This window comes from Adiantum capillus-veneris, chromosome 5 (genome assembly GCF_014529385.1).
Source record: "Adiantum capillus-veneris isolate H3 chromosome 5, ASM1452938v2, whole genome shotgun sequence".
Taxonomy (NCBI): domain Eukaryota; kingdom Viridiplantae; phylum Streptophyta; class Polypodiopsida; order Polypodiales; family Pteridaceae; genus Adiantum; species Adiantum capillus-veneris.
Window position 1 is genome coordinate 24,726,653 of NC_140935.1, and position 144,179 is coordinate 24,870,831.

Genomic DNA, 144,179 nt, shown 5'->3' on the forward strand with positions numbered 1-144,179 from the left:
GTCCAAGGATCGCAAAGTGGATTATGGAATTGCAAGAATTCCAATACTCTTTCAAGGTAGAAGATAGTGTACGTGCACAGTTGGCAGGGATTATCACCTATAGAGTGCACGAAAGGGATATTAAGGTGCCTAAAGTGAAAATCCTACGCTTTCCAGCACCTAAAAGCATACATAATTCATTCACCTTGTTCTTTGATGGAGCATTCAGGAAGGCCACAAGAAAAGCAGGGGGAGGGCTTGTGCTGGTTGATCAAAATGGTGTGGCTTTTGTGAAAGAAAATGTGAGTTTTCCCGACTCCAACAGCAATAATGAAGCAGAGTACGATATACTACTCCATGGCTTGCAGATGTGTGTTTCTCAGAGGATATGATTGTTTGGTGGATACACAGATCTGGCACATAACAGGCGGATCTACACCAAACCCTGTAATACTTGCTCATTTTTTAGAACGAAGCTATGTAATTCAGCTAATGAAGATTTGTAATTGTAATATATTTCAGCATACCCTCTCAGCCTCTCTGAGTCTACACCCTTGTAAGTGGCCGAATAGGCATGGAAAAGTTCCCTTAGCCTTTAAGTCAAAACCCTTAGTTTTAGACTAAAGGATAGCATTAGCTAAGGAGAGTTTTGAATGTGCACTGTGAGAAGCTTCTTGCTGCTACAAGTTCTAATCCACTTTTCTCCTGGACTGGTAATCAGAATTCATTTTCGAATAGCACATTGTGCTCCTTGAGTCTCTTGCTTTATAATTTAAGTATAACCATTCTCAATTCTGTTGTGGTTTGCGACACATTGCTTGTGAGATAAATGCATTGATTTAAAGGTTAAAATGGTTTTTTTTTATGTTTTGATCATGGATAAGTGTTTCTATGCTTAAGGGGGACCTTTTCGTATAGTTCTGTTTTAGTTTTCTGCACATTTTTTGTGATGGATCGTGATTTATGTACCTTCCCAGATGGTTGCAAAACTTGGTAGGATTATGCCCCTAGGTGTTGTAATACTTCTCCTTAAGTTTCATTGCATTCCGAATTTGTTTGGATGCCAAAAAGGCACAATGACCTAAAGCGATGAGATTGGACGCATTCTGATTCTCTGACTAGGAAGTGGTTGATTTGCTTTTGTCCTAGTATGAGTATCTCTTTGAGTTCACTTTGGTGAGATTGAAACTCTCATTAAGTCTCCGTGCCCCATCTCGAGTCGCTTCGTTACATATTGACATTATGTTAGTACAAAAAAGCTATCCTGCAGACGTCCGTCGCGGCGACCCCCTGACATTGGCGTCGCTACCAGGGAAATTGATCCTTAGGTGGGTAATGAGTGACTCAGTGTACGAAAAAATCCCTTCCAAAGCTTTTGACACCCATTTCGCTTACACATAGACAGTAAAGCAGCTAGACATAGGATTAGTGCTTAGTAGAGACTGGAGTCCGAGACTAACATGTGCTACTCCTTATGAGCAAAGAAAAATATGATTGAAGTACAAGAGAGTATTTCGTTCTTTGATTTTCCCATGCTTGAAAAGGACTGTTCCACCACACACTTCGTTGTCGTTTTTGTACTGTGAAATTCATTTATGTTTGTGGATGTATTTCAGTTTAAAGGAGTAGGTTAGGTAACAATTTACATCATCATTCGGGGGCCAAAAGGATCGAGGAAAAAACTATCAAAAACCTTATTTTGGTGTTGAAGACCATAACTCTAAAAAGTTGAGATATTGATGGTAAGAGCTTCAAAACTGAAACAAACCCAGAAAAACCTTCAGAAAGGGGATAGACATACTTACTAAAAACAGACTGTGCAAAAAATTTCCAATTTCCCTGTCCAACATGGATCGTGATCCATGAACCTTTCTAGTAAAATGGTCTAAAACTATTTCCCTTGCTTAGAATAGGCTCTCAAGCACCAAAACCTTGAGTTTGGTCAAGAATAGAGTGCTAAAAGATCATTTAAATCAAGAAATTGGTTTGAACAGAGCAAAACCTTGGAAATTAAGGAAAACAAGGAAAAACTGAACTTTTACTTGTCCAAATTCAAAAAGGGAAGAGAATTGGGATCAACTAGAAGCCGGGAACCAACAGAACCAGAAAACATGACCAGATGCTTCCCAGCATGGATCGCAATCCATGTACCAGATAGACATCTCACAATGAAATTTCACCAGTGCACTCCTAATTACTAAGGGAACAACTTTTCCCAAAGGAGCGACAGACAAAAAGTGAAAAAAACTGATCAAAATACCAAAAAAGAAGTTGTTTGCAAAAAACCGCAAAACAGACACAAAATCTTGCTTTTGATTTGGAAAAAGTTGATCAAATCCAAAAAGATTTGGAGAATATCATCACTAGACCTTTTATCATAAACTCACAAAGTATCAGTCCAAAATCTTGCCAAACATGGATCGCGACCCATGTACCTTTTTGGAATTTTGAACTGATATTAGGCAAGTAGAAAAGTGATAACATTTGAAGTACTTTCTCCCAAAGGATCCTTATCAGAAAAGTTCAAAAAGAGGGCAAAAGGGGCAAAAATTAGAAATGGGAGAAACCACTGGAATAGACCCTAAAACTGACTTTTGGTTGACCTAAAAGACTCCAAAACATTCAAAAACCATATAGCCAGCACCAGTAGGCCAAGGACTAGCTGTGGGTCAAGTTTCAATACATTCTAACACTAAGGTTTGCGATCCATGTTCCTATGAGTCAGAACAAAACTAGAATTTCACCACACAAAGAGCTAGACCACAAGACCCTGGTGGCTCTTTCAAAATTGAAATTGAACCTAAATCGTTGATGTTGTGGGAGGATTTGTGCGCTATTGAAAAACCTAGCTAAATCTTGTCGATTAAAATCTAGAACTAACAAGAACAGCTGTAAGCTCACAGCTATCAAGCATTTTTTATAGATTGCAGGTACTAGAGGATACTACCTAGCAAGTAAGATCAACCATGGAATTCAACTAGCTAATGAGGTAGCTTGGTTTGGATATTGCAATACCAATTCTTCATGAATTTTTGATCAAGAAGATTGTACCATAATAGGAATCCCAGCATCTTGGACCAAGGGAGAAATGACTCAAATGACGGAAGTGTGAATCAAAAACCACCGTAGTCCTTAGAACCCATTTTAGAGGAGAGCTTCTCTAACACTTTGTCAAAAAGATCATACAGCCTCATGACTAAAGATTCTAACAAGTTGAACCCTATGGGAACAGCTTCAATGGGGGCAAGTCCTTCTCAACCTGCATCTGATGTAACACTTTTGTATTTGAAGTTTCAATTTGAAAATGTGCTTAAGGACAAAATCTATAAGGATGGAATGGAGCTCTACTGTGTTAAGTTGGAAAATAAGCCAAGTGAGTTTAGAGACCTTGTAGATGTTGATTATGACGGGGATAGATATTTCGATAGAGAGGGAATGATGTACCTGTGGTTCATAACCCCTTTATTGTGGATAAATGGGGGATGACTGGCACCAAGGACAAGGTACCGACAGATAAGCCACCCAAGATGGATAAGCAAAACGCAGTGCTCAGATGCACCAATGAGACAAAGCGTCTTAATACAGACAACATGTATGTGGGGCTCTATAAGTTTAATAATGGAGAACAAACACTCTATTATAGATGTGACGAACCCCGCATCAAGGAATTGATTGACCGTAAAAAACTATATGTTTTTATGTACGTGAAAGGGAGAAGTATTCAGGTGGTCATAATTGACAAGTATGGCCGAAAGTACTCTTCTATGGATCGTAAGGAGTTAGATAGATATACATATTTTGGGGGACCACTCCACCAATACTATGTAAATTTGGAAGAGGTGAAAAACCATGACTCACATGAGACCGGACACTGCACATGTGAGTTCAGTGAGAATCAAGGTGGAAGATTCTTTTGGATATGAATGAGTCCCAAACACAGGGCCTTTAGGATCAACAGGGTCTAGGGCCTCCATGAACACACATAGGGGCAGTACTGCTCGTGACGTGACTTACACCACTAGAATCCCTCCGACTATTACACGATATCGACTTGACGAACGTATAGCAGATAGGATACCATTGGTAGTACCAAGAGGAGATTATGAACCTAGAGAAACCACACCAAGAGGACCATGTGTTGTAAGAATGGTTGCAAAGTCCAGACGTATACAACCATCTCAAGTGGAAAAATGCATACCCAAAAAGTATAGTGGATCAAGAGATCCGTATGCCCATGTTTTGATCTTCAAACAAGTGTTGAGAACGAAATAGGTAACTGATTTCCATACTCAATATGAAGGATTTGGGTTGACGTTAGAAGGGACTACTTTGACCAGGTTCGAACCATCAAACAGCTTGGAATTCCCAAGTATTGAGCAACTTCTCTGAGAGTTTGATGAGGAGTTATCAAAGAGAGGAATCAAGCATAGCATTGTCTCCCAAATCTATGCATTTACACAAAAGGAGAAAGAAAAGGTGAAGGAAGCATCGCTTTGTTTCAAGCAATACATGGAAATATGCCCTGCTTGAGAGCTACCTCAGGATGAAAGACTATCAATCCTTTTCATAGAAGGATTGCAAAATGACACGCTCAAAAAGGACTTGCACTTAAAGGCATGTGTAACTTTTGAGCAAGTCATGAAAGAGGCATTGTATTTGGTAGATAATTGCAAGGCATATGGAGAGGTGACTGAAGACACAGATTAGGGAATGAGTAGTACCTCTTCTACCACTAGTGAGTCCACAATGAAATTGGGCGAGCAAAACCCAATTGTGTTGGACGTTGATCAAATGATCGAAGAAGTGATTAGAAGGATAAACTAAGAAAACAAGACGAACCCTAACACACGACAACCGTCCACCCAAAAATGTGACCCTTGTGGAGAAGATCATCCAACCCAATTGTGCAACATTCAACAAAGCCAGGAGTAAAGATACATCGATTACTCAAGTGGTGTGCTACCGAACAAAAATGGACAAACCATGAGACCCACGTGTTTCTATAATCGGAACTATATTAGAGAGAGACAATACGTATTACATGGAGGGCAACAATTCCCCCCCCCCCCCCCCCTCCCCCCCCCAAAGATACCAAGTAGGGCCAAATAACACAATCCAAGGGAACGAAAAACCTCAACCTGTGTTGGGGCATCAACCTCCTTTACCCTAGGAAAATAGGGCCTTGGTAAGGATTTCTCAACCCATAGAAACACCTTTTGATTAGAGTATGGTCTAGGTAGTTTCATATTAAGAGGATTTAGACAATACCTACGAGAGGGGGTTTGACAGGAATGCATATGCTTTGGAGAGACAAATTCCATGGATGATTCCTAAAGAGATGTCCGAGCTAGCATACATAGCACAACCAACAAAAAACCATTACTTGGTCGATGAAAATATGCTTATGTTCATGGCAAACCAGAACTACAAACCTAGGGGGTATCCTCCTAAAGCAAGACAACTAATGAGGGCTCCACAAGCTTCTCCACCAATTGTAGGACCATGCTATGAATGTGGTGGTGATCATTGGGTAAGGATTTGTCCAAACAAAGGAGAGCGGGCAAACTTTTTGGGTTCTGTGAAGGATGTACAACTGACCATCTCATTCCACTCTATCTAAAAAAACCCTGACAACAAAGGGAAAGCAATCATGAACAAGATTGGGATTGTGCCAAGATCAAGTGGATCAGATACAAAACCAACCATTCTAATAAACGCGATAACTAGAGCCCAAGCACATGAGGCTGCAAAGAATAGCCCAGCTAGTCAAACAGATAGAAAATTTGTCTGACCGAACCCCTAGGAAATCGTGGAAGGCAAAACGAGACAAGATAAACGCCAAAAGAGAGAAAGAAAAAATGGCTTTGGAAACCAAATTACTGCAAGCAGAGGAACAATTGAGAAGGGAAAGAGACCTTAAGGAAAAGAATGAGGTAGAAAAACCATCAGCTATACCATCGGGAGAATTTGTCTTGGTGGACAAGGTTTTCGAACCCTTGGACGTGATTTTAAAAGCTTATGATGTGAGGCTAAATCCTAACCAAACTCAAGAGGATAGGTGGCTAACATACCCTCATCCGAGCTATGAAAAAGAGAGGTTAAAGATGTGCAAAGAGCTAATCCAAGCCGCTCAAAAACTGACGTAGTAATCCATGAAAAAATTCAAGAGTTAAAGGAGCGGGGAATTGGAAAGGAAGACCAACATGATTCTATACACGAAACACCATTGGATACGAGGGTGGCAGCCAATACAACAGATGGAATGTATTTGCAAGCACCACTGCCAATTCTGGAAGTGGAAGAACAATGGCCTCTAGAGCTATGGGATCAGATCAGGAATAGAAAAGACGGAAGTGCTACACTTCTGTGAGCCCCTATCACAGAGATCCACCTAGAACATGAGCTCTACCCAAATGATATTCGATCACTATATGGTGATGCAGGTATGGCGATATCAGAAGACAGCAAACCGCAGTCATTGAAGACTTTCCCTTCATTTATTGGTAACCATGAAACCCGATCAAAAGTGAAGAAAGTACCATCTCAGTGGAAGGCCAATCCTAAGATGATGGATATCCAAACTCTTCATGAGCTGATGTCATCCCCTATTTGTTGTACACTAACTCTGTCAGAGTCACTGCAGATAAGACTGCATCTTTGGGAGGAGGTTGAGAAAATTTTGGAAAAAATAGGGCTGGTGATTCCACCACCCAATGCTTCTCCAAAAACACTGAAGACACAACCCTTGAAACAAGATAATATGAGCCAGTACCAGTGAACAAGGTAGGAGATTATTATGAAGGTGAAGAAGGAAATACCACCCTGCCGGTGGAGTACAAAGAGGTTAAGTCGATAGCAATATTGGATAGTGGGGCCGGAATAGCCATAGCCACCAAAGCAATGTGGGAAAAATGGGGGAAACCAGCTCTCCGAAAGACTAGAATGAAACTTCAATTAGCATATGGGTATCTGGAGAGACCAATTGGCATCCTGGAGCAGATTGTGGTAACCTCTTGCGGAATTGCATATGAACACACGTTCCCAATTATGAATTTCGATGAGAGCAACAATTTTGATATCATATTGGGCAGACCATTCATGCGTCAGCTCAAAATGGTACAAGATTGGGGATACGACTATATCTATCTAAGAAACAAGGATGTCACTATGAAAATTAGAGTCACAGATTATAGTTATAGAGATGTAGAATGAACCCCAGGAGAAGAATTAAACTCCACAACTGACCAAGAAGGGGGAATACCGGCTTGGCTGCAGAACAAAGCTCACCATTGGACAAGAGAAGCTTCCGAAGGTGGTAGTTTAAAAAAGGCAAATTGTATTCTTGATAGGACTACACAAGACGAGGTATATGTACCAGAGCCTTTTTCAGAGGAGATATTTGAACCTTTTGGATGGCAATAGATACTAGCCACTCTTGATGTTTGTATAAACGAGGTGACCCTTACCCAATTCTGTGATGAGGAAGGATATAATATCATTCCATTCCAGATGTTGGGTGTTAGCCTAGATTCAAAATTAGAATTGGAAGTCCCTGACGAGGAGGGGGCTACCGATTGCCGAGCATAGTGGATGAAATCTCAGTAAGAGACCTTGACCAAACGGATGAAGAAGCTTTCCAGGACTCAATGGATAATCTATTAGAGGACAACACAAACGACGAGCTTTCTAGTAGCTCAAGTTAGAATATCAAACGAAAGGATCGATGGGTGATCTACTATGATATTTCAAACCAAAATCCTCAAAGATAGTGTAGATATCGTGATAAATGCATAAACAAACGAAACAAGACAAAAGAAAACTCAATACCTCTATTAATGGACAAAACGTGGTACTTAAGGTTAGTAGAAGCTATTGATTTCCTCAAAGATGGGATATCAAAGAGGTACATGAAACCTGACTCAACCAAAACAAAAATGAAAAAGAACACACAAAAACCAAAAAAGGAGAGCAATTCTGAGAGATCGACAAATTTATCCAAAATGGAGCGCAAAAACAAATACAATAAACTAAAACGAGCTTTGAAGGAAGTTTGGACAACAGAAATGGAAACTAACGAGGAATCAAACGATGATAAATTCAATGCACCTTCCCACTATAAGGAGTATACTCTTCAAGATAGAAAAATCGTGATGTAGAAACCCAAACAAGATCCCAAAGAACCAGGAACTTCATATGATGGGCTTGAAAAAGCCAAATGCATTAACTTAGCAGAACCAGGCAAGGAGCCTACACTGGCATACATCACCATGGACCTCATTGATGAAGAAGAGCGACTTCTAGTCGATACGCTCAGACAACACAAAGATGTTTTTGCATGGTCATACAAAGATCCAAAAGGGATAGATCTTGAGATCTATCAGCACACGATACCCGTTAAAAGTGATGCCAGACCACGCAAACAACGTCCTTACACATACAATGAGACTTTTTCCAAGAAAATTAAGGAAGAGATAGACGAACTGAAAGATGTAGATTTTATCTACGAGATTGAACATACCGATTGGGTGTCCCCTATTGTGGTAGTACTCAAAAAGAATGGCAAACTGCGTGTCTGTGTAAACCTCAAACAAGTAAATGCTGCCACCACTAGAGACAACTATCCACTACCAATAACGGATCATGTTATTGAGAGGGTAGCAGGGAAAGAGGCCTATAGTTTTTTGGATGGGTTCTCAGGCTACAAATAGCTGACAATTAAAGCAGAAGATTAGCATGAGACAGCTTTTGCAACAGAGTGGGGCATATTTGCATACAGGGTAATGCCTTTCGGCCTGACCAATGAGTCATGCCTAATGAGTCATGCATTCAAAGAATATCTCAGACAATTTCTAGAGATATACATGGATGATCTTTGTCTTCATTCTCATCAGAGAAGTGACCACATAACGCATCTAGGAAAAGTCTTTGAAAAGTACAGAACATATCTTATTTGCTTAATCCCTGAAAATTGTGTCTTCATGGTAAGAAAAGGTAAAATTTTGGGCCACCTTGTGTCCAACAAAGGAATTTCCATTGATCAAGAAAAGGTACAAATAATTGCAACACTACTGAGACCAACAAAAATGAAGGAAGTGCATGCATTTATGGGGCATTGTGGGTACTACAGGCATTTCATATATATGTATGTTGTAATAGCTAAGCCGTTGTACACCCTCATTGCTAAGTTTGAATGGACAGGAGAATGCGAGCAGGCTTTCCATAAGTTGAAGTAGAAATTAATTTATCCTCCAATTTTTCAAGCTCGTGACTGGAGCAAAATCTTTCATGCTCATGTTGATGCATCAGCCTATGCCATAGGATGCATACTAGCCCAGCCAGGAGAGAAGAAAATGGATTTTCCCATTTTCTACTCTAGCCGACAGCTAAACAACGCAGAGAAAAATTATACCACTACGAAAAGAGAAGGTCTGGGAATGATATATACTATCAAAAAATTAAGACACTACCTTCTTGCAAACAAGTTTGTTTTCTTCATGGATCACCAAGCACTACTATATCTAGTAAAAAAACCTTGCAACACTGAAAGAATTGTTCGCTGGTTTATACTATTGCTTGAGTTTGACTTCAGGGTAGTCGTAAAAAAGGGGACTACACACACACGAGCAGATCATCTTTCACGATTGTTCCATGGGGAAGCACCTGAGGGTATCAATGATGATCTTCTTGATTTGTATCTGTTTAACATTGAAATGGTTCCGAGGTGGAGCGAAGAGGTCATTCCTCTACTCACAATTGAGTCATTTACAAGTAGAAAGACAATTATCAATTATACATCGAACACGAAATCTCCAGCTTTTAGCAGGATGATTGTACAAGCATGGTAAGGATGGGATTTTGAGACTATGTGTACAACCCGAAGAATCCGACTACTACCTCAAAAAGGCTCATATACAAAATACGGGGTTTCAAATGGAGAAACCCAAACATGCCAATGGCTAAAGAGACTGGGAGTGTACTGGCAAAACATGGAACACAGCATCCATACATATGTAAAATCATGTGATATTTGTACAAAACAACCTCCCGTGGAACATGCCACCCTGTTTCGAGTAGTACAAGCACCCAAATGGAGTACTCACATAACTGAGTACTTAAAAAACAAGACCTTCCTTGAGGGATGGGACAAGGCAAGAATGAAAAATATAGAAGAAGAGGCCAAACACTATCTGCTCATTGCCAACCAACTATATAGGCAGGGAAAAGACGAACAACTACAATTGTGTGCTACTAAAAGAAAATATTACGTTATCCTAGAACAAGCACATTCATAATAGCCAGGGGGACATTTCTCTGTTGATAAAACGGCAAAGCTCGTGCTACACTCAGGCATATGGTGGCCAACCCTGTTTATGGATGCATAAACCTATGTCAAATGATGTGATGAATGTCAACGCACAAAACCAACCCTACAAAGAGATGAAATGTCATTAAGGCCAATGATGGGGGTACGTGCTTTTGCCAAATGGGGCATTGACTTTATTGGTCCCATCATTGTTAAGTATGGAGCCTGATTTACCCTTGTAATTTTCTATGGTAAAAGCACACATTTGTAAGGCCCCCATTATGAGGAGAAGCCATATTGCGTGAAGGAAAATCACTCGCAGGAAACCAAAATTTTCATGACCAAAAATCAGGGGCAACTTTAGGGGCCTCGGGGGCGAAAGCCCCCGAGACTTTTTTTTTTCCTCGCCGGAATATTATGGCCGGGTCGGAAAGTGATCAGAAAACAACCGTCGATTGGCCGGTGGCCGGTGGTCGGAAGTCAATGGCCGGTGGCCGAATTCAAAAGCGGACTTGTCTTCTCAAGGGCGGCCACACATGGGCGGATTGGAGGGTCCGATTTGGACTTATCTACACAAGGGCGACTACACATGGCTGCCTCTCATGAGAGAGGGCAGCCCTTTTGGCCTATAAAAGGAGGCCATTTCTACACACATTATATAGTGTGTGAAGTTGATGCAACAAAGTGAGTGTGAGGTGGTGAGAGTGAAGCAAGGCGGGAGCTCCATTAAGGGTATAATCCCTTTGTAAACTACTTCTTGTTTTGAAGTACTAAAGCCATTGAGTGGCTGCTTTCCCGTGGACGTAGCCCACATTGGGTGAACCACGTATATCGTGTGTACTCTCTCTCTCTCTCTCTCTCTCTCTCTCTCTCTCTCTCTCTCTCTCTCTCTCTCTCTCTCTCTCTCTACTCTATAATCTCGTGTATGTAAATCTGTCTCTCTCCATTAAGTAATCTACTCAATTATCTATTTAGCTACGTCTTATTTTTTAACAATCATACCTTCGGAATACAGGTCGCACTCACAATAAATCATAGCAGCAAACAGACTACAAGACAAAATGGGCAAAAGCAAAGGCAACCCAAAAAAATGATGCACGAACTACAGCTCAATTCCTTTTCGAACACATCTTTATAAGATATGGTCTACCCATAGAAATAGTGAGCGATAGGAGAACACACTTTCTAAAAAACGTAATTGAAAGCCTCCTTGATGAATTCATGGTGGTCCATCCCAAATCATCACCCTATCACTCGCAAGCTAACGGGAAAGGAAAGAGTACCAATAAAATCTTATGCACTGTACTCACCAAAATAGTCAGTGACTCAAGAAATGATTGGGATCAAAAGCTACACACAGCATTATGGGCTTACAAAGTACCTTTTTAAACTTCCATTGGAACGACTCCCTTTAACCTGGTGTTTAGGATTAATGTGATTCTACCCATGGAATTTTTAATCAAAACCCTACGAGTGGAAACATAATTAGGATGGACGGTCCACGAGCTATCGAAAAGACTAGACACTCTGGAACAATTAGATGAAACCAGAATTAGAGCGATAGTTGGGATATATGCTTAGAAAAAACAAATGAAGGCTTTCCATTATCAACATGTGATTAGCAAGGAGTTCCAAAAAGGGGATTACGTTTTAATGTATACCCTCAAACAACACTCCAAAAAGCTCAAAAAGTAAGGGATGGGGCCTTTTGTAATACATGATATATCATAAGCTTGCAACATTAGCAGGTGAGGAGATGGCTATTAGATGAGTGGCTGCAGATTAAAGAAATATCTTCTTCCGCTAACACCGAAGAACTCGAAACAATACATACAACAGATCAACGCAAAAGTCAAGCACATGACATTCGGAAACAGACACAGCAGGAAGCCAAAATCATAAAATTAAAGCGCGAGGAACAAGCGAAGTTTTAGAGAAAAGCACAATAGAACGATTGTCTCGATACTATTCCTATAGCATCCCTACAAATGGTGGCTACATGGTTAGGTGGAATGGATCTATGCATTAATTTATAGCTTGTTGATAGTACAACCGAGCGAGCATTAGTGGACACTAGGCCAAGAGCTAATGTTCTTAACTACTCCACTTTCAAAAAACTCGCAAGGGAACCTCTAATACCAAACATGATGGGGTTCAAAGTGGAAAACAAAGGCACAATGGACAGTCTAGGACACATAAATTTACCAATCACTATTGATGGAATAGTTTATCCGCATCAATTTCATGTGGTCAAGGATCAAGATCTTAACAAAGCAATTATTCTGGGAGTACCATGGATGCGCACTTATCAGGCCACGCCAAACTGGTAGGACAATATCTTCCAGCTTAGACAAGAGGACCAATCTTTCGTCACACCCTTTGTACCAACATACCATGTATGGGAACCTCTACAAACACCACTTGCTCCAATTCAGCGATATTCTCCAACCGTGGTAAGGAAAGTATGGATTGAAAAATCCATCATGCAAACCAATCCAAAGAAATTGTGGATACCCAAATGACAAAGCAATACAAGTCAGTCTACATTGCCTCAACAGAAACCCGACCTCGCCAAACCGCCCACGGCTTTTGTCGGACAACCTAGGCCAATCCAACATCAACCTCGACAAACAATAGACGTCAAGAGGGTATGGAAACCAAAACAAACTTGTTCACAAGATGCCTCTTCAAGGGAATCCACACCCAAGCAATTTCAATGGCGACCAAAACAAAGCCCTCAATCACAACAACAAGCAGCATCACAACTTCTACAAGTCACCATCAATCACAAGGCACGTCTTCTACAATTACTAATGTTTGGACCATGCAGCTTCAATATGACCCCGCCACCAGCAGCCATTGAACATATTGTTCAGCACCCCTTTTTTGCGCAGCATTTTGTTCCACCATGCATATCCTCCATTCGCAACATAGGGCCACACTATACGGCTATGCATAGACACCTTCTTTGTTCTCATGCACTCTAACACATGTTCGTCTAGGATGACTCACTCTAGTAAGGAGGGAAAATGCAGCACGATTATCATTTTGTATACATTATTATCATATTATTTCTTTTCTTTTCTTTTTCTTTAAAACAAGCTTTTCAGAGCCTTATAAACTCGTAGCCGACATAATCATGAGCCATACCGATACCATCTAATAGCGAGTTAAGGATATGTATATATGAGAGGTTACACTAATTTTGGCTAATTTTTGGCCAACTAATAATAATTGTAAATAATTTTCTTTTACTAAAAAGCAAAAAACGATAGATAATCAACAAAAATTGATAAGTCGAGCCAAGAAAGTCCGAATTGACTTTTGAAAGCAAACGCCAAAACTTCAAAGCAAGAACTTCGAACATGGAAAATATGAAAAGATTCGGCACACGATGGATTTTGAGCCAACTTCTAAAGGATCAAAATTTCATATCGAACGTCATTTGTCGGCCTAATATCAGAATGAAGAACGGTTTGAACTACAGGTGATATGAACAACAAAATATGATCAGTGGTAGCAAGTATGAATGGGGCATTCCGTGTAGACTAGGAACATATAGTCATATGGGGCAACATAAGCTCATTTGCATTCAGAGAGAGAGAGAGAGAGAGAGAGAGAGAGAGAGAGAGAGAGAGATCCACAGAAGCATAGGGTTTTCGGCTTTGTTTCTCTCCTCTGCGATTACCTCGGTAGCTTTTACTACACCGGATTTGACAGGTATAATCATTAACCATACAAGAACATGTATGTATGTCCCATACTGCATGAACATTGCCAAAACAACAGATCAGAGCAGTACAAAGTCATAAAATTTGCAAACTGACAGGGCCAATGGGGGACTTCAAAACTCATCAAAAACCAAAAACCTTTCATCCGTAGACCCCAAGTAGCTGGTAGAATCAGGTAGGACAAAAACATATGCAAAAGGTGGTGGGACATGGATCGCGATTCATGTTCCTCAAACCCTAAAACCAAAAAAATGTACAAAAGCATCCACAGGTGACCAGGAATTGCAAAATGCTTCCCAACATGGATCGCGATCCATGTACCTTTTTGCCAAAATCAGGGCAGGATTGGCTCACTAGTTGGGGAATGCAACAAAAATAATCACAAAAATTGCTCTTAAACTCATCAAACCCTCTTGGCTTGCTACCTTCAGTCTACAAATGGTCTTTTGGCCATTTTCATAGAAAAAATGGTACGAGTCCAGTAAAAACTCTGGGAAAGGACAAATGGTAGGATGCCAGCAAAACTCATGGAGTAGGGCTAAAAGCAGAGTTCTTGAGGAGTTTTCAATTGTTTCTTAAGCCAGTTGGGAAGCTTCACACTCTCCTCAAAGCCTATCAACAAGGAAATGTAACTTAAGGATGTTTGTAGGATCAAAATCAAGCAAAAGATTATCTACAAAGTGGTGAAATTTTCCGGGATCAATTTGTCTCCTCAAATAAATTCAGATTCTGGTGAAATTTGACAGGGAGCTAGGCAAAGCTATGAATTACATGGTGAAATTTTTTCATATTTGGACATGTTTTTTCTTAGTTTGCCCCATTTTCTAGTTTATGGCCATGTTTTTTCCGTCTTGACCATATCTGTTTCTTGGAACCACTTTTGGGCAATGCTTTGCCTGATATATGTTATTTCCTCGATTCCCAATGATTTGTGCTAGTGTACTACGAAGACCTATGGGAACATATGTGCAAAGAAACTGTATCAAAATTCCTCTAAACATGAATCACGATCCATGTACCTTTTTGCCCAATCAAAGAAAAGCCCATGCCATCTGACCCAGTATGTTCAAAAAAGCCAAGCCATGAAGTTTCAAGCCATTTGAATTCCAAAATCCACTTCAAAATGCCAAAATTCTCTAAGTCGGCAAAAGATTTTCAAAAATTAGCCTAAGTGTCAAACCAATGATCCAAATCCAAAAATTCTTGGACCAAGGCACCATCTAGATGAACCCTACCAGATGGTATCATCATAATTTCAAAATGTTGTCCAACATGGATCGCGATCCATGTACCTCAAACCCTAAATCCAGAGAAATTTGCACAGAAGCATCTCCATATGCCCAGGAACAACCTCCCCTAGTTGGATTTTCAAAATTCCTCCCAACATGGATCACAATCCATGTACCTTTTTACCAAAATTCATCTATAACATTATTCCCTTGTGCCTATAGTAATCCTAGATGCACTTGTGAAATTTGGTCAAATTTGGGGTAGTTTTGATAAAGTTATGCTCATTTTTCATTTTATGGTCAAAGTTTGCGACTTTTCGACAGTTCTGATCAATTGCTAAACCCCTATTTTCAATGCTAAAGTTGACCACAGGATGCCTCAAAGGAAAGCACAATGGGAGTGGGAAGCTGCACCTTATGAGATAAAAGATATCTCCTCAAATGAGAAGGCTCATATCACCAAACAGGTACTCAAAGCAATACCGGCTAACATATTCATCAAAAGATTTCAAGCCACAAACAAAGAAATAGTGAAGACCGCTATCTTCCCAAGGGAAATGTGGACACTACACCAAAAGCCAGAAGTCCAAGCAGGGGGTAAATGCCTACAATTGGACAACTTCCTACGATTACCGCCTTGGGGAACATATTTCAGACGAGCTCATGAACTCATAAGCGATTCAGTACAATGGAGAAGCCACCCTGACTGACAAAGATGGGGCAATAGTTAAGGTTAAGATCATAGCAAAGATAATCAATGAAGCTCTCCATCTGCAGCAAGGGATGCACAATCTATTGCAAAAGACAAAATCAATAGACAACAACAAAGCTTTCCTGAAGCAAAGAGGCCACAAGTTGACATATCAAGATTTGATCTGCTCAGAAACTGAATTGATGTTGCGCCTCATATCGCAACACTTCAAAGTGCAGAAGTCACCAAGATATACACAAACCGTTGTTGCACATGGCAGTAGTAATGGCAATGGGCTTGGCAGAGAGAAGAGTGGTCAGCTGCGACTTTGGAAATTATCTCCTCGACAACATCATCGAAGCAAATCTAAAGGGGAGCCAAAAAAGCAAGGCCTACATGAACGCGGGACCAATGCTGACACGAATTGCCTATCAAGCATTAGGGGTGATTGATGATCTACCACCCGTAGAAGCACAAATAGATCTAATTCACAAATCTAAAAGAGCAGTAAGACATGTGGCTGGACCATCCACAAGTCCGAAACCAAAAGCTAAACAAACAAGGTAAAGGGCAACCATAAAGGACTCTGACAGCAAAAAGACAGAGTGGAATGCTTGGAGGAAGCTGGGTCCCAACAAAGAGATACCCCTTCGGAGTACCAGTCTTCAGAAAGGAGCATAATAGCCAGTTCTCCCTGGGATACACAAGATTGAGAAAGAAAACTGCCCCGCGTGGCAAAACCATCCCAATAACTCAAGCCAGGAGAACAATGGAAGAAGCGTAGGTGTTGAGTGAAAGGATCCGTCAACAGCAGCATGAAGAAAGAAGAAGCCAAGGAACAGAAGCTGATGATGAGAAAGAAGAAGAAGAAGAAGAAAACATTCCTTTGCTACACAGGTAGACAACAGCTCTGGAACAAATCAAGCAGCAAAAAAGACAAGAAGCCGAAGGAATCGAGAGATTGCTAGCACCATGCAGCAACGAATCCAAAACGAGTTCAAACAAAAGATGGAGCAAAGAGAGAAAGAAGAGGCAAAGAGACCACGCACTGATGATCTCAAATCATGTGACGAATCCACTCAAACCAAAAACGAGGAAGAGAACTCACAAGGGAAGGAAGAGCAAGACACGCTTGACCAACAGAGTCAAGAATTTGATTCTCCCAAGGACACTGAGGTACCTGCAGAGAGAGCAACAAAAGAGAAAGAAAAAGTTGTAGACCTCCCAGAGCAAGGAGCGGAGAAGATACAGTCAAAACAAAACACAGATTAGGAATGGAGTCAACACAACCAAAGCCTACCACAATTTCAGCAGTTATAGAAGAGTTGAAACTGAAGGAAAAAACGACTGATGAGGCTGGGACATCAGATCAAGGTCAAAAAATCCATCAGAAACCAAGATCGCAAGCTGTAATAGAGGAGGGAGCAAAAATGATCAATTCATTCGACATTGATACTCATTTAGAGCAGATCATGCTTCAGTTTCAATGCCAAAGGGCTCTTGAACACTTGCGCGAGGCTAGAATTGGAAGATACTAAAAGAGATGCATCTAAGGCAGCTGAAAATACCTTGCAGCTAAAACAAAGAATAGAGGAATTGGAGAAAGCAAAGCTACAAGTCCAATCCAACTTGCAAAGAGAACGGGAAAATTCAACCTACTATTACAAGGAGGTGCAACAGTTTAATGAGGCAACTCTTCACTGCAAGTCGAGTAGCAACGCCTCGAGGAGGAACTAACCAAAGCAAGGGATTAGAACGAAAAGCTACAAGAGTCATACATGGTGTTCAAGAGAACCCTGACCCAGCTTTTAGCCATACAAGAGACTCCCACCTCCTCAACCATGACTGCTAGATCAACCTCCCTGAACCAGGAGGTAAAAGATATAAAAGAGGCCCTTGCTTAGGAAAAGTATGACAGACAAATCATGACAGTAGGACATAGGGCCCTGCAAAAAGCCAAAAACAATAAAATCAAAGAATTGAGGAAGCAGTTGGCAGAGGCATGGGGGGACTTGGAGACTCTGAGGGCAAATCAAGCAAAGCCTCACCAAACAACCCCAATAGACTTTGAGCAAGAAGGAGGGTTTGAGCACTCCACATTCGACCAAACAGACGTGCCAACTACAAGCACTGGAAAAGCAACACAGGAATCTGTAGATCCAGCCACAACATCCATTTTGGATTCGAATTCAGCACTGGATCTCAGAAGTCAAAGACCCCTTGCACAAATCATATGTGCAGTATGAATTGTGAGTGTTGGAATCGGCTGCCCTCCTTATAATCACTCCAGATGAGGTGGTAAAAAACCTCAGACATGAGATGATCGCCCTGCCACTAATGCGGCAGGAGGCTAGATTATAGCAGCAAAGAATGCTACCTAACCTTGAACCAAACAGCCGAGGGGATTGTCGGGATGTTCCTCTCACTGCAATTCAGATTCAGACCATCATTGACAATCAACCCCTCTAGTGAAAGAAGTGTTTTGAGCAAAGACCAACAGGCAAAACCTACTACTATAGGAACGCTCCAGAGCACCTTAGGATCGACCCAACTTACTGTCCCATCAACAGACGACGATCTTGGGAAAGCTTTTACTCTTGGCAAAGCAAAAGGCTGGCGGTGTTGAACTACCCAATTATAACAAAGCCAATCAATAACAACCCACCGTCAAAGAAGTATATGGTTCAGATACTCAAAGGGGTCATTAACATGATAAAGGAAATCCTAGATCTCGCATGCCAGATGCTCATGAAAATTGCCAAGGTGCTAATCATTTGCATAACGGCTTTCAATGATATAGAGGCCGCAGAGCATCCCTGGCAGATTTTTGTGGAAGGCACAAGAGGGATTTGCTGGAATATGGAGACAGAAATCCCAAGCAAGAACGTCACCATGGGATTGTATGCAAGAGTCATGTTCCTGCCCTCCCACTATATGAAGACTTTCGAGGAGGCTTTCATGACCAGATTCTTCGCGTTGGACTCCTCCATATTCAATCCCATGACAAAAGATCTACCAGCACGCCGTATAGAATATCAAAGTACTCTCAGCAATAACCCTTTCAGAGAGCTAGCAACAAAAGTGGAGTTCGAGGCAAGAGCGCAGAAATTCAGGCACATCACTGCAACACTAGAGAAAAGACAGTAGATTACACTCAGAGACAGATTGCACGAGGACGTGCAATGAATAGGAAGGGGGGAATGTTTGGTGGATACAGCAATCTGACACATAACACGCAAATGTACACTAAACCTTGTAATACTCGCTCATTTTTTAGAACCAAGTTGTGTAATTCAGCTAATGAAGATTTGTAATTGTAATATACTTTGGCATACCCTCTCAGCCTCTTTGAGTCTACACCCTTGTAAGTGGCCGAATGGCCATGGGAAAGTTCACTTAGCTTTTAAGTCAAAACCCTTAGTTTTAGACTGAAGGATATCATTAGCTAAAGAGAGTTTTGAACGTGCACTCTGAGAAGCTTCTTGCTGCTACATGTTGTAATCTACTTTTCTCCTGGACTGGTAATCAAAATTCAATTTCGAGCACATTGAGTTCCTTGTCTCTTGCTCTACAATTTAAGTATAACCATTCTCAATTCTGATGTGGTTCACAACACATTGCTTGTGAGCTAAATGCATTGATTTGAAGGTTAAAATGGTTGTTTTTTATGTTTTGATCATGGATAAGTGTTTCTATGCATAAGGGGGACATTTTCGTATAGTTCTGTTTCAGTTTTTTGAACATTTTTTGTGATGGATTGTAATCTATGTACCTTCCTAGATGGTTTTAGAACTTGGTAGGATTGTGCCCCTAGGTGTTGTAATACTTCTTCTTAAGTTTTGTTGCATTCCGATTGGACGCATTCTGATTCTCTGACTAGGAAGTGGTTGATTTTCTTTTTTCGTAGTATGAGTAGCTCTCTGAGTTCACTTTGGTGAGATTGACACTGTCATTAAGTCTTTGTGCCCCATCCCGAGTCGCTTCCTTGCATATTGACATTATGTTAGGAAAAAGAAGCTATGTTGCAAACGTCCACCTCCCGGCGACCCGCTAGCAATGACGTCTCATGGTAAAAGGGGATGCACTTCTCATTATAAAGCAAATCTTAGGCATTTGGGTATTTAAAAATGAAAGATTAAAGCAAAAGGTTCATTCATTCATTCAATCCGCAAACTATTCAATCAGTTTAAAGAAGTGCAGTTGTATCATATTCCTAGGAAACAAAATGAAGATGTTGATTTTCTTGCACAGAAAGCAGTTGCATGTGTTGACATAGAAGTGCATGTCATCATGGCGGCAGCAGTGGTAAAGCAACCAAGGTACCAAGAGATGGAGTCCTTGGCTCCCATTGTGAGCTACATTTTGGAAGGTGAGTTTCCACTAGGCTTTACAAAGGCTCAGAAGAGGAGGCTCATAAAGAAGTCAAGAGAGTTCTATCTCTTCCTAGAAGGCTCCTTCTATCAATGAGTAAAGGATCAGGTGTGTAGAAGAGTACCAACAATTGAGAAAATTCTCGACATTCTAAAAGTTTTTCATGAGGAAGCATGTGGTGGTCGTTTTGCCCAAGAGTTAACTATGAAAAAGATTTTTCTTGCAAGGTATGTTTGGCCAAGCCCTGCATGTGGATGTTCAACATTGGTGCAGAAGCTGTCACAATTGTCAGGTTACTATGAAAACAAATTGGCATGGTCCAAGGCAAGTTGTACTTGCAAATGGACCCTTTGAAAAGTGGGGCATTGATGCTATGGTCCTCTGCCTAGAACAAAAAATAGTAAACTCTACATTCTAGTGGTTGTAGATTACATGACTAGGTGGGTAGGGGCTCAAAGTGTGGCAAGGGTAAATGGAAATACAGTGAGCACGTTTGTCTACACTAATAATTGTTGCAAATTTTGCACACCTTTAGAGATTGTTTCTGATAATGGTCCAGGATACGGGAAAAGTTTACTCACGGAAGTTTGTGAAGAGCTTCACATTTGACATCGTCATAGCACACCCTACTACTCACAGTCAAATGGTTGGGTGTGAGAGAAGCTTTGATGCTACACATTGCAAAGTGAGAGAGTGTGAGTGCCCTATCTCAAACCACTATTGTACATTCTCTTCCACTATCAACAATTGAGGTTTTGGTGCTTCAAAGGCGTGCTTGGCTTCAAAATCTTTGTCCTTCCACTTGTGTAAAGTTCTTTGGAAAATGCGAGGTGACTTGTATCTTTTAAGTTCTCTCATTTGAGCTTGTTTGAGAAAGTGATTAGTGTGTTTTCGTTACCAAGTTCTTTCTCATTTTAAGAGGTTATGGTGGTGAGAGATTTCCCACAACCCTAAGATGGTGTTGTGTGTGTGTGTGTGTGTGTGTGTGTGTGTGTGTGTGTGTGTGTGTGTGTGTGTGTGTGTGCGCGCGAGTGCACGCGTATGTGTGTGTGATGGCGATGTTTTAGCATTCACTAAGCATTGGGTTAGTTTTGTACAAGCTCTACGATAGCATCATAACGAACCATCTCTATTTGCAAGTCACAAACAAGGTATTATGCAAGTTCTATTCCTCTCTCTCTTCCCTTTTCTCTAGCTCTCTATGCTCCATTTTGGTGTGTGTCTCGGTGTGAGATTGTTTGTGTGTGTGTTTTTGTGCATCTTCTTGGTTGTGACAAACTCTCTCTCTTGCGTCTTAGTTCACATACCATCCCTAGGTGGTGCCCCTTAACTTGTTTGGTTGTGGATTGGTTGTTTTTTCTTGCTTGTGGTTGCCGTAGCCTCAATTGAGCAGCACGGGAGCCTTGAGGGGTGTTTAGAGGTCGCCTCTCTTGTTGCTCGCCCCGGACGGCCTAGCCGCTTTTTGGCTATCTAGAATTTCCACATTGAGCTACCTCACCCTATCAAAATCACTGAAACACTGTGGCTATCCTCATACTTTCATTGTACATAGGCGTGCGTGAGTTAGGGGACTTTCCCAATATCTCCTTAAAACCCTTAGCTAGTAGCTAGTCATTGGGCTAGTTGAACCAAAAATAAAAATAAAAACATATTATGGCCCATATGTGTGCAAATATTTCATTGTGTATAGGGCCTAAATATAGGAAGTTTTACTATAATTACTTTAGTATTTATTTAAATATTTCTACTTAGGTGTGCATTTTTTGCTTAAGTATGCTATATACATTGACTCATCATTACCGCAATTTTTCTTACCATTTTGCATACTCTTTATTATATAAATAAATATTTTCATGTAAGCCTCTGTAAATCTTGGTGTGAATCACTTTGGGAAAAAATCACAAAAATACATTTCACCTAGTCATTCTCTTTTACTAAATTATCATTTTTCTACATGCATTCTTCCTTATTTCTTGTAAATAGTTCAAAATCAATAAAAACAAATGAGGGACCCCTCATTTGATTCCATATATTTTCAGATATATTTTTTTTCATTTTATATTTATATACATCTGACTCTATTCCAGATTCCATGGATTGTTTATATACTGACCTATTTTTTTCCATCATATCCATATATCATATTTGTGAATAATCATAATCCATGCATATTTTCAAACCCTTAAGAATCTATTAGGTCATGCTCTCATGCAAGGAGAGGCTCACTCTCGAAGGATTATGCAAATTCAACAAAAGAGGGGCCACTTAAGACTTTTGTAGAAGGAAAAACATAAATTTTGGTAGGATTTTTCAATGAGCAGTACAGGAGCCTTGAGGGGTGTTTAGAGGTCGCCTCTCTTGTTGCTTGCCCCGGACCGCCTCAACATGTCAAAGCAACCAGGCCAATTTGATTCCAAAAAAGCATGTTAATTTGGCGCCTATGATCTCTTCTTGGGATAAAACATCCCAAGGTGTAAAGTTCCAATCAAGTAGCAAAAGATCCGCTTGACAGCCTACCAATGCTTAGAACCTGGGCTATGCATAAATCTACTGACCTGTGAAAATTGAATATCTGGCCTTGTGTTGCATACATAAGGCATCCAGCAACATTTTTGGTAAAGAGTGACATCAGTAGGATCACCAACATCATGAAGACTCAATTTCAAACATGTTTCCATGGGAGTGGCAATAGTTTGCAATCCTCAAGTCCAAACTTACATAGAAATGTCTCTATGTAACTTGTCTGACACAAGGCAATACCACCATCACACTACTTAATTTGTATGCCCAAGTAGTGATGCAAAGCCCCAAATCTTTCTCTTGAAAGTAGCATTCAAATCAGCCTTAAATTCAGCAACATGTATCTCATTCAGACCAGTGATCAACAAATCAACCACATATAGAACAACAATGAGAAGTACATTACCTTCACGCTTTACATACAAAGTGCTTTCTGTTGGACTATTAGAAAAGTCTCGTTTGACCAAATGAGTATCATCTTTCTCATACCAAGTACGAGGAGATTGCTAAGATTTCTCACATTTGCACACTTTATCATCTTGTCTTTTCTTGACAAAATCACGAGGCTGTGTTACATAAACTTCCTCAACTATGTCACCATTCAAGAAAGCAGTAACAATGTCTGATTGATGTACATCCCAACCAAAATGAGTTGCCAATGCACATAGAAAATGCACAGTAGTCATACAACAAGTGGGAGCAAAAGTCTCTTCATAATCTATGTCTTTCTATTGTGCATAGCCTTTTGCAACAAGTCAAGCCTTATAAAGATCAATCTCACCATCCAGCTTGCATTTCAACTTGTAAACCCACTTCGTACCAATGGCCTTTTTGCCAAGGGGAAATCGCATAAAATTCCATGTGTCGTTTTCTATAAGTGCATCATATTCTAATTGCATGGCACCCATCCAATTTTCTGAATTTTGTGCTTCATCAAAAGAGAGAGGTTCCTCAACATCACATAAACTGGAAAAGCATAGGAATATAATCCATAAGATGCATGGCAAGAACTTGAATGAGTACGACAAGAAAAAGGTGTCCAATTTACTGTCACACAAAGTATGCACCAACCATTTTTGGCATACCTCTAGCCTGCTCATTCTCAGCCCTTCCTCATCAAGTACATCATGTACATCTGCATCAAAAATTGGCTGATTTACAGCATTTTCAAAAAACCCCATTGGCTATACATTTACCTCATTGGAATTTAATTTCGAGGCAATAAATTTTCATAAATGTCATGTGAGCTTACATTACTATCTCTAGTACATGACAACTAGGGCTGAACAGAATCTTCCACAAACACATCCCGTGAAACCAAGATGCATAGACTACAAATATTTTGTAGGACACCTGTTGAGTATATTAGTGGCACACATGATGGCCTCAAGCCAAAATGACTGTGGCAAAGCTTGACTTTTGACCACATTAGGAAAATTTTGAACTCATTTTTGGGCCTTTTAAGAGTGCCACATCATCAAAGTTGTACAAAAGAAAGTAGCCCGGTAGACCCCTCTAAATATTGCTTAGAACCCCATGATATGACCTATCATTGGAAAGTTCTTGAAAAATGGATTCTAAAGAGCCAAGGTCCGAAAAGTTTGGATGACTTCTATGAAAGTTATGCCTTTTTTTTTCAATCAGCCAGGTTTTGTTACCGTTACGGTAATCTAAAATCACTTTTTTCTAAATCTACATGAAGGCAATGTTCGATACATGCATGCTATATATCAATAGATAGCATTTGAAGAGTAGATTCTAAATATCCAACCTCCGACAAGTTTGGATCTTATTTGCAAAAAAAATACCGATCCCCACTTTTTGAAAGCTATGCCACATCAACAATTCTTACAAGGCCCATTTTTGAGTCCAAACTTTTCCTAATGTACATCTTGCCATCTCTATAAGAGACATGTTCATCCTTTTAGCAACACCATTTTGATGAGGCGTATACGGTGTCGGGTTCAAAAAGTTTGAAAGGCAAGCCAGGTCAATGGGCTGCTAGCTGTGGGAAAATAGAGAAAGAGAAGATGCACCACACCGCACAATTGTCAAGTAACCTCTTCAAAACGGGAACAAAATGCCAAATTAATTGAACTTTATGATGCCGAAAAAATCCGACGCACAATAGCCAAGGTGGTGATGTTAATAGCACCGTTAACTTAATTAATTGAAAATTAAGGAGTTTAAGCTCCTTTTATAATTCTGGGGCCAAATTAATTTAGCCTGTATTTATTAATCTGAGTATTCGTTGATGGTCGGCATTGATGAATGTCAATTTGTGTATGCTTATCAAGATGAAGAAAGCAACAACAGTGAAGTTTCCCCTATGCTTATCAAAACCCTTGGTTGGCCCTCTTGATCTCCTCGATTATGTCGTAGTTTCTTTGTTGCTTCAAGGGAGCTTCGAGTCCCGAACTTGATTGAGAGAGAGATCGATAGCCTAAATTTTCCCTCCTTTGGCGTTAAAGCCTCCGTCGAGAGAGAAATCGAGATCAATAGACCCCGCTTCTCACTTTCAAGACCAAGGCGTACCGAATCAAAATCCTTGAGCAATCAAGGCTCCTCAAGGACACTAATATCTGGTTTGCAGAAGACCTCACACCCACCCAACTCAAACACAAGAAGGTAGAACTACAAAAGGTACGAGAAGCACCCGTAGCAGGAAAATGGGCAGTCTATCGAGGAGGTAAAGCCATTATCCAAGAGTTTCGAACTCCCAAAATGGCTTCCCCCTCTCTCTCTCCCCCTTAGGGTTTTTGATTCTGTTTATCCTATCTTCTCCTTTTGTTCACCTCTCGTTGGACCCTCAGTCCTTAACTGAGATGTAACGTTTTGCTTTTCGGTCCCATAGGTCATATTTGACCTCCGTGGACGATAATTCTATCTATCTATCTTCAAGTTCTCTTCTTGTTTGCTCGTGACTCCTCTCTAGAAGAGAGAGAGAGAGAGAGAGAGAGAGAGAGAGAGAGAGAGAGAGAGAGAGACAGAGAGAGAGAGAGAGAGCGTCGTGCCTTGTCGAGGAAGTGAGAGAGCCCCTAGAGAGAGCTCGATCTTGTTCTTATTCTCTCCTTTGTTCTCATGACACACACAAAAATCCTCTTCCCCTTTCATTCCTGCTCTCTTCACACAATAAAACACTTCCCTCCTCTCTTGCCCTTGTTTATTCTCAAAAAAAACTTCCGCTATTTTTAGACTCTATCCCGCTTTGGTTGTCACACCACCGTGACAAGGCGCGTGTAACCTCGTGATGATGTGGCAAGCCACGGGGTTGAAGTGCACCAAATTCCCTGCAAATAGCACCGAAAGGTTCACCCCAGCCTGCTGATGAGATTGCGTTTCATAACGGCCAGCCTCTGAGCGACGTAGCGGCTAGCGCAAGACCCGTTCCTCCTCTCTACGCCTTGCTTGCCACCTACCTCCTTCTTTTTTCTTCCCTTTTACACACTTTGTGTGTATTCTCTTTCCAATGGACGACCAAATTGGTTTTGGGTGGCCTTTAGGTCTTTGTAGTGGGCGGTTGACACCTTTGATTTCTTAAAGGCACCACATTTGGCATGTATATTGGCTAAGGCATTGCCTACTGCAATGAAAATCAGATCATTGCCAAGCACGAAATCTTCCTTCAACAGTCCTGGACTAACAATATCTTCGTGAATATTGTTCCAATTTCAGTGTCGTGGATATTGCCACAACCTTCAAGATGCTAGTATAGGTGATTGGAATTGGTAGAAGGTCTTCCAATTGCATTCGGTTAAAACTTTCTTGAGATCCTTGCCACAACCATATCAACATCTCTTGCTATCATTATTTTCTAAATTGCACACTAATCGAGGACTAGACTGGTACGGAACCGAATCTTTAAAAGCCAATATCTTGGCAACTAGAGCTTCGATTGACAATCTGAAAAGACCGACGTGCTCCACAAAGTAAGCACTTTGGGCCCATGTATTCATTTCTTCCCTGATCCCACATCTGCAATCGCCCAATCCGGTACAAATCTGCAATCAACCCCAACTTCAAACTAGCATAACTTTTTCATCGTAGCTCCAATTGACGATCCGTAAAGACAGGCTAGTAGAGCACTTCAAGCATTGTAGTTCTATATCATAATCTCCCATCTGTGATCACCTCAAGCATACTCTTTTTTAGCATCATCAAGGCATCTGTTGGTCCTTTAAAGCCGCATCTGGCATACATTAATCATAAAACTAGCTTGTTAGCAAGCCCTAAACATTGATCATTAATTAGGTAAGCTTCAATTAAGCTCGATGTGCATCTTCCTAGTATCTTTCTTAGCATGGGAGCGAAGCTGCACAACATTCACCCCCTCTAAACCTGCACAGCCTTCGGTCTGTGCCAACCGGGTTTCACTTAATCAGCATTATTAAAATCATCATCAGACACATCTTCCGATGCATACATATCATTTGCTTCTAGAGGTTGATCTGAACTAAGATCTTCAAGAGCAATCTCACCTTCTCGCTTCTTGAACAACTTAACCCTTTTTCCTGCAAAATAGGCACCTCAGTGCCATCAAGCTCACATAACTTATATGTCGCATTATCATAAGCATGAAGCACCACATATGGTCCAAACCATCGTTTAACCATTTTTCACATAGCAGTATATTGATTCTCTAGGCTACTGTCATGAACAATTACCCAGTCGCCATCTTTGATAGCATGATGTCATAGTCTATGCTTTCCATCAAATGTTGCTTTATTCTTCAACCTTGCCTCCTTAAGCTTCACTTTAGCCTGCTCAATATCTTCTTGATGCCTCTCAAGTTGGCGAATACGCAAAGCAATCAAGTCTTATGTAGTCATACCTTCTTCCCATGGCAGTATAGTCCAAGATATAACTTCTTCCTCTGTAGGAATAATGGGTTTTTGCCCATGCATCAACTCGAATGGCATAAAACCTGTAACAGAACTGTGTGTAGTACGATCAGCCCATAAAGCAAATGGTAAGAGTTTAGGCCAATCACCAATATGTCCCTGGCATGCCTTTTCTAAAGCTTTAACAATAGGAGGATGCCCTATTTCACTTTTTCCATTCCCTTCTAGATTGTATGTTGTAGTGAGAGCTAGTTTAATACCCAACCCAGCAAAGAAATCATGAGCTTCATCTGCATCTAGCTCCCCTCTGTCAGCAATAATTTTACCAACACATTCATACTTGGAAATCACATCTTCAAGCAAGAACTTTCATACTGAACTGGTAGCTTTGATACGCAAAGCTCTGCCTTCAACCTGGTTAGTAAAATCTTCTCTAGAAAGAACAATACACCTCATTTTCCACACTCCTACTGGCATTGTAATAAGGTCCACCACCCACTTGTAGTGCATAGCCAGTGGATAGGTGGGATGCAGTCCATCTCAATGTCGCACATTAGAATATTGTTGGCATACTAAGCATGTCTCCACAAATTGAGCCACATCTTTATACATACCTTTCCACCAGTATCGATCCTTAATCTTGACAAAAGTTGCCCAAACTCCTCCATGTCTGTGTGAGGTCCCTGCCCCTAGTCGAGAGGAGCGGAGTACCTTTGATAGGTCTCCAATCCTGAGAAGGAAAAACCAACGGACATTGCCTTAGCTACTACGTAGCCACGGGCATGAACCGTTAGTGAAGGATTGGTCCTATCTCGCTATGGCGGAGCGTGACCACCATAACCCTATCTAAAAACTATCTATAATCAATTATACCTAAAAGTATAAATCTTAGAGTGACCAACCTGTGCGCTTTTTTCCCCATGTTTCAGAAGCACAGCCGCCAAGGTTTGTCTCTTTTAAGATTTATGACTAAAAAAAAATTCTAGCGTTGGAAAGTTACCCGACTCATCGGGTCCACCCGTCCATAGAATGATACCGTCGGGGTATCATTCTCCCACTTTCCACACCACACTCACCCTTCTTTTTTTATCTAATTACTACCACACTGTTTAAACATACATGTTCCTTTACTTTATTTATGATACTGATTCGTTAAAACAGCCCTTCAAACAGTATTACAAACAATTGTCAAACAAGAAGTCGTCCAATTTTAAACCAACAACCCTTGGATTAGGTTCACTCAAGAATCTCTACTGGCGCTATTATGTCCGATCGGTGTATACATTATTCATAAAAACCCTTGTCCTCATGAGCGTCCCATACCTCTCGACAAGTACTCGTTGTGCTAATCTGGACGTACTCCCGTCACAGCAACAACGGTGCCAATCTGGGCGTCATCCTCACGCCACGGCAAAACAAAACCGCAGTGTCCCGCTGGGCTAATCTGGGTGTACTCCCACCACAGCATCAGCGGTGCCATCCTGGGCGTCATCTCACGCCTCAGCAACTGCCACATAATACCAGCGCTAATAAGTAGAGATACTTGAGAAAAACCATACCGAAGGTTTTGGACAAACATTCTTTCCTATAGCAACCAGTTTAACCAGACAATCTTTCCTACTTGTCAAACATATGACGCGTTTCTTGGGGTTAAGCCCCGTGGTTTCGGTCCGTGTTTTCTTTTCATAGGGTAAATAATATATTCCTATGGTCTCGCATATGCAATGATGCATAACTTGAAACTGCAATACTAACCTGTACCATAGCTCCGATTGGTCCGATTGGTGGAGACATAGCATTTTCCGCAGGGATTCCACCGTTACTTGTACCAGCTTCATGATCATTAGTACCTTGTGTTCGAGCACGCTTTGGAGCCATTTTTTTGTACTACACTTGTGCTATACACTTAGAACTTTAAATTGGTCAATTTTCCTAGTAATCTCCTTGTTTTCAAAGAGAGTCTGTAATTTGAACCCTCGCCAACTCGGATTCACACTTAGTGTTGTTGTTCTACATCTAATTTCTATACACCAAATATTTGCTAATCTTAATTAATAAATTAAGTGTGTAAATTATGAGTGAAAGTTTAGGAATGCATTACTTTTATGCTTGACATTTCTAATCCAATTCTAACTTCAATTCTATACTTCAACTAAATCAATTTTTAGTTATTATTCAAAATTCTATTTAACCTAATTGACAATAACACTGGTGAATGAGAATTTCATCATGTATGATAAGAATACGATGAGTTCTCTTATGTATTAACTTTCAATTAACAATATATAAGTTAATAGTGAAGATGTACTAACTAGAGAGAATAGGTATACTTAGAGAGATTAGAGTAAGAGAAAACATACACACACATCTTTTCTAAAGTTAATTGAATATCCCCAATCTATTAGAGAGATTAGAGTAAAAGATAACACACACACACACACACATATCCTTCTTAAACTAATTGAATCTTACTAATCTATTAGAAGATTAGAGTAATAATAGATAGCACACACACACACATAACTAATTGAATCTTACTAATCTATTAGAGAGATTAGAGTAAGAGATGGCACATACACACACACATAACTAATTGAATCTTACTAATCTATTAGAGATTAGAGTAAGAGATAGCACACATACACATAACTAATTGAATTTTACTAATCTATTAGAGATTAGAGTAAGAGATAGCACACATACACACATATCCTTCTTAGAACTAATTGAATGCTCAATTAATACATACCTTATTAGTCCACTAGAGTTTTTGCTCTCTTAGTGGTTTGTGGACGTCTTCTCTCTAAGAGAAGTGGCAGCACTTCGTGAGCGCTATAGAGGCAATCTCTATCTCCAAAGTGTGAGCATGGATGCTCTATTTATAGCAGAAAGAAAAACGTCCAACTTTTTTTTTCAAAAAAAAATACTTTTTAAATTTTTTTAAAAAAATTTAAAAAAATATTATTTTTTTTTCAAAAATCATATCCGCATTTTTGGTACCCTTGTGGTACCCATAAGTTTGACCACTTTGTCATTATCATCAAAAGATAAGGCCACTCCTTTCCATGTGATAGTGTGTTTCACTTTGTCCCCTCTTATGTGATCCATGTGCCTTCATTTGTCATCCCCATGTATTATTTTATTTATTTCCTTGATGATAATTTACTTTACATTTTTAAGTTAAACTTTACAGTTTTATATTAACTTTACAGTAGTAAAAGAAAATTCTACAATCAGTAAATAAGTCTTGCAATAAGTTAGTTAGTGATTCATATAGCTAAACATGTCAGAATTTTGTAGCGTAAATTTTAAATTCTAGGTTTTCTCAACCTACGATTCATAATTTGAACTTGAATATCTTAAATAATGAGTGATGGTTTAAAAAAATTCAATTGCGTAATAGAACTTGTGTGAAATTTGAAAGTAGAGACCTTACAGTCTAGCCCATAAACTTTCATGAAATTCTTTGATAACCTACTGTTGAGTTGCTTTATCATCACAAACAACCCGTTGTGGTACCCCTCCTGGGTGCTTTGGTTGGTGCTTCCATAAATGTCCATCATTCAAAAAATAGCCATAAGCCTTCTTTCTGATCCTTTTTGTACGAACCCAGGAGCTGCATACTAAGATTCACCGCCCAACCCCCCATTATATAGCCCTTGGCCGCTATGAATAGAATCTCCATGTTCGCATTTAGCAGTCGGCCATTGGCCCGAGTTCTACTCGAGTGTAAGAACCCAAGAGCTGCATACTGAGATTCTCCGCCCATACTCTTGATCCATCCACCCTCATGCTTAGTAAGAGTGCCAAGGTAGCGACCAATCAAAATCCATTATCCATCATAGAACTCCTCAAAAAAATACCTCAAAAATATGAGCAATATTATCGCAATTTGCATGTAGATAAGAAGATGTATAGAACTTCAAGCCAACATTATCACTTGTGGTAAGCATCTCTTCTTCATCTTCAAATCTAGTCCTTGATAACATATCTGCAACAGGATATCTCTACCTGCAATATGACAAAATTCAAGGTTAAGAGACTTAATATAAGCTATCCATTGTAGCATGGCAATGTCCAATGTAGAGCAGTTGGCAATCATCCCTATCAATGGCAAGCAATCTGTTTCTACCACAACTGAAGCTCCAATAAAATATTCTTTATCAGACCTTAGAGCAGTAGCAACGGCCCAAAGTTCTCTCTTAACGTGTGGGTAACCTCGTTGAGAAGCATTGAGCACCTTTGCTCCAAATTGAACTGCATGCCTATGTCCTTCATCATCATCTTGACCTATAGCCCACCCAATACCGGTCGGGCTAGTGTTGACTGTTAAGATAATTGGCCTTTCACGTTTGTAATCAACCTTCCTCAAGGTAGGAGCCTCGAGAAGCATTTGCTTTAGCTTCCTGATAGCCTTCGTGTGTACTTCTTCCCAAACAAACCTCTTTCCTTTCCTTAGCAATTCATAAATCACTTCTGCAACATGAGCAAAATGTGGCAACCAAATAAGGTAGAATAGACATGTACCCAGAAAATCGACAAACTTCAGTAATTGAAGAGCATGTTTCCTTTATCTTTTGGATAGCTTCAACTTTAGTTGGACTCGGCCTTCTACCTTTTGGACTGCACATATGCCCCACAATTAAAACCTCTTTAGCACCATAAGTTGATTTTTGCCCTAAAAGTGTTAAGTTAACTTCCTCAAGCCTGGATAAAATAGCATCACAGTCAGTAATATGTTGAGCAACAAACTATCAGCACCCCCTTTGATCTTTTACCTCGTATTTGGATCCTTCTTAACATCCTTTAATTGGTAGATCATCAATGAAAAGCATACTAACATGAGGGATAAAGTCCCTTAATACCTTATTCATATTGTTCATCATATGAGCTATAGAATTAATAGCACCATGTTTGCAGAGTGCACATCCTTACCAACTCGAGAGGTATACGCATTGTAGTAAGATCCCTACTCTCCAAAGCTAACTGAAATTGATCATATCCAGAGTAAAGATCACCCATAGAGTAAATTGATCTACCTGCAAATCTTCAACAAACTCATCCACAATTGGGCCAGTACCCATATTGCGGATTGTTACCTTGTTAACCGGCTGCATGTCCTGTATGAACGTTAAAGTACCATTTTTCTTTAGAACAATGAACCATCAATTGGAGTATGGCGCACACAATGGCTCCAAAATTCCCATTTGTATCTTCTCATTAAGCAAATCAATAAGCTTTGGCAAGTGAGCATTAGGAATTGGAATGGGATGTAAGCTCCATGACATGTGAGGAACATTGAATATAACCATAGGTGAAACAACACTTGGATCCACACACCCAATCTTACTTGGCTCAAAAGCAAAAGCAGTACCATGTTTTCAGAGCATACCTTGAAAACACTTGATTTCCTCTTCGTTGAGAAAACCATCTTCTCCAACCTTCAGTTGTTGCAATGTCTCCTTAGTGAATTTATGCCCAATGTTCATTGGATCCTTGAGTATAGGCTATCAAGAAGCTTCTTTGATCACCCCATCACTTCCTTCTAGTAGAGGTGTAGCCCCACTGATCTCACTTTCTTTGGAATTGTCTTGTACTTTGTCTCTACTTGTTCTTCAACTGCTTTAGCCAAGTCATCTTCAATATGCATAAGTACCTCATATATGTCGAGCTTTTCATACATGTCCATTGAGTGCACTTTATCAACTTCAGTTCCACTTTGTAACATGTATTGCATGTATCCTCAAGTTCTGACATAGTGTCAACATAAGAAATCTCTTCAAAGATTCTTGAATTTGTATCATCTGGTTCAAGCACATCACATCCCTCCAATTCACTTTGAATACCTGAAACATATTGTTTCTCTTACTTAGGTAAATCATTGAATTTTTTATAAGATACTGAACCCTCAGATGGCAATCCCAAAAATCTTGAAGAGAAGGTTTCATTTTGCGAGAACTTCTCCTCACTTGTGCTACCATAGTCCCGCTTTATAGTGGCACCCCAAGACAATCCTGAGCAAATATATGTTCTTTGAACTTTTCCATATCTTTGGCATTGGACGATCACGTAAACTGTCTTTTGTCCTGGCACATGGTCAGCACATACAATCAAAAATTGAATCGCTTTCTTACAATCTCACCTCGAACTATGGCATAGGCCGAGCCATCATCTAGCACCTTGGTTTCCAATCGCACAACCATAATGTAGGGTTGTCCCAAAATCGGTGGGTAGGAGGAATGCTCCTATATAAAGAAGTTTTTCTCATCACAGACATCCCCAATAGTTACCTTGACGTTTGCACATGCACCATAAAGATCACCTGGAAGCATGTTGGCAGCTCATGTCTGCCAACCATGGTCCACATCAATAGGCTACTTCCCCTTTTGGTGCAAACTCTTTGCCATAAGATTGATTTCTAAACCATCGTCTATAAGGGCTAAGACAGGCTCCTCAATGTTGCCCAGCTTTACCACAGTTTCAGTCGTCGCTCTTGCCCAATGAGTCCTTGAAAAATGACTCTTGGGTATAGTTTCATCGTCTTTCCCGTCATTAAAATGCACGTTTCTTACCTTGAGTACAATCGGGTTTGAAACCACCACAGATCTCAATTCTTCTACTTCAAGACCTGCGAAATATTCTTCATAATCATCCAGAATTTCTTCAATGTGTCAAACCACCTGGCCCTTAACTGATTATGGCTCTTGCTCACTCGGTATCTGTCACTTCCTTTTAATAATATCGATGATCTCCTCATGGACTCACTCTTGGAAATTCCCAAAATATCACCCAATGTGAGCTCCACTTTACTATTCATGATACGCTCTTCAAAAACCATCTTCAAATATGTAGCCAATTCAATGTTAGATTTAGGCTTATATGAGGGTCCCTTGGGCTTACCTTGCTTTTTGTCCTTTGGTGCCTCCTCCATAACCACTTTCAGAGCGGGCCCTTCCTTTTTCTTGCTGCTGGATCTCATTGCACTTTTTGATGTCCCAGCAACATTTTCATCCCTTTTTTGCTACTCTTCCACCATAGCCTCATTCGCTTGGGACTTAGCAATAAATGCATAACTGAGAGAGAATCCACTAGATCTATCCACCCTGTGGTTTCTCGAATAGCATTTACTACTTCTCATAGTTTCCCATAAGTTACCTTACCTATCTCTGTTGTCTTCAAAGCATAAGGCCATAATTGACCCTTTGCACCTACACCTTCATCATCTCCCTTCCCGTAGACCTGCAGTCCATACGTAGCAGCTTCCACAAGAGCAACATTATGTTGCATCTCTTCCACTAACTTTTTCATACCGCCCCTGCCAAAGTTTAGGCGGAGCATCTCACTCGTTGCCTTAAGATGAATCTTCTTGTCTTTCCAGAAAACCACATTTCTCTTGTAAGCTTCATCAAATTCATCACACTCCTTCACATACCTATGGTCTTCACTATCGCACCACATGCATCGATTATCCCAACCTTTGCGTGGTGGTGGTTGTTTAGGCTTTGAAGTAGACCCCTTTGCAACTAATCCTTCCAATTTAACAACCTTTAAATTCAAATTTAGCTCTTGTATACCTTCACCAGTTTGTCGAGGACTGGCTCCTCCACCTTGGATATTGCAGAGGATGGCTTCTCCTTAGTTTCTTCTTCCACAACATCCATGACGTCGGCCACAATCAGCTTATCAACTCTCTTTTTCCGTTTGAGTATCATGTTTACCGCTTCAGTGACTATCTTTCAATCAGCTTATCAACTCTCTTTTTCCGTTTGAGTATCATGTTTACCGCTTCAGTGACTATCTTTCAATCAGACGTTAATCCCAGTTCACCTGTCGGATCCTCCAGAAATTGTACCAAACCCTTCTGAGGCCGTTGATCAGCAGCTTGAATAAACAATTACACCTTTTGGTACTTCATCGAACGCTGCTCCGCTGTAGATAGCTGGTCAAATTTCTTTTCAAATTCTCGTAACAGCTCTCGTGCAAACAAGTCCTTAATCTTTTTTTGCACCCACTTCACGAAGATTTGTCTGGTCACCCTCTGAGAATCTTCAAGAAAATACTCCTCCTGCAACGCCTTCTTGAACTCCTGCCAATCCGGCGTGTGAGCCGTCTGAAGGTCTTTAATCATGGCCGTCATTTTAGGTACCACTATCAAATGAAACCCATCTACTGCATCTTGGTTATCAATTTCGTTATCTTCCATAGATTGCTCGTAGAGGTTAAAGAATTTTAAATATCTCGACCTTCAAACCACTGCAATTTATCTGCTGTAACCGCCTGTCGAGCTTTACAAATCCGCTCTTGCAAATTATATTGTTGTTGGGCAGCATGTTGTTGTTGCATGTACGCTACAAATTGTTGTATCATCTGTTGCATGGCTGCCTCCTGCGATGTAGACATATCTGTCAGTTTAAATCTCCCACCCCGGCTCGGTTTCGCGTCGGGTTCACCAAGTTATCGGGTTTAAATGGGTTCGAAAGGCAAGCCAGGTTAACATCGGGCTGCTAGCTATGGGAGAAGAGAGAAAGAAAAGATGCACAATTGTCAAGTAACCTCTTCGAAATGGGAACAAAGTGCCAAAATAATTGAATTTTATGATGCCGACCAAATCCAACGCACAATAGCCAAGGCGGTGATGTTAACATCACCGTTAACTTAATTAATTGAAAATTAAGGAGTTTAAGCTCCTTTTACAAAAGCTGGGGCCAAATTAATTTAGCCTGTATTGATTTCGAGTATCCGTTGATGGTCAGCGTTGATGAATGTCAATTTGTGTATGGTTACCAAGAAGAAGAAATTAACAACATTGAAGTTTCCCGTATGCTTATCAAAACCCTTGGTTGGCCCTCCTGATCTCCTCAATTATGTCGCAGTTCCTTTGTTGCTTCAAGGGAGCTTCGAGTCTCGAACTTGATAGAGAGAGAGAGAGAGAGAGAGAGAGAGAGAGAGAGAGAGAGAGAGCCTAAATTTTCCCTCCTTTGGTGTTAAAGCCTCCATCGAGAGAGAAATCGAGATCAATAGACCGCGCTTCTCCCCTCCTCCTCTGCTTTAAGTTCTCTTCTTGTTTGCTTGTGCCTTCTCTCTAGAAGAGAGAGAGAGAGAGAGAGAGAGAGAGAGAGAGCGTCGTGCCTTGGTCGAGGAAGTGGGAGAGCCCCTAGAGAGAGCTCGGTCTTGTTCTTCTTCTCTCCTTCGTTCTCATGCCACAAAAATTCTGCACAAAATGACGAAATTGCCTACGCGGCACTGTTTGTAGTGGAAACGGAGGCCGACATGAGCCTGAATAAAAAATTTGAGCAGACTAATCTCTACAAACTCCCAAAGTATTTATTGACCTGCTGACGCTCACCATAGCTCACAAAAATTAAAGAAAGTGCGTTGGTGTGTGCTGGAGCTGCTGTCGACTAAGCCCGGGAGGACGCGACGTGCTCTGATACCAATTGTTTGAAATAGGGTTGGAGGGAAACATACACAAGTTGGAGAAGACAAAGGAAGCTATAGGCACACAACAGAGAGTGTATTACTTAGTGTGCAATGAAAAGATAAAATAGCCCTAGAGTGATGGATGTATATACAATGCACGAGGGAAAAAACCTCCTAGTGAGGTAAAAAATGTTTCGGCGGTCCTAAGTGTGTTTAGACTTAGGAACTCCTAGTGTGTTCACACGAGGGGAAAAACCTCCTAGTGAGGTAAAAAATGTTTCGGCGGTCCTAAGTGTCTTCACACATATCACTATTGCATGTATATGGTAACAAACGATTGAAGAACTTTTGTAATGTTGAAGGGACGCATGGAGCATGCAACACGGCATGGCAATTCATGCACCACTGATGAGCTAATATAGCGAAACGCGTTTGGTGTATACATATGAGATATTTCCTCTCTTCACCCCCCCACCGCCCCCCCCTTCCCAAATTTTCCCTTGGCTCCTATCTACCTTTACTTGTCTCACTTGTCTTAAGCAAGTTTCGCTCGCCATGAATTTATTTTATAAGAATAATTTATTTTTATAATAAAAGAGTCCCTCCAACACTAGGGTAAAAGCATAAGTCCCACAACAACAATGGAGGGGATAAAAGTGGCAAGGGAAAGGCACATTCCCTATGATATTATTGTAAATATGGAGAGTGGTGCCAATTCCAAACCATACATACCAACATACGTAGGCCTATGGTTTTTTCTTTTTTTCATTGGCACAAGCATCCCAATGCAAGAAATACATCTTCAAAAAATCTTCAAAATTTATAATGTGCAAATTTTATCCTCCATACATCCATTAATGCCAAATTTCATTCGTGTAGCGAGGTCGTAGAGTTTTTGGCAAAAGCTTCGAGGAGATGCTTAAACCATGAAGCAAAAGTCACGTTAGTACCGCTTTTTGTATTCTTACCATGTGGAGAGTATAAAGGCAAACTAATTTTCTCTCAAACTATTATTTAGATTTGGATGTCCTTAACTTGGGCCTTTTATCCTAGAATTTCAGAAACTTAGAGTTGAGTCGCACCTCGTGTAAGCGTGGGGAGTGGAGTGAAAGGGTTCATCGTCTTTAGAGAATCCTCCTAGCAGCACTACAAGATCCTAGTGCACTTCCAATAGCACGACGAAAAGCATAGCTATTTTTCTTTCTCGAGAAGTCACCTCATTTGGCCAATGAGAACCTAAATCACTAGCTGCAACCCTCAGCATTAAGTAACACCTATATTGAAGAGGGGGAGGCAATGGGATAAAACGCGGAGAAGTTCACGCGCGAAGGCCAAGAAGATCGTAGTCATAAATATCAAATCAAAAAATAAACTTGGGCATGCACTAAACCTGGACAGCCTGGGCAATGTATGTTAACTTACAATATAATGTTGTGAAAATGGTTGTGGATACACAATGCATTTGTGGGTGAGGTGGTTAGCATACGTGATCCTAAACTTGGACTCTGAGATCACGTGCTCAAATCTCCTCGTGATGCCTTGTTTTTCACACTGGCCAAATTTAATACACCTCGCCTTTTTGGCAACGTACCTCGTTTTTTTCGATGGCTAGGTTTAGTGCATCTCGAGATCCCACCCCCCAGCCCCGACCATCGATCCCATTGCCCCTCCCCGCATTAAATATAGGTGTCACTTAGTGTCAAGGAGGTGCAACCTCATTCCCCCCAAACTCCCCCCGCTCGGCGACTCAGCCCTTAGTGTTGCGTTATAAAAATTGTGGACCGGCTCTATCTAGCCCTAGGTTGCCGCAGTGCCTTATAAACTCCCCCCCCCCCCCCCCCCCCCCTCTCTCTCTCTCTCTCTCTCTCTCTCTCTTTTTCTGCTTGTCTCTGCGTGCCCACTATTCTCCCGAGCTTGACGAGGAATTAAGAAGCTGGGGAGCCCCCATTGGGCAAACATGAATGTTTGTTTCATCATGCAGCTTTTTCAGATCGCTTCTCCTTGATGAAGAATCGATCAATCCAGAGCTGCCACATATTTTCTCTCTTTCCCTCAATGCACGAAAAGCTTTGTCTGCATCGTTGGGGTTTTACTTTCTCTCCGCTGATGTGAGCGACCAGAGTGTTGTGTTATATAGACTGAAGGTCCAATTGTTATGTAGATCCAAAGCTAGATCTCTTAACAAACAGATCTCTCTTTATTGTAAGTTTGATGCACACCATCTTCACAGCTTGAGTTGGGGCTAAATTACTGGAATTCGGCTTGTTAACATAGGCCTTGTGGCTAACTTTGTTCTTTAATTCGTTAATTAGGTTGCTTGTTGATTAGTCTGTGACGTCAAGCAGCACTTCTATCCTTAATCAAACGTTTTTGACTCTCAATGCCTAGGCTTTTAAGGGTTATGAGGAAGTACAATCTACAGACTACCATCACTCTTTGCCCATCAAAGAGTAACTAAAACTTTATACTTCTTGACTTTAAACTACCAAGCATAAGACATCTCAAAAACTTAATTCTAAAAACGAGACTCCACACGACTTCGAAGGAAGAAGAGGGTGAAAAAAATAGTCAAAGTACAAGTATCCAACAGAATTGCATTTGTTGTTCGCATCCCAAGATTAACCAACACGGGTTTAAATCCTTCAATTGTACCATCTTATTTCTCCACTCATTGAGAGAATACTCATTTAAAAGAATCATGAGAAACTTTTGTCCATTTATGCATCGTAGTAAGTTTTGTTTCAATGTTTCTTCCTTTGGAATGTTCAAGATAATAAATAGTAAAATCGATAAAAGTGGAGTTTAAAAGTCCACTTATTGTTTGACTTAAAACACTGTTTTGATAGAGGTTTATAATGCTTCTAATATTTAGGGATGGCATAGCTACCATCCAAGCTTTTTCTTTTTTGTTGGACAAGTAATGAATTTGAGGTTACATATTGCAAGAGCACTACAGATGTTCAACAATGGTTGAAAGTTACAAAGTAAATATCAGTTGTAGCAATGTTGCACAAGAAAAAGCAACTGGTGTTCGTTGATTTTAAGAAAGAAAAGTATATAAATCGAATAAGTACGAATAAGTACAACCAAGGCCAGTTCAAGCTTCATCATGAACCAGATTCTTACAAGAATACTACAAATGGTGTGACTCCACGTCGGTTGCTTTGACCATTAAACCCCTTTACCCTACTAGAACAAAGACGAGAAAATATAAATAGTTGAAAGCAAATGACACCATATTTAGCACACAGATGATATGAGACACACATATGATATTTAGATTGCCATATTTCAGTTCAAGGCATTTATCATAGATATCTACTTCCAATCCCAAGGGAGTTTGGAATCTTAAGATCTAAAAAAGCGCAACGATCACTATAAGTTCACAAAACTCCTTAGGATAGATTCCTCCACCTACAAAACTTAAATTCAAGTACATAAAATCTTGAAAAGGAGCATCAAAAACAAAAAGATCATCTACAAGTGTTTTACATTGCATAACTTGTGCAAAAAAACTAGGCAAATGTTAGCAAGGAGAAGACATTCCATAAAATCAAAAACGTTAGTAAAAAGATAGAAATTAGCAAGAAGAAGAACACAATTGGTTGCTTGAAAAGAGTCATCGACAATTATATATAAAATATCCAAAAGAAATTCTAGCCAAGATATTGTGTCGATGTCATCTACAATCCTTTGTCTATGTTTACATTCTTACTTTTTGACCATAAGTAGTCAAAGTTCAAACTTCTCTACTAGTAATGCCTTATACCGATCCTTCTCAAACATGTATGTGAAAATACATTCAAACACCAGCCACCTTCAACCTCAACAAAGACAGCTAATTGTTCCATCTCAACACCTTCAGAGTCTTTTACCTTCAAAAAAAAAAATCTAAGTGCATTCATACTGGATTATGAAGCCACAACACAAAATGCAAATAAAAACATCCAACATTTTGAGAAATCGATCCAGGTAATTATCCTACAGAGAAGTTAAATACTATGCTCCCTACCACGGCCAGTAACATAGCAATTACCACATCGCAATGCATGGCCAATGATACCATCACCACATACTTTCACTACAGATTATCATGCACTCGACAAGCTGTACATAATTTTCAACTCTTACACCGATCCCAAGTATCTTGTATAACAAAATCTTTTGATACAATATGGAGAGACCTTCATGCTTCTGGCTCCTCTCAAGCTTTTTACAATCAGGTGATTGGAAAACACTTTTATGGTTCCAAATGGAGTTAAAGAATTATCGCTTGTAAATGACCAAAAGTAAACAACTTTTATCATCACAGTTCTGCAAAGCTCTCTGAGATCTCTTCTCCAAAATTTGAGTCTCTTCAAGCTTAAACCAAATTGCAACAAGGAAACCTTAGACAACACTGAATGCTGATTGAATAGTGGACGCAACATGTGAAGCAACTGCTTGAGAGGCGTAGGCTTGAATTTGCTTCTTAGCATCTGAAAAATAAGACAAAGATGCATTATTCAAAACCAAACTGATGCAATAAAATCTTAACCAATATATATATATATATATATATATATATATATATATATATATATATATATATATACAAAAACACAAATTTTGGTTGAAAGGCAGATATAAGAAATTAATCCAATGAGAAATAAAGCCTTTTCAGCAATTGCTATGTTTCTTGAAGACAAATTCCATACATATGGAACACTAAGCTTGGAAGAAGAAGGGGGGGGGGGGGGGGGGGGGGGGGGGGGGGGGGGGGGGGGGGGGGGACAGCCACTCATTTGGAGCAAATAATTGTGAGCTGCAAAATCAAACAGCTAAGTGCACACATTGATCGGGCTTGCTAGTGTCACAAATTGATGACATCAGCAGGCTGTACAGACGATGCTGCCGAAGGCCACAGAGAAAGGTGACATGGCAGCATGGACGGCATGCTGACGATGTGGTTGTAAGGATGCAGATACTGTTTTGCATCAAGCGAAGCTTTTGAGCTTTGTGGTTTACTTGCTTTAGAAAATCGTTGCTTTCAGCAACTCTTATCGTAATTAAATACAGCCATGATGCCAATTGAAAGTTGTAACTCAGATCAGTCGTGCAAATTTCTAAGATGTCACAAGTTTGTGACGTAGCAATGCCCAATTTAAAGAAAATGGCTGAGAGGACCAGAGAAGATGTGACCGAGGGCCTATGGGGTAAGAGTTTAAAAACTCTAACCCAACCAACTTATCGAGCACTGACCAAGGGGCCTGAAACCCTAAAAAGATAGAGTGCAAGGGCTGAAGCAGATTTCCATGATTTGCGCTGACATGTTGACGTGGCACAGCTGTCCGATTTTCAAAACTACGCTAGCTGATTTTGGCCGTTTTGCGCAGGCTTTTGGGGTCGGATGTGTCATGTGCACACTGCAATTGCGCCACTTCGACAAGCTTTTGCTACAGTCTAACGTCAATCGTAGTTTAGCTTAGGACCTAGCATGGCACCCTTGTGAGCCTCTAGAAGGACCTGCATGATCAGGCAGGTCATAGTTGCATACCCTGTCACAAACTGGTGACGTGGCTGCCCAGTACACACACACAACCTCCCTGTGCAGGAACTCCCCGAAATGCGGGCAGAAAAGCTGACGTGGCAGCCTCCGCGTTTTGCAGCACGATTCACGGACGCTGTACAAAATTTTCGCTTTTTGCGGCACTGTTTGCGGCAGCAGGGCAGATTTTGGACTTCCTTTTTGGCTACACAAGTTGCAAGAGAAAAGAGAGAGAGAGAGAGAGAGAGAGAGAGCTTTTGCTTTATTATTGCAAGGCTTTTAACTTTGAAGCTTTTGGAGCTCTGCTTTTGGCATCCCTTGTAAAATCTTTATAAGTGTGGTCAAGGCTTCCACTTCTCAGAGCATCTGGACGCAGAGTCTGAGAGTGAGAGCCTCCCACTCCTTTGTACTATGAGTTGCAAATTAATACAAAAAGAAATACCGAAAGGGGCGCCAGTCTTTGGGGCCAATATCTCTAGGCACGGGACTCCGCCGGGCCGTGTCAAATCAATTGTGAACTGTGAACTGTTTTGAAGTGAATTCTTGTCGCGGTAGAATCTTGACTTGGAGTGTCCAAGTCTATTACAGTGGTATCAGAGCACGACCGATTTCTCTTCTACCGGGAAATCCGATCCTTTTTACGCGGCATTTATGGATTCAGATAGGGATCAGTCGACTTCCTCTGCATCCGGAGATGCGGGAAGAGATCACGAAGAGGATTCACGCGAGGAGTATGGACCGCCTCGGCCTACTCAGGCGGAGCTTGAAGAGATGGAGAGTCGACGATTGATCGACGATGCAACAAAGATGATGCTAAATTTTGCGAAGGACCCAAAAATTTGCAAAATTTATGACTCAGACCCAGACCTCCTTCAACGAGGTGCATTCACAATGGCGGCAAACCACAGAACCACCCCTCAAACCGGCACTCAAGAAACCTCCTTCTCCAAGGATGTTTACAGAGCAAGAATTAGAAGAGGTCTCAGCTTTTTGCAAACCAGAAAAACAAAGCCAAAAAGCACAACAAAAAGCAGAAGAAAGGCGCTGACTTCCCGGGTTATTTGGGTCGTCAGTCTACTTTTGCCTCGGAAGAAAGCACAAGAAGCATGTGCGATTTGAAGGAGTACCCTGTTCTTCTTCTTCTTCTTCTGACAGTTCTTCTAGCTCCTTTGACTCAAGCGAAGAAGACAGAAAAGGGAAAAAGTGAAGATTCGGAGGGCTACCTCTTACTTCAAGGGAAATGCTCAAACTTGGTGGTCCACGCTTCTATTGAACAAGACAACACCAGTTAAATGGCTGAAATCTAAAAGGCCTTTTATTTCTTCTTGGCTGACTCGAGAGTACAAACGCGACATACGAACTGCTTGGAACCATCTTCGGATGACCAAGAAGGATACATTGGACGCATACTCCGAGAGATTCTGGAGCTCTTTTCTACCAACCTCTTCATTTAAGAAGATCTCGTTCAAAGAACAGATTGAGCAGTTTACCTTGGGACTTCCTACGAAGATCCGAGATCACTGCTTAGAGCAAAAGTCAAATTCCATTCAGAAACTGATGAGTCAAGCGAAACGGGGTTTTGCCATTCATTCAGGCAAGTTGACCTACCCCACATATGAAATCATGACGCAAAGGACCGAACAGACTTCGAACAATGAAAGTAGAAAGAGGAAGAGCAACCCAGAAAAGAAAGAAAAGGATGCACGACCCAAGCTCACTCTTCGAGAGAGAGCTCTCTACGTCAAAGAGATAAAGTGCTTTGGATGCGGGGAAACTGGACATATCTCCGCGAAGTGCCCTAAAAAGGCAGCGAAAGAACAGAACGACAAGGATGAAGACAGGCCTGAGGGTTCGAAAGCAGCTGAGGAACGTGTAAGAAAAGGCAAGATGAAAGCAGGACTGGTTCCAGATTGCATGGGTACTGACCCAAGCACGATTGACGGAATCCTCCTTCTTATCAATTTTTTATTTCCCTGAGTGCAGAACTTTGCCGAGCATGGAGCAAAGTGAAAGATCAAGAAGCCCTGATCTTCTTTGATGGAGGAGCCAAGGCCAACTTCATTTCACTTGAATTGGCGGCGCGGCTCAAGATCACATCTGATCGAATGGGACCACTAGCAGAGGCAGTTCTAGCGACACCCGACAGGGACGTAGCCATTACACCTGTCATTGGCAAACTTCGGTTGCATTGTCAGGGGTATTTGGGACATGAGGACTTCTACATAATGCCCTTGGAAGGTTGTGATGTCCTCTTGGGAATTCCCTGGTACCATAAGAACAACGTCATGGTCAATTATCGGGCGAGAAAAGCGACTTTGACTACAGCGAAGGGCCGAACCATTGTACTTGATGTAAAACTTAAAGGCGAGTCTGTCCCTATTGTATCGGCTTCGGCCGTTTCAAAATTAACGAAATCCAGTCTGTTTGTTTACTCGATCTTTTTGAGAGAGTTGAATGATGAGAGCAGGACAAATATGTCTGAACTTGATAAAGAACGCCAAGATTTTCTCCACACTTATGCCGATTGCTTTTCAGAGGGCCTGCCAGGCGAGTTACCACCCGCTCATCCTGAGGATCATACCATTGATCTGATACCTGGAAGCACACCACCAAACACGCCACCTTACCGTGTGAGCCGAGCCCAGAACGAAGAAATAATGAACCAAGTGAAAGACCTCTTGGAAAAGGGTCTTGTCCAGTCTAGTACTTCACCGTACTACTCTCCAGTGTTGTTGGTTTTGAAGAAAGACGGATCTTGGAGAATGTGCATCGATTATAGAGCTCTCAACGAAATCACCACCAAGAATAGATTTCCGATTCCTAGGATCGATGATATTCTTGACACAGGGATCCTCGTGCTTTAGCAGGATCGACTTGAAGAGCGGATATCATCAGATCCGAATCGCGCCAGGAGATGTCTACAAGACAGCTTTTCGAGCGACTTTTGGGTTATTTGAGTTTTTGGTGATGCCTTTTGGCCTAACCAATGCTCCTGCGACATTTAACCGGATGATGGACAGGATTTTTCGAGAGTACAGACTATTTGTTGACACTTTCTTTGACGACATCATTGTTTTCTCCAAGGATGAGGCAGAACATAGAGAGCATCTACTACAGGTCTTTCAGGCATTATGAGATCACAAGTTGTTGATTAATGCAAAGAAAAGTGAATTTTTCCTACCAAAGACACACTTTTTGGGACACATTGTGTCAGCAGCAGCAGGAGTACAGATGGACCCGGCCAAGATAAAGACTATCCGTGATTGGCCCGATTTCAAGAATGTCCATGAAGTTAGAAGCTTCTTGGGTTTGTGTTCGTACTACAGGCGGTTCATTCGAAAGTTTGCAAAGGTTGCTTCTCCTTTGCATATGTTGACGCAGAAAGGAGTCCCTTTCTCGTGGGGACCCACACAGGTGACTATCTTTCAGACATTCAAAGAGAAATTGACTACAAGACCAGTTTTGACTTTGCCGGACTTGCAGAAGTCATTTGAAGTATATTGTGATGCTTGTGGTCATACTACGTAGTCTGGGTGGGGTCTTAATGCAAGAAGGCCATGTCATTGCCTACGAGAGCCGATTGTTCTCAAGGCCTAAAATTGACAACACAAATTTATGAGAGAGAGCTTTTGGCGGTTATCCATGCTCTTACTCAATGGCGACATTACCTACTCGGAGCGGATTTTACTGTCTTCACAAACCATCAGAGTTAATGCTACTTCTTTTGGAAAAGCAGATGCGGTGGGCGAACATCTTGTCACAATTTCACTTCCAGATTGGCAGATTGTCCATGTGCAGGGACAAAAGAATTTGGTGGCAGATGCTTTGTCCCGGAAGCCATTGGTTTTGGCTATTTCCGCAATTCATCATAGGAGCTTCGAGAATATGGTCGATCAATATGCCACAGATACAAATTTTGCAAATATTTTCACTCGGATACGGAATGGGGAGATAGTAGCGGGATATTCCATTCAGGATGAAAAAACCAAGTTGTGCGTTACACAGCCGTTGAGGAAAAAGGTTATGACCGAATGCCACTGTCCACCTTTTACGGGTCACCGCGGCATTGCTACCACCTTGAAAGGGGTAGAGAGATACTTCTTTTGGCCGAGACTAAAGAAGGACGTGGACGATTTTGTGCGCAGTTGCTTGGTATACCAGAAGGTCAAGTTTGACAGGCATAAAGCACAGGGATTGTTACAACCTTTACCCATACCCACCCGCCCCTGGGAAAGTATTGATATGGATTTCATTTTTTATCTCCCGAGAACACAGTGGTCACAATGGTATTTGGACTGTTATTGACAGATTTAGCAAGCAAGCTCAATTCATTCCAGTGAAGAAAACAGTCAAGCCGGGTCACTTAGCGAGACTGTTTGTGGCCGAGATCTTCACATTACATAGCATGCTCGAGACGATTGTCTCCAACAGGGAAGCGGAATGGATACTTTGCATGAAGGTGATGGGCATGAGAGTAGTGAAGAAGAATTTCCTCACCAGGGAGGTTTTCCCGACCCTCCCCCTTCGCCATCTACGCTAGGGATTGCACCAAATCCTATGGAGACTTTGGTAAAGTCAATGACGGACATGATGGCACAACAACAAGAAGCGAATCGCGTTGCACTGGCACAACAAGAAGCGACTCACATTACTTTGGAACGCGAGCGCGATGCACGAAAAGAAAGAAAAGCATAAAGAAAGGAGGCAACCGAAGAAAGACGAGCGGCCTTGGAGGCCGATCGTGACGTTCAGCGAGACCTACGCACGCAAGAATTGGTTCGACAGGTTCTTGCCTCGAAGTCCGAACCAGCCAAAGACGTTGGTAGTTAATCAAGTGGCGCAAGCCGAGATTTGGACTCCAACAACCCAGTCACAGAGAAGATCCAGTTCAGTAAGTATGATGGTAAGATGTATGCTACCGTTACTCAATCTTGGTTGCATCAATTTAATGCTTATTTTGCGACAAGTAAGAAGACGGGAAATAGCAAGGTTTTAACGGCAGCCATGTACCTTGCCGGTGATGCCATAAATTGGTACCACGCATGGCAAGAGGCACACTTGGCCGCGCACCTAGAGGAAGCCGACGAAATAACGCCCCTTTCCTTCAATTGGGTTGATTTCCAAGACAAGCTCAAGGCACGGTTTATGCCCCCAAAGTACCTCACACGATTGAAGGACGATTGGCACGGTCTCAAGCAAAATGGTATGCCAGTTATGTCTTTCTCTAATCGTGTTTTGCAGCTCGGCACTCAATTATGCAAATCGGATGCGGAGCGCAAGGAGGCATTCCTTTATGGATTAGACAAGTATATCAAGTATGATGTCGAGGTGCTCGATCCAATCGATCTCAACAAGGCAGTAGCGATTGCTCTCGCACAGGAGATGAAGCACAACAAGGGAAAGCCTAAGGAAAACAAGACTTCCACAAGTACCTCTCAGACTCGCAGAACCCTCAGAACGGTAAGAACGATAACTCTTCTAACCAATCTTCCAATAGTCTCTCAGAAAAGAACTCTTCCAATGAGCCTAAGGGTAAGGCTAACACAATTGCTAAACCTAAGCTCACTCCAGATGAAAAGGTAGCACAAGAAATTCTAGGACGATACATCACGTCGGAAGAGCAAAGCACTTACTCTAAGGAAGGTCGTTGTTTTCATTGTCACATTAAGGGTCACATAAAAAGAACATGTCCTAAGCTTGACTCTAATGAATCTAAAGAATCCACAGAACCCACTTCCTCTGTCAACGCAATAAATGACAGCACGAGTGTGCCCCAAGTTTCTCATGACCCTCCCATTGATGAGTCTCTCATTACATGTTATGGTCATATAACGCGGCAATGTTTTGTCATATTGTTTTGACCCAAGCAGTATGCATGATGTGATTAGTCCCTCTCTTGTTGAGAAAGCCCGCCTAGAGGTTAGTCAAAAATCTCCTCTCGAGGTCTTTGGCTTTGCTCTGGTATGGACTCTCTCATCACGAAGGAGTGCTTTGATGTGTTGTTTACAATTCAACAAGCTGCTTTCCGTAGAAAATTTAGTCTCTCCTCTCTCAGGATGTGATATGATTTTGGGTATTCGATGTTGGAATTAGGGTTGCAGAGAAACACACACAGCTTGGAGAAGACGAAGGAAGCTCAAGGCACACAATAGAGAGTGTGTTACTTAGTGTGCAATGTAAAGATAGATAGCCCTAGAGTGATGGGCGTATATACAATGCACGGGGAAAAAGAGGGAAAAAATGCCCCGGCGGTCCTAGTGTGTTCACACACATCACTACCACATGTATATAGTAACAAATCCCCCCTAGAGTGATGCGGTGAACGAGAGCTGGCACATGAGTAAAGGGAAGTTCCATGCCCTGAGCACAGGATCAGTCCACAAAGGGGAGTAAGCCCAAAGCTTTGCGGAAAGCTTCAAGCTTCTTACGAGACAATGCCTTTGTGAAAAGATATGCAAGGTTGTCCTGTGTTGGCACATAAGCCAAGCTGATCTCTCCTGCTGAGAGCCTCTCCCTGACAGTGGTAATGCACCTCAATGTGCTTTGTGCGAGCATGAAAAACTGGGTTCCTCGCAACTGCCAATCCGCTATGACTGTCAGTGTAGATAGTGTTGGCGGTGTCCTGTCCAACACCCAAATCAGCCATAAGGCATCTGAGCCATACACACTCAACCGTAGCTGTCAAGACTACCCTGTACTCAGCCTCACAACTCGAAGTGGCCACAGTAGGTTGCTTCTTGCTCAACCATGATATACATGAACTACCAAGCATTAAGCAAAAACCACTTGTGGACACTCTCGTGTCAAAACAACCAGCCCAATCTGAGTCCGAAAAAGCATGTAAGTCTGGCGGCAATGATCACCCCTTGGGATAAAACAAGCCAAGATGTAAAGTGCCACTAAGGTAGCGGAAAATCCTCTTGACAGCCTGCCAATGCTTAGACCCTGGGCTATGCATAAATCTGCTGACCTGTGAGACTGCAAACTGAATATCCGGCCTCGTGTTGCATACATAAATGAAGCAGCCAACAACAGTTTGGTAAAGAGTGACATCAGCAGGATCGCCAGCATCATGGAGACTCAACTTCAAACCTGTTTCCATGGGAGTAGCAATAGGTTTGCATTCCTCAAGTCCAAACTTACATAGGAATGTCTCTATGTAACTTTTCTGACACCAGGCAATACCACCATCACACTGCTTAAACTATATACCCAAGTAATGATGCAACAGCCCCAAATCTTTCATCTTGAAAGTAGCATTCAAATCAGCCTTAAATTCAGCAATATGTCTCTCATTTGGTCCAGTGATCAGCAAATCATCAACATAGAGAACCACAATGAGAAGTACATCACCCTCACGCTTTACATACAATGTCCTTTCTGTTGGACTGTTACGAAAGCCTTGTTTGACCAAACGAGTGTCAGCTTTCTCGTACCAAGCACGAGGAGATTGCTTCAACCCATACAAAGCCTTGTTACATTTGCATACTTTGTCCTCTTGTCCTTTTATGACAAACCGCGAGGCTGCGTTACATAAACTTCCTCAAATATGTCACCATTCAAGAAAGCAGTAACAATGTTTGATTGATGTACATCCCAACCAAAATGAGCTGCCAATGCACATAGAAAACGTACAGTAGTCATACGACAAGTGGGAGCAAAATTCTCTTCATAATTAATGCCTTTTTGCTGTGCATAACCTTTTGCAACAAGTCGAGCCTTATGGCGATCGATCTCACCATCCGGCTTGCGTTTCAACTTGTAAACCCACTTCGTACCAATGGCCTTTTTGCCAGGAGGCAAATCACATAAAGTCCATGTGTCGTTTTCTATAAGTGCATCATATTCGATTGCATGGCAGCCATCCAATTTTCTGAATTCTGTGCTTCATCAAAAGACAGAGGCTCCTCAACATTATGTAAGCTAGACACAGCCAAAGCATGACAATCTGATGCATAAGATGCACGGCGAGAGCCTGAACGAGTACGACTAGACAAAGGTGCATTCAATTTATTGTCACGCAAAGTGTGCACCAGCCATTTTGGCATACCTCTAGCCTGCTCATTTTCAGCCCTTTCCTCATCAAGTACATCATGTACATCTGCATCAGTAATAGGCTGATCTAAAACATTTTCAGAAACCCCCATAGGCTGTACATTTGCCTCATTAGAACTTACATTCATATTTCCACCACTAAAAAGAGGCAACAAAGTGTCATAAATGTCCTGTGAGCTTACATTACTGTCTCTAGTACATGACAGCAAGGGCTGAACAGAATCTTCCACAAACACTACATCCCGTGAAACCAAAATACGTTTTGTTTGCGGCTGATACAACCTGTAACCTTCGCTTTCAGCACTATAACCAACAAAAATACATTTGACAGCTTATCATCCAATTTTCTGCGCTGCACTTGTGGCACCAAAGCATATGCCAAATAGCCAAAAACATGCATGTGCTCAATAGAAGGCTTTCTATCATGCCATGCTTCATATGGAGTAATAGACTGCAAAGCTTTCGTAGGACACCTGTTAAGTACATAGGTGGCACACATGATGGCCTCAAGCCAAAAAGAATCCGGCAAAGCTTGACTTTTGACCATATATCGTGCCATTTCCGTCAGTGACCTGTTTTTCCTGTCAGCAACCCCATTTTGCTGAAGTGTATAAGGCACTGTACATTGGTGTTTTATCCCACGACTAGCCAGAAATGCATTAAATTCATGAGACATATACTCCCCTCCTCGATCGGAACGGAGGATGCCCATAGTACATTTCAAGACATTTTCAGTCATAGCCAGAAATTGTTTGAAGCACATAAAAACTTCGGACTTCGCTTTAAGCGGAAATACCCATGCATGCCTGGAGTAATCATCAATGAAAGTCACGAGGTACAGGTAATTGTCCAAGGACGGAGTTTGCATGGGCCCACAAACATCACTATGCACAAGCTGTAACCTGCATGTGGCCCGAACTGAACCATCCTTTGGAAATTTAGAACGATGCATCTTACCCAAAATACAGCCTTCACAAACATGTTTGACAGGTGCTTCAAGAGGCAGCAAAGAAGCAACCATATCAGATTTCTGCAAACGAAGCAAACTGACAAAATTCAGATGACCAAAACGTGCATGCCAAAGTTTTGCATCTGAAATAGCCCTTGAATCTGCACAGCATTTGCAAAATTTTGTCCACACTTGTCATACAAAGTGAGCTTATACAGCCCACGACACAAAAGCCCAGATGCAACAATTTCATCACCAAAACTGAGATCATGAATTGTACATCTGTTATCCACAAATTTGACTACAAGTCCAAGTCTAGCAAGTGCGGATACAGACAAGAGATTCTTCTTGATCCCAGGTACATAAAGTGCATCAACAAGTGTGAAGGAACTGCCATTAGCAACAGTGAGCACAATCTTTCCAACTCCCTGAACTGGATAAGAGGCGTTGTTGGCACAAGTGACTGAATTCCCATGAGGGACAGACCCGAGAGAGGTAAACAATTCACGATGTGAGGTAATGTGCTTTGTAGCACCACTGTCGAAACACCACACATGTGAATCTGCAGCAACTGACAAGCATGCATCATGGACAACAGGATTGTAAGTGCACTCTGCGCTAAAAGCCCATTCTGCATCAACATCAGCATTACAGTCTCCTTTCACAGAAGACTCAACAATGGCTGCATTTGTAGTGGAACCAGCATTTGCAGTGGAACCACCCTCTTTCTTCTCAGCCTCTTTGGCCTTCAACTTAGGACACGACTTGATCAAGTGATCATTGGCTTTACTATAATGGCAACGCATCTTCTTTTTGCCCTTATCACCAGAATTTCCAAACGAATTGCTGCCAGCAGAAGCATTAGGAACAAAATTTTTGCCACTCGCAGCAGAACCATAAGAAGTGGCTGCATTGCTGTTACCACCCTTTCTTTGAGAAGCAATAAAATCCTGTTCAATTGCGCGTTGTCTAGTCCTGTTTTTTTTGGAAAGTGACTCTTGCAACAGCAATGTGCATAATGCATCAAACTTAACAACTTCTGGATTTCCTTGGGTCATAAGTCTCCAAGTACTAGCAAAAGTCTGGTAGGAATCTGGTAAGGCATCAAGAACAGTCTGCACAAGGGAACTGTCTGAAATGACTTCTCCTGCAGAAATAAGTTGCTCATTGATATCCTTGACACTAGCAAGGAAAGTGTCCATATCATCTTCCTCATGCATAATCTTCGACTCCAACTCTTTATGCAGCAAAGCAATTTTAGCCTCATTGCGGCTTGCATAAAGACCTGCTAGAATATCCCAAGCCTGTTTTGCAGATTTTGCTGAACGGACGTGAGGAACAATGGTGCGCTTCACAGACGATGCAATTAATGCATGAGCCTGCGCATCCTTAACATCCCAACGAGCTTGTTCTGCCGTAGGCAAAACAACTCTAACAGCTGCAATCCTTGCAGCAAGAACTGCAACATCCTCAGAACCAGGACGTACATCAATGCCCTGCACAATGTTCCAGACACCCTTTGACACAAGAACATGTTACATCATATAATCCCACATAGGGTAGTTGTCCCCATCCAACCTGTCCTCGGCAGCAAACATCTTGAACACATCTGTGTTGTTGTTGTCAGCCATGGTAAATGCTGCACCTGATGTGAAAACTGCCCGAAGATAGGAGAAAGGGAGCGGGAACAACCTGTGCTATATAGCACAAACCGTAGAAGACTATAAGGCACCTGTTATGCAGAAAACGGCACTGACAGAAATTCTGCACAAAATGACGAAATAGCCTGTGCAGTACTGCCTGTAGTAAAAACGGAGGCCGAAATTAGCCAAAATATTTCGGACTTGCGAATGCTTGCCAAAGCTCACTGAAATCGGAGAAAGTGAGCAGGCGTGTGCTAGAGCAGCTGGTGACTAAGCTCGGGAGGACGTGACCTGCTCTGATACCAATTGTTGGAATTAGGGTTGCAGAGAAACACACACAGCTTGGAGAAGACGAAGGAAGCTCAAGGCACACAATAGAGAGTGTGTTAGTGTACAATGGAAAGATAGATAGCCCTAGAGTGATGGGCGTATATACAATGCACGGGGGAAAAGACCTCCTAAAGAGGAAAAGAATGTCACGGCGATCCTAGTGTGTTCACACACATCACTACCACATGTATATGGTAACATTCGATGGTTTCGTGAGCATAACCCTCTCATTGATTGGGCGAAAAATACGTTCACTTTCAATGCCAAAAGTGACTCTCCCATTGTCATTCGTTGAGAGCAAGTTGTTCATTCTCCATCTCTCATTTCTAATGTGCAGGCGAAGACTGAACGGATTCAGGAGAAGGAGACTCTCTCGGTCACATATTCTCCAAAGCAAGACACACATGATTTACATGATTATGATAAGCATGATGAATTGCATAATAATGATGAGCATGATGATTTGGATGATAAGGACAAGCATGATGATCACAATGTGTTTTCTTACAAGGATGATGATTTGTATGATCAAGACGTGATTGTTCACAAGGATGATGGTTTAGTTGATGCTTTCTCTAGCAAAGCTAACCTCGTTGCAAATTTGATCAATCACGAAGAATCGATGTTGGCTTTCGAGTCGAGGTCCACAGCCCCCCCCCCCTTGACAGATTCGATCAAACACGGATCTTGGCTCTCGAGCCTAGGTCCACAGAACCCTTACAAGAAGTACTATGTGTTCAAATGATTCGTCAGCACGCAATGTTCGAGTGTTTCATTCGTGATCATTTCTTGTATTTTCGTCAGCATATTTATGTGATCCCTTTTTCTAGGCATGACATACTGTACGTTGAGCACGTTTCACTCATGAATGAGCACGGATGTATGCGGATTATTCATGAAAAGCTGAAAGGTATGCATTCAAGGAAGTCACATTCCATGTCTCTTCCTTGGCACGACCCAGTTGTAGAAAGAGCACAAGAAAGTATGAGCACCAAGCAAGAGCATTTCCGTTGTGAATTGCCACAGTTGATTAATTTAGATCATAAACACAAGATTCGATCCCATTGTTTGCGTGTGTGTGGTGAACAGGTTGGCACTTCGTCTATTTGTTCATCTACATTGCATACACAGTCTTTCGAGAAGACGAGATTTTTTCAAATCACTTGACATGGAATGGGTATGTTCATGTTTTTGTGTTGAAAGTGGTTTCAGAAATTTTCAGCCTCAGAGATTCTTGAAAAAGGTAGACGCATGACTATACACGAAGTTGAAACATCGAAGGAGCCACAGATGACTTTGTCGCTTTCAGCGCAGCCCAAAGAAGAAGGCACTGCACACATTTATGAAGTTCAAGTATCGCATGACCCACACATCAGAGTGGGCCGGCGAAGAAATCCTTCCCAGGATTCCAAACGCTGTTGGCATACTCCCTCAACGCCATACAGTTCGGTACCAGAACCTCACTTTGAAAAGGAGGGGATGCCAGGAGACACATCCAACCCTATGTGTCCGTGGACAAGCTACAGCATGACCAGGGTTCAATTCAGTCAAGTCAGTCTAGAATAGGAAGTGATCTGGCACTTCTGTGAGTCTGTTCGCAGACCGTGCATGTCAAGACACTTACTTAGATTAGATGTATATCCTCTGGTTGCACACAGCATGACCATTAGATTCCAGTCAGATCCCATCAGTAGCATTTTTACAGTGCATACTACATAGGCCTATTTTCCCTATTTTTGACATTTTTCACTTATTATTTTTAAGTGACTTTTGTTGGGAACTAAGTAGGGCAATTTTGCTAAGATAATATATAAGCAAACCAAAGCTAACACTATCTGGTAGAGGAGGCAGCAGGAGCAGTTCTCAATAGGCTAACTCTCAACAAGAACAAGAACCTCTCTCAAACAAGACTTCCCGCTTGGTGGCGTTTTCACCTTAGCCCCTTCAGCGTTTTCAGCCCTTGGAGAACCTCAGCCCCTTCTGCGTTTTCCCACTTGCCTTGGCGATTTTGCACAACCATTTCAGCCAGCACCATGGCGATTACAGCAGCCAGCCATTAGCATTTTTAAACCTCAGCAATTGGCGGTTTCAAGCAGCCCATTCAGCGTTTTTTGAAGCAGCCTATCCAGCGTTTTTTACTGCACCATAGACAGCGTTCTGGTGGCGATTTACAGCAGCTTGTGTAGCATTTTTGGATAGCAGTACAATAGCGTTTGAAAGCAGCAGAAAGCAGCCAACCTTAGCGTTTGTGGACAACAGTACAACAACGTTTTGAAAGCGTTCAGTTTTCAGCCATAGTCTCGTCCTAGTCCTCGTCGTCGGCCTCGACATAGTCCCATTTAGATTTGCATCAGCCATTGTACCAGATTGTGCAATCAATAATAGACCACTCTCGCCATCGAGAGTGGGGCCCTTGGAGGAGGGTTTTACAAAGTCTCTCGTGTCGTATTCTCTTCTCTATCTCTCAAATCTCGTGCACTTTCACGCACAGTGTCCATTCACTTTGTTTGTGTCCATTGCACTCTCTCATTAAGGAACGGAAGGCTCTCCCTTCCCTAGGTAAAAGGAACCTTGAGCACAGTTCGGAGCACTCATCTTGAGTAAAGTTCAACATTCACTTTCACTGCACCTTACAACTTTACATGGAATGGTATGTTCATGTTTTTGTGTTGAAAGTGGTTTCAAGAATTTTCAGCCACGGAGATTCTTGAAGAAGGTAGACGCATGACTATAGACGAAGTTGAAGCATTGAAGGAGCCTCACTTCGCTTTGTGTCGCTTTCGGCGCGGCCCAACGAAGCAAGCGTTGCAGACCTGTATGAAGTTCAAGTATCGCATGACCCACGCATCAGAGTGGGCCGGCGAAGAGTCCTTTCCAGGATTCCAGACCCTGTTGGCAATCTCCCTTGACGCCATACAGTTCGGTACCAGTACCTCACTTTGAAAAGGAGGGGACGTCACGTGCACATCTAACCCTATGTGTATGTGGACAAGCTACTTCATGACATGGGTTCGGTTCGGTTAGATTAGAAAGTGATCTCGCACTTTTGTGAGTCTGTTCGCAGACCATGCATGTCCAGGCACTTAGATTAGATGCACATCCTCTGGTTGCACACAGCATGATCATCAGGTTTCCATCAGGAGCATTTTTACAGTGCATAGACAGCAGCAAGGCTAGCGTTTTTGCATCCACAAGACAGCCAGCGTTTTTGCTCTTGCATATTCCTGGCGACAGCAGACCAAGCAGAAGCCTCAATGTTAGCAGATTCTCCACAGCAAGACCAAATCAGTCCCAACGGTTTTGCATCAACCTGACACCATAAGCGTTTTTGCAGATCTTTGCGATAGATCCAACAAGAAGACCAACGTTTTCAGTTTCCAGCATAGACACTCCACAGAACAAGTCCCGAACCTCGCAGACCTCACCTTCCCGCAATAGATCCTCGCCGTAGTTTGCAGATTCAGCCCGGAAAACGCAGATTTCAGCATCTGCGTTTTCAACGCGTCGTCGTGGCATCGTCGCCATCGACATCGTCACCGACATAGAGTCAAAATTCAGCAGATAAAGATTTGCAGATTTCAGCCCTTAGCATTTTCGTCGTCGACATCGTCGGAAAGTCCAAGCATTGTAGAGATTTGTGCAATCAATAGTAGACCGCTCTCGCCATGGAGAGTGGGGCCTTCGGAGGAGGGTTTGACAACTTGTATGGTGTCATATTCTTCTCTCTCTATCTCTCAGTCTCAGCACCTTCATTCACAGTGTTCATCACTTTGTTTGTGTCCATTGCACTCTCTCATTAAAGGAACGGAAGGCTCTCCCTTCCGTAAGTGAAAGGAACCTTGAGCACAGTTTGGAGCACTCATCTTGAGCAAATTTCAACATTCACTTCCGCTGCACCTTACAACGACAATGGCTGAAATCTAAAAATGCTAAGATCTACTGTTGTGGATCTGCTACTGCTGCAAGGCAAGGGCTGATCTGCTACCGCCAAGGCCTGCAAGGCTGAGAATGCAAAAATGCTATCTGCTTAGGGCTGAAAACTAAAAATGTTAGATGATCTGCTGCGACAGAAAGTCTGCGGCAAGGTTTTGCTATCGGATGGGTGCGGTACGGCGAGGCTAGGGCTGATCTGAAAACATTGGTTTTATGGGCTGAAAATGCTGGTCTTTTGATGCAAAAACGTTGATGCAGATGGTTGCAAAAACGCTGGACTTGGTGCTTCTTTAGAAAACGCTGAAGAGCTTGAGGGTGTTGCCGATCTGCTGGGTGACTGCCCTCCTTGTGTCTTTGCTTCTTCTACTTCTATTGGACGCCCTCTACCTGCTTATATATGTGCCAAGAGATGGGTCGAGCAATGCAAGAAGAGGCTCCACAATTCCGCAACTAATAAGTCACTTATTCATTAAATGACCTATAAGTGATGGTTTTCACGCGCGGTCGGAAACTAGGCCATGCGGTGGAACATGCTCATGCTGGGTACTGGGTATTGATGTTAATGATCATGGGTTGTGCAATTAGAGGGTATGCAACTAGTCTAAGTGCCTGGACATGCACAGCCCGTGTACAGGCTCACAAGGTTGCCAGAACACTTCCTAGGCTACCTAAACCCTAGAAGTAGGAACAGCTTGTCCACATGCACATAGGGTTAGATGTGCAGGTGACAGCAGCCCTATGGGGGGGAGAGGAAGCAGAAGAAGAGGTACCTGCAGCATCAATACCCGCAATATCAACACTCGAGCATTTTCAGCCTCTTCACTCCAGCGTTTTCAGCCTATTACCTCCAACGTTCTTCAGCCCAGATCATCAGCGTTCTCAAGTTTCAACCCTCAACCCATCAACGTTTTTCAGTTTTCAGCCTATCGCCACCACCAGCAATAGCGGATCAGCCCATAGCCTCGTCGCATTCAGAAATTCCAGCAAGCATACCTAGCGTTTTCAGCATTTTAGCCATAGCCTCGCCGTACAAGCATCTCTACCAAGCATCGTTCTCGAAGTACCCGACATCGTCGTCGTCACAGTACCCCAGCATCTAGCACCGCTTACGTTTTGGCTTGGCTCCTGCCTAGCTCAACGTAGAGATCATCAAGACCTCCGTGTCCTAGGTTCTAAGCTAAGAATGACGCTAGACTATAACACAAGCATGTCCATGTGGCGCAAGTGCAATGCACACGTGACATCCCCCTCTGTTAAAGGTGAGGCACAACTGTCGCACTTCTACCTGTGGATACTTCTTGTACTTCTGATGTTGAATGATATTGATGCTTGTGGATGCATGATGTAAGGGTTCTAGTTACTAATCCTTAAATAAGTACTTAAACTCATGATTAAGACTTAAGAAACTTAAACTTGACTCAGAGATAAGACTTAGAAGACTCTGTGTTTGATTCATTGAATGATTGACATCTGTTACAAGGCTGTTCTTCTATAGAAACTGAAGAGACACGATGAAAAGACATGACCATAGGTCAAAAGACAAGACTCTAGGCCAATAGTTGTGTCCTTTTGCTATAGAGTCGTGACCCTTCCCTGAAGAGACATGGCTATTCGCCGAACACGTGCGACTCTTGGGCGAAGAGACACATCCTTTGGAGAATCAGGGGTCTCGGATCTGGTGCGTCTTCGTATCTGCAAAAGAATCAAGTGAAGAAGGTAATACAAAGACAAAGAATACATCACAATCGTGACATTCTCTCCCATTTAAAATAAAACCCAGGGGTAGTTGTAGAAACTCCATCAGAAGAAGAATGTATTTCTGCTTGTTTCTGCATCCAAAGCTCTAACTATCAAGTCCCATGTCATGGCACTCTTATTGACCATAATTGTTTTGCCAAATTAAAAACTGATCATGTCTGCAACTTGATTAGTGTCTTTGTCAAAGTCATTTGTAACTTCGAGCTTTGTCCAAGAAAGGATTGAATCTTTATCTACTTCAAGTGAAACTATTGGTAAACTAACTTGAGTTTTCTCTAGAGTGATGACCATTGGTTGGAAGTCTGCAAGGTATACCATTGGTTTGTCTGGAACAGTAAAATCCTCCTGAAGGGATGTTGTAGACTAAGACAGAGTAGTGTTAGAAGGTACATCCATCTGTAAAGGTTTATCGCTAGAACAATTCGTGTACAAAGATTCAATTGCAGCGACTGAAATCGTGCTGCAAGAGTCTGTATATGTTTTATGCTTTGAACCGTTGCAGGCAAGGATTGGAGTCTTCAAGTTTGAAGGATTATCATTCACAATAGCATCTGGTATCTGTTTAGAGACAAAGACTTTATTCTGCAAGGGCGGTGACGAGGCGAATTTTTCTGCCAGGATCACGACCAAAGAAGGGATTATGTACTTGTATGTTGTCACACAAGAACAAGAATCTTCTCAAACTTCAGCTTTCTCAGCGGGTATTAAGGCTTCCAATTGAGGAGGAGAAGGTTGAGGGAGTTGTTGCCTCTTAGATCTCTGAAGAATCCCCTTGCACAAGGAAAGGATCAATAAATCTTCAACTTTACCACCATCATATAAGAAAGACTTAAATGTGCTCACGAGGGGGAACTTGTCCAGCGTCGCGGCATTCACGATCGAGTATGTCACGTGACACATGCAACCCTATGTGTCCGTGGACAAGCTAAAGCATGACCAGGGTTCAGTTCAGTCAAGTCAATCTAGAAAAGGAAATGATCTGGCACTTTTGTGAGTGTGTTCATAGACCTTGCATGTCCAGACACTTAGATTAGATGCATATCCTCCGATTGCACACAGCATGACCATCAGATTCCAGTCAGATCCCATCAGTAGCATTTTTACAATGCATAGACCTATTTTCCCTATTTTTGATATTTTTCACTTATTATTTTTAAGTGACTTTTGTTGAAAAGTAGGTAGGGCAATTTTGCTAAGTTTGTATATAAGCAAACCTAGCGCTAGCACTTTCTGACAAAAGAGGCACCAAAAGCACCTTGCTCAACAGGCAACTTCTCAGCAAGACCAGAACAGCATGGCCTAGCGTTTCTGTACCAGACTTGGACACTCCAAGCCAAGAATCAATCACCACAGCACCAAATAACCACTTCAAAACAATTCACAAATCACAATAGATTTGCACTAGCCCGGCGGAGTTCCGTGCCTAGAGATATTGGCCCCAAAGACTGGCGTCCCTTTCGGTATTTCTTTATGTATAAAAATCAATGTCAGAGTACAAAGAGCGGTTAGGGTTTCACTCTCAGACTCTGCGTCCAGATGCTCTGCAGAGTGAGCCCTAATCCGCGTAGTTAAAGATTACAAGGGATGCCCAAAAGCAGAGCCCCAAAAGCTTTCAAAAATAAAAGTAAAATTTCCCCCTCTCTCTCTCAAGAGAGTAAAAATAAAGCAGTTAATTCTTCTCTCTCTCTTGGCCAAATTGCGTCGCCCATGGGGCTGCTGTTCAATTCCGCAAAATCCGAAAATCCGTACGCTGGCCACGTGGCATTTTCAGCCACCTGTTTAGGGTTTCCAGCCACATTAGGGTTTCAGCCAGCAATTAGGGTTAGGGTTTTCAGAAATTAGAGTTTTTGCAAATTAGGGTTTCTGACAAAAATTAGGATTTGCAAGAATTTTAGGGTTTTTGGCAGAAATTAGGGTTTCTACTATCAATAGCCACGTCATCACTTTGTGACATACCCCCCTCTTGAAAGCATTGTAATCGACCGCGATTACGCCTGCAAAACCGACAAAAGCCATAAACCGTCTTAGCAAACACTGACTGTTAGTACCTACGTACGAGGAACACACATCTAGCACATGTACCAAATCGACAATCACATCACACGACATCACCGGACATCACTAGACATCGCAGGACATCACATGACATTCAACATTCATTCGGATCTTAGACCATGATTTATCGGCAATGTAGCTAGCAATCGCATCTAGATCCAATCGGGACCTCATCGATGTCCCATTGACTAACCCCTATTACAACCATGTCTATTCGAGATCAATCAGACCAAAATGCTGCAGTCATTTCGTCTATCAGTTCCTGCACTTAAAAGAAGTCAAGAACAATCAGTATCAAATCAAGAATTCCATTTCATAAGTTCATACAGCAGAATACTGTCAGCTGCCAGTATCCCTAAAGCTCAGAGAGACATCAATGACTCTAGTATCTAAATTAAGGCATCTGTTGACAAAGGAGCGAAATAACTCCCCTCTTGTGCATCCCACTGCACCAGATCTCCAGCCAAGCTGAATTCTGGGTTTCGTTACTATGCTAAACTAAAAGCATCGAGGTAAAGTTTCACAATTTGAGGAGTATCTGCTAGGTCCTCCTCCTCCATCCACTTCGCATCCAATGCAGGATAGTTCTTGAACTTAACCAATAACCGCCTTCGGACTTAACCTTTATTCTTCGTATCCTTATGTGCCAAAATCTGTTCAGGAACAAGGATCTCCTCGTTTTCTTCCACTTCGAGTTGCTCATCAGGCACATCACCCTTAAAAGGTTTCAAGAGACTCACATGAAATGCATTGTGAATCCTCTAAGTATCTGGGATTTTCAATCGAAAGGAGACATCATTTATCTTTTCAGTGATCTGGAAAGGTCCGTAGTATCGCATATTGAGCTTTGGAAAAAACCTCCCCTTTCCCTTTTTCTTTCTTAGGCGTGCCTTCTCAAAATGTAAGAGCACCAAATCATCCTCCTTCAATTTCAAGTCGTGACGATGGCGATCCGCTGCCTTTTTCTGTCGTTCTTGAGACTTCTGCAAAGTCTCGCGAACCTTGGCAAAAGCAGTATCCAAATCTCGCGTATATTCATCCGCTTCAAAAATCTTATCTTTCGTGCTTAGGAAGGGTGGAACCTTCGAAGCACCTTCAACAATCTCAAATGGCGCCTTCCCCGTCGAAGATTGTATCGTGTTATTATAGGCAAATTCCACCAAAGGTGAGTACTTTTCCTATTGAGTCTTCTGATCTGAGATATAAGACTTCAATAAATCTAGAACCACTGAATTTGCAATCTCAGATTGCCCATCAGTCTACGGGTGGAACGATGACGAGAACTGCAACCGCGTGCCAATGTTCTCCCAAATTGCCTTCCAAAACAAACTCGTAAATCTGGGGTCTCTGTCGGAGACAATCGTCTTAGGCATGCCATGTAATCTGAAGATCTGGGCCACAAACAGTCTCGCTCAGTGATCCGGCTTGACTGTTTTCTTCACTGAAATGAAATGAGTCTGTTTGCTAAATCAGTCAATAACAGTCCAGATACCATCGTGACCACTCTATGTTCTCGGAAGATCAAAAATGAAATCCATTGCAATACTTTCCAAGGGGCGGGTGGGTATGGATAAAGGTTGTAACAATCCCTGTGTCTTATGCTTGTCAAACTTGAGCTTCTGGCATACTAAGCAACTGCGCACAAACTCTTCCACATCCTTTTTGAGACTCAGCCAAAAGAAAACTCTCTCTACCCCCTTCATGGTGGTAGCAATGCCGCGATGACCCGTAAAAGGTGGACAGTGGCATTCAGTCATAACCTTTTCACTCAACGGCTGTGTAACGCACAACATGGTTTTTCTCATCAAGTAGCCTTCCTGAATGGAGTATCCTGCTACTACTGTCTCCCCATCCCGTATCTGTTATGAGCGCGTATAGAGCTAGAAGAGAGCAAGAGGAGGCGCTCACAATGTACAAGAACTTGGATTTGATGATAAGCTTAATATTGATTACAAGACTTAATACTTTATTAAGAGAGCTAGATACAAGACTTGGGTTACATGACTTGAGTACAAGACAAGGCTTGATTGCAAGGACAAGACTTGAACATAAGAACTAGAAGAGGGGTTCCCTCATAGGAGGCTCACAACTGGTGTTGGCAAGACTAAGGGGCTTGTGGCCCAAGACCCCTATTTATACTAGTGCTTGAGGAGGTTAGGACTTTCTAGGTTCTTCTTGAGGAGGTTAGAATCTTCTAGAACCTTCTTGATCCTTCTTCAACTTTCTAGAGCTTTCCAGAAACTTATAGATTCTTCCGGAATCTTCTCCAAGCTTCTAGAAACTTCTGGATCCTTCTAGTTCTTCTAGAACCTTCTAGATCCTTCTTCAACTTTCTAGAGCTTTCCAGAAACTTCAAAATTTTTCCGGAATCTTCTCCATGCTTCTAGAAACTTCTAGAATCTCCTTGATACTTTTAGAACTTCTAGAATCTTCTAGATTCTTCTAGAGCCTTCTAGCGATAATGTAGGCGATGATGCAGGCAACGACTGACTCTCAAGCATCCATGACATTACCCCCTCCTCTAGCGACGAGTTCCACGAGGAGCAGTGGTGTTCCTTGAGTTGGGCTTCCATGGATGTTGTTGATGGAACTCTTGGACTTTGAGAGATGCATGTTGTAGATTGTGTGCTAGTTCCCAGGTTCGTTCACTAACATCATAGCCTTTCCAATGCACAGGGTACTGTAACATGCCACGCGAAACTCGAGAATCTAGGACTTTCTCAACCTCATATTCGTCATGTCCTTGAATCTCAACCGGAGGAGGTGGTTGTAGGGCTCTTCCTGGGATCTTAGATGTGTGACAAGGTTCTAAGACTGAGACATGAAAGACCGGATGGATTTTCATGGATGAGGGCAATCGGAGTCGATAGGTGACTGGATTGACTTGACGGATAATTTTAGACGGGCCAAGCCTTCGATAATCAAGCTTTTGACAAGGACGAGATGAACGCAGATCACGTCGAAGGAGCCACACTTTATCCCCTTCTTTGTATTTTGGATGTTGCATGCAATGGAGATCTGCACTTTCCTTATACTTGGATTGAGCTTCTTTGATATGAATTGTAAGTTCTTTGTGAATTGCAAATAATTGTTGTGTAAGATGAATAGCAGTTGGATTCTTGACTTGATAGTGTCTGTGGATATCCTGTTTGGCATGTTGACCATAATTAGCAAAGAATGGAGTGTGACGGGTGGAGGCATAAAAACTATTATTATAGGAGAATTCTGCTAGCAGTAGGAGCTCGACCCAATTATCCTGGTGATAATTGATAGTACAGCGGAGATACTAGTCCAAAACTTGATTTACTCTCTCTGTTTGTCCATCACTTTGTGGGTGATTGGCTGAGGAGAGATTGATTTGTACTCCGAGTAGCTTGAATAAGCTTTTCCAAAAGCTAGAGATGAATTGTGGGCCTCAATCAGAAACTATGTCATCCGGTAATCCGTGATAACAATAGATATGTTGTAGAAAGAGTTTGGTCATACCTTCGCTGGTGATGGTTTTAGTGGTTGGAATGAAGTGTGCCATTTTTGTAAAGCGATCCACGACTACTAAAATGGAGTCAAATCCTTGTGACAAGGGTAGCTCTACAATGAAATACATGGAGATGGATGACCATGGTTTGGTTGGAATGGGCAAGGATGGAGTAACCCATGAGGACGATGACGAGGGGCCTTTGATCTATTGCAAGTGTCACAAGTGCCTACATACTCTTTAACAAGCTTCCACATTTGAGGCCACCAAAAGTCACGGGAGAGAAGCTCAATTGTCTTATTAACCCCAAAATGCCCTGCTGATGGAAGATCATGCCGTTATTGAAGTACCTCCAAGCGTGTTGGTCCTGGCGGAATATAGAGAAGACCCTTATAGTAAATTAGTCCATCAATTTCTTGAAAGTCCTCATTAACCTCTTGTCCTTGTAGTTGTTGTCTAATATTCTAAGCAAGTGGGTCTTTGGCAATTTGCGTCTTCACCTTAGAAAGAAAAGTAGAATCTTCAGGACCTTGGCTCATGGTGGCGTTTAGCTTAAGCTGCTCAAGGTTCAAAATCAATGACTCTTGTTGATCAAATGCTGCGTCGCCTTCTCTAGGTGCAAGGTAGGATCTTCTTGATAAGGCATCTGGATTAGCTTGTTGACGGCCAGGTCTATAAGAGATAAGAAAGTCAAACCTTGATAGGATACCACTCCACTTAGCTTGGCGACGATTCAAGATGCGGGATGTCATGAAGTATTCCAAATTCTTGTGATCTTTATAGACAATGATCTTATGAGGAGCTCCTTCAAGTAGGTGACGCCAAGTGTCGGAAGGAGTCCATGATTGCTAAGAGCTCTTTGTCATGGATTTCATAATTGATTTCTACAACTGAGAACTTGCGTGAATGAAAAGCCACTGGATGTACTCGACCATCCTCTCCTACTTGGGATAGAATAGCGCCAAGGGAAAAATCTGAAGCGTTTGTTTCTAGGATGAAAGGCTTTGTAGGATCTGCGTGAATTAGAATGGGTGCGGCCGTGAAAGCTTGCTTGAGATTCTGAAATGCTTTCACGGCCTCTGAGTCCCAGACAAACTTATTATGGCCTATCAACCTTGTGAGTGCTGTAACCACCTTGGAGTATCCCTATATAAGGATACAATAAAAATTTGCAAATCCGAGGAAACATTGAACATCTCTTACAGAGGTGGGTGTCTCCCAATCAAGGATGGTTTGAACCTTCTTTGGATCCATGGAGATTCCCTTTTCAGAAATTACATAACCAAGAAATTCCACCTTAGATTGATGAAAAGAGCACTTCTCCAACTTTGCATATAACCCTGATGCACGAAGCTTTTCAAGCACTAATCGTACATGGTGCTCATGCTCTTCTTGATCCTTGGAAAATATCAAGATATCATCCAAATATATTACCACAAAATAATCCAAATATTCCCGAAAGATATCGTTCATTAAATGTTGAAAAACAGCTCGGGCATTTGTGAGACCAAATGGCATGACAGTATATTCAAAGTGGCCATACCTTGTCCGAAAGGCTGTCTTCCATTCATCACCTTCTTTAATTTTGACTAGGTTGTAAGCACCACGAAGATCTATTTTTGTAAATATTCTTGCCTTGCCAAGGCACTCAAGACGCTCTAGGATCAAGGGAAGGGGATAGCGATTCTTGACGGTGATCTTGTTTAGGCCCCTATAATCCACGCACATCCGGAGAGTTCCGTCCTTTTTTACAAAGAGTATTGGAGCTCCTGCTGGGGACTTTGAATGCCGTATGAACCCCTTAGCAAGATTCTCATCAATATTTTTCCGTAATTCTACCAATTCATCTTGAGATAGCTTGTATATTGGGCCAAAAGGGGGTTGGGTTCCCTCCTGAATCTCTATAGCACAATCATAGGGTCGATGCTCCAATAAGAGGTCTGCATTCTTCTTCTCAAAAACATCATTGTAATCTTGATATTGACATGGCAATGCCTCCATGATTTTTGTTGTCAAAGTGTCGGTTGGTGTTGCAAATATCAAGAAAGTTGGATACTTTTTGGCTGCACGCATGAAGACCTTGGCTCCAAGATATATAGGCCTATTATGCCTTCCCTTCTTCTTTTGGACTTTTCGTGGTTCAATTCTCCAAGCCCTCCAATCGATGTCAGGATTACGTAATTCAAGCCACGGTAGCCCAATAACAATTGGACTCCTTGGGCTTCGTATAATATTGAACGCTATTCTTGAAACATGCTCCTGCAATGTTACTTCTATGGGGCGAGTTTCATACCTTGACATCCCTTGAAGCGAGGACACGACCATCAATGACTTCTACAGTTGCTCGATTAGACTTCTCCACAAGTGGTATGCCTTGTTCTTTTGCAAATTCTTTGTCCATGAAGCACGACGTTGCGCCTGAATCTAGTAATGCTTCACAATCCATGTGCCTACCCGGCATATGGATCTTGACTGGTAGCATAAAACTTGAAGTGGAATCAGCGGGAAGAAAGAGACCTTTTTTTGCTTGTTTTTTGTCCAACCAGTCGGTCTTTATTGGGGTTGGACGTCCATGTTTTCCGAACACGTTGAGGCCATTGCACCATGAACCTTCATCCTTCTCTTCCTTGGACACTGTTGAACTATGTGCCCCTGCTCTCCACAATACATACATAAGCCATTAATGCGTCGCCTTTGCTTCTCCTGGGCTGAGAGAGGTTGAAAAAGTGCTGAATCAAATTGCATGGGCTCAATGCTTGATTCATGGCCCTGTTGAGGTGTGTAGCCATTATGTGTCACTTCTGTTTGGGGTCGCAATGGTGCCCCAAGACGCTCTCTTGTCTCCTCTCAAATAGTCGATTATCACATTCTATTGCTTGAGAGATGAACTCGCTTAGTGTGTGAACCTTTGGCATAGTCAATAAACGATCTTTTACGTCATCCTTTAATCCCCACCGAAATTGGCTAATGAAATATTCCTCATGCTAAGTCAGATCACAAGTGAGCTGTTGAAATTCGGATGCATAGACGGATGCAGGTCTTGATCCTTGGCGGAGATTCCTAAGTTTGGTTTCAGCAACCCTTGCTCTATCAGTATCCCCAAAGGTTGCAGAGAACTCCCGCACAAAAGCTTCAAAGTCATGAAGAAGAGGAGATTTTTTTCAAGTAAGGGAGCAAACCAGGAGAGAGCCATACCCGAGAGGAGGGTCCCAATAAGGCCTACTTGAGAGGCATCATCTGGATAACGCTCTCGTTGCATTCGAATGAAGAGACGCACTTGTTGGAGAAAACCTCTAAACTTTGATCTAGTCCCATCAAATTTTTCAGGCATGCTGACCTTCGGCTCCTTCTTATGTTGTTGAGAATAGCTAGATCTTGCAACTTGTGCTTGATGTGTGCTTGTCTCTTGAAGCTCTTGAATTTGACGTTGAAGATTTTGCAACGCCGGTCCCAAGATTAGGGGTTGCCTTGCTTGAAGTTGAGCGTCACTCTCGCGAAGTTCTTGTAACTGAGCTTGGATGCTTTGCAATGCGTTGATGCCACCTTCCATCGTCGGCTCCATGATGGCTTGAGAAGATTAAGAGATGGTGGTCTTTCCAAACTGTTATGAGTGCGTATAGAGCTAGAGGAGAGCAAGAGGAAGCGCTCACAATGTACAAGAACTTGGATTTGATGATAAGCTTAATATTGATTACAAGACTTAATACTTTATTAAGAGAGCTAGATACAAGACTTGGGTTACATGAATTGAGTACAAGACAAGGCTTGATTGCAAGGACAAGACTTGAACATAAGAACTAGAAGAGGGGTTTCCTCATAGGAGGCTCACAATTGGTGTTGGCAAGACTGAGGGGCTTGTGGCCCAAGACCCCTATTTATACTAGTGCTTGAGGAGGTTAGGACTTTCTAGGTTCTTCTTGAGGAGGTTAGAATCTTCTAGAACCTTCTTGATCCTTCTTCAACTTTCTAGAGCTTTCCAGAAACTTATAGATTCTTCCGGAATCTTCTCCAAGCTTCTAGAAACTTCTTGATCCTTCTAGTTCTTCTAGAACCTTCTAGATCCTTCTTCAACTTTCTAGAGCTTTCCAGAAACTTCAAAATTTTTCCGGAATCTTCTCTATGCTTCTAGAAACTTCTAGAATCTCCTTGATACTTTTAGAACTTCTAGAATCTTCTAGATCCTTCTAGATTCTTCTAGAGCCTTCTAGCGATGATGTAGGCGATGACATAGGCGATGATGCAGGCAACGACTGACTCTCAAGCATCCATGACAGTATCCATGTGAAAATATCCGCAAAATCTGTATCTGTGGCATACTGGTCGACCATATCCTCGAAGCTCCTATGATGTATCGCGGAAATAGCTAGAACCAACGGCTTCCGAGACAAAGCATCTGCCACCACATTCTTCTGTCCCTGCACATGGACAATCTGGAAGTGAAACTGTGACAAGATGTTCGCCCACCGCATCTGCTTTTCCGAAAGCTGCTTCTATGACAAGAAGTAGCGCAAACTCTAATGGTATGTAAAGAGAGTAAAATCCGCTCCGAGTAGGTAATGCCGCCACTGGTGAAGAGCATGGATAACCGCCAAAAGCTCTTTCTCATAAATCTGTGTTGTGATCTCCGGCCTAGAGAACAATCGGCTCTCGTAAGCAATGACATGGCCTTCTTGCATTAAGACCGCACCCAGACTACGACCACAAGCATCACAATATACTTCAAATGACTTCTGCAAGTCCGACAAAGTCAAAACTGGTCCGGTAGTCAATTTCTCTTTCAATGTCTGAAGGCAGTCACCTCTGCGGATCCCCACGAGAAAGGGACTCCTTTCTGTGTCAAGATATGCAAAGGGGAAGCACCCTTTGCAAACTTTCGTATGAGCCGCCTGTAGTACGAACACAGTCCCAAGAAGCTTCTAACTTTATGGACATTCTTCAAATCGGGCCAATCACGTATAGTCTCTATCTTGGCCGGATCCATTTGCACTCCTGCTGCTGAGACAATGTGTCCCAAAAAGTATATCTCTGGTAGGAAGCAGATGATCTCTGTGTTCTGCCTCATTCTTGGAGAAAACAATGATATCGTCAAAGAAAGTGCCAACAAATAGCCTGTACTCTCGAAAAATCCTGTCCATCGTCCGGTTAAATGTCCCAGGAGTATTGGTTAAGCCAAAAGGCATCACCAAAAACTCAAATAACCCTAAAGTAGTCCGAAAGGCTCTCTTGTAGACATCTCTCGGCGCGATTCGGATCTGATGATATCCACTCTTCAGGTCAATCCTGCTAAAGCACGAGGATCCCTGAAACTTGTCGAGTATATCATCGATCCTAGGAATCGGAGATCTGTTCTTGATGGTGATTTTGTTGAGAGCTCTATAGTTGATGCACATTCTCCAAGATCCGTCTTTCTTCAAAACCAACAACACTGGAGAGCAATACGGTGAAGTACTAGGCTGGACAAGACCCTTTTCCAAGAGGTCTTTCACTTGGTTCATAATCTCTTCATTCTGTGCTCGGCTCACACGGTAAGGTGGTTGGTTCGGTGGTGTGCTTCCAGGTATCAGATCAATGGTATGATCTTCAGGACGAGCAGGTGGTAACTCGCCTGGTAGGCCCTCTGAGAAGCAATCGGCGTGAGAGTGGAGAAAATCTTGGTGTTCTTTATCAAGTTTAAACATATTTGTCCTATCCTTATCGCTCAATTCGTTCATAAAGATCGAGTAAATAAACAGACTGGATTTTATTAATTTTGAAATGGCCGAAGCCGATACAATAGGGACAGACTCGCCCTTCAGTTTAATATCAAGTACAATGGTTCTGCCCTTCTCTGTAGTCAAAGTCGCTTTCCTCGCCCGATAATCGACCACGGCATTGTTCTTGTGGTACCAGGGAATCCCTAAGAGAACATCACAACCCTCCAAAGGCATTATGAAGAAGTCCTCATGCCCCAAATACCCTTGACAATGCAACCGCAGTTTGCCAATGACCGGTGCAATGGCTACGTCCCTGCCGAGTGCCGCTAGAACTGCCTCCGCAAGTGGTCCCATCCGATCGGGAGTGATCTCGAGCCGCGCCGCCAATTCCGGTGAAATGAAGTTGGCCTTGGCTCCTCCATCAAAGAAGATCAAGGCCTCTTAATCTTTCACTTTGCCCCAAGCTCGGCAAAGTTCTCTACTCTCGTCCATGGTGTCGGAATCGGTACCCACACAATCTGGAACCAGTCATGTTTTCATCTTGCCTTTTCGTCCACGTTCCTCAACTGCTCTCGAACTCTCAGGCCTGTCGTCGTCCTTATCATTTTGTTCTTTCTGTGCCTTTTTAGGGCACTTCGCGGAGATATATCCATGTTCCCCGCATCCAAAGCACTTTCCCTCCTTGATGAATCGAGCTCGCTCCTGAGGAGTAAGCTTGGGTCGTACATCCTTTTTCTCTGGGTTGCTCTTTTTCTTTCTACTTTCACTCCCAGAAGTCTGTTCAGCTCGTTGTATCATGGTCTCATCTGTGGGGTAGGTCAGACTGCCAGAGTGAATGGCAAAGCCCCGCTTCGCATGACTCATCAACTCCTGAATAGAAGCTGACTTCTGCTCCAAGCAGTGATCGCGGATCTCTGTAGGTAGACCCAAGATGAACCGCTCAATCTATTCTCTGAACGAGATCATCTTGAATGAAGAGGCAGATAGAAAAGAGCTCCAGAATCTCTCACAATAAGCATTGATTGTATCTTTCTTGGTCACCCGAAGATGGTTTCAAGCAGCTCGTGTATCTCGTTCATACTCTTGCGTCAACCAAGAAGAAAAAAAAACCACCTTAAATTTCAGCCATTTAACTGGCGCAGTCTTGTTTAAAAGAAGTGTGGACCACCAAGTGCGAGCATTCCCCTTAATCTTGGAGTGCTCTGAGTAGCGTCCTCCCGGGAAAGCGATGTCAAACTGCTGTATAAAAGACAAAGCCTTCGAAGCATCTGAGTATCCTAAAAAAGTATCAAATTTAATCGAGTGTCCACCTTCCTTAAACTCTCGGACTTTCTTGCTTTTATCTTCCAGAAAGTCATTCTGGTTGGCTTTATAAAAATTCTTCTTCTTCGCATAAAAGTTTCCGTCATCGGAATCTCAGCTGTCTGTAGACGAGTCCTAAGTAGAACTATCAGTATCTGGGCGAGATTTAGCCTTCTTTGCCTTTTTCTTGCCCTTTCCGAAGCGTTGTTTCTTGCTTCGCTTTTTACATTTTCTGTCTTCTTCGCTCGAGTCTGAAGAGCTAGAAGAACTGTCAGAAGAAGAAGAAGAAGAAGAAGAAGAACTGGGTACTCCTTCAAAGTGAACACGCTTCTTCCGTTTCTTTGCTTTGTCAAATGTCGACTGACGACCCAAATAACCCAGGAAGTCAATGCCTTTCTTCTGCTTTTTGCCGTGCTTTTTGGCTTTCCTTTGTGCGTCAAAAAGCTGAGCAATCCGTGCATCAACTACCTCTTCTAATTCCTTCTCTGAATATTTCTTGTGAGCAGAAGTTTTTTTGAGAGCAGGTTTCGTAGGTGGTGCAGTGGTTTTCTGCCATTGCTCGTGCACTTCTTGAAAAGAAGTCTCGCTCATATACTTTGCAAATTTTGGGTCCTTCGCAAAATTGAGCATCATCTTTGTTGCATCGCCGATCAATTGACGACGCTCCATCTCTCGTCACTCCGCCTCAGTAGGTCAAGGCGGGCCATACTCTCTGCCGGAATCTTTGTTGTGATCCCTGCCCGCATCTCCAGATGCAGAGGGAGTTAACTGATCCTTGCGTGAAGCCATAGGTGCCGCGGAAAAAAAAATTGGGGATCGGATTTCCCGTAGCAGAGAAATCGGTCGTGCTCTAATACCACTGTAACAGACTTGGACACTCCAAGTCAAGAATCAATCACCACAACACCAAATAACCACTTCAAAACAATTCACAGATCACAATAGATTTGCACTCGCCCGGCGGAGTTCCATGCCTAGAAATTGGCCCCAAAGACTGGCGCCCCTTTCGGTATTTCTTTATGTATTAAAATCAATATCAGAGTACAAAGAGCGGTTAGGGTTTCACTCTCAGACTCTGCGTCCAAATGCTCTGCAGAGTGAGCCCTAATCCGCGTAGTTAAAGAATACAAGGGATGCCCAAAAGCAGAGCCCCAAAAGCTTTCAAAAATAAAAGCAAAATTTCCCTCTCTCTCTCAAGAGAGTAAAAATAAAGCAGTTATTTCTTCTCTCTCTTGGCCAAATTGCGTCGCCCATGGGGCTGCTTTTCAATTCCGCAAAATCCGGAAATCCGTACGCTGGCCAAGTAGCATTTTCAGCCGCCTGTTTAGGGTTTCCAGTCACATTAGGGTTTCAGTCAACAGATAGGGTTAGGGTTTCTAGAAATTTTTTGCAAATTAGGGTTTTTGGCAGAAATTAGGGTTTGCAAGAATTTTAGGGTTTCTGGCATTTTTGTTGTCGGGAGCCACGTCATCACTTTGTGATAGTGTTTGCAACAGCATCAAGCTAGCGTTTTTTGCAAGAAAGATCAGCCTTGGCGTTTTTGCATTGCACAGCAGCTTCGGCATTATCAAACATAGCAGATCCACTTGACGACAGCAGACAACCCTAGCATTTAGCACATTTCCACCGCAAGTCAGACTTTCAGCCCTAGTGTTTTTGCATATGCCACGCATTTCAGCGTTTTGCAGATCTACCGCGACGGAATCAACACAAGCATCAGCGTTTTCAGTTTTCAGCACACTTAGACATTGCAGAACAAGTCCCCAACCTCGCAAATCTCACCTTCCCGCAGCAGAGCCTGGCCGCACGGTCAGATCCATCGAAGTTCGCAGTTTCAGCCCGGAAAACGCAGATTTCAGCAACTGCGTTTTCAGTGCGTCTTCGTCACATCGTCGCCATCAACATCGTCACCGACATAGAGTCAGAATTCAGCAGATAAAGATTTGCAGATTTCAGCCATTAACATTTTCAGATTTCAAGCTATCTCGTCGTCGCCCTCATCGTCGTCGACATCGTCGGCAAGTCCAAGCATTGTAGAGATTTGTGCAATCAATAGTAGACCGCTCTCGCCATAGAGAGTGGGACCTTCGGAGGAGGGTTTGACAGCATTCTGGTGTTGTATTCTTCTCTCTCTATCTCTCAATCTCAGCACCTTCATTCACAGTGTTCATCACTTTGTTTGTGTCCATTGCACTCTCTCACTAAAGGAACGGAAGGCTCTCCCTTCCATAAGTAAAAGGAAGCCTTGAGCACAATTCGGAGCACTCGTCTTGAGCAAAGTTCAACATTCACTTCCGCTGCACATTACATTGGTATTAGAGCTTTGGCAGTGTTCTGTATCACTCAAGGAAAGAACCATACGAACCACAAAATATCTTTTTTGCTTGTTGAGGTCGCACGTAAACCAAGACCTCTTGGGCGTGTCGATTTATAATCGTGTTTTTGAAGAGTAACAGGTAACCCAAGAAGGAAGGGCTTGTCCAGCCTGCCCTTGTGCCTCTTTTCACTCATTGAGAGCCGACCGTGCACTTAGCGGCCGGCCAATCGACGTGAGGTGGGAAAAAGCAACCTTGGTGTGAGCGCAAGGCCGCCAAGGGGTGCGCCCGCAGGAAAGAGAAGAGCTTGGGTGAAGAGAAGATCCTTCTCCAACACAGATTGCAAGCGAAAGAAGAACCTCAAGAACCTCAAGACTCAAGATCCTCAAGAACCTCAAGACCCCCAAGAACCTCAAGACCCTCAAGAACCCAAGAACCCAAGTTCCTTGTGAACTTAAGAACCCAAGACCACAAGAACCCACGACTTCAGTGGATGGTCATCACTCGAAGCGGAATGGATACTTCGCTTGGTGGTGGTGAGCATGGGAGTGGCGAAGAAGAGTTTTCCTCACCATGAGATTTTTCCGACCCTTCCTCTCACTTGACACACCCAACCCTATGTGTCCGTGGACAAGCTACAGCATGACAAGGGTTCAGTCAATCTAACTTAGGAAGTGTTCTGGCACTTTTGTGTGTCTGTTCGCAAACCGTGCATGCCCAGGCACTTAGAGTAGATACATATCCTCTGGTTGCACACAGCATGATCATAAGCATTCCCATCAGAATCCATCAGGGGAATTTTTCAATGCATTAAACCTATTTTTCCTATTTTTGGCAATTTTCACTTATTTATTAAGTGACTTTTGTTGGAAACTAGGTAGGGCAATTTTGCTAAGATAATATATAAGCAAACCAGAGCTAGCACTATCTAGCAGAAGAGGCAACAGGAGCACCGCTCAACAGGCACCTTCTCAACAGGACCCCCAACTGCATGACCTAGAGTTTTTGCAACTCAGCATCAAGCTAGCGTTTTTGCAAGACACATCAGCCTTGGCGATTTTGCATAGCAGAGGAGCTTTTGCATTAGCAGACACATCAGAACCACTTCACGACAGCAGATCAGCCCTAGCGTTAGTGAATTTCCTCAGCAGCAAAATTCAGCCCCTAGCGTTTTTGGATCAACCAGAGACCTAGAGACCTTTGCGACAAAAGCAGCAGTAGCACCAGCGTTTTCAGTTTTCAGCAGTCAAACTCCGCAGTAGAACCCCCGAACTTTGAAGATCTCACCGCAAAAAGCAGTTTCAGCTGGGAAAACGCAGATTTCAGCATCTGCGTTTTCAGCACGTCGTCATCGACATAGAGTCAGAATTCAGCAGATAAAGATTTGCAGATTTCAGCCATTAGAGATTTCAGATTTCAGCCCGTCTCGTCGTCGACATCGTCTGCAAGTCCAAGCATTGTAGAGATTTGTGCAATCAATAGTAGACCACTCTCGCCATCGAGAGTGGGGCCCTTGGAGGAGGGTTTGACAACTTCCTTCTCTTCTCTCTCTATCTCTCAATCTCAGCACCTTCACTCACAATGTCCATTCACTTTGTTTGTGTCCATTGCACTCTCATTAAAGAACGGAAGGCTCTCCCTTTCCTAAGTAAAACGAACCTTGAGCACAGTTCGGAGCACTCATCTTGAGCAAAGTTCAACATTCATTCCGCTGCACCTTACATTGGTATCAGAGCTTTGGCAGTGTTTTGTATCACTCAAGGAAAGAACCACAGGAAAAAAAAAAATTGCTTGTTACGTCGCGCATAACCCAAGTCCTCTTGGGCGTGTTGATTCCTGATCGTGTTTTTGAAGAGTGACAGGAAACCCAAGAAAGAAGGGCTTGTCCAGCCTCCCCTTGTGCCTCTTTTCACTCATTGAGAGCGGACCATGCACTTAGCGGCCGGCCAATCGACGTGAGGTGGGAAAAAGCAACCTTAATGTGAGCGCAAGGCCGCCAAGAGGTGCGCCCTCAGGTGAAGAGAAGATCCTTCTCTAACACAGATTGCAAGCGAAAGAAGAACCGCAAGAACCCCAAGACCCTCAAGAAACTCAAGAACCCAAGATCCCCAAGAATCCAAGTTCCTCGTGAACTTAAAAACCCAAGACCACAAGAACCCACGACTTCAGTGGATGGCCATCACCCGAAGCGGAATGGATACTTTGCTTGGACGTGGTGAGCATGGGAGTGGCAAAGAAGTGTTTTCCCCACCAAGAGGTTTTTCCGACCCTTCCCCATCTACGCCAAAGATTGCACCAGATCCTATGGCAGCTTTTGGACAACATGATGATGGACAGGAAGTTAGAACGCAAAGCAAGAACAGTCGAAAGAATGGTAGAAATTGATCGTAAGTATCAAGAAAGAATGGTAGCCATAGCGCATGAGCACGACGAAAGAGAAGCAGAATTTGATCGCAAGAACAAAGCAATAAAAGAGAAGAGCGACCAACACATGAAAAAGTTTTTGAGACTTTTTTCTATTGTGCAGGCGCAGTTTGCAGAGACTCGGAAAAAGGAGACTCTCTCAGTCTCTTCTTCTCCCAAACATGACACACAGGAACTGTCACAAGACAGACACCACGTGCCAATAGAAAAGAACAGACTGAACAGACTTTTAGCACTTCAATAACAACTGAACTGAGAGAGAGAGAGAGAGAGAGAGAGAGAGAGAGAGAGAGAGAGACGACACGCGACACAAAGTGGCGGAATTCCACCCCAGAGAGTATTGGCCCCAAACCTTGGCTCCCCTTTCGGTATTTCTTTATATTACTACTGATTGCAAAGTACAACAACCGGGGAGCACCTGCTCTGCAATCTACGCGCTAAAAAGTGCCAGAGAGGGCCCCCAAGGCTCATATTTAAAGGCCCAAAGCCTAAAAGCATCAAATATGAAAAGCTGACCCCAAAAAATCACTTTCCTAAAATTTCGGGGTTTCCCTAAAAATCCGCCGTGAATTCCTAAACGTCCGTACAAGTGTCACATCATCATATTTTGATGTGCAAAGTCTTTTGAGCGTGTTCTGCTTTATTTTTAATGCCTTTATGTCACTTGGGGCCCCATCGAACAGGGTCTCCATAAGTTGGTAGGACTTCTTCTTCTGTTACTTGTTCTTCTTAGGGTTTCTAGAATTAGGGTTTGCAGGTTTTAGGGTTAGGGTTTCCAAAATTAGGGTTTTAGCAGTTAGGGTTTCTAAAAGAAATTAGGGTTAGGGTTTTTGCTCTCGAACAACCACGTCATCACTTTGTGACACTTCTTCTGTTACTTGTTCTTCTTAGGGTTTAGGCCTCTCGACCGGTAGCTCCGTTCTTCAGTAGGTCGACACGTCAACAGTTTGTTACATCTCCCCTTCTTGAAAGAGAGTAATCGTCCTCGATTACAACATATCTGCAAAACAACTCAAGTTAGCTCAAAAATTTCCGAGGAACATTCCAAGGGACAATCAGTTTGCTCTCTTGATCAAGGAGTTAGCTTCTCCTTTCTGCTCTTTTGATCAAGGAGTTAGCTTCTCCTTTCGTCCAGAAAGGAACTCTTGATATTCCGGCGTAGTAAAATTAGCCATCACACCTAGACTGTATTGATCTTCCACGGGTGTCTTAATGCACTAAAATTACATACCCAGGCAATCTCATCCAATTAGGAATATTCAGTAGTTGGCACATCACAATGCAGCACAAATGCTTACATATGCATGTTACGAGACATAGAAACATAAAGCCGCCGATGAACACTCCTCCCGCATAACCTAAGAAGGCTCGGACCGAGAGATATTCAACAACTCCCTCATCACTCCTCCCACATAACCTAAAAAGGTCCAGGCCCAGAGATATAGAGGCCTTTTACAACCAAACGCCCCCAAGACCGCAGCCTACGTCGTTTGGAGGTGTTGAGAGTAACCACTGCTCAGACTTCTTAATACTCCTCCCGCATAACCATCCAGGTCCGGAGCATACAACCAAACGCTCCCCAGGCATCGGCCTGCGTCGTTCGGAGGTTTCAAACATACAACGAAACGCTCCCCAGGCATCGGCTTGCGTCGTTCCGAGGTTCAAACAATACCAAAACAGTATTTCTCACTTCTCCACCCGAGAGTAAAATCACCAATTATTGAAACCAGTATCAAACCAGAGTCAAACAATTCAAATCGGCACCAAAACAGGTTCAAAACAGATACCATCCATTTCAAACAAATTCCAAACAGGATCACCAAACAAGATCAAACGGAACTCAAACTTAAAAAGCAATCTCGACATCAGTCGAGCTCGAAAAATTGACTGACTTTCCACCTTGAAACCTGCACCAAAAATTAGGGTTAGGTTCCTTCCATAAAGTCGTAGCCGTGTACAGCATGGTCCGTCAGCTCTTGAACAAACAGTATTGATTTGGCGGCGATGGTAGTCCCAAGATAGGAATCGTACTAAACCTCCAAGGTCATCTGCTCGTGAAGAGACATCTACTAGGAGATGTTGAGAAACTTCGAGTTATAATCTGCTAGGGTTTCCATGGCAAGAGTTTCAGGATATTCCACTCTGCCAGAAGTTGCACTCCGAAGGAAGATGTCAAAAACCATATAACTTCGGGCAAAAATTTTCTTGAAAGCTTGCCGAGTACTTGGAGTATACTGCTTGGTAGCTATAGACATCAACATCTGCATGGCACTGCTTCTGAGAAAAAAAACAGTGACTTGAAACAAATCTGGATCCTTCTATTGCAAGTGATCTTAATTGGCTTATGCCCTATAAGACTGCAGTGAAGACGGGAGCGCGCCCGATGCGCAATGAAGTAAGGGTGGGAGTCGCTAATAAGCCCGAGTTGGAGGGAGAAGATACCTCGAATAAAATTCCAATAGCTCTGTCTGCTCTTTTGTAGGATCGGTATGCTTTCAAAAAAGCACACGACTGATGGTCTGATACCACTATCACAAGACAGCCACCACGTGCCAATAGAAAAGAACAGACTGAACAGACTTTTAGCACTTCAATAACAACTGAACTGAGAAAGAGAGAGAGAGAGAGAGACGACACGCAACACAGAGTGGCGGAATTCTACCCCAAAGAGTATTGGCCCCAAACCTTGGCGCCCCTTTCGGTATTTCTTATAGTACTGCTGATTCGCAAAGTACAACAATCGGGGAGCACCTGCTCTGCAATCTGCGCGCTAAAAAGTGCCAGAGAGGGCCCCCAAGGCTCATATTTAAAGGTCCAAAGCCTAAAAGCATCAAATATTAAAAGCTGACACCAAAAAATCACTTTTCTAAAATTTCGGGATTTCCCTAAAAATCCGCCGCGAATTCCGAAACGTCCGTACAGGTGTCACATCATCATATTTTAGTGTGCAAAGTCTTTTGAGCGTGTTCTGCTTTATTTTTAATGACTTTATGTCAGCTTGGGGGCCCCATCGGACGGGGTCCCCATAAGTTGGTAGGAATTCTTCTTTTGTTACTTGTTCTTCTTAGGGTTTCTAGAATTAGGGTTTGCAGGTTTTAGGGTTAGGGTTTCAACAGTTAAGGTTTCTAAAAGAAATTAGGGTTAGGGTTTCTGCTATGGGACAACCACGTCATCACTTCTTCTGTTACTTGTTCTTCTTAGGGTTTAAACCCCTCGACCGGTAGCTCCGTTTTTCAGTAGATCGACACGTCAGCAATTTGTTACAAGAATTGTATGACAATGAGAAGCATGATGATTTGCATGATGATCAAGATGTGGTTTCTCACAAGCATGATGATTTGCATGAAGATGATGTGATTGTTCACAAGGATGATGTGTTAGTTGATACTTTCTCTAGTGAAGCTAACCTCATTGCAGATTCGATCAATCTCACGAAGATCCGATCTTGGCTCTCGAGCCTAGGTCCAAAGAACCCTCACAGGAAGTATTATGTGTTCGCATGATTAGTCATCACGCATTGTACGAGTGTTTCATTTGTGATTGTTTCCTGTATTTTAGTCAGCGTCTCTATGTGATCCCTTTTTCTAGGCATGACATATTGTACGTTGAGCATGTTCCACTCATGAATGAGCACGGATGTATGCGGATTATTCATGAAAAGCTGAAAAGTATGCATTCAAGGAAATCACATTCTATGTCTCTTCCTTGGCACGACACAGTCGTAGAAAGAGCACAAGAAAGTATGAGCACCAAGTATGGGCATTTCCATTGTGAATTGCCACAGTTGATTGAATTAGATCAAAAGAGAGAGATTCGATCTCATTGTTTGCGTATGTGTGGTGAACGGTTTGGCACTCCGTCTATTTGTTCATCTACATTGCATGCACAGTCTTTTAGGAAGACCATATTTTTTCCAGTCACTTTACATGGAATAGGTATGTTTATGTTTTTGTGTTGGAAGTGGTTTCAGGAATTTTCAGCCTTGAAGATTCTTGAAGAAGGTGGACCTACGTCTATAGAAGAAGTGGAACCATCGAAGGAGCCTCAATAGACTTTGTGTCGCTTTCGGCGCGGCCCAAAGAAGCAAGCGTTGCAGACCTTTATGAAGTTCAAGTATCGCATGACCCAGGCATCAGAGTGGGCCGGCGAAGAGTCCTTCACAGGATTCCAGACGTTGTTGGCGATCTCCCTCGACGCCATACAGTTCGGTACCAGTACCTCACTTTGAAAAGGAGGGGATGGCACGTGACACATCCAACCCTATGTGTCTGTGGACAAGCTACAGCATGACAAGGGTTCAGTCAATCTAACTTAGGAAGTGTTCTGGCACTTTTGTGTGTCTGTTCGCAAACCGTGCATGCCCAGGCACTTAGAGTAGATGCATATCCTCTGGTTGCACACAGCATGATCATAAGCATTCCCATCTGAATCCATCAGGGGAATTTTCCAGTGCATTCAACCTATTTTCCCTATTTTTGGCATTTTTCACTTATTTATTAAGTGACTTTTGTTGGAAACTAGGTAGCACAATTTTGCTAAGATAATATATAAGCAAACCAGAGCTAGCACTTTCTGGCAGAAGAGGCAACAGGAGCACAGCCCAACAGGCACCTTCTCAGCAGGACCCCCAACTGCATGACCTAGCGTTTTTGCAACTCAGCATCAAGCTAGCGTTTTTGCAAGACAGATCAGCCTTGGCGATTTTGCATAGCAAAGGAGCTTCGGCATTAGCAGACACATCAGAACCACTTCACAACAATAGATCAGCCCTAGCGTTAGTGGATTTCCTCAGTAGCACAATTCAACCCCTAGCATTTTTGGATCAGCCAGAGACCTAGCGTTTTTGCAGATCTTCGAGACAGAAGCAGCAGTAGCACTAGCATTTTCAGTTTTGAGCAGTCAGACTCCGCAGTAGAACCCCCAAACCTCGCAGATCTCACCGCAAAGTTCGCAGTTTCAGCCCGGGAAACGCAGATTTCAGCATTTGCGTTTTCAGCGCATCGTCGTCGCATCGTCATCATCGACATCGTCATCGACATAGAGTCAAAATTCAGCAGATAAAGATTTGCAGATTTCAGCCATTAGAGATTTCAGATTTCAGCCCGTCTCGTCGTCGACATCGTCGGCAGTCCAAGCATTGTAGAGATTTGTGCAATCAATAGTAGACCACTCTCGCCATCGAGAGTGGGGACCTTGGAGGAGGGTTTGACAACTTCCTCGTGTCGTATTCTCTTCTCTCTCTATCTCTCAGTCTCAGCACCTTCACTCACAGTGTCCAATCACTTTGTTTGTGTCCATTGCACTCTCTCATTAAAGAACGAAAGGCTCTCCCTTTCTTGAGTAAAGAAACCTTGAGCACAGTTCGGAGCACTCATCTTGAGCAAAGTTCAACATTCATTCCGTTGCACCTAACACTTCCCCATCTAAGCCAAAAATTGCACTAGATCCTATGGCAACTTTCGACAAGATGATGATGGACAATAAGCTAGAAAGTGACGAAAAAATGGCAGCCATAGAACGGAAATACGAAGAACGAATGGCAACCATGCACGTGAACGCGAAGAAAGATTGGCAGCCATCGAGCGTAAGTACGAGCAAGCCCGCTTGGCAGACAAAGCAAGAGAAGCACAATTTGATTGCGAGAACAAAGCAAGAAAAGAGAAGAGCGACCAAAACATGCAAGAGTTCTTGCGACTCTTTAACTTGTGCAGGCGCAGTTTGAACAAAATCAAGAGAAGGAGACTCTCTCAGGCTCTTCTTCTCCAAATCATGACACACATGAAGATTTGCATGATGACCACGATGTGATTTCTCACAAGCATGATGATTTGTATGCTCAAGACGTGATCGTTCACCGGGATGATGGTTTAGTTGATAGTTTTTCTAGTAAAGCTAACCTCATTGCAGATTCGATCAATCACGAAGAACCGATCTTGGCTCTCGAATCGAGGTCCAAAGAACCCCCACACGAAGATTCGACCAATCAGGAAGAACCGATCTTGGCTCTCAAGCCTAGGTCCAAAGAACCCTCACAGAAAGTACTATGTGTTCGAATGATTCGTCAGCACGCATTGTTCGAGTGTTTCATTCGTGATCGTTTCCTGTATTTTGATCAGCGTCTTTAAGTGATCCCTTTTCCTAGGTATGACATATTGTACATTGAGCACGTTTCACTCATGAATGAGCACGGATGTATGCAGATTATTCATGAAAAGCTGAAAAGTATGCATTCAAGGAAGTCGCATTCCATGTCTCTTCCTTGGCACGACCCAGTTGTAGAAAGAGCACAAGAAAGTAAGAGCACCAAGCATGGGCATTTCTGTTGTAATTGCGACAGTTGATTGATTTAGATCAGAAAGAAAATATTCGATCTCATTGTTTGCATGTGTTGGATGAATGGGTTGGCACTCCGTCTATTCGTTCATCTACATTGCATGCACAGTCTTTAGAGAAGACGAGATTTTTTCTAGTCACTTTACATGGAATGGGTATGTTCATGTTTTTGTGTTAGAAGTGGTTTCAGGAATTTTCAGCCTTGGAGATTCTTGAAGAAGATGGACCTACGTCCATAGACAAAGTTGAAGCATCGAAGGAGCTACCAATGATTTTATGTCGCTTTCAGCGCGGCCCAAAGAAGCAAGCGTTGCAGACCTTTATAAAGTTCATGTATCGCACGACCCACACATCAGAGTGGGCCGGCGAAGAGTCCTTCACAGGATTTCGAATGCTATTGGCGATCTCCATCGATGCCACACAGTTTGGTACCAGTACCTCACTATGAAAAGGAGGGGATGTCACGTGACACATCCAACCCTATGTGTCTGTGGACAAGCTACAGCATGACCAGGGTTCAGTTCAATCAAGTCAGTCTAGAATGGGAAGTGATCCGACACTTTTGTGAGTTTGTTCACAGACCATACATGTCCAAACACTTAGATTAGATGCATATCCTCCGGTTGCACACAGCATGACCATCAGATTCCAATCAAATACCATCAGTAGCATTTTTACAGTGCATAGACCTATTTTCCCTATTTTTGACATTTTTCAGTTATTATTTTTAAGTGACTTTTGTTGAAAAGTAGGTAGGGCAATTTTGCTAAGTTTGTATAAGCAAACCTAGCGCTAGCACTTTCTGGCAGAAGAGACAGCAGGAGAACCTTGCTCAACAAGCAACTTCTCAGCAGGACAGCATGGCCTAGCGTTTTTGCAACAGCATCAAGCTAGCGTTTTTTGCAGGACAAATCAGCCTTGGCGTTTTTGTAATACAGAGCAGCTTCGCCATTATCAAACATAGCAGATCCACTTGACAACAGCAGATCAGCCCTAGCGTTAGCAGATTTCCACCGCAAGTCAGATTTTCAGCCCTAGCATTTTTGCATTTGCCGGGCATTTCAGCGTTTTGCAGATCTACCGCGACGGAACCAATACAAGCACCAGCATTTTCAATTTTCAGCACTAAGACATCACAGAACAAGTCCCGAACCTTCCCGCAGCAGATCCTGCCGCACGATCGGATCCATCGAAGTTCGTAGTTTCAGCCCGGAAAACACAGATTTCAGCATCTGCATTTTCAGCGCATCGTCGCCGCATCGACATCGTCACCGACATAGAGTCAGAATTCAGCAGATAAAGATTTGCAGATTTCAGCCATTAGCATTTTCAATTTTTAGCCCTTCTCGTCGTCGTCCTCATCGTCGTCGACATCATCGGCAAGTCCAAGCATTGTAGAGATTTGTGCAATCAATAGTAGACCGCTCTCACCATAGAGAGTGGGGCCTTCGGAGGAGGGTTTGACAACATTCTGGTGTCGTATTCTTCTCTCTCTATCTCTCAGTCTTAGCACCTTCATCCACAGTAAAAGGAACCCTTGAGCACAGTTCGGAGCACTCATCTTGAGCAAAGTTCAACATTCACTTCCGCTGCACCTTACAGAGTACTTGACTAGCGTCGGATATATGTGCCACTAAGTAAGCCCATCTTGATATGGCTGATTTCTTTTTAAGATGAGATCCTTTGGAAGCTTCATGTTGCTGCTTTTGTTGTTGATGATTCCAATAAGAAGTATGTTGCTTAGAACTGTAGCATTTCCAAGAATATTCATGATCAGACTTTTGTTGCTCGCACGAAGGTACTTTGTGTCTAGTTGTCTCTGAGAAACCATGCTTTGGGTGAGAAAATTTGAGTTTCAAAGCCTTTGGTTTTCCTGGTCGACCATTGAAGCTTCAAAAGAAGATGGCAGAGGAGTAGCATGTATAGTCCGAGAAGTAGTAGGACGACTTCGAGAAGTATTTTGTGTCTGCATCTGATCCAATCGAGTGTGAAGTGATGCGAGGCTTGCGGAAAGTGTGGCCATCTGCTCCTTGATAAGAGCAAGGGCATCATCTGATTGACCTTCTCCATCCTAAGAAGTTGGCATGGTTACGCCTCAAAGGGAACTCAAACAGGTGCGGGAGCAGGTTCAAGAATGGGAACTTAGATGGCGGGAAGTATCTAGAATAATGATCACCTCCTGTGTAATTAGCTGCTAAAATCTGCATCGGAATTGGGTCTATGTGTTACATGACCGGCACCACATGCCAATAGAAACATACAAACTGAACAGACTTTGAGCACTTCAATAACAACTGAACTGAAAGAGAGAGACGACACGCGACACGGAGTGGCGGAATTCCACCCCAGAGAGTATTGGCCCCAAACCTTAACGCCCTGTCACGTGACACATCCAACCCTATGTGTCCGTGGACAAGCTACAGCATGACCAGGGTTCAGTTCAATCAAGTCAAACTAGAATAGAAAGTGATCTGGCACTTTTGTGAGTCTGTTTGCGGACCGTGCATGTCAAGACACTTAGAATAGACACATATCCTCTGGTTTTACACAGCATGATCATCAGATTTCCATCACAACACATCAGGAGCAATTTTTACAGTGCATAGACCTATTTTCCCTATTTTTGACATTTTTCACTTATTATTTTTAAGTGACTTTTGTTGGAAAGTAGGTAGGGCAATTTTGCTAAGTTCGTATATATAGAAACCTAGCGCTAGTACTTTCTAGCAGAAGAGGCAGCAGGAGCACCTTGCTCAACAGGCAACTTCTCAGCAAGACCCCTCCACATCAGCAGAGCTAGCGTTTTTGCATCTGCAAGGACCTAGCGTTTTCATCCACAGGCAGCCTGGCGTTTTGTGCACGGCAATTCAGCCCCGGCAGCAGCAAGACAAATCAAGAAGCCTAGCGTTTTGCATTTGCAGGACAACCGGCAACAGCAGAGCAGAATTCAGCCCTAGCCTTTTTGGTTTGCAGATCAACCTCAACGTTTTTGCGTATCTTCACGACGGAATCAGCCCTAGGACCAGCGTTTTCAGTTTTCAGCCTTCAGACACAGCAGAACAAGTCCCAAACCTCGCAGATCCTCACCGCACGGTCAGATCCCTCATAGTTTGCAGATTCAGCCCGGAAAACACAGATTTCAGCATCTGCGTTTTCTGCGCATCGTCGTCGTACCGTCGTCATCGACCTCGCCACCGACATAGAGCCAGAATTCAGCAGATAAAGATTTGCAGATTTCAGCCATTAGCACTTTCAAATTTCAGCCCGTCTCGACATCGTCGACATCGTCGGCAAGTCCAAGCATTGTAGAGATTTGTGCAATCATAAGTAGACCGCTCTCGCCATAGAGAGTGGGGCCTTCGGAGGAGGGTTTGACAACATTTTGGTGTCGTATTCTCTTCTCTTTCTATCTCTGTCTCATGCACTTCCATTCACAGTGTCCATTCACTTTGTTTGTGTCCATTGCACTCTCTCACTAAAGGAACGGAAGGCTCTCCCTTCCGTAAGTAAAACGAACCCTTGAGCACAGTTCGAGCACTCATCTTGAGCAAAGTTCAACATTCACTTCCACTGCACCTTACATTGGTATCAGAGCTTTGGCAATGTTCTGTATTACTCAAGAAAAGAACCACAAGAACCACAGATTTTTTTTTTGCTTGTTGAGGTCGCATTTAACCCAAGTCCTCATGGGCGTGTCGATTCCTAATCGTGTTTTTGAAGAGTGACAGGAAACCCAAGAAAGAAAGGCTTGTCCAGCCTCCCCTTGTGCCTCTTTTCACTCATTGAGAGCGGACCGTGCACTTAGCAGCCGGCCAATCGACGTGAGGTGGGAAAAAGCAACCTTGGTGTGAGCGCAAGGCCGCCAAGGGGTGCGCCCGCGGAAAAGAGAAGAGCTTGGGTGAAGAGAAGATCCTTCTCTAACACAGATTGCAATCGACAGAAGAACCTCAAGAACCGCAAGAACTCAAGAACCGCAAGAACTCAAGAACCTCAAGACTCTCGAGAACCTCAAGACCCGTATCTTCCAAGAGTTGTCCTCCTTTACAGAGAAAGAGAGGAGACCATGCTCTGATACCACTGTCACAAACGGGAGCGCATAACAATATAAAATACATCCGGATAAATAGGATTTATCACTTGTTACTGAAGCCAGAGGATATAGAGAGAAATAAATAGAGAGAGAGAGAGAGTGAGAAGATCGACACAGTACTGGAGACCAGAAGATGGGCTGGTCCCCCCCCTTAGGATTCCCAAGTAAGGACTTCGTGTTCGGGAAAGCAAAGTTGTTCTGCGGGAAGAAAAAGAGTTGCAAGGATGCCATGCCCTGAGTCTGGAAGGTGAGATCCAGAGGCGAGAACCTTGATTCTCGAGCAATTGGAATAAGGAACGGAAGTTCCTTGGAATAGGGTTTTGCCCTAGGAATCGGAAGCTGAGGCTTCTGGGAACCATCGAGTCTTATTCTAGAACGAACGTGGTAATACGTTCGGTTCAAGTGCTTGTATAGACTTCTCCTCAGTAATAAAGATACTATTGATCTGGCTCTAGTTCCTCAGAGCGCTTTTCTCCTGCAGAGGCTCATACCTTCCTCTGCTCCTACTCCCTCACTAAGAGGAAGTACACCTGCAAACAAATACTCAGAGTTCATAACATGAAAATCGTTACCTTCAAAGTCTCGACGCTTGAAACGCAACTCCGTTCTCGAAAAGCAATTCCCCGGAAGAGATCTCTCCATAGAAAATCCTCTCTTCCAATCCTACACACAAAAGAGGTGTGTTCTCGGGTTCCTTCTCGTAAATCAGCCCCGTCTACGACGTTTATGGGCTGAAAACAAAGAAAAACAGCAACTTGTCGCGATGGAAACACGCTACGTAGGCACTTCTTCGCGAGGGAACTCGCGCACTGGGTCTTGGCGACGTCTGGTACACTTGGGGCAGCCATGGGCATCACCGGCAACGTCTTCTTTACAACTGAACTCTGCAGCAGCATCTCCTCCTTGCAAAGATTGGTCCTCCTCTCTGAGTAAGGGCATGTGATGCTTTTATAGTTCCTAGCCATGGGCACGAATAGCTGCTTGCGTAGAGATCGCCGCCGGTTTTTTTTTTTTTTTTGGGTAATTTCTTTTTTCGTTTTTTTTTTCGCTGCTTTGCTTGAGCAAGAGAGAGAGAAAACGCTGGCTGATCTGTTGCCTTATTTATCAGATGGCTGCCCACTTATTAAGTGGGCGGTCGGTCACCTTTCAAAATGGTTTGAATCTGTCCAAAAACTCAATAAAACCTTATAAGTTAAAAACAATGCTTTCACAGTACTTCCCAGGCGTCCCTAGATGCAATCACATGCAGCGTTGCAATGCAGACATAGACTTCCTCGCGGGAAAGCATCTGCTTTCCCGAAAAGCAATCCCGCTTTCTCAGAAAGCATCTGTTTTTCCTCAAAGTTTCCTCTGAACCCATCTTCATTCAAGTGCTTGCTTTTTCCTTGTGCACGATTCTAACACAGTTCAGAATTTCCTCCGACTATGGATATTCCCTTTTCGATGCACCCGTCACCCACCTTGTGACGCATCAAGAATACCCATCACCTAGTCCTTTCCTACCTAACTTACGGTACAATCTCCTTCACGATGCTCTATGTCACCCATCCTATGACGCATCAGAGATGTCCGTTCCCGGATGGTCGGATACTTCTTTCCGATGCTCCCTATTGTCACCCATCCGATGTGACGCATCAGAAGTACCCGTTCCTAGTGGCCTTACAGATATTCCCGTTCTCAGTGTTCCCGTCATTACTTTAAATGACGCACTAGGAATACTCTGTACTCGGATGTCTCCAGTGAGAAAAGCCCTCTCACTTAAAATTTCAATAATTCATTTAGAATTATTTTCCTTGGTGTTCCAAGCGAGAAAACCCTCTCACTTATAAATCCAATAATTCATTTAGTATTATTTTTTTGTAAGATAAAGCCAATTTAGCAACAAAAGCTAACCTCATTGCAGATTTGATCAATCACAAAGAACCGATCTTGGCTCTCGAGTCGAGGTCGCCAGAACCCCCAAGGAAAATTCGATCCAACATGAAGAACCGATCTTGGCTCTCGAGCCTAGGTCCACAATAACCCTTACAGGAAGTACTATGTGTTCGAATAATTTGTCAGCACGCATTGTACAAGTGTTTCATTCGTGATCGTTTCCTATTTTAGTCAGCGTCTTTATGTGATCCCTTTTCCTAGGCATGACAAATTGTAAGTTGAGCACGTTCCACTCATGAATGAGCATGGATGTATGTGGATTATTCATGAAAAGTATGCATTCAAGGAAGTCACATTCCATGTCTCTTCCTTGGCTCGACACAGTTGTAGAAAGAGCACATGAAAGTATGAGCACCAAGCATGGGCATTTCCGTTGTGAATTGCCACAGTTGATTGATTTAGATCAGCAAAACAAGATTCGATCTAATTGTTTGCGTGTGTGTGGTGAACGGTTTGGCACTCCGTCTATTTGTTCATCTACATTGCATGCACAGTCTTTAAGGAAGACGCGATTTTTTCCAGTCACTTTACATGGAATGGATATGTTCATGTTTTTGTGTTTGAAGTGGTTTCACGAATTTTCATCCTCGGAGATTCTTGACGAAGATAGGCGCATGACTAAAGACGAAGTTGAAGCAATGAAGGAGCCACAGATTACTTTGTGTCGCTTTCGACGCGGCCCAAAGAAGAAGGCATTGCAGACCTTTATGAAGTTCAAGTATCGCACGACCCACACATCAGAGTGGGCCGGCGAAGAGTCCTTTCCAAGATTCCGGATGCTATTGGCGATCTCCCTCGAGGCCATACAGTTTGGTACCAGTGCCTCACTTTGAAAAGGAGGGGATGTCACGTGACACATCCAACCCTGTGTGTCCCTGGACAAGCTACAGCATGACCAGGGTTCAGTTCAATCAAGTCAATCTAGAATAGGAAGTGATCTGGCACTTTTGTGAGTCTATTCGAGGACCGTGCATGTCCAGACACTTATAATAGATGCATATCTTCTGGTTGCACACAACGTGATCATCAGATTTGCATCAGGAGCATTTTTACAGTGCATAGACCTATTTTCCCTATTTTTGACATTTTTCACTTATTATTTTTAAGTGACTTTTGTTGGAAAGTAGATAGGGTAATTTTGCTAAGTTAGTATATATAGAAACCTAGCGCTAGCACTTTCTGGCAGAAGAGGCAGCAGGAGCACCTTGCTCAACAGCCAACTTCTCAGCAAGACCCCCCCACATCAGCAGAGCTAGCGTTTTTGCATTTGCAAGGACCTAGCGTTTTCATCCACAGACAGCCTGGCATTTTGTGCACAGCAAATCAGCCCCCGCAACAGCAAGACAAATCAAGAAGCCTAGCGTTTTGCATTTGCAAGACAACCAGCAGCTGCAGAGCTGAATTCAGCCCTAGCGTTTTTGGTATGCAGATCAACCTCCGCGTTTTTGCAGATCTTCGCGACAGAATCAGCCCTAGGACCAGCATTTTTAGTTTTCAGCCTTTAGACACAGTAGAACAAGTCCCAAACCTTGCAGATCTCACCTTCCTGCAGCAAATCATCGTCACACGGTCAGATCCCGCGTAGTTTGCAGATTCAGCCCGGAAAACGCAGATTTCAACATCTGCGTTTTCAGCGTGTCGTCGTCGTACAGTCGTCATCGACCTCGTCACTAACATAGAGTCAGAATTGAGCAGATAAAGATTTGTAGATTTCAGCCATTAGCACTTTCAAATTTCCGTCCGTCTCGTCATCGTCGACATCGTCGACAAGTCCACAAGCATTGTAGAGATTTGTGCAATCATAAGTAGACCGCTCTCGCCATAGAGAGTGGGGCCTTCGGAGGAGGGTTTGACAACATTCTGGTGTCGTATTCTCTTCTCTTTCTATCTCTGTCTCATGCACTTCCATTCACAGTGTCCATTCACTTTGTTGTGTCCATTGCACTCTCTCACTAAAGGAACGGAAGGCTCTCCCTTCCGTAGGTAAAAGGAACCCTTGAGCACAGTTAGGAGCACTCATCTTGAGCAAAGTTCAACATTCACTTCCACTACACCTTACACGCCCCTTTCGGTATTTCTTTATATTCCATCAACACAGTACAAGCAACACAGAACAAGCCGGTACTCCAGTCTCTGCACCTTCTCCAGGAAGCATGCCAGAGAATGAGCCCTAACCTCATATTTAAAGGCCCTTGGCTTGAAAAGCAGTTTCAGTGAAAAGCCTTCAAAACTCAAAAGCTTTTGGTCCCAAAAGCAATGCCAAAAGCTGCCAGCGTAATTTACGGAAATCCGTACAACCTACCACATCATCGGCCAACGTAATTTTTTGAACTTCCGTACAGCTGCCATGTCATCAGCTTTGTGTGAGTGTGTGAGTAAGTCCTACTTTAAGTTAATCCCTTTATGTCATTGGGGCCCCATCGGACAGGGTCCCCATAAGTTGGTAGGACTTCTTCTTCTTCTACTACTTGTTCTTCTTAGGGTTTAGGCCCCTCGGCCGGCATCTATAAGTTGGCTCCATTCTTTAGGCTTAGACACGTCAGCAGTTTGTGACATCTCCCCTTCTTGAAAGAGAGTAAACGTAGCGATTACGGCATATCTGCAAAACAACTCAAGTTAGCTCAAAAAAAAATCGGAGGGTCATTTCGAGGGACAATCAGTTTGCTCTTTTTGTTAAGGAGTTAGCTTCTCCTTTCGGCTCTTTTTAATAAGCAGTTAGCTTCTCCTTTCGGCTCCTTTGATCAAGGACTTAGCTTCTCCTTTCGTCCAGATCGGAACTCTTGATATTCCGGTGTAGTAAAATTAGCCATCACACCCAGACCGTACTGATCTTCCACCGAAGTTTTGATGCACTAAAATTACATACACCCAGGCAATCTCATCCAATTAGGAATATTCAGTAATTGGCACATCACAATGCAACACAAATGCTTACATATGTTACAAGACACAACAAACAGCGCCACTGAGCACTCCCCTGAGACAAACGGTCTGCAGTATGAAGCTACTCAATGACTACCTCGTCACTCCCCTCGCAAATAACCTAAAAAGTTTCGGGCCATGAGCTCAAAGGACTGTACAACCAAACGCTCCCCAGAACGCAGTCTGCGTCGCTTGGAGGTTAAAGCATACAACCAAACGCTCCCCAAGCATCGGTCTGCATCTCCGAGGTTTAAACAATATCAAAACAGTATTTCTCACTTCTCCACTCAGAAGTAAAATCACCAATTATTGAAACCAATATTAAAACTAGAGTCATACAATTCAAATCGGCACCAAGACAGGTTTAAAACAGATAGCATCCATTTCAAACAATACTTTCTCAAACAATGTTCAAAAGTATCTAACTAGAAAACAACTAGAGAGGTCATTCAAGGTTTTGTTAGGCCAACCAAACTTTGAGGACAACAGGCTTGCCCTTCTGCATCACGGTGATGGTTCGATTCCGGACCTGGAGAGTTGCATCATTCTTGTCGTGCAAGGGCATGCCCAACAGAACGTCGCAATTACCCAGCTTCATAATGTGGAAATCGGCTTTTCCATGATAATCTTGTATAGTCACTGGAAGTGCACCAATAAGCGGTACCACTTTCTGAGTTTGCCCCCTGGCTAGCTCAGCTTCAATTTCTCCACCCTCTGCATCATAATCAAAGTGCACGGAGCGCGGCCGATGCGCGATGAAGTAAGGGTGGGAGTGGCTAATAAGTCTGGGGTCGGAGGCCGAAGATACCTCAAATAAAATTCCAATAGCTCTGCCTGCTCTTTTGTAGGACCGGTATGCTTTCAGAAAAGCACACGCCTGATGCTCTTATACCACTGTCACATGACAGGCACCACGTGCCAATGAAAGGAACAAACTGAACAGACTTTGAGCACTCCAAACCTTGGCGCCCCTTTCAGTATTTCTTTATATTGTATCAACTCAGTACAAGCCGGTACTCCATTCTCTGCACCTTCTCCAGGAAGCATGCTAGAGAATAAGCCCTAACCTCATATCTAAAGGCCCTTGGCCTGAAAAGCAGTTACAGTGAAAAGCCTTCAAAACTCAAAAGCTTCTAGTCCCAAAAGCAATGCCAAAAGCAATGCCAAAAGCTGCCAGCGTAATTTACGAAAATCCGTACAGCCTGCCACGTCATCAACCAGCGTGCCCCATCGGACGGGGTCCCCATAAGTTGGTAGGACTTCTTCTTCTTCTGCTACTTGTTCTTCTTAGGGTTTAGGCCCCTCGGCCGGCATCTATAAGTCGGCTCCATTCTTTAGGCTTTGACACGTCAACAATTTGTGACACTATGTACGAGCAAAAAGGAATGGGCACACTGAAAACTTCATCGGCCATACATAGGAAGAGTCCCACGCGCAAGGTATCTAGTGAAGGCCAGTGTTGCGAAGAGGAGGTGGCATGATTGCGGGCGCAAAAGGGACACGCTACAGGCTGATCGTCATGGGGCTTCACTTAAGGAATTTGGGGGATTTTAAATGGGTGAAGTGCTTTCACGTGAGAGGTTAATTTGTGTAAGTTGACCGGCCAAGGATCCCATTAAATTGAAGGGCATGCTGGCTTGTTGAAGCATTAAAAAAAACCGAGCAAAGAGTTTTATTGGGTGACGAAGGGGCATCAGCAAATCAGCCCAGCGTTTTCAAAATTCAGCCCAGCGATTTCAGAATTTAGTCCAGCGTCTCCAAAATTCAGCCCAACGCTTGTGAAAGGGTGCAATCCTCTCGGAACGGGTGCGAACCTCTGGGAAGGGAAGGAGAGGGTAGCGGCGAGGGTAAGAGGCTCACAACCGTCGGGTCCTTGGAAAAAATTTGCTCTGATACCACTGTAAGGATTCTAGTTACTAATCCTTAATTAAGTACTTAAACTCATAATTAAGACTTAAGAAACTTACATATACCTAGATGAATCTAGGATGAGCCCAGATTCACCCTTGAAGGAAAGTGCAAGGTATAGACCCATGGTAGTCACCCACAGGACGATATAACCATCAGCTTCCCCATGCATAGTATTGACTAAATACCACGACATCCCCACTAACGTCGTCAGTGCCCAAAAGTGGGTGTAGAACTAGGTACTAACATATGCTCCCCAACACAACACACACCGCACGCACACACACATGAGCATACATCAACACAAAGTTCAGCGTACTGAGTTTCTGTCATGACTCCGGAGATCAAGGGCAGACTCAGCCATAATGAAGCCTAGCACTAAAAGAAGCATGAAATCGAAAAAATTAGCACAACTGAGGTAGTTGATAGGACATACGCACCACAAAAGATAGAAAGAATTAGCACAATATCAATTGGTCGTAACTCGGACGAAAACTTCACAATGTGAAGTCTGCATGTCCGCTATACGACTAAAAAATATACGACTAAGAAACTTAAACTTGACTCACAGATAAGACTTAGAAGACTCTGTGTTTGATTCACTGAATCATTGAAATCTGTTACAAGGGTGTTCTTATATAGAAACTGAAGAGACACGATAAAAAGACATGACCATAGGTCAAAAGACATGACTCTAGGCCAATAGTTGAGTCCTTCTGCTGTAGAGTCGTGACCCTTCGGCACAAAGGTGCAGCCATTCGCTGAAGAGGCATGGCTATTCGCCAAACAAGTACGACACTGGGCAAAGAGACACATCCTTTGGACAATCGGAGGTCTCGGATCTGGCCTTCGTATCTGCAAAAGAATCAAGTGAAGAAGGTAATACAAAGACAAAGAATACATCATAATCGTGACACATAAGCTGATGAAAACTCCTCCAAACTTGTGGATACTGCAGATAAAGGTATTGTTGCGATGTAAACACCGACCAACCGAGTTATTAGGTAGCCTTACTACTGTCGCAGAATACCAGACTTGGTGCTGACTATGCCTTGCGAGCAAGTACATGTGAATGCGACCAAAGTACATGTGAATGCGAATGCAGAAGAGGGTTAGGGTTCCTTTCTCCAACTCTTTCCATATTTGCATAGGAGGCAAGTAAATCTTGGAATTCAAGAACTGGATTATCGTGGATCCGATGTCGATCTTCGTTCATAGACATAGCGATGAAAATGGAAGCGCGCCCGATGCGCGATAGACTACGGGTGGGAGTGGCTATTAAGTCAGAGATCGAGGCACGAAGATTCTTTGCAAAAAAAACTGAGAGAGGTTCTTTGGGTTCTTGATTCTTTCCTTGAGTTCGCGAGGCCAAAGCACACAAAGAGCTCTGATACCAATGTTAAGTGCATGATCAGGGTTCAGTTCAGTCAAGTCAGTCTAGAATAGGAAGTGATCTGGCACTTTTGTGAGTCTATTCGCAGATCGTGCATGTCCAGACACTTAGTGTAGATACATATCCTCTGGTTGCACACAGCATGATCATAAGCATTCCCATCAGAATCCTTCAAGGGAATTTTCCAGTGCATTTAGCCTATTTTCCCTATTTTTGACATTTTTCACTTATTATTTTTAAGTGACTTTTGTTGGAAAGTAGGTAGGGCAAATTGAGTAACTTTGTATATAAGCAAACCTAGACTAGCACTAATTGGCAGAAGAGGCAGCAGAAGCACCAGTGCTCAACAGGCAACTTCTCAGCAAGAACCTCCCTTGGTGGCGTTTTCTCCTCCAAGCAGACTCCCCTAGCCCTAGCGTTTTTCATCAAGCAAGACCTTCCCTTGCATGGCGATTTTCAGCAGTTGCTTATCACCATCCTCACCCTCAAGCTAGCGTTTTCAGCAGGGATCCATCGCGACAATTGTACCTCCCTTTTGCTAGCGTTTTCAGCAGGACCCTCATCGCAACAGCCTCAAGATCTCAGCCCTAAGGAACCATCAGATTTTCAGCAGTAAGTCCACAATATCCAGTGTTTTTCAGCATGCTTTGAACGCCGCAGGTAGAATTCAGCCCACAGCAGCGTTTTTGGGACAGCAGATAAAGAGTAGCAGATTTCAGCCATAGCGTCGGTCTCGCCATTCCCGTCGTCGACATCGACCTAGCCTAGACTTGCATCAATCACATGCATCCATGTCACAAAGTGATGACATGGCGGACAGCAGAAACCCTAATTTCTGCCAGAAACCCTAAAAAAACCTGCAAACCCTAATTTCTGCCACAAACCCTAATTTCTGCCACAAACCCTAATTTCCGAAAATCGCAGAGATTGAAAAAAACAAATAACTTTTTTTATTTTTTAATGATGAGCGACGCGAATCTTGCTTTTTCTCCATGCCATGAGAAAGAGAGAGAACTTGCTTTTTTTTTTTTTAAAGAGACTCTCTAAGAGAGAGAGAACTGATGCTTTTTATTTTTAAAAGCTTTTGGGGCTCTGCTTTTGGGCATCCCTTGTAACCTTTAAATTAGTGGTGAGGGCCTCACTTCTCAGAGCATCTGGACGCAGAGTCTGAGAGTGAAACCCTAACCGCTCTCTTGTACTTTGATGATTGATTAATACAAAAAGAAATACCGAAAGGGGCGCCAGTCTTTGGGGCCAATATCTCTAGGCAAGGAACTCCTATGGGCCAGTGTACATCTATTGTGATCTGTGACTTGTTTTGAAGTGGTTATTTGGCGCTGTCGCGGTTGATTCTTGACTTGGAGTGTCCAAGTCTGTTACAGTGGTATCAGAGCACGGCCGATTTCTCTTCTACGGGAAATCCGATCCCCGAAATTTTTTTCCGCGGCACCTATGGCTTCAGGCAATGATCGGTCAACTCCCTCTGCATCTGGAGATGCGGGCTGGGATCACAACGAAGATTCAGACAGAGAGTATGGCCCGCCTCGGCCTACTCAGGCGGAGTGGCGAGAGATGGAGCGTCACCAGTTGATCGGCGATGCAACAAAGATGATGCTCAATTTTGCCAAGGACCCGAAGATGGCAAAATATATGAACCAGACCTCTTTGGAAGAGGTACAGATGGAGTGGCAAAGAACCACAACACCACTCCCGAAACCAGCTCTCAAGAAACCTTCTGCCTCCAAGAAATATATGGAGAAGGAAGTGGAGAACGTGGTTGATGCACGGATTGCTCAGCTTTTTGACGCTCAAAAGAAAGCCAAAAAGCACGGCAAAAAGCAGAAGAAAAGCACTGATTTTTCCAGGAGTCCCCAGTTCTTCTTCTTCTTCTTCTTCTGACACTTCTTCTAGCTCTTCAGATTCGAGCGAAGAAGACAGGAAAAGCAAAAAGCGAAGCAAGACACAACGCTTCGGAAAGGGCAAGAAAAAGGCAAGGAAGTCTAAGTCTCGCCCAATGAGTGACAATTCTACAAAGGACTCGCCTATGGACAGTTCAGACTCTGACAATGGGAACTTTTATGCGAACAAGAAGAATCTTTACAAAGCCAACCAGTATGACTTTCTCGAAGATAAAAGAAAGAAAGTCCGAGAGTTTAAGGAAGGTGGCCAAGCACTTAAGTTTGATACTTTTTCAGGATACTCAGATGCTTCGAAGGCTTTGTCTTTTATACAGCAGTTTGACATCGCTTTCGTGGGAGGATGCTATTCAGAGCACTCCAAGGTTCGGAGAGCTGTCTCTTACTCTAAGAGGAATGCTCGTACTTGGTGGTCCACGCTTCTATTAAGCAAGACTGTGCCAGTTACATGGCTGAAATTCAAGAGGCTTTTTATTTCTTCTTGGTTGACTCAAGAGTTTGAGCGAGATATACGAGCTGCTTGGAACCATCTCCGGATGACCAAGAGCGATTCAGTGAATTCTTACTGTGAGAGATTCTGGAGCTCTTTTCTACCCGCCTCTTCATTCAAGAAGATCTCGTTCAGAGAACAGATTGAGCGGTTTACCTTGGGTCTACCTACAGAGATCCGAGATCACTGCTTGGAAAGAAGTCAGCTTCTATTCAGGAGTTGATGAGTCATGCGAAGCTGGGCTTTGCCATTCACTCTAGCAGTCTGACCTACCCCACAGATGAGGCCATGACACAACGAGCCGAATAGACTTATGGGAATGAAAGTAGAAAGAAAAAGAGCAACCCAGAGAAAAAGGATGCACGACCCAAGCTTACTCCTGAGGAGAGAGCTCGCTTCATCAGAGAGGGGAAGTGCTTTGGATGCGGGGAACATGGACATATCTCCACGAAGTGCCCTAATAAGGCACAAAAAGAACAGAATGATTAAGACGACGACAGGTCTGAGAGTTCGAGAGCAGCTGAGGAATGTGGCAGAAAAGGCAGATAGAAAAGCAGAACTGGTACCACATGGCGTGGGACCTGCACCGAATCTAATGAATGAAAGTACAAACTTTGCCGCTTTTGGGGCAAAGTGAAGGATAAGGAAGCTCTTTTGAAGGAGCCAAGGCCAACTTCTTTTCACTTGGAATTGGCGGCTCGATTTGGAATTACAAGGCCACTCTTTGAGCTTTACGCTCGGCCTCCAAGGCTGCTTTTTGAGCTTCCCATTCCTCAAGGTGCAGCGGAATGAATGTTGTTCTTTCTCAAGATGAGTGTTCCATATTTTGCTCAAGGTTCCTTTTAGTTCTTATGGAAGGGAGAGCCTTCCGTTCTTCCTTTCTTTGTGCTTTTCTTTCGTTTCGTTCATCGCGCTCACGTTCTAAAGCAATGCGATTCGCTTCTTGTTGTGCCAACGCAATTCGATTCGCTTCTTAATGTGCCATCGCAAGGCGAGTCGCTTCACGATTGGCTTCTTGTTGTTGGGTCATCATGTCCAACATCGACTTGACCATCACCTCCATAGAAGTTGGTACAACTCGTGGCGTAGATGGAGAAGGGGAGGGTCGGAAAAATCTCTTGGTGGGGAGAACTCTTCGTCGCCTCTCTCATGCTCACCACCTGTATGCGAAGTATCCATTCCGCTTCAGGTGATGACCATGCACTATGCTCTTTGGTTCTTAAGTCCATGAGGGACTTGGGTTCTTGAGGGTCTTGGGTTCTTGGGTGCTTGAGGGTCTTGAGGTTCTTGAGGTTTTCTTTCGCTTGCAAATTGTGTTTGAGAAGGATCTTCTCTTCACCCGAGTTATACTCCTTTCCGCGGGCGCACCCCTTGGCGGCCTTGCGCTCACACCAAGGTTTCTTTTTCCCACCTCACGTCGATTGGCCAGCCGCTAAGTGCACGGTCCGCTCTCAATGAGTGAAAAGAAACACAAGGGGAGGCTGGACAAGCCCTTCTTTCTTGGGATTCCTGTCACTCTTCAAAAACACGATTAGGAATCGACACGCCCAAGTGAACTTGGGTTCGTGCGACCGCAACAAGCAAAAAAAATCTTGTGATTCTTGTGGTTCTTTCCTTGAGTGATACAGAACACTGTCAAAGCTCTGATACCAATGTAAGGTGCAACGGAATGAATGTTGTTCTTTCTCAAGATGAGTGTTCCATATTTTGCTCAAGGTTCCTTTTAGTTCTTATGGAAGGGAGAGCCTTCCGTTCTTAATGGAGAGTGCTATGATCACGAACAAAGTGAGTGGACACTGTGCGTGCAAGTGTATGAGATTGAGAGATAGAGAGAGAAGAGAATACGACACCAGAGACTGTTGTAAAACCCTCCTCCAAAGGCCCCACTCTTGTTGGCGAGAGTGGTCTACGATTGATTGCACAAACTGGTACATTGATGATGCATGAACTGATGCAAGTCTAGACTATGTCGACGATGATGACGGGGATGGCGAGGCCGACAATAGGGCTGAAAACTGAATGTTTTTAACTGCTGTAGAAAAAGGCTCAAGGCTGAAATCTGCTGCAAATGAAACACTGAATTTTGGGCCTGTTTTTATGCTGCTGAAAAACGCTGATGTGCCTGAAGAAAACGCTGATGTGTAGGCTGCGTTTTGGTGCTGAAAACGCTGCTTTATCTGCTGCGACTTGATGCTGAAAACGCCAGGAGAAAAAGCCTGCTGGCGATGATGCAAAACGCTAGGTGCAAAGGAGCAATGCGGTCTTGTGTCTGATGAAAAACGCCAAGGGAAAGGGGGGGCTGGCGATGAGGAAAAACGCTAGGGATACCCGCTTGGGGAAATCGCCAAGGGATGCTTGGGGGGTCTTGCTAAGAGAGGGGGGAACCTGTCGCCAATGGCCTGTTGTTCTCCTTGCTCATCTGCTCTTTAGTGCTAACCTTGGTTTGCTTATATATTTTCTTACCCAATCTGCCCTACCTACTTTCCAACAAAAGTCACTTAAATTAATAAGTGAAAAATGTCAAAAATAGGTAAAATAGGATAAATGCACTGGAAAATTCCCTTGAAGGATTCTGATGAATTCTGATGGGAATGCTTATGATCATGCTGTGTGCAACCAGAGGATATGCATCTACACTAAGTGACTGGGCATGCACGGTCTACGAATAGACTCACAAAAGTGCCAGATCACTTCTAATCTAGACTGACTGGACTGACGGAACCCTATTATGTTGTAGCTTGTCCACGGACACATAGGGTTGGATGTGTCACGTGACAATCGTGGAGTTCGTTGAGCAGAAATTGCAAATATTCTGTTGAATCCATGAATTCCAAGTCTTGGGTTCTTTATGGCTTATGCCCTATAAGACAGAGTGATGAAGAGCGCGCCCGATGCGCGATGAAATAAGGGTGGGAGTGGCTAATAAGTTTGGAATCGGAGGCCGAAGATACCTCAAATAAAATTCCAATAGCTTTGTTTGCTCTTTTGTAGGACCGGTATGCTTTCAGAAAAGCACACGCCTGATGCTCTGATACCACTGTCACAAGACGGGCACCATGTGCCAATAGAAAAGAACAGACTGAACAGACTTTTAGCACTTCAATAACAACTGAACTAAGAGAGAGAGAGAGAGAGAGAGAGAGAGACGACACGCGACACGGAGTGGCAGAATTCAACCCCAGAGAGTATTGGCCCCAAAGCTTGGCGCCCCTTTCGGTATTTCTTTATATTGCATCAACAAAGCACAAGCCGGTACTCTAGACTCTGCACCTTCTCTAGGAAGCATGCCAAAGAATGAGCCATAGCCTCATATTTAAAGGCCCTAGGCTCCAAAAGCAATTTACAGTGAAAAGCCTTCAAACTCAAAAGCATCTGGTCCAAAAGCAATGCCAAAAAGCTGCGAGCGTAATCCACGGAATTACGTACAGCAGTTAGCGCAAAACGCGAAAATCCGCACAGTCTGCCACATCATCATGTCAGCGTAATTTTTGGATTTTCCGTACAGTTGCCACATCATCAGCTGCCACGTAATTCTTTCTATGTGTGTGTGGGTCTTGCTTTATTTTAATCCTTTACGTCACTTGGGGCCCCATCGGACGGGGTCCCCATAAGTTGGTAAAACTTCTTCTTCTCTTACTTGTTCTTCTTAGGCTTTAGGCCCCTCGGCCAGCATCTGCAAGTTGGCTCCATTCTTCAGGGCTTTGACACGTCAGCAATTTGTGACATTCCCATTTCCTCTGGTGTGATTCCAAATCGAGCCGCCAGTTGGCCTCGGCTCCTCCATCGTAAAGACAAGGACTTCATGATCACGTACTTTGCCACTCTGCAGAGCTCCGTATTCTTGTTAGTTTGTTCTGGTCAGTCCCCACAAAGTCCCGAAACAGTCCTGCCTTTGTCTTTCCTTTCTTTGCTCGCTCCTCTGCCATCTGGCTTGTCCTCAGCTTGATCCTTGGACACTTTGTTAGGACACTTTGCAAGGACTTCATGATCACGTAGTTTGCCACTCTGCAGAGCTCCGTATTCTTGTTGGTTTGTTCTGGTCAGTCCCACAAAGTCCGGAACCAGTTATGCCTTTGTCTTTCCTTTCTTTGCTCGCTCCTTTACCATCTGGCTTGCCCTCAGCTTGATCTCGGGACACTTTGTTAGGACACTTTGCAAGGACGTGCCCCTGTTTCCCACATCGGTAACATTTGCCCTCTCTATAGTACTTAGCGCGCGGCTCGGCTAACAACCTAGGGCAGGTTGGCTTCTTCTTTGGCTGCTTCCCCTTCTTATTACTATTGAAAGGAGTTGGCCCCTTTTGAGCAAACACTGGCCTGTCCGTCGGGTACGTCAGTGTGCCGACGTGCATACCAAACCCCTGCTTAGCGTGACCCATAAGTCTCTGAATGAAATCCGCCTTCCTTTGCAGATAGTATCGTTGGATCTCCTTGGGCAAACCACAACAAAACCACTCAGCTTGTTGCTTGAAGGTTATTTTTAAAAAAATATCCCAAAATCTTTGGCAATAGTCGTCCGGTGTATCTTCCTTGATCATTCTAAGATGATTCCAAGCTATGATAACATCCTCTTCATATTCTTCGGTGAGCCATGCGGAAGTGAAAACATATTTGTGTTTTATCCAAGTTGTGGGTGTCTTCCTTGCGCAAAAGTAGGGTCAACCATAAAGCCTTGGCATTCAAATAATAAGATGGTGCTCCCAAGCTAATCTCCATAGAAGAGAGGCCCTTAACACACTTATCCCCTGGCTAGTCACATGAAAAGCTGCACTTCTAAAAGCTACTAAGCCAAAAACTGGCGCTCCAAAAAGCTTAGCGCAAATCACGGAATTCTGTACGACCCGCCATGTCAGCAGCATAATTCAAGGAATGTCCGTACCATCCTGCCACGTCAGCATCTCCACACAATTAAAGTCCTGCTTTATTTTTTATGGGGTTTAGGCCCCTCGACCGAGTCCTATAAGTTAGTAGGGTTAGGCTTTTAACCGTAACCGCCTTTTGGAGCCTCAGCAAGATCTTTAAGAGCAACACAAGATGGGCGTTTCAGATTTCTACAAACATGGGGCAAACCTTGTAGCTTATTCAAACTAGTTGCAGGTTATGTGGAGTGGCAATGATCCCCACCTAATTTTTTCATCACCCACTCCTATCAGCTACCTTGAGCATTTTATCCTACATGTGTATTGTTTTTCATTAAATACAGCCTTTGTGTGAGCTTGTGTTTGTGCGTATCTGTTGTGGGTACGTGTGTGTGTGTGTGTGTGTGTGTGAGAGAGAGAGAGAGAGACCTTTTCTGCATCTTGTAAAGCCAATAAGGTTTGCAACACTAAGAGCAATGCAAACTCCCACCACCAAAAGGTAGTCAAAGTTGAATTTAATGATTGCGATAATGCCAAGCACTACCCATGCCGCTGCCTGCAAAGATACAAGAACATAAAATCTTTTAGGGAGACAAGAGTAAGCCTAGATATGCTCAAGTAACATTACGGACTAGCGTAATTACTGTCCCAGACTTTATTACCACAACATAGATCAATTATAAGCCTCGAATTCTTGATCAGCGAAGCCAATTTATGACAAAAAGCATTCTAGCAGATGCATGCCAAATCAACTGCTTTCATCAGTAACTAAATTTCGTCTCATTTGCAGACGACTATGTTAAATTTGCACTTGCCAGTTGAACGACCAAACTGAATGAATATACACTTCGCTTTTTGCTCTCCATAAACAAATGTATGACCCTAGCTAATCTACACCTTCAATTGTTGATACTAGCAAAGCAAACCATGTCTCGCTTCTGAATACACAGAATCATCTGTTATTCTCTGTCCATTTGTTAATTAGACCTCAACACGCACTTTTGACAAGCTAGTAAAGAATTTCACGGTCTTGTCTGCACAGATTATCCTAGCCACATTCTTTTTGATAACCACAAGTTACTATATCAAAAAACTATGATTCCTTATCTTCAAAATGCCCAAAACTAAGAAATGCAGGTCCAACAAATGTATGACCCTAGCTAATCTACACCTTCAATTGTTGATAATAGCAAAGCAAACCATGTCTCGCTTCTGAATACACAAAATCATCTGTTATTCTCTGTCCATTTGTTAATTAGATCTCATCACGCACTTTTGACAAGCTAGTAAACAATTTCACGGTCTTGTCTGCACAGATTATCCTAGCCACATTCGTTTTGATAACCACAAGTTATTATATCAAAAAACTATGATTCCCTATCTTCAAAATGCCCAAAACTAAGAAATGCAGGTCCTGCAAGCTTAATTGCACAAAAATAAGATATTCCTAAGAAAACTAAAGCAAATTCAAACCATCGAGATTGCCAAGTTCAGGACTTTTTGTGCCAAAGGAGAAACACTGCTGCTCTAGCAGGACCAAAGAACTTTGAAAAAATAAGATAATAAGATGGTAATTCTCCAGCCAGGAAAAAAAAAAGTTAAGGTTGCATCCCATACACCGTTTTTTCAGTTTATCCAGACTGTATCTGTACTCCTCAACTTTAAAAAGTCATCAATTGTGCATCTTTTGAAATATAATGGACATGATAAAAAGTACCAAAACGGGGACCAGATGTTGGGGCCAATCAATCTGGAAGTGCCTTGTCAATGCCAAGCCAGTTTCATTCTGACTCTTTAACTTGGACAAATTTGAATCCTCAGATTCGTTCACAGGTTTGACAAAGATTGAGTAAGCAAAAGGACTTGATTTCATTAACTTTGAGATGGCCGAAGCGAATACAATAGGGATTGGCATGCCCTACTTCTTTGCAAATGTTTGAAATTAACGTGATTTAAGTACAATTTCTGGTACCTAGCATCCTTGATTACAACTAGTTCACAATGTGATCGTCTAAAGAATGCAGGCTTGCCATTTACACAGCCAATACATGTATTACGTTCTCTTCCAACGAAAATTAAATGAAGAAAAAAGCAATGACAACGTACATTGAGATAAAGAGTCCACCAGAAAAGCCAAGAATCCTTCTTGTTCAGCCTTGATAGTTCCTACACCATATAGGAATTCCACGCAAATGTTAATTCAAAGCTCTTTGACATCCTGCACAGTCGTGCTAATGATCATAAAGGGTACACTAACCTGTTGATCTAAAGATTCATATTTCCATATACTCTCACCCTGTTCATTGACTTCATTCCACCACCTAAGGCCCACCAGAATTCTTCCGCTGACGTTTTTTACGACCCAAAAGTCCAGAGCCTCCAGAAGTACGGTGATCACAAAGTGGATTGCAAAGTAATTGAAGAATAAAGAAGACAGGATGTAGAAAGCAATTGCCGCACCCTACAATTTAGAATCCAATAATTAGTGACCTATTGTTATAGTCCTTTAATCTCAAGAATAGCATACAGAATTCTTCTCAACATTAAAGGCTCTATGGACTGGCAGCATCAATCCTAATCTATAACCATTCTGAGTTCTTGTGAGAGCTTGCGTACATATTCTGAGCTTTTGAGAGCACTTGTTATAGTCCTTGAACCTCAAGAATAGCATACAGAATTCTTCTCTACATTAAAGGCTCTATGGACTGGCTGCATTAATTCTAATCTATAGCCATTCTGAGTTTTTGTGAGCACTTGTGTACATATTTTGTCAAAGAATGCAATGTTTGGTTTGAGACATGGTAGAGGTTGTTAAAATAGTATACACAGCAATTGAAGAAGGTTGGCATCAACAAATTAGCATAGTGCTAGTTACTTACAACTCCTCCTTGACAAGAGTGGAATTCTCGGGGACAAATACCTTATACAACCTGTTAAGGATAAAACGCAGACCACACAAAGCATACTAATAACTAGTTGCGGAAAAGAAATCCTTAACAGAAGATGGAAACTCTTTTCTAACTATGATCTCTAATGGTATGAGGTAAAATATACAACAACAGAGATCCAAAACTCAATGTCCCACAAACACTTGTATACATTGCATTCCACCCCTCACCTACAACCAGGAGGCCCCAAAAGATAAGAGGTATATTGTGAGGTCCTATTTTTACAAGCAAACAACACAAAACCAAGGAAATTTGTTGTCTCTGAAGATGGACCGTTGTCTACCAAAGGCAATACATACAGTCATGTGGCCTTGCATTTCCGGCCCACAACAAAATGCGTCTCTCAAATGAGTACGTACGATGCATACAATCAGCTGGAAATTCAGCAACAACCTTTTAAAATCTACCTCGTGCAGAAAGTGTACATTAACTGCATCCAGATTCTCAAAATACAAAGGACTCTGGCGTCAAGATCTGACCCGAGGACTCACCTTGAAGAGCACGTGAAAGAGGCAAGTTAGAGGGTTCATATACTTCTCCTCTTCGGCCTGCAAGGTGAAAAGAACATTTCAATGAAACGTCATGAATTCGATCTGACGAAACGTTCAGAAAGGGAACACTCGCCATGACTGGAGCCTGGAGCTCGCTTCTCTGCATCAGTTATTGTGACGAGCTTCTTTCACATGCTGCGCATTTGCATGTCAAATTTGAGTACTAACGTTTTGGGTTCGAACCCGACTCGACGGAGCTCTAATTTGTGATTACTTCGTTAGTGTGGAAGCCAAAATCGCATCCCTGGCCTGTCATTAGCCCACGTGGCTCCAGCGCTTAAAAGCTCTTAAAAAAGCCACGCCGTCAAAAGCCCAGCGCTAAAAATCTCTAAAAAAAACTCCAGGCCTTCGCAATATTGTGGATGGCGCCACTGCCAAGAGCATGTCATGCTTGTTGCTCTTGGACGCCAACGTCGTCCCCGCCGTCTTTTGCTGAGGTATATTCTAGTGAAGCATTGCAATCTGGATGTATAGGTCATCACCAAGTACCAATCATATGGATGCGCGGTCCAAAACCGTAGTCCGTCGACACATGAAATCACTCTAGTATTATCATGTAGTTCTCTAATGTTTCAAGGTACGACAATGCAGAGAAAATGTGGTCATGTGCCCTCCTTGGAATCACTTGTGCCTACTCTACGGGATTATGCATTCAAAACAATGTCACTGAGAAACATTCAAGTGAATGAGGACTTCTTTCTCAAGTATCCATGGGATGTCTGTACAGGTAGAGAAAAGCACATTTTCTTATTTTTTAAGTGGACTTGGAAGTTTTCTAACTTCAGTAAATGTGGGTTCGTCTTTCTCTCATCATATGATCACACATACTTGTTGGTAGTATGTTGCAAGTACACGAGTAAAGGGAAAAGACTGATGCTTACCAAGGATGACTATCATTGGAAGCAACAAGGGCCACCGGTGGTGAAAAAGAACAGTGACTATACCTTAAAGTATTTCACGTACAAAAAACGGAAAGGGAAGCAAATTGACATCGCTAAGCATCATGATGGGTGCACATATTTTATGGAAGAATGCACCGTAGACAGTGTCAAAGGTTACACGCTCATAAAACTTCACAAGAGAACCGTCACCCATGATAAACAAGTCAAAGGAAAACCTGCCACACTGATGGCGAACAATCTGTTGCTGAGGTCATAGATGCGAAATACTATGTTATTAAACGGCGATGAGGTAGCTATTGACAGTCTCATGTGGAATCTTTCGGCTCTTGAGGAGCTTCGTGTCCTGAGTGTGGACTCTTGGAATGCGCTGATTGCATGATTTTCTCCACAAGGGCAGGGCAAGCAAGCTCTATTTTTTTTTCAGCAGATGCGAAGTGAGGGCCTCTCTCCAGATGCAATCACGTACACATGCATGAAGGCATGTAGCTCTACGCAAGAAGCTGATATGGGCACAAAAAGTGCTTGAGGAGCTTCCTTTCCAGAATGTCGCCTCTTGAAATGCATTGATTACGGGATGTGCACAACAAGAACATGCCTATTGAAAGAAGATGTCATGCTTGGGATTGTCTTGGTCGATATGTATGCCAAATGTGGTGTGCTTGAGAGAGCACAAAAAGTGCTAGAGCAGTTTTCTGTCGGGAATGTCACCCCTTGGAATGCACTGATTGAGGGATGTGCGCAACAAGAGCAAAAAAAGCTCTAGGTTGGTTTTAGCGGATGCAAAGCAAGTATATCTCTCCAAATTCATTCAAGGCATGTGGCTCTACGCAAGTGCTCGAGGAGCTTCATGTCGTGAGTGTGGACCCTTGGAATGCATTGATTGCATGGTTTGCTCCACAAGGACAGGGCCAGAAAGCTCTATTTTGTTTTTAGCAGATGTGAAGCAAGGGCTTCTCTCCAAATGCAATCATGTATGCATGCATGAAGCCATGTAGCTCTACGCAAGAAGCTTGTATGGGCACAAAAATTCACAATTATATTGTTAGTCAGAGGCTGTTGAATGATGGGTGAGAGAATTAATGAGTCCATACCTGGTCCGATGCTCTTGTGGAAGCGTATCATGCTCTAGGGTGCTTTCAACGGATGCAAAGCAAGTGTATCTCTCCAAATTCAGCATCCTATACTTGCATCTTGAAGGCTATGCTTACATCTTGAAGGCATGTGGCTCTATTCAAGAGCTCAAGGAGCTTTCTTTTTGGAGTGTGGACTCTCGGAATGCTTTGCATCTGGCCTCTCTCCAGATGCAATCACCTAGGCATGCATCTTGAAGGCATGTGACTCTACGCAAGAAAAGTCATGCTTGCGACTGTCTTGGTGAATATGTATGCCAAATGTGGTGTGCTTGAGAGAGCACAAAAAGTGCTTAAGGAGCTTTCTGTCCGGAATGTCGCCTCTTGAAATGCACTGATTGCGGGATGTGTGCAACAAGAGCAGGGGCAGAAAGCTCTATGTTGTTTTTAGCAGATGCAAAGAAAGTATATCTCTCCTAATTCAATCAAGGCATATGGCTCTACGCAAGTGCTCGAGGAGCTTCGTGTCCTGAGTGTGGACTCTTACAATGCACTGATTGGATGTTTTGCTCCACAAGGGCAGGGCCAGCAAGCTCTATTCTATTTTCAACAAATGCGAAGTGAGGGCCTCTCTCCAGATGCAATCACGTACGCATGCATGAAGGCATGTAGCTCTACTGAAGAAGCTGTTATGGGCACAAAAAGTGCTTGAGCAGCTTCCTATCCGGAATGTCGCCTCTTGAACTGCATTGATCGCGAAATGTGCACAACAAGAACATGACTGTTGAAAGGAGATGCCATGCATGGGACTGTCTTGATCAATATGTATGCCAAAACGTGGTGTGCTTGAGAGAGCACAAAAAGTGCTAGAGCAGTTTTCTGTCCGGAATGTCTGCCCCTTGGAATGCACTGATTGCGGGATGTGTGCAACAAGAGCAGGGCAAGAAAGCTGTAGGTTGTTTTTAGCGTATGCAAAGAAAGTATATCTCTCCAAATTCATTCAAGGCATGTGGCTTTGCGCAAGTGCTTGAGGAGCTTCGTATCCTGAGTGTTGACTCTTAGAATGTACCGATTGCATGATTTGCTCCACAAGGGCAGGGCCAGCAAGCTCTATTTTTTTTTCAACAGACGTGAAGCGAGGGCCTCTCTCCAGATGCAATCACGCACACATGCATGAAGGCATGTAGCTCCATGCAAGAAGCTGATATGGATAGAAAAAGTGCTTGAGGAGTTTCGTTTCCGGAACGTCTATTGAAAGAAGATGCCATGCTTGGGACTGTCTTGGTCGATATGTATGCCAAATGTGGTGTGCTTGAGAGAGCACAAAATGTGATAGAGCAGTTTTCTTTCCGGGCTGTCGCCCCTTGGAATGCACTGATTGCGGGATGTGTGCAACAAAAGCACGGCAAGAAAGCTCTAGGTTGTTTTTTAGCGGATGCAAAGCAAGTATATCTCTCCAAATTTAGTCAACGCATGTGGCTCTACGCAAGTGTTCGAGGAGCTTCATGTTCTGAGTGTGGACTCTTGGAATGCGTTGATCGAATGATTTGCTCCACAAGGGCAGGGCCAACAAGCTCTATTCTGTTTTTAGTAGACGCTAAGCAAGGGCCTCTCTCCAGATGCAATCATGTATGCATGCATAAAGGCATGTCCGGAATTTTTCTTCTTGAAATGCATTGATTACGGGATGTACACAACAAGAACATGGCTGTTGAAAGAAGATGCCATGCTTGGGACTGTCTTTGTCGATATGTATGCCAAATGTGGTGTGCTTGAGAGAGCACAGAAAGTGCTAGAGAAGTTTTCTGTCCAAAATGTTTCCCCTTGGAATGCACTGATTACGGGATGTGCGCAACAAGAGCAAGGCATGAAAGATGCAAAGCAAGTATATCTCTCCAAATTCAGTCACCTATACTTTCATCTTCAAGGCATGTGGCTCTACGCAAGTGCTCGAGGAGCTTCATGTCGTGAGTGTGGACTCTTGGAATGCGTTGATTGCTTGATTTGCTCCACAAGGCCAAGGCCAGAAAGCTCTATTTTGTTTTTAGCAAATGCGAAGTAAGGGCCTCTCTCCAGATGCAATCATGTATGCATGCATGAAGCCATGTAGCTCTACACAAGCTTGTATTGGCACAAAAATTCACAATAATATTGTCTCTCACCAACTGAAGTCTCTTGGTGTGCTTTTATATCCAGTTATGTCAAGCAAGGACAGGTGAGGAAGCTCTGAAATTAATTTCAAAGATGCAATATGACATGGGCATATTCTTCATGACCATTTTGCCCGAAATGTTGCTTGTCGAATGCATTAAATGATGGGAATGGCGTCTCTTTCAATGTATTGGTAGCGGGATACGCACCGCATAAGCAAGCGCAAAAAGCCTAGGCTATTTTCATCTTTCTATCTGTAGTGTGGACTCCTTGAATGCACTCACTGTGGGATATGTGCAACAAGAGCAAGGCCAATGAGCGATACAGGAAAGAAGTTGTGCTTGGCTTTGCCTGGGACTATGTGTACGTCACATATGGTGCTCTTCAGAACGCACGAAAAGCGCCCAAGGAGCTTCTTGTGCGGAACGCCGCCACAAGATCGCAGGAAGGGTCTCTATCCGGATGCAATCAACTACGCCTACACAGGAATCTGGAAGGCATGCGGGTCAGCAGATGCAATCACGTACACAGCCATAGATATTAGAATTCACGATATGATCGCTAGTCAACGTTTGTTGAGAGTACGATTTCATGCTTGGTGGTGGTTTGATCGATATGTATCCCAAGCCTCAGTCCCAAGGTCTCAAACACCTTCGAAGGTGGAGAGAGCTAGCGGGGAAAGAGGGTAGGGAAGAGAAGAAGAAACGTTTCATAGGAGAAATAATTAGTTCCTCACTTATCATCACTCTTCTTGCTAGCATACATAATAGCATAGTAATGAAGATGGAGAAGATGGGAAGCTTAAGCATTGAAGCATGGCTCTTGGTTGGATTTGCATTCCATAGCCAAGAGTGTTGGTGTCGGCTCTCAACTTCTCTACTTGCTTGGAGAAGGAGATGGAGCTCTTGCCCTTTGCACTTCACACAATCAAGGTGTGTGTGTGTGTGTGTGTGTGTGTGTGGGAGAGTATACCCCCCAAGCATGCCCCTAGCTTCCTTGGTCGACCCCCTCTTCTAGCACAAGCTAGAAGCTCCTTGGACCCCTGCAAGTCTGGCCAATCACAAGTAAGATGCATATCAAGCAAGCACGCTAGACTTGGGACAAGTGTCCCCCTTTCCCCTTTGAGAGAGAGGACTTGATAAATGTAAAAATAATTAATTAAATCTACTAATTTATCATTGGACCCCTAGAGTGGCCAACCAATAGTAGGCTTTAGGCACACCATGAGGGCAACATGGGGAGGAACTTGACAAGTGTCCCTTTTGCTTTCTTTGTACCAAGCTTGCCTTGTTTGAGTGTGTGTGTGTGTGTGTGTTCTCTCTCATCCCCCCTCTTGTAGGGCCTGTCGTCCCCTCCTTGTAGGGATAGTGATTGACTTTTGCACACCTTACATCAAGCACCTTAGTCAACAAGTATGACAAAGCACCTCAAGCTTGGGTGGCGCTCCCTAGTTGACAACAAGCACGACAAGCACCTTAGTCAACAAGCACGACAAGCACCTCAAGCACCTTTGTCATCAAGCACGATAAGAACCTTAAGCTTGGGCCGGGTTCCCACCTCAAGCTCAGCCTTAACTAAGGTCAAAGGACTTTTTAGCACTAACCTTTGGAGGTCTTTAATGAAGCTAACCCTAAGGTCTTTCAGCTCCATTAGCTAACTTGCTCTTTGACAAATCATCTCTCATTTGGGCCCCTTTACCATTCGCCCTGGGTCGAGATAGACCTAAAAGCGCATGTCTATATTTTGTTCCCGTTTATTCTTCCACATTAAATGATTAGTTTAATATGAGAAAATCATTTTGGCTGGTTAGATATTAGTTTTTATGACATTACCTCTCTCTTGAAATCATATTCTTCCTCGACTATGAGGTAGAAGAGATAAAGCCTTAGTCATTAGTCAATCTTTCGTATGCGGCTAGAGGATCCATTTTTACCCTACGACATCTTTCCAAGATGGATGACTAATCCATTTGGTGCTTGGGAGACATGGTTGCCGCAAGCATGTCTGCTCCTTAGTCCATTCCATTCTCCCAAAGTAGAGTGACAAATTCTACTGGGTGTTTGAGAGACGTCGTCATCACAAACATGATTCTAAGCATGCATACTATTTAACTTTGTGTACAATAAAAAGAGAATCAATCTTATAAGACAAAAAACATTGATCATTTAAATCTTTAAGCTGTATTTCTTGCATCCATCTAGCATCTTCAAAAGGATAATTTTGTAACTTAATAAGATACCGTCGGATAATCTTACCATGTCGTAGTACCTTGTCTTCATGCCGAAGGATAGCTTTGGGTTGTAGCACCTCTTCTTGGTCTTCGATTTCGGGAGGGTCTTCAATATGGTTCACTTGTTGGCTCTCCTTTGTAGGGCTTAAGTAGACTCACATGAAAAGCATTGTGTATGAGGCAATGGTTGGGCAACTTGAGTTGATAAGCCATCTCATTGATGGGCTTCAAGATTTGAAAAGGACCACAATATCTTTTTGCTAGCTTAGCATAATACTTTTGATGGACCATAGGATTTTTTCCCGTCGTTTGACTCAATCGAGCCTTAGGAAACTTAAGAAAAACCCAATCATTTTCGTTGAACGTTAAGGCCCTTCTCTGCTTGTCAGCAATAGCTTTTTGCCTTTGTTGAGAGATGGATATAGTCTCCTTAATCTTTTGAACAGATTCTTGTAGGTCACCGCTATACTCATCGCCATCGAAGATCTTCCCATGTACTTTAAGTAGCAAGGGACTTTTAGGTCTTCCCTCAATTATTTCAGAAGGTGCTTTTCTAGTAGAAGTATGTACAAAACGGGAACAAGGGTTAGAATATAGACATGTGCTTACCGATCTATCTCAACACGGGGCCAATGGTAAAGGGGCCCAAATGAGAGATGGTTTGTCAAAGAGCAAGGTTAACTAACGGAGCTTAAAAGACCTTAGGGTTAGCTTCATTAAAGACCTCCAATGGTTAGTGTTAAAAGTCCTTTGACCTTAGGCAAGCTAGGGCTGAGGTTGAGGTAGGAACCCGACCTAAACTTACCTTTGACCTTAGGCAAGCTAGGGTTGAGCTTGAGATGGGAAGCCGACCTAAACTTGCCTTTGACCTTAAGGCAAGCTAGGGATGAGCTTGAGGTGGGAACTTCACCTAAGGTGCTTGTCATGCTTGATGACTAAGGTACTTGAGGTACTTGTCATACTTAATGAGGAAGGTGCTTGAGAAGCTTTCTATGCATGGGGGGTAAGGTGCTTGAGTAAAAAAGAGACCCTACAAACTTAATGAGGAAGTTGCTTGAGAAGCTTCCTATGCATGAAAGTCTCAAAGTTAGGGGAATCTTTGACCTAACCTTCCACTCACCCAAAGGGCATCCCTTTTCTAAAAGGTCACATGGGACACATGTCAGAATCTCACTAAGCTTAACCACATAGTGTGCTTGAATGCTATTGGTTGGGCTAAAGAGGGGTCCAATGAGATTCTAGTTCCATCCAACAAATATCTAGATATTTTCAAGCTCTCTCTCTCTCTAAGGGGTAAGGAGGACACTTGTCAAAAGACTACCCATGTACTTGACTGCATGCTGTGTGTGATTGGCTACGGACAGAGGGGTCCAATGAGCTTGAAGCATGTGAAAAAGCAACAACTCACCCCAAGCAAGCAAGGGGGGTGCTAGGGGGATATACACCACACACACGCTCATGTTGTGAAACCATTCTCACTTGGTGAAAGTGGAGGAACTCCACCTCCTTCTCCAAGCTTGTGAGAAGTGAGAGCCTACACCAACACTCTTGGATATGGAATGCAAATCCAACCAAGAGCCATGCTTCAATGCTTAAGCTTGCCATCTTCTCCATCTTCATTACTATGCTATTATGTATGCTAGCAAGAAGAGTAATGATAAGTGAGGAACTATTTCTTTCTCCTATAGAATGTTTCTTCTTCCTCTTCCCTATCCTCATTCCCTGCTAGCTCTCTCCACCTTCGAAGGTGTTTGAGGCCTTGGGACTGAGGCTTGGGATAGTTAATGCTTTCTACAAAGTTTATGTTATGTTTGTGATGCATGAAGCTTTCCATCTTCATTGCATCACCAAGGTCACAAGGAACACAAAGATTGTATTGTACCAAGTCTCTCTTGGTGGGAGAAACTATAATACAAATGCCTATTGGAGGGGGGACTGGATCCATATGTCTCCGATCCTCAATTGTTGTCGTGTTCTCTAAACTCTCTCTCTTGCAAAAGTATTGTTCATGCCAAGTTAACTAAGAAACATGTTTATGTTGCTACCATCAATTAAGTTCACCCGCTATGCTCACAAAGTAATCTCATTAAAGTGCTTCATCTAAATTCCTAATTCCGCCATTCTCAAAGTTGATAGGCCATTTCCATTACATTGGTATCAGAGCATTTGGTTTCTCTTTTCTTGCTTAAGAAGAGAGGTCCTTAAGTAGCCTATTAATGGTTGATTTTGTTAATTATACTAGGGTAAGTGGGACTGGGATCTATTATCGTTTTTTTTTAGCTCACTATGTGGGATATGGTGCACACCTCGGGAGCTTTGGTCTTAATAATGGAGTCTTTTTAGACTTGCCTACGGCTTTACCATTATTGAGCCATAAGAAGTTCAAAAGGAGCTATCCACTGGCATGTTAGACTCACTCCACTACTCTCTATAATTAACCAATTTGAGCCGTGGGTGTAGATACTTAAGTGTCTATTTTCAAAGGCTAAGAGGAGTAGCAACTAAGGTTTTGAATTGCCAAAGCATACACTAAGTAAATACATAAGTTTACTTAGCATGGCTGACAATAACCAAGAGAGTAGAATAAACATTGATAACTTTGATTTTGCACATGAAGGTGCCAATGATGATGCCCCCATTTTTGTTAATTATCTTGTCACTAGGTTGCAACAAGCTATGGGCAACCCTGCTTTGCAAGCCGAAGTTACTCAACAACTTCGTGCTTATGGGATTTCCTTTCCTCTCCAAGAGGAGAGAGAGCTTATGAGACCTCTTGATGAGACCCCCAAAAGAAGACTCTCTCCCATACGAGAGGAGGAATCCAAAGATCAAGAAAGCAATGAATCCCTAAATTCTTTCGAAGATGTGGCTCCACGAAGAAGGCGGACTAAACGATCGCCAACTCCTCCCAAGAGGAAACGGTTAACCCATTGTCCTTCTCCTCGTCACTCCAAAAGGTAAAGAGGAAACAAGGAAGAAAAGGGCAAGAAAGAGGTCACCCTCTTCTCCTTCTTCTTCACCTTCCTCCTCTACCGATGAAAGCTATGGCTATTCTCCTAGAGAATATAAGAGGGTAGGACATCGCAAATCTTATCCTGCATGGCGAAGGTCACAAAAGCTCAAGAAGTTAAAAAGAGGGAGGAAAGAGTATCTATTTTCTCACCTATGATGGCACCTTTGGTGCTACAGACAAAGTATTGGCCTTCATCCAGCAATTTGATGCGGCCTTTGGAGACAAGGGCTTCACGGAGTCCTCCAAGCTACGCCATGTAGCTATGCACTTCCAAAAATCAGCTCGTCAATGGTGGGCTAGCCTTCATGGCAATGGAGAAGCCCCAAAGACATGGAAAACTCTACGAGTTTCCATCATGAAGCAATTACTTGCAAGCGATGCAAAGGACAAAGTGCTCACCGAATGGCGGAGTTTGAGGCTTCTCTCTCATAAGTCTATCCACAAATATGTGGACAAGTTTTGGGATTTACATCTCAAGGCTACTTTCTTTCAAAAGATAGACTTTGCTGAGCAAAAGCAACAATTTTGTGCGAGATTACCTGAAGAGATGGCCGAGTATGTCAACTCTCAATGCCCTGGTTCTATCAACAAAGTAATCCACCATACCATGGTTGCTTCACTAATGAATTTTCAACAAGGGGTTAGACGGAATGTCACGCCGATGGAAAATAAAGACAAAAGTGACGCAAAGGGAAAAATAAATGCCATTTTTTTTTTCCAAGGCCATTCCAACAACAACAACAACAACAATCGGTCCAAGGAGAAAGGAGTTTACAAAGGTAAAAATAAACTCTCTCTTGAAGAGCTGGAAACTTTTCGCAAGGATCACAAATGTTTTAAGTGTGCATGATGCCTTCATCTTGTTTGACCCTAGTTCTACTCACAACTTCATATCAATGGAGTTGGCCACCAAGTTGGGCATTCAAGCTTTTGAGATGGGAGATGTTGTAACTGCCGATGCCACTTTCAAGGGACAACAAGCCTGCGTTATTCCCTTGATTGGGAAGTTGAGGCTTCATGTCCAAAGCTATGTCGACAAAGAAGACTGCTTTATCCCTCCTCTCCAACATGAGGATGCTATCCTAGGGGTACCATGATTCAATCGCATGGCTGCCAACATGAAGTTCCCTGAAAGGAAAATCTACTTCACCTACAAGGGAAAGAATATGTATATAGATGCTAATGAGTCTGGTTGTACTATACCACTTGTAAATCCTCTCGCCCTTGATAAATTAATGAAAAGCTCAGTTTATGCGTACATGATTTTTGTCAAAGAATCCCTAAAAGGTCCTAATGTTTCATCAAAGGTGAATGGTAGGAATCAAGAAGAGTTAGACTTGTCTAACTTTCTAAAAGGATTCCAAGATGTGTTCATCGATGATATCCCTATGGAATTACCTCCAAAAAGAGGGGATGATGACCATCGAATTGAGCTCCTACCTGTTAGGTTTAATGGCCATGTGGCCGACCGCCCATCACTAAATGCCGCTAATCCTAAGTGTACAGCTATACACTTGTGTGAGCCACTAACACTAAGTACAATGTGTATTGTGCCTTAGTGCATAAGAAAAGAGAAGAAAGAAATGGGGCATACAGTACGTTGGCTCTCCCCCTTCAACCTGTGTGTGGCTATGGTGGTGTGTGTGTGAGTGTGTGCGTGCGTATTCTTCTTCCGTTGTGCTCCCAACTCCTCCCCATCATCTGGTATCAGAGCGGTTTCATTCCCGAAATCGTTTTTGCGTGCGCGCACTTTCAAGAGTGCAAACAGGATTCTGATTTCGCCATTGGGAAGTTCAGCTTCCCGAGAGCATTTCCATCAGGCGTCCTTCGGTTTTACCTCCCTTTCGGAGCCATTCGAGCCATTAGAAACCCCATTCGAGCTACGGTTCTAGAGCTGAAATTTTCAGCCCTCTTATAATAGCTTGTGCTGCAGTGCTTCCATAGCCAGTTACAGGTACCATTGTTGTAGTCTCTTCCATCTACGAGAGCCCACGGCTCATTCAAGAGTGTGTAGCCTCTTTTGGAGTGGCCTCATACACACACATAGAGTGGGAGCTTGACAGGATTGTCTTCTTCGACTACAGGTACAGGTACAGGTACAGGTACAGGCTATAGGTTTCAGTGCTTGCATGTAATGGTTCCAGTGGGAGCAGTTGTTTATGCGTACATGCATATGTTGACACTTTTGACAGTGTTTGAACTCTTTTGAGAGCAAATTGACTCCCCGTAGGGATGTTTAGTTGCATGCACATGCTTTTGATGCCTGTTTGAGTGTCTTGACAGAGTTGTACGTCTTTGTGGATAGTGCCATTGTACGCTTTTGTGGAGCCATCTTTTGGCTAGTACGGCAGTCTCGACCATTTCTGAGACTTGGTCTGGAAGATAGCCATTTTTGAGACTTGGCTATACGTTTTTTGCTGCATAACCTACGTTGTTGAGGGTCGATAGCGTGAGGTTTTCATTGAGCTGGGGTATTCTCAAATGTGGAGATATCTTCGGTGATACAGGTAGTTGGAGCATCCCTTACGAGGCCTCGCCATAGGATATGTATAGAGTGGTATAGGTGCTTTTGACGCCGAGTTGGCGATCTATGGTCAGTTTGACTGTTTATGCGCCTCAATTGGTCTCTATACAGTGTGCTTTTGAGGGGCATTGCTCTCTTCTATGCTTTGTGAGTGACATACTTGGTCATTTTGTCTCGTATTTTGGTTGACATAGTCCCAAATACAAAGGAGACTCTGCCGAAATTTTCCCAGAATCTTTTGGTAGTTTTGTCACCATGTCTACTAGCAAAGACCGTGACATTTATGACATAAAGAAGTTTGATGGCACTAATTTTTAGCTTTGGAAGAATCAGATGCAAGATGTGCTTGTCCAAAAGAAACAGAAATTGCCTATTATTTAGGCGACACGGACTGAAGAGATGAATTTGACTCAGTTTCAGTGGAAGGAGCTTGATGAGCTATGCAAATCTACTATTAGATTGCACCTTGCTGAGTCAGTGTACTTTTCAGTGCTAGAATCGCCTATGCTTTATGGAAAAAGTTATGGAACACTTATGAAAAGGATACGGCAAGTAATAAGGTTTTCATGATGCGAAAACTGTTTAACCTTCGCATGAAGGAGTCAGCCAGTGTTGCCAGTCATATTAATGACTTTGATTCTCTATTTGCCCAGATTCGTGCACAATGGATCAATATTGATGACGAGATGAAAGCAATCTTCTTACTTTGTTCATTGCCACCCTCATGGGATATCTTTTGCATAGCTGTCAGTAACTCTGCTTCTAATGGTACGCTAGTGTACATTGATGTCACTAGTTCTCTTTTGTCAGAGGAAATGCGCCACAAGGCTATGGATAGCTCGCATCATGGCGAAGCTCATTATGTGCAAAAGGATGGAAAACAGCGTAAAGGTCGTTCTTGGAATCGTGAATCCAAGAAAGAGGGCAATAGAGATGCTTCAAGGGGTAGATCAAAGTCTCCTGGTTCGTCGCAATGTTCAATGCCATTATTGTGATAAGTTTGGTCGCATACAGAAGGATTGTTATGCTTGGAAGCATGACAAAGGTAAAGGCAAAGGCAAAGACAATGATGATAAAGAGGAGAAACCAAAGAGTTTGGTTAAGATTGAAGAACTGAACATAGTGCAAGATGATTGTGATGCACAAGACATCAATATGTTGACTGAAAATAATGATGTATTTTATGATGCACAAGAAACTCTATCTTTGCAGAGTTCTATGCCAGCAGAGCTACTTGTTAGTGGTGAAGTGTCCCATACATGGATTCTTGATTCGGGCGCTTCGTTGCATGTCACACCTCATAGGCATTGGTTTACTACATATGAGGAAACCATTGGCACTGTTACACTAGGTGGCAGCTACTCTTGTGACATTGTGGGCATATGTGATATTGCTATGGTTATGGCAAATGGGGTGAGTTTTACGATACATAATGTGCGTCATGTTCCAGCTTTGACACGAAATTTGATTTCGGTTGGACGTCTTGATGACTTGGGTTACAAAGTCACTTTTCATCAGCAATCTTGGCGTATTGAAAAAGGTCATCTTATTTTAGCCCATGGTTCTAAAGTTGGTACACTTTATCCTCTTTATGTATCTGACAAGAACAGTGTTCTTTCTGTAACCGAGCTGCCAACTGTTGCCTTGTGGCATAGCCGGTTAGGTCATATGTCAAAGAAGGGAATGGAAACTCTTTCTCGTTTGGGCTACTTACCGTCTTTATCAGTTTTTTATTTTCCCTTTTGTGAACACTGTCAATATGGTAAGCAAACACGAGCACATCGTACACAGTCTTTTGACAAAGAAAGAAAGCCCTTAGAGCTTGTGCATAGTGATTTATGTGGGCCTATGCCTTCTAAATCCCATGGTGGTGCGTCTTATTATGTTACATTCATTGACGATGCAACCCGACATGTTTGGGTTTATGCCATGAAGTCTAAAGATGAGACTTTTTCTTGTTTCAAAAAGTTCTTATCTAGTGTGGAAACTCAGTCTGAACATAAGTTGAAAGCTTTACGCTCAGACAATGGTGGAGAATATGTCTCTAAAGAGTTTTCAGACTTCTGTTCAAGTAGGGGAATTAAGCGCGAGTTTACAGCTCCTTATACCCCTGCACAAAATGGTGTTGCCGAACGAATGAATAGGACCATCCAAGAGAGGATTATGTCTATGTTATCACAAGCTAGTTTACCGCAAGCGTTTTGGGCTGAAGCATTATACACTGCTGTGTATTTGATCAATAGATCACCACATGCTTCATTACAGTTTCGTGTACCTTTGGAGTTATGGTCAAGACATAAGTTGTCTTATGAAAAACTTCGTACATTTGGCTGCGAAGCTTATGCACATGTACCCAACGAGTTGCGTGCTAAGCGTGACCCTAAGTCCAGGAAATGCATTTTTATTGGCTATGGTGTAGATGGTCAATTTGGCTATCGTTTATGGGATCAGGAAAGTCGATCAGTAATCCGTAGCAATGATGTTGTCTGCAATGAGACCAAGATGCATAGGCAGCCAACGAAAGAGGTTGAATTCCGGAAAGTGACATTTTTCGATGTATCACCTCCTGTACATATAGCTCCAAAGCCAATTACTACACAGGCTAGTACAAGCTCTGATCAGTCGAGAAGATCTCAAAGAGTCTCACATCCGCCAGAACGGTTTGTTCCAGGCGTGGACTTTGTGTTGCTGACAGATAGTGGTGAGCCTTCTTGTTACAAAGAGGCTATGCTAGCCAATGATAAGGTTCAATGGGAACATGATATGAAGAGGGAGCTATCCAATGTTGTAAAGAACAAAACATGCGAACTTGTTCCATTGCCAAAAGGTAGGAAAGCTTTGCCTTATAAATGGGTTTACAAGAAGAAGATTGCATCCAATGTTGAGAATTACAAAGCTCGTTTAGTGGCCAAAGGTTTCAAGCAAGAATATGGTGTAGATTTCCAGGAAATCTTTTCTCTTGTGGTCAAGATGACGACAGTAAGAATGTTGCTTGCTTTGGTTGCCCTTGAAGATATGGAGCTTGATCAAATGGATGTCATTATAGCTTTCGTACATGGTGATCTTGAGGAAGAGATTTATATGCAGCAACCTGAAGGGTTTGTGCTCAAGGGCAAGGAACATTTGGTCTGTAAGATTCTGAAAAGTCTCTATGGATTGAAGCAATTGTCCATACAATGGTATCAAAAGTTTGATGCATTTATGCGTTCCCTAGGCTATAAGCGCAGTAATGAGGATCCATGTCTTTAATGAAAAGACAACCAAATGGACAGCTTATTATGCTTATCCTTTATGTAGATGACATGCTTATTGCTGGTCATTCTAAGAAGGACATTGATGACTTGAAAACCAAGCTGAAAAGTCAGTTCGACATGAAAGATTTGGGTGAAGCCAATCACATTTTGGGTATGCGCATTACTCGTGATCGTAAGAAGAGGTTGTTGTACCTTTCTCAAAAAGAGTATGTGCACAAGGTTCTTGATCATTTCAACATGCAAAAGGGGAAGGCCTTGAGTACTCCATTGCCTGCATATTTGAAACTTAGCAAGAACGATTGTCCCAAATCTGCTGAGGAAAATGCTGCGATGGCTAAAATTCCTTATGCTTCAGCTTGTGGTAGTCTCATGTATGCCATGGTGGCTACAAGACCTGACATTGCACATGCAGTGGGAGTTGTCAGCAGATTTATGTCTAACCCTGGTAAAAAGCATTGGGATACTGTCAAGTCGATTCTTAGATACTTGAGTGGCACTGCAGATAGACAGTTATGCTATGGTCGTGGAGAGTCATCCATTCAAGGATTTGTAGACAGTGACTATGCAAGCTGTGTTGACAGTTGTAAATCAACAACAGGTTGGATTTACACATTTGTTGGTTCTACTATTTCTTGGAGATCTGCTCTTCAAGATTGTACATCCATTTCTACCATAGAGGCAGAGTATGTTTCATTGAGTGAAGCATGCAAAGAAGCTATTTGGCTTGCTCGCCTAGTGAAAGATCTTGGATTGGAGCAGTGTACACCAGTTCTTCATTGTGACAGTCAAAGTGCTATTGCCTTGGCTAACAATCCAGTGTTTCATTCCAGAACGAAACACATTGATGTGCGCTATCACTTCAGTCGTGAATGCCTGGCAAACAAGAGCCTTGATTTAGTGAAGATTCCTACATCAGAGAACACAGCGGATGTACTCACTAAGAGTCTCTCTAGGCATCAGTTTCAACACTGTCGTAAGTTGATGGGCATTGGGTGAAGAGTGGTGCTCTTCCATTTTTATAGTCTCCCACATTGGCCATCAAGTGGGAGAATGTTAGGTTTAATGGCCATGTGGCCGACCGCCCATCACTAACTGCCGCTAACCCTAAGTGTACAGCTATACACTTGTGTGAGCCACTAACACTAAGTACAATGTGTATTGTGCCTTAGTGCATAAGAAAAGAGAAGAAAGAAAGGGGGCATACAGTACGTTGGCTCTCCCCCTTCAACCTGTGTGTGTGGCTATGGTGGTGTGCGTGCGTGCGTATTCTTCTTTCGTTGTGCTCCCAGCTCCTCCCCATCACTACCAGGAAGCTCACCGGCTAACAAACCTCCCTATCGAGTTTCACAAGCTCAACAAGAGGAGATCATGAGGCAAGTACAAGAATTGGTAGTCAAAGGGATAGTGAGGCCTAGCTCCTCTCCCTTTTGTTCTCCAGTCCTTTTAGTGCAAAAGAAAGATGGTACATACCGCATGTGTGTGGACTATCGCATACTAAACCCTATCACTATCAAAAACAGATTTCCTGTACCTCAGGTAGAAGATCTGTTTGATAAGCTACAAAGCTCTACCTACTTCAGTAGGATTGGCCTTAAAAGTGGCTACCATCAAATAAGGGTAGTGAATGAAGACATCCTAAAGATCGCGTTTCGTACAACATTTGGCCTTTATGAATATCTAGTCATGCCTTTTGGCTTGACTAATGCACCAGCTACATTCAATTGATTGATGGAGAAAATTTTTAGACCTTACCGCAAATTCACTGGAGTGTTCTATGATGATATCATCATCTACTCCAATTCCTTGGAGGAACACAAGCAACATCTCCAAGTGATTTTTCAAGCATTAAGGGAGAATAAGCTTTTTCTCAATCAAAAGAAAAGCAAAATTTCCCTTCAAGAGATTCAATACTTGTGTCATATTATCTCTCGAGATGGTATCCATATGGATCCATCAAAGTTGGAGGTAATAAAAGCATGGCCTAATCCAAAAAATCTACATGAGCTAAGAAGCTTTATTGGTATGTGTGCATACTATACACGCTTCATAGCAAAATTCTCTCAAATAGCAGGACCATTACATGACTTAACAAAGAAAAACGTTAAGTATTCATGGACTGTCAAGGAGCAAAGTGCTTCTGACAAGCTCAAAGAGAAGCTTACCTCCCAACCAGTTTGTATGCTTCCGGACCTCTCAAAACCATTTGAGGTCCAATGTGATGCTTGTGGTGATTGCCTTGGAGCAGTCTTGTTCAAGAAGGGCATGCCATAGCATATGAGAGCCGAAGGCTCAACACGGATGAACATGTTTTAGGTATTTATGAGAAAGAGCTGTTAGCTATTCTACATGCCCTAGACACATGGAAGCACTATCTATTGGGGGCTCCATTCATTTTACGAACAGACCATCAAAGTCTCAAGTACTTCATGACGCAAACAAAGCTTTCCGACAAACAAATGAGGTGGGGAAATTTTCTTTCACAATTTAATATCCACATTGCTCACATTGCTGGTAAGCACAATCAAGTGGTTGATGCACTTTCACGACGACCAAAAGTTAATGCTGTGTCAATAGCAACTCACAATGATCTATCTTCTATGATAGATGAGTATGCGACTGACCCTAACTATAAAAACATAATGTCAGCCCTTGCTTTCAGGAAGAAAGAGGAACCATTCACCTTGCAGGATGGTTATCTTCTCCATGGAAACAGGCTATGTGTTACCCACTCCCTTCGTGAGAAAGTCATGTATGAATCCCATGCTCCTCCCTATGCGGGGCATAGAGGCATTCAACCTACTCTTTGAGGAGTAGAGACGTACTTTTATTGGCCTACCATGAAAGTGGACATACATGAGTATGTTTCAAAATGTATGGTATGCCAAAAGACCAAGTACGATAGAGGGAAGCAAGCTGGATTACTCCAACCATTGCCAATTCCTAATTCACCATGGGAGACTATATCCATGGATTTTAACTTTGGATTACCCAAGCCATGGATACGGGAATATGGACAATAGTTGACAGGTTTAGCAAGCACGCACACTTTTTATCCCTGTCAAGAAGACTATTAAGGCACACCAAATTGCAACTCTCTTCATATCCCAGATTTTCAAACACCATGGATTGCCAACATCCATCGTGTCAGATAGAGATCCTAGAATAACCAGTAATGTTTGGAAAGGTCTCTTTGAAAATCTAGGTACAAGATTGAATTTCTCTTCGGTCTATCACCCACAAACGGATGGCCAAAGTGAGATAGCTAATCTTACGATTCTTGATCTACTAAAGACCTATGTTACAGAAGTAGATCAACGCTCACAATGGGAAAAGTACTTACCTCTTATAGAGTATGCATATAATGATGCTATCCATACTTCTACGAGAAAAGCGCCTTTTAAAATCATAGAGGGAAGACCTAAAAGTCCCTTGCTACTTAAAGTACATGGGCAGATCTTCACTGCCAATGAGTACAGCCGTGACCTGCAAGCATCTTTTCAAAAGATTAAAGAGGCTATATCCATCTGACAACTAAGGAAAAAAGCTGCTGCTAACAAGCACAGAAGGGCCTTAATGTTCAAAGCAAATGATTGGGTCTTACTTAAATTTCCTAAGGCTCGATTGAGGCAAACGACGGGCAAAAATCCTACGGCCATAAAAAATATTATGCTAAACTAGCAAAAAGATACTATGGTCCTTTTCAAATTTTGAAGCCAATCAATGAGGTGGCTTATCAACTCAGGTTGCCTAACCATTGGATCATACACAATGCTTTTCATGTGAGCCTACTTAAGTCCTACAAAGGAGAGCCTCCAAATGAACCAATTATTGAAGACCCTCCCAAAATCAAAGACCAAGAAGAGGTCCTACAACCTAAAGCTATCCTTCGGCATGAAGACAAGGTACTACGACATGGTAAGATTATCCGACTGTATCTTATTAAGTTCAAAAATTATTCTTTTGAAGATGCTAGATGGATGCAAGGAATCCAACTTAAGGATAGTACGAACCTTGTCAACGCTTACAATGCTACATTAGAGTAAGCAAATGTACATGTTTCTTTTAAATGATCAATGTTTTTGTCTTACAAGACTAATTCTCTCTTTATTGTGTACAAATTCAAGTAGTATGCATACTAAGAATCATGTTTGGGATGACGACGACTCTCAAACACCATGTAGAATTTGTCACTCTACTTGGGAGGATGAAATGGACTAAAGAGCACACATGCTTGCGGTCACTATGTCTCCCAAGCACCAAATGAATTAGTCATCCATCTTGGAATGATGTCCTAGGGTAAAAAGGGATCCTCTACCCGCTAAGACGAGTTGACTAATGACTATGGCTTTATCTCTTTCACCTCGTAGTCGAGGATGACTATGATTTCAAGAGAGAGGTAATGTCATTTAATCTAATATCTAACCAACCCAAATGATTTTCTCATATTAAACTGATCATTTAATGTGGGATAATAAATGGGAACAAGGATTAGAATATAGACATGTGCTTACGGATCTATCTCAACATGGGACCAATGGTAAAGGGGAAATGAGAGATGGTCTGTCAAAGAGCAAGGTTAACTAATAGAGCTTAAAAGACCTTAGGGTTAGCTTCATTAAATACCTCTAATGGTTAGTGTTAAAAGTCCTTTGACCTTAGACAAGCTAGGGCTGAGCTTGAGGTAGAGCTTGAGGTAGGAACCCGACCTAAACTTACCTTTGACCTTAGGCAAGCTAGGGTTGAGCTTGAGGTGGGAAGCCGACCTAAACTTGCCTTTGACCTTAAGGCAAGCTAGGGCCGAGCTTGAGGTGGGAACTCCACCTAAGGTGCTTGTCATGCTTGATGACTAAGGTACTTGAGGTACTTGTCATACTTAATGAGGAAGGTGCTTGAGAAGCTTCCTATGCATGGGGAGTAAGGTGCTTGAGTAAAAAAGAGACCCTACAAACTTAATGAGGAAGTTGCTCGAGAAGCTTCCTATGCATGAAAGTCCCAAAGTTAGGGGAATCTTTGACCTAACCTTCCACTCACCCAAAGGGCATCCCTTTTCTAAAAGGGCATATGGGACACATGTCAGACTCTCACTAAGCTTAACCACATGGTGTCAGACACATGTCAGACTCTCACTAAGCTTAACCACATGGTGTGCTTGGATGCTATTGGTTGGGCTAAAGAGGGGTCCAATGAGATTCTAGTTCCATCCAACAAATATCTAGATATTTGCAAGCTCTCTCTTTCTGTAAGGGGTAAGGAGGACACTTATCAAAAGACTACCCATGTACTTGACTGCATGCGGCATGTGATTGGCTAGGGGGAGAGGGGTCCAATGAGCTTGAAGCATGTGGAAAAGCAACAACTCACCCCAAGCAAGCAAGGGGGTGCTAGGGAGATATACACCACACACACACTCATTTTGTGGAACCATTCTCACTTGGTGAAAGTGGAGGAACTCCACCTCCTTCTCCAAGCTTGTGAGAAGTGAGAGCCTACACCAACACTCTTGGCTATGGAATGCAAATCCAACCCAGAGCCATGCTTCAATGCTTAAGCTTGCCATCTTCTCCATCTTCATTACTATGCTATTATGTATGCTAGCAAGAAGAGTAATGATAAGTGAGGAACTATTTCTTTCTCCTATGGAATGTTTCTTCTTCCTCTTCCCTATCCTCATTCCCTGCTAGCTCTCTCCACCTTCGAAGGTGTTTGAGGCCTTGGGACTGAGGCTTGGGATAGTTAATGCTTTCTACAAAGTTTATGTTATGTTTGTGATGCATGAAGCTTTCCATCTTCATTGCATCACCAAGGTCACAAGGAACACAAAGATTGTATTGTACCAAGTCTCTCTTGATGGGAGAAACTATAATACAAATGCCTATTGGAGGGGGGACTGGCTCCATATGACTCCGGTCCTCAATTGTTGTCGTGTTCTCTAAACTCTCTCTCTTGCAAAAGTATTGTTCATGCCAAGAACTTGTCATGACCAATACTTTTGCAAGAGAGAGAGTTTAGATAACATGACAATAGTTGAGGACCGGATTTATGTGGAGCCAGTCCCCCCTCCAATAGGCATTTGTATTATAGTTTCTCTCATTAAAAGAGACTTGTTACAATACAATCTTTGTGTTCCTTGTGACCTAGGTGATGCAATGAAGATGGAAATCTTCATGCATCGCAAGCGTAACATAGACTTTGTGGAAAGCATTAACTATCCCAAGCCTCAGTCCGAAGGTTTCAAACACCTTCGAAGGTGGAGAGAGCTAGCGGGGAATGAGGGTAGGGAAGAGAAGAAGAAAAATTTCATAGGAGAAAGAATTAGTTCCTCACTTATCATCACTTTTCTTGCTAGCATACATAATAGCATAGTAATGAAGATGGAGAAGATGGGAAGCTTAAGCATTGAAGCATGGCTCTTGGTTGGATTTGCATTCCATAGCCAAGAGTGTTGGTGTCGGCTCTCAACTTCTCTACTTGCTTGGAGAAGGAAATGGAGCTCTTGCCCTTTGCACTTCAGACAATCAGTGTGTGTGTGTGTGTGTGTGTGTGTGTGTCCAAGACAATCCCCAAGAATGCCCCTGCTTCCTTGGTCGACCCCCTCTTCTAGCACAAGCTTGAAGCTCATTGGACCCCTACAAGTCTGGCCAATCACAAGCAAGATTCATATCAAGCAAGCATGCTAGACTTGGGACAAATGTCCCCCTTTTCCCTTTGAGAGAGAGGACTTGATAAATGCAAATATAATTAATTAAATCTACTAATTTATCATTGGACCCCTAGAATGGCCAACCAATAGGCTTTAGTCACACCATGAGGGCAACATGAGGAAGAACTTGACAAGTGTCCCTTTTGCTTTCTTTGTACCAAGCTTGCCTTGTGTGAGTTGAGTGTGTGTGTGTGTGTTCTCTCTCATCCCCCCTCTTGTAGGGCTTACCCCCTCCTTGTAGGGATAGTAATTGACTTTTGCACACCTTACCTCAAGCACCTTAGTCAACAAGCATGACAAATCACCTCAAGCTTGGGTGATGTTACCACAAGCACCTCAAGCACCTTAATCTTGGGCTGGGTAACCTCAAGCTCAGCCCTAGCTTACCTAAGGTCAAAGGACTTTTTAACACTAACCTTTGGAGGTCTTTAATGAAGCTCACCGTAAGGTTTTTAAGCTCCATTAGCTAACTTGCTCTTTTGACATATCATCTCTCATTTGGGATCCTTTTCCATTGGCCTTGTGTCGAGATAGACCTGAAAGCACATGTCTATATTCTAATCCTTGTTCCCGTTTATTCTCCCACATTAAATGATCTGTTTAATATGAGAAAATCATTTGGGTTAGTTAGATATTAGTTTTCATGACAAAGAACATTCAATCGGGTAGAGAGGTGAAGATGCTCACCTTTTTGTTACCATATATATGGTTGTGATGTGTGTTAACACACTTGTGAAGATGCTCACCTTTTTGTTACCATATATATGGTTGTGATGTGTGTTAACACACTTAGAAGCGTCGTGGCATTTTTTCCCTCACTAGGAGGTTTTCTCCCTTTGTGCAATGCATATACACCCATCACTCTAGGGCTAACTTATCTTTCTATTTGTGCATTAAGCAATACACTCTCTATTGTGTGCCTTGAGCTTTTTTATCTTCTCCAAGTTATGTGTGCATACGTGCGAAATCCAAGTAATCGATATCATTGCATGTTGCACCTCGCAAACATAGTCTCTGCGTGACTAGCAACCCCCCCTGCTCCCTTTCCCTTATTTGGGTTAGCTTTGGTGAGAGTCGTCAGGTTGAGTAATCATGGGGTGTATCTTCTTAAAGCTAAGTCAAAAGTGTTGATGTGTTTTATATAATTTTTGCTATGTTTGAAAATATCTCTATGTACTATAGGCACCCTCCGATCAGATCGAGGGGGGTTCATGCTCGCACAAATCACATTGAATTGCATTATCACTATGTCAAGGAGAGACTCTCAGCAAGAGAGATCATCTTGGCTTATGTGCCGACACAAGACAACCTTGCAGATCTGTTCAGAAAGACATTGCCTTGTGATAAGTTTGAAGCTTTTCGCAAAGTTTTGGGCTTGCTTCCCTTTGTGGATTGATCATGTTAAGGAGTTGATATTCTACTATTAATTGCAGCCGACAGGTGGAAAAAGCTTGATCGATCTAAGCCTATGCAAACAAATATATAATTTGTACATTTTATTATTCAAGTGCTCTTTTATCAGCTTTGGCCATTTATGACCGGCCGACTAGTTTGTATTCACTTTGACCATTCAAGAAATCTATAAATCAAATACGTGCAAGAGGGAAATGGTCACTCTTGCATGGGGGGAGATTGCACCCATCCTCCCTCTTATTATTATCTCCTCTCCTCTCTTCTCTCTCGTCGTGCCGGCGTAGCACTCCACTCTAGGAGGTGCGCTTGCACGCTTTCTTTCTCTCTCTCCCGCTCTCTGTCTCTCTCTTATCGCGTACGAGTTGGAGTATGTGCAAAGATGGTTGCCATGTATACGGTTTTGTCGATTTTATGGCTTGTAATATACTGTTTTCTCTATTTTGCAGGGCCACCTTGTCTTCCGTCTGTACAGTGGTATCAAAGCTTGTGAAAACGCTCCTGGCAGTGGTAGAAACATGCTCATGATGAGCATGGTGATGAATCAAATCCCATAGCTAAGTTTACTGACTCTACTTATTTTATTAGCATGATGCTTAGCATGACTGTTTAATTCCCATAGGTGCATATAATGGTTATGTGGTTCAATTAAAATAAGATTAGCTCGATTATGAGTTTAATATAATACAAATTAGCATATAACGAAGAATAAGAGAAGCTTTAGTGTCTAAGGAACAATCTCAAGTGATAATTATATATAAAAAAAGACATCAGATGAAGATATCAAGAGAGGCTTCCATAATTTGTTTAATGAATTTTGAATTCATGATCTATTACTCGAGATGATCAAGGGAATTGAGGTAACAAGTGGAATAAGAAGATTTGGGTGACTCCAAGAGAGCTTGTAGACCTGCATAATTAATTATAGACTGAGGTCCCACTAGATAACCCATTTACCACACTCGGGTGAACTCCATCGTGAAAAAAAAAACAAGACTTGAAAGCTTTGAAAATTATATATATATATATATATATATATATATATATATATATATATATATATATATATATATATATATATATATATATATATATATATATATATATATATATATATTATATGCTGAAATCTCAGTGGTGCGAGAACTTTTTCAACTTGCCTTCGGAGGAGGAGAGAGTGTTGAGAGCACTAGGAAGGGAGGAGTGATAGCTCTCTCTCTCTCTCTCTCTATCTATCTATCTCCCCTCCCCTCTCTCTCTCTATCTCTCCACCTTCGTCATATGTGGTTGTCACCAACCTTTCAGTCTCCATCACTATAGCTGCCGTCCATTTCTCCCTCTGTGCAGCCGTCCTTTTGAGATCTTTCTAGTCCACTGGCACACACCCATAGTCACGCAATCTCTCTCACCCTCCTGCCACCACCACTCGATCCTCAATCTCTCTCCCTCGTCCGCTTCTGGGAAAAAAAACGCAGAGTCTCTCTTGACTCCCTCTACTGACCACCATGGGATTCAGTTGGCGCACGATACGCTGGAAGACTCCATCATGGGATTCAACACTCTGTAATTGATGCAATACTCTCTGTGACGACGCTCGCTGCAGCGCATCCTTGGGCATCCACAATGATGATGGTGATTAGTATGCCGTTTTTCGGGCTTTAGCTTTAGCATTTTCAAAATTTAGTCTTTACTGTACTTCATTTTATTTTGTATCCAAACATTGGATTAGATCCATAAGGATTGTCTGAGTTTGATCCCATGGACTTTTGAAGACGAGTAATATGACATCTCATTTCAATCCGCTATCTCTCTGCCCCCTCCGAGTACTACAACTACTTTCAGAGGCAGACATTGACGAAGCTCTTCAGCAAGCGACCCGTGCAATACTTTCTTGGGCAACCAACTTGATGATGATGGTGCTGATTTTAGTAAACGATTTTAGGTTTTTAGCTTTAGTCTTACTTTTAAGTATTTCACTTTAATTCATTTCATTTTATACCAGACATTGTATTAGATCTACCAAGATCGTATCATTTTGTTCTCATAGGTAATTTTGTTTTTTGAAATATAAGATTTCATTTCATTTCTCTCTCTTCCCGTTGCCCGATAAATCTTTAAGGTCTCTTGGTATAGCTTCCTACACGTTAAAATACTCTTCTTCTTCTTCTTCTACTATACCAAACACTGGCTGGCCCACCATGCAGTCCACGCTCCTTTTTTTTTGGAGATAGGCAATTGACCCTTCTGGGAGTTGAATCCACAGCTCGCTCCGAATCTTTTGGATGCTGGGTTTTTGCACTGGGCTATCTCACGTAAATTGTCATACTCATCATGTAGAGGCTCTCGAATTCAACACCTTGCTTCTTTCCTTTTTCAACAACCAATAAGCATTACAGTCACATGATATTGCTGCCTTGTAGCCCAATCGACCAGAGTCCTTCACGTGTCTCCTTCTCTAGGAGCCTTCAATAGCTTTGCAATATACATATCGACCATAGCCCCGCCAAGTATGTTGCTAGAAAAATTGTGTGGACACAAAACTTTTGTGTCGAGCATCACCTGCATGCTGATAGTGGCAATGTCTAAAACATACTATGAGGGACAAATAAAGAGCAAAATTCCTTAACTTTATATCTTCTTTTATGTAAGAAGTGGCTATATACTGGTACTAGTTCGCTATTTATGGCATACAACTTTTAAATCACAACAATTGATATTATTGGTCGATAATCCCTTCGTGATTTATTATTATTATTTTTAGGGTCCCTGCCAACCTTGTAGCTTTATAACCCAATGATCATCGATTTTGTTATGAAGTTAGATACAAAAAAAAATGCAACATATGCCAGCAACTCCATATATATTGCTCATACTGAGGAAATTTATGCTATACATTGGATTATGAACATTTACCTAACTTTGAAACCTCTCATTATCAGTTTCCATTTGTATTATACAAGATTAATATTTTTTTCAAGTGATTTAAAAATATCCCTACCTAAATAAAACATAAGAATAAAAATAAAAAGATGTTTGCAGGTGTATGTGATATTATGACTTTCTAATTTTAATATAAGCAATCATAAAAAGTCTCCCATGAGTGATAGGTTCGAGTTTTTTTCTATATATAGTTGTACCACTCTAGGCGTTAAGTCACAGTTGCACCACTCTAGGCGTTAAGTCACATTGTTTTTCCTTTTAAGTATTAACATAGATTGATTTATCTTGATCAGAATGGTGCCTTGTTTTATTTCATGATCAATTCTTAACACAAAATCAACACACTTTGCAATTGGTAACTATACTTTCATGCAAGTTTGATAGTGGCAGCCCTCTCCTACTTGTATCTCTCTCCATGCACATACTGGTATATATATTTTCTAAAACAGTATACCCTTTTGGTATGTACATCAAATATGTCATTTGTCTTTTCCTATTTTGTTTCTCTGCATTGTGTTCTAAGTTAAATACTCAAACACTGCTAAGGTCATGGCTTCCAATTGTATTGAAATGGATTTTCATTAAGATGATTTAGCTATGCAAAAACTCATGTGAGCTAAGGTGCTCTGGGATAGTGAACAACAGTTTGTAAGTACCCTTCTACTCAAACATGCTTCAAATTGGTCTCACACATGTGATAAATGTTATATTTTTCTGCCTAGCCTAGTCCATTGGTCACGAACACAAAGATTTGCCAATTTAGGCAGTGTGTAGATACTCGACTTGGTGCATATCCTCCAATTTAGTCAGCACATTGATAAATCGTAGATTCATTATTTTTAAACAATATCAAATGCAAATTTGTCGCTTTAGGCAGTATTAGTACAGATTTGCCGATTTAGGCAGCACGCCTTATTGGTGTAGACTCGCCGATTGAGGCAACACTGATCACAAAATCATGTTGTAGTGGCTGCCCACCATTGTAACTGGTATGATTTTGTTACCCGGGTGCACAAAATGAAGGATATTTGGATTGGATTTGAAATTAGTATATATTGGCAGATATTTGGATTTGGATTTGGAAAGGGTATATGATGATTTTTTGTCGCGATAATATTTATGGAATTGCAATTGACATTGATGAGAATTGACTTATTGAACGATGAGTGTGACCAATGATATCCTGATTCATGAGGGTATGACATATACTACTTATTCTAGTGGTATGGGACACTAGAATAGGTAGTATGTGGATGACGACATGCATAAGCAATGCTGTCTAATTTTATGCATTTTTCTTTTACTATGTGATAGTTTCAACACAGATTTCTAATCATTGTTTTTAACAAGTATCGTTTGCAAATTTCTTATCTTTGCAATTGAGGACAGTTGCTTTCCAACGGAGAGGTATGTTATGGAATTGATATTCTACTATTTATTGCAGATGACAGGTGGAAAAAGCTTGACCGATCTAGGCCTATGCGAACAAATATACAATTTGTACATTTTTTTTATTCAAGTGCTCTTGTACGAGCGTTGGCCATTTATGACCGGTCGGCCAGTTTGTACTCACTTTGACCATTCAAGAAATCTATAAATCAAATACGTGCAAGAGGGAAATGGTCACTCTTGCACGGGGGGAGATTGCACCTAGCATCCGTCTTATTCTTCTCTCCTCTCCTCTCTCCTCTTTTGTCGTGCCGGCGTAGCACTCTGCTCTAGGAGGTACGCTTGCACGCTTTCTTTCTCTCTCTCATGCTCTCTGTCTCTCTCTTGTCGCGTACGGCTTGGAGTATGTGCAAATATGGTTGCCAGGTATACGATTTTGTCGATTTTATGGCTTGCAATATGCTATTTTCTCTATTTGACATGGCCATCTTGCCATCTGTCTGTAGCAGATCATGTTCTAGGTGGCACTTCCCTATACACTATGTGCCAACTCTTGTTCATTGCATCACTCCCAAGAGGGATTTGTTACCATATATGTGGTAGTAATGTGTGAAAACACACTTAGGACCGCCAATGCATTTTTTCCCTCACTAGGAGATTTTTGGCCCCGTGCATTCTATATACTCCCATCGCTCTAGGGCTAACTTATCTTTCTATTTGCATGCTAAGCAATACATTCTTTGTTGTGTGCCTTGAGCTTCTTCATCTTCTCCAAGTTGTGTGTGCATTCATGCAACCCTAATTCCAATACTTTTTTAGGAATGAGGCCCGTTCATTCTACATTTAAGCATGTATACATGTGAATTTCAAGATAGTCTCAACAAGATTTGGAACAAATAATTGAAGGCTTGAGATAAGGGCACCTCTTAAGGCTGCAATAAGCATTTTTCCCCTCTACATAACGGATTACTACCCTATTGTGTGTGAAAGTGTGGTGAGTGGGGGTTGGATTATCCATTACCCATGTGGGTGGTGCCTAGTATTGAAGATGGCAAGTCATCAATTTACCAAATCTGATATACTATATATCCATGAACTAAACTTGTATGGGAAAGATTGTAGTATATGACCTTCTAATGACTTGAACTATTTGTAATATTAGGATTAGTTTTCCAAATCTGATTTAGTATAGACCTATTGTTTTGTACACGAGTGAAAAAGCTTGGGAGATAAAAGAGTGGTTGTGAGTTGAGAAAATCAAGAATCAAATAAAGCAACATTATTATGAGGAAAACGGCATACTTATATTCTTTCTAATTATGTCGTGTGAAGATACTAGTCTATACTATGTATAATGGGGGGAGGGATGTCGTCTAGTGTGCCATGGCAAAATGGCTTCGCAGGAAAATAGTAGTGCGACTCACGAGACACACACACACACACACACACACATAGAGAGAGAGAGAGAGAGAGAGAGAGAGAGAGAGAGAGAGAGAGAGAGAGAGAGAGAGAGACCCTCCTGTCCACAATCTACTTCAGGGCGCCAAATACAAAGAGATATCTTCGATCAAAAAGCCTCAACCTTATTAGCGCTAAATATGTGTTGAAGAAGGATTGATGAAGTGTGGCGTGCTTGGCACTGCCTTGGTCGACATGCTAGACGTGGTGCACTTTATAAGCACAAAGTGGCTGAGAAGCTTCTTGTCCAGGTTGTCGTCTTTTGGAATACATTGATTATGTACTGAACATGTATGCCAAATGTGGTGCACTTCATAAACACAAAAGTGCTTGAGAAACTTCATGTCCAGGTTATCGTCTTTTGGAATGCACTGATTGTGGGATATGTTGAACTTGGGCAGGGTCACGCAGCTCAAGGTTGTTTACAACGCACGACTGGAGAGAGAGACAGAGAGAGAGAGAGAGAGAGAGAGAGAGAGAGAGAGAGAGAGAGAGAGAGAGAGAGAGAAGGTTATACACTACATTTTCATCACTTTCAAAAGGAAGAAATTTATAATAGACAATAGAACACAATTTTTTGCAAGAGTTCATTGAGCCATTTCTATTAATGTCTTGTACAAAAGGAAAATAGAGGGTAGAGGGTAGAGAGGAGGAGCCATATGCATGAGATGTAGACTTTTATGAGGTAGGGATGTCGAGTGAATGCATTAGGTAAAGAACTCTCCTGTTACTTGCTACCATCACCCAAAAAATAAACATTAGAATGTCAAATCTTTAAGGCGGAAGGCATACGTCAAAAGAGAGTGCTACTTGTTATTGATGTCAACCTAATGTAACATTAGAATTGTCCAACCTGATTTGAAGATTCCATGAGTCTAGGGTGAGTCTGTGGTTGATTCCCTTGGCAGCTTATAGTGATGTCCTCTTTTTTCTCACTCTTGGACTACCACCTTTTATAGCATGTGTTTGTGCCTCTTGAGTTCAATTCCAAGAAGGGTTATGAAGAGTGATGGGGCCTCAAGGAGGTTATAGTTGGGCTAAAGTAACCACCAAGTTGTGGGGGGGGGGGGGGGGGGGGGGGGGAGGGGGGTTTCTTGAAAAATGAAAGAGAGAGAGAGAGAGAGAGAGGGAGAGAGAAACACGCCCTAAAAAATGGGATGGGTGTATCTTATTTGAGAGCCTTTCTGCCTTACCTTTCAATATTATATGTTGAGGCAGCTTGGCAACTTTTTAGGGCTTTGCACATGTGCATTCTAAATATTATAAGGTGGGGTAGATTGGCAACCTTTTGCTTTCCCTTTTTCTGGGTATTGTAGGGCCTTGAATATGTGCATGCTAAATATTATATGGTGGGGTAGCTTGGCAACCTTTGGCTTTCCCCTTTTTTGTGTGTTTTAGGACCTTGAATATGTGCATGCACACATTTCTTCAAAAAGTCTTTTGAGTTGCAACTCAATATATGCAATATATGCGGTTTCTCTCTTATGTCTCAGGAAAAGGTTGAGTGGAGGTTCCATGCATAGTTGGTTATTTTAAAAGGTTTTTCAAACCGTTTGACTATACCTTGTGAGCCTTGACCTTGGTACCACTTATGAAGTAATTTTTGGAAATGCCCATTTTTGTGGGAGGCATAACTTCAAGATGTAAAATGTGGTGGTGTGTGTGTGTATGTGTGTGTGTGTGTGTGTGTGTGTGTGTGAGTGAGAGAGAGAGAGAGAGAGAGAGAGAGGCCCTACTCCACCCATACTAGGATAGTAATCCGCTCGTTTTGGGGGCACTAGGCCTCTCAAAAAGGGTCCTAGTGCCCTCCAATTTTTAGAAAGTTCAAGATTGTGAGGTGATGACAAGTATGTGAGCACACTCTTGCTAAATCTCCTACGAAGTCTCCATAGCTTGGCTCTCTCAAAACCATTTTGACAAAAAATATTAACAAGTGCTTTGATGTCTTGGGTGGCTTCAAATGGATGCGAGTTTGCAAAAAAGTATGGGCTTGAGTTGGGAGATGACGACTTTGTGTGCCCAATCAGATGGTCTATGACCTCTTTATGTACTTGATGGGAGTGCATGGTAGACAATCTTCCTTCTTTGGGAGGTGTTTAATGAGCTGCCCATTTATGATGGATAGTTGTAGGTTCAAATTTTTTGTATTATCTCCTTTTTCCACCTCAATAGTGAGGCAACTAGGGTAAATCCTTTGGTGTTCCATAAAGTAAGATGGATCTTCAGAATCCATGAGTAGGATGTCATCAAAGTATCTATAGGGTATCCATAGCTTAGATAGGATGGGGAGTGGGCTAGGAGAGGTAAGAGTTATGGCTAGAAAGTCAAATTCAAGAGAATGGAGTAGAGGTTACACCATAAAGGTGAGCAAGCCAAGCCCACAGGGATCCCATTAAGTTGTCTATAGACATTCTCTTTGCATTGTATGTACATTTTATTTATCAACCGAGTATTGAGTGTAATGACCTCTAGAAGATTGAAAGATAAGCCATTCTTGTAGGGTTGTGAAGACCAAGTCCCCTCGGTGCATTGAGATGGGAATTTTCTAAAAGAGATGAATTCTCCATGAGTGGATGATGTTAGGTTTAATGGCCATGTGGCCGATCGCCCATCAGTAATTGCTACTAACCCTAAGTGTACAACTATACACTTGTGTGAGCCACTAACACTAAATACAATGTATATTGTGCCTTAATGTATAAGATACAGAAGAAAGAAAGGGGGCACACAGTACGTGTTGGCTCTTCCCCTCCAACCTGTGTGTGTGTGGCTATGGTGGTGTGTGTGTGGGTGTGTGTGTGCATTCCTCTTCCTCTTCTGCTATGCTCCCTACTCCTCTCCTTCATCTGGTATCGGAGCTATCTCATTCCCAAAATTATTTCCACGCGTGCGTGCACTTTCAAGAGTGCAAACAGGGTTCCGATTTTGGCATTAGCAAATTCAGCATTCCGAGAGCATTTCCAGCAGGCATCCTAGAGTTTTACCCCCCTTTCGGAGCCATCCGTGCTATCAAAAACCTCATTCAAGCTACGATTCAGGAGTTGAATTTTTCAGCCCTCTTTTGGTAGTTTGTGCTGCAGAGCTTCCATAGCCAGTTTACGGGTACCATTGTTGCAGTCTCTTCCATCTAGAGCCCATGGCTCATTGGGGAGTGTGTAGCCTCTTTCGGAGTGGCCTCATACACACACATAGAGTGGGAGTTTGATGTCATTGTCTTCTTCGACTACGGATACAACTACAGGTATAGGTACATAGAGTGACGGTTTCCCTATGCTTCTTGGCCTCGATCTCGGCTTCAGCTATATGGCATCGGGATTAACTCACAGGCTACAGGTTTCAGTACTTGCGATACTCTGGTTCTAGTGGGAGTAGTTGTTTATGCGTACATGCATATGTTGACACTTTTGACAGTGCTTGAGCTCTTTTGAGAGCGGTTTGACTCCCCGTAGGAATGTTTATTTGCATGCACATGCTTTTGACGCCTGTTTGAGCGTCTTGACAAATTTGTACGTCTTTGTGGATACAGCCATCGTACGATTTTGTGGAGCCATCTTTTGGCTAGTACGACAGTCCCAACCATTTCCGAGACTTGGTCCGAATGATAGCCATTACTGAGACTTGGCTATATGTTTTGATGCATAACCTATGTTGTTGAGGATCGATAGCGTGAGGTTTTCATTGACCTAGGGCATTCTCAAATATGGAGATACCTTCGGTGATACAGGTTGCTGGAGCATCCCTTATGAGGCCTCACCATAGGACATGTATAGAGTGCTATAGGTGATTTTGACACCGAGTTGGCGGTCAATGGTCAGTTTGACAATTTATGCACCTCAGTTGGTCTCTATACAGTGTGCTTTTGAGAGGCATTGCCCTCTTTTATGCTTGTGAGTGACATACTTGGTCATTTTGTCTCGTATTTTGGTTGACATAGTCCCAAATACAAAGGAGACTTTGCCAAAATTTTCCCATAATCTTTTGATAGTTTTGTCACCATGTCTACTAGCAAAGACCGTGACATTTATGACATAAAGAAGTTTGATGGCACTAATTTTCAGCTTTGGAAGAACCAAATGCATGATGTGCTTTTCCAAAAGAAGCAAAAGTTGCCTATTGTCTATGCGGCTAGAAGAACTGAAGATATGCACATGACTCAGTTTCAGTGGGAGGAGCTTGATGAGCTATGCAGGTCTACGATTAGACTGCACCTTGGTGAGTCGGTGTACTTTTTAGTGTTAGAATGCGAAACTGCTCATGCTTTATGGCATAAATTATGTGACACTTACGAAAAGCATACGGCTAGCAATAAGGTTTTCCTGATGCGAAAACTTTTCAACCTTTGTATGAAGGAGTCAGCTAGCGTTGCTAGCCATATCAATAATTTTGATTCTCTTTTTGCCCAAATTTGGGCACTGTGCATGACCGTTGATGATGAGATGAAAGCAATCTTTTTGCTTTGTTCGTTGCCACCCTCTTGGGATATCTTTTGCACAATTGTTAGTAATGGTACGCTAAAGTACGATGATGTTACTAGTGCACTTTTGTCATAGGAGATGTGTCAAAAGACCATGACTAGCTCACATTATGGCGAAGCTCATTATGTGCAAAGGGTTGATAAGCAACGTAAGGATCATTCTTTGCAACATGAGTCCAAGGAAGAGGGCAATAGAGATGCATCAAAGGGTAGATCAAAGTCTCGTGGCCATCGCAATGTTCAATGCCATTATTGTGATAAGTTTGGTCACATAAAGAAGGATTGTTATTCTTGGAAGCGTGACAAAGAGAAGGGCAAAGGTAAAAAAATCATGATAATAAAGAGGAGAAACCAAAGAGTTCGGTTAAGATTGAAGAACTGAACATAGTTCAATATGACCATGATGCACAAGACATTAATATGTTGACTGAAAATAATGATGTCTTTTATGATGCACAGGAAACTCTATCTTTGCAAAGTTCTATGTCAGCTGAACTCCTTGTTAGTGGTGAAGTATCCCATACATGGATTCTTGATTCGGGTGCTTTGTTGCATGTCACACCTCATAGGCATTGGTTTACTACATACGAGGAAACCATTGGCTTTGTTACACTTGGTGTCGGTTACTCTTGTGACATTGTTGGCATAGGTGATTATTGCCATGGTTATGGCAAATGGGGTGAAGTTTATCATCCATAATGTGCGTCATGTTCCAGCCTTGACATGCAAACTGATTTCGGTTGGACATCTTGATGACTTGGGTTACAAAGTCACTTTTCATCAACAGTCTTGGCGTGTTGGGAAGGGTCATCTTATCATAGGACATGGTTCTAAAGTTGGTTCACTTTATCCTCTTTATGTATTTGATAAAACTAGTGTTATTTCTATAATCGAGCTGCCAATTGTTGCTTTGTGGCATGGCCGGTTAGGACATATGTCAAAGAAGGGAATGGAGACACTCTCTCGTTTGGGCTACTTACCGTCTTTGTCATTTTCTAATTTTCCATTTTGTGAGCACTGTCAATATGGAAAGCAAACACGGACACGTCGTACACATTCTTTTGACAAAGAAACAAAATCCTTAGAGATTGTGCATAGTGATTTATGTGGGCATATGCTTTCTAAATCCCATGGTGGTGCATCCTGTTATGTTACATTCATTGACGATGCAACACGGCATGTTTGGGTCTAAGCCATGAAGTCTAAAGATGAGACCTTTTCTTGCTTCAAGAAGTTCTTATCTAGTGTTGAAACTCAGTCTGAACATAAGTTGAAAGTTTTGTGCTCAGACAATTGTGAAGAATATGTTTCCAAAGAGTTTATAGACTTCTGTTCAAGTAGGGGAATTAAGCGTGACTTTACAACTCCTTATACCCCTGCACAAAATGGTGTTGCGGAACAAATGAATAGGACCATCCAAGAGTGGATTATGTTTATGTTATCACATGCTAATTTATCGCAAGCATTTTGGGCTGAAGCATTATACACAACCATGTACTTGATCAATAGATCACCACATGCTTCATTACAGTTTCGTGTACCTTTGGAGTTATGGTCAGGACATAAATTGTCTTATGAAAAACTCCACACATTTGCCTGTGAAGCTTATGCACATGTACCCAAGGAGTTGCGTGCTAAGTAGATCCTAAGTCCAAGAAATGCATCTTCATTGGCTATGGTGTAGATGGTCAATTTGGCTATTGTTTATGGGATTCGAAAAGTTGATTAGTGATCCGTAGCAGTGATGTTGTCTTTAATGAGACTAAGATGCATAGACAACCAGTGAAAGAGGCTGATATTCGGAAAGTGACATTTTCTGATGTATCACCTCCTATCCAGACAGCTCCTGAGCCAATTACTACACAGGCTAGTATGAGTTCTGATCAGCTGTGGAGATCTCAAAGAGTCTCACATCCGCCAAAACATTTTGTTCCAGGCGTGGATTTTGTTTTGCTGACAGATAGTGGTGAGCCTTCTTGTTACAAAGAGGCTATGCTAGACAATGATAAGGTTAATGGGAACATGCTATGAAGAAGGAGATGTCCAGATTGCAAAGAACAAAACATGGGAACTTGTTCCATTTCGAAAATGTAGGAAAGCATTGCCTTGTAAATGGGTTTACAAGAAGAAGATTGACACTTACAAAGCTCGTTTAGTGGCCAAAGGTTTCAAGCAAGAATATGGTGTCGATTTCCAGGAAATATTTTCTCTAGTGATCAAGATGACCACATTGAGAATGTTGCTTGCTTTGGTTGCCACTGAAGATATGGAGATTGATCAAATGAATGTCATTATAGCTTTCTTACATGGTGATCTCGAGGAAGAGATTTATATGTACAACCTGAAGGTTTTGTGCTAAAGGGCAAGGAACATTTGGTCTGTAAGCTTCTGAAAAGTCTCTATGGCTTGAAGCAATCATCCAGACAATGGTATTAAAAGTTTGATGCATTTATGCGTTCCCTAAGCTATAAGCGCAGTAATGAGGATCCATGCCTTTACGTGAAAAGACAAACCAATGGACAATTTATTATGCTTATCCTTTATGTAGATGACATGCTTATTGCTGGTCATTCTAAGAAGGACATTGTTGACTTGAAAACCAAGCTGAAAAGTCAATTTGACATGAAAGATTTGGGTGAAGCCAATCACATTTTGGCTATGCGCATTAATCGTGATCATAAAGAGGTTGTTGTACCTTTCTCCAAAAGAGTATGTGCACAAGGTTCTTGATTGTTTCAACATGCAGAAAGGAAAGGCTTTGAGTACTCCATTGCTTGCATATTTGAAACTTAGCAAGAACGATTGTCCCAAATCTGTTGAGGAAAAAGCTGCAATGGCTAAGGTTCCTTATGCTTTATCTTGTGGTAGTTTCATGTATGCCATGGTGGCTACAAGACCTGACATTGCACCATGCAGTGGGAGTTGTCACAGCTTATGTCTAACCTTGGTAAAAATCATTGGAATGCTATCAAGTCGATTCTCAGATAGACATTTATGCTATGGTCGTGGAGAATCATCCATTCAGGGATTTGTAGATAGTGATTATGCTGGTTGTGTTGACAGTTGTAAATCAACAACAGGTTGGATTTACACATTTGCTGGTTCTGCTATTTCTTGGAGATCCGTTCTTGAAGACTGTACATCCATTTCTACCACAGAGGCAGAGTATGTTGCATTGAGTGAGGCATGCAAAGAAGCTATTTGGCTTGCTCGCCTAGTGAAAGATCTTAGATTGGAGCAGTGTACACCAGTTCTTCATTGTGACAGTCAAAGTGCTATTGCCTTGGATAACAATCCAGTGTTTCATTCCAGAACAAAACACATTGATGTGTGTTATCGCTTTAGTCATGAACGCCTGGCAAACAAGAGCCTTGATTTAGTGAAGATTCCTACGTCAGAGAACACGGATCCACTCACTAAAAGTCTCTCCAGCCATCAGTTTCAGTACTATCGTGAGTTGGTGGGCCATTGGATGAAGAGTGGTTCTCTTCCATTCTTATGGTCTCCCACATTGGCCATCAAGTGGGAGAAGGTTAGGTTTAATGGCCATGTGGCCGATCGCCTATCACTAACTGCTACTAACCCTAAGTGTACAACTATACACTTCAGTGAGCCACTATTACTAAGTACAATGTGTATTGCGCCGTAGTGTAAAAGATAGAGAAGAAATAAAAGGGGCACACAATACGTGTTGGCTCTCCCCCTCATACCTATGTGTGTGTGTGGCTATGGTGGTGTGTGTGTGAGTGTGTGTGCGCATTCCTCTTCCTCTTCCATTGTGCTCTCGCTCCTCTCCTTCAGATGAGAAGGCATGTTTGGTTATCTTGGCTAGATGACGTATTAGGCCATGTTCTTCTAAATGAGGGATGTTTTCATAACACCTCTTTACGTCAAGAGGGAGTGAGCATGTATTGGTAGATTGAGTATGCAATCATAGATGGAGTCCACTATCCACCGAGATTGTAGGTGTATGTGTTAACCCTCACGCACATTCCTATCACCTACGACGGATGCTGTATTATTTATTTGGTAGAGTCAGGTACCGAGCTTGTCGGTCCAATAGGAAAAGGGTAAGAGTGATCGTCGATGAGAGGTGCACTCTAACTGGAACATTCAAGGGATTAGTTGGCTAAGAGTGCCCAAGTGTGAATGGGGAGAGCTCATATACAAGTCAACTAAACCTAAAATTCACTCATTCTCTAATTTGTGCAATTGAAGAGTGCTCTTGCTCCATCTCCATCTTCTTCTTCTTCATCTCCTTGTGTGTGTGTGTATGAGAGAGAGAGAGAGAGAGAGAGAGAGAGAGAGAGAGAGAGAGAGAGAGAGAGAGAGAGAGCATTGCAGCGGCACAACGGCGGCGAGGTGGTTGAGCGCGGCATAGCGACGTCTCCCTTTTCTTCGCGGCAAGGAATCCTCCACGACAGCAAGCGTAGAGCGGTGAGTGACACACCATCGCCATCTTTGAGCTTACTACTTTAGACTTGTTGTGTGCTTGGAGCCATTTGTGGCTCGCACACAGTGTATCGGCAAGTTCCTTGCATTGACACGTGCGACATACGCGCACATTTTTGGCGCCGTTGTCGGGAAATGCCATACACTAAGTTTGAATGGCACTCTTTGCTTCTTTTGTGGTGGAATTTCAATTGTAGGAAAGGTAGGGAAGGAAGGTGTGTATGTTGAGAAGAAGGATTTTGTGTTGCTACTGTGTATTTCTTTGTTAATGAAGTTTTAAAAGGACGTTACTGTGTTTTATCTGTGCTAAGGTATTAGTATTAA

General features: G+C 42.5%; 1 protein-coding gene and 1 pseudogene across 1 annotated transcript; one reads left to right on the forward strand and one right to left on the reverse strand.

The window, feature by feature from the left end:
* Positions 1 to 41,219: 41,219 nt before the first annotated feature.
* Positions 41,220 to 106,062, reverse strand: LOC147457024 (Golgi apparatus membrane protein-like protein ECHIDNA). The gene is made up of 6 exons (XM_086512071.1): positions 105,962 to 106,062; positions 105,829 to 105,885; positions 104,647 to 104,850; positions 104,496 to 104,555; positions 102,819 to 102,945; positions 41,220 to 41,563 (listed from the first exon to the last, which is right to left on the reverse strand). Exons 1-6 carry the CDS (start codon positions 105,992 to 105,994, stop codon positions 41,475 to 41,477), a joined length of 570 nt encoding a protein of 189 aa, XP_086368197.1. The 5' UTR covers positions 105,995 to 106,062; the 3' UTR covers positions 41,220 to 41,474.
* Positions 106,021 to 107,169, forward strand: LOC147457025 (uncharacterized; annotated as a pseudogene).
* The last annotated feature ends 37,010 nt before the right edge of the window (positions 107,170 to 144,179 follow it).

Excerpts from the sequence above, each read along its gene's own strand:
- LOC147457024 (XM_086512071.1), bottom strand. The coding sequence starts at position 105,994 with ATGCAGAGAAGCGAGCTCCAGGCTCCAGTCATG. Across the intron at positions 102,946-104,495 it reads GGTGGACTCTTTATCTCAAT|GCAGCGGCATGGGTAGTGCT; the intron begins GTACGTTGTCAT and ends GTATCTTTGCAG. Across the intron at positions 41,564-102,818 it reads CTTTACAAGATGCAGAAAAG|ATGCTAAGAAGCAAATTCAA; the intron begins GTCTCTCTCTCT and ends CTTATTTTTCAG.